At 44.2% G+C, this 144,179-nt stretch overlaps 2 protein-coding genes, 1 long non-coding RNA gene and 1 pseudogene across 3 annotated transcripts; 1 reads left to right on the forward strand and 3 right to left on the reverse strand.

Moving 5' to 3' along the window:
• Nucleotides 1-16,495: 16,495 nt before the first annotated feature.
• Nucleotides 16,496-64,453, reverse strand: LOC118386694 (bifunctional protein GlmU-like). The gene is made up of 3 exons (XM_035774424.2): nt 63,840-64,453; nt 37,877-38,062; nt 16,496-17,519 (listed from the first exon to the last, which is right to left on the reverse strand). Exons 1-3 carry the CDS (start codon nt 63,840-63,842, stop codon nt 17,268-17,270), a joined length of 441 nt encoding a protein of 146 aa, XP_035630317.1. The 5' UTR covers nt 63,843-64,453; the 3' UTR covers nt 16,496-17,267.
• Nucleotides 63,360-72,196, forward strand: LOC118386696 (uncharacterized). The gene is made up of 3 exons (XR_004826273.2): nt 63,360-63,742; nt 64,568-64,697; nt 71,351-72,196. It is a non-coding gene; the product is annotated as an uncharacterized LOC118386696 (long non-coding RNA).
• A 54,204-nt stretch (nt 72,197-126,400) lies between these two features.
• Nucleotides 126,401-128,860, reverse strand: LOC118386697 (insulinoma-associated protein 1a-like). Its single transcript, XM_035774425.2, has one exon. The coding sequence runs from the start codon at nt 128,677-128,679 to the stop codon at nt 127,267-127,269; it is 1,413 nt and encodes a 470-aa protein (XP_035630318.1). The 5' UTR covers nt 128,680-128,860; the 3' UTR covers nt 126,401-127,266.
• Nucleotides 128,861-136,534: 7,674 nt separating this feature from the next.
• Nucleotides 136,535-144,179, reverse strand: part of LOC118386571 (cilia- and flagella-associated protein 61-like) — a 28,878-nt pseudogene continuing 21,233 nt past the window's right edge.

A 144,179-nucleotide genomic window follows, 5' to 3' on the forward strand; every position in this document is an offset into this window, starting at 1 on the left:
AGGAAGAATGGGAGAAAATCTCCAAATCCAGATGTGTAAAGCTGATACAGACATACCCAATATAACTCAAAGCTGTAATCACCGCTGAAGGTGCTTCTACAAAGTATTGACTCAGAGGCTTGAATACTTATGTGTAAATTAAATATATTTCTGTATTTAATTTTCAGTACATTTGCTAACATTTCTAAAAATGTATTTACACTTTGTTATTATGGGTTATTGTGTGTAGACGGTTGAGAAAAAAATCGATTTAATCCATTTTGAGTTCAGGCTGTAACACAACAAAATGTGTAAAAAGTCAAGGGGTACGAATACTTTCTGAAGGCACTGTAACATGGTTATAATAGTGCTTATTTTTGTATGCCTTATTCTGAATGCAATACATCTGTTTTAAGACACATCCTGTACTTTTCATCATGCCGTCAACTCCAAACATATACAAATCTAATTTGTCATTTGTCACGATTAAGGCATTTGAGACATGACAAACAGACCAAAATGACAGACCAAAACAACTATAACCCAGACAAACAAAATGGTTGTAAAATTATAATTCAAGATTTTGTGGTATAGCCTAGGTGAAATTGCAGCACACTGTTCCTCTGTATCTAGGGACAATTCCAAATGGATTATAACAATAACAATGTGTTGCACCAGGAGAATAGCTACAAAAGCATTTTAGAAAGAAAATGGGAGCTTCTCTATTCTGCATGATCCCCTTCAGGAGAAAAAGTCCATCAGCTGTTCCACTTCAGAAAGCAATGGACTGATTTCAAGACTATTGATGGAAAACACTATCCTACTCCGATTCTCAATTTCCATAAACATTTACGCTGTTTCATTTTGTGGGGAATTTGAGTAAGATTTAGCCAATGATCTGAGTGTCTGAGACGGACACACAGAGATGAATGTGGGAATATGCTGCAAATCATTGCAGGCATTTCATCATTTATATTTCACTGGGCCAGGCTTGTTAGATGTTGAAACTAATGTGGATAACATAATCTGTTAGTGACCGATAGTATTAGGGGCCAGCAGAGGTTTTGGAGGATAATATGGAAATATTATGCTCCAAAACAAGAAATATTGTGCGTGATAATGGTGACTAGTATCCCACTGATATATTCATAGAATTCAGATTTTAATATAGAAATATAGAAATATATATTTTAAAATAAAATCACTGGGCTTAATTAAACAAGTCTAAAACAGGCTCCTAGAATTGGGTACCCAATGCAACCTGTGGAAAATTATACTGGCGATACATGTTATAAATTCTTGACTCATATTGTAAAGATACGTAAAGCTTTGTTTACCTGCGCACACTTTGAAAAGTGATCCATCTCAAAACCATATGTTATGTCAAAGTTTTCGGGCAGTTAAAAATACTTTTTGTTGCAGAGGCAAGAAAAGAAAAGAGAAAAACGTCGATGCTTTCAACAAAACACTTGATGACACACAGGTATTTGTATTTTACAGCCAGGTAGCTTAGCAGTTAAGAGTGTTGGGCCAGTAACCGAAAGGTCACTGGTTTGAATCCATGAGCAGACATGGCCCAAATTTGGTTTCCAGTAGCAGTTCCGGTAGAAGTATACACATTGGAAATAAAATAGAACTTATATTATTTCAAGCAACTCTCAACATTACTTTTGTTAATCCATTTAACTTGTTGACATATTATACTGCAATACTATCACATGCCACATACACACTACACAGTACTTACTATTCAATACAGAATTAAATGTGAACAAAGTAAGTGAATGCGTAATCAAAGTAACAATTCAGTGAGTCTTCCTATACTTTATACTGACTTTACTGTCCCCATGGGGAAATTTTGTTGCAGTGTCATGTACATGTTTAAAGTGGCATTTAAATACACAACCAAATTGACAATACAACTTTAAGACATACATTCTATATTCTTCATTGTACATTTTTTACATACAGTACAGTCGGTTTAGATAGCAATTTTGTTGAGCACATGTTATTCAAAGCTGTTTTTCATTGAACTATTTCTCTCTTCTTGCTTCTTTTGATTAGCAGATTTGTGAGCTGGGATGCCTGCACGTGAAAAGCTCAGTGTGAATTCAGATAGTACAAAAAATGAATTTATGTCTTCAAGGTTCCGATGGGGCCTTGAGCCCCGAGCTCCTTCGAGATGTCTACACATCCAAGCCTCTATGAATCGGTTTCTGCTCATTGCTCCGCTAAGATAAAGAGAACCAGTGGCGATGTTCCATTACACGACACATACACAGTTATAGTTATGTTGGGGCGGCAGTGTAGCCTAGTGGTTAGAGCGTTGGCCTAGTAACCGGAAGGTTGTGAGTTCAAACCCCCGAGCTGACAAGGTACAAATCTGTCGTTCTGCCCCTGAACAGGCAGTTAACCCACTGTTCCCAGGCTGTCATTGAAAATAATAATATGTTCTTAACTGACTTGCCTGGTTAAATAAAGGTAAAATAAAAAATAGTCTACTTTGAACAACTACTAGAACAAAACATGTCTCTGGAGAAAGAAAAAAGTACACCTTGATCATCCTCTGTACCTGTGCAACCTTTATTTTACATCGCACTATACTTTTCATACCGTTTCTTCTTGGTTATCATGTTTGAGGGATCATAAGAAGATCCATAAAAATAATGTCATTATCTGCTAATACAGATCTTAATTTGATCACCCTGTTGAGAAGAACATGTAGTGTATTTGAGATTTAAAAAAGCTTTTGAAGTCTTGTTATGCATATAACCCACATAATAATTCAAATTTCCTGTTGCTGCAGGATCATTTTCAGGATTAGTTTCTGCAGGATTATTTTTCAAATTAAGATCCTACATCTGTAGGAGGAATTATACTATTTTCACATATTACTCTTTTGTTACGTGTGCTCCCTCTCCGGCCTCTAGGTCACCAGGCTGCTCGTTAGGATGCACACCTATCACCAGCGTAAGGCACATAATGACACTCACCTGGACTCCATCACCTCCTTGATGTCACTCCCTTTGGTTTCTTCCCCAGTCGTCATTGTTCCTGTATCATGTCGGTGCGCTGTTCATGTTCTGTTCATTTATAAAATGTTATCACTCCCTAAACTTGCTTCCTGACTTTCAAGCGTACATCGTTACACCTTTTTTTTTGTTGCCACAGTTACCTGTACAATAGGTTGCAGCAGCAGAGGATGGTTTAGGTCTGCAGGAGGAAAGACTAGATTTCCGATATGCAAGACCATCATTACAAAGATCTACTTGAACTACTGTACAATAAAATGTCCACAGAGAAACTGTATCAAATCAGCCCCTTGGCCTCAATGTGTAGCAGTTTTAAAAGTGTAGCCAGACTCTACATGGAAGAAAATGTGGAATACAAGGAAGCCAAAGCCAGCATGCCAGTGTAAAGTTTTAAATTGATACAGTAAGTGCAAGGATGGTATTACATGTTCATTGCAAATAGAGAAGAGTGGGAATTTCTGTTCATTTTCTCAATGAGTCAACCCTTAAATGTGCTGCAGCACAAAGTGAATTTACCAGTATTTACATCAAAGCTAGCCTGGCCCCTCGGTCTACTTTCTCAAGTATTTCCGTTTAAAAAAAAAAGATTTCCAGCTTTTGAGTAGAGACGGCAGTTTGACGAACACAGGATTCAATCCACAGGGATATGCTGTTTTGATCATATAGACAGACAGTTGTCCCATGTGTATTTTGCGTCTGAATCCTCTCAATGGTGTCCTCAAATGGCAGCTCGACTTACAAGTGTGACTATGACCAAGGTTAAAGAGTAGCAATCATGTGGATGGAATTTACATAAGATTTGTGATGGCTTTGCCATTCACCGCTGTCTCTTCAACAGGAAACACACCCAACGTGTTGCTGTTCATGAATCATGTTTATCTTTCACCTACAGTATTTATTTGAAGGTTGGTAAGATGTACCCAGGAATAGGACAAATATAAGCACCCACCAAATTATTTAAATTATACTATAACATGAATTCAATTTCTGGCAATGCCCTGATGGAAATGAATACATTGGAGTGGCTTCATTGGTTACTACAGTGCTGATGAACCAAGCTGCTGCATATTCCTCTCTTCGTAGCAGAATACAAACCTATAATGTCTCATTGCCTTTCAACTTAACATTCTTTAATCCCTCCATTTATCCATCTCTGTGACGACAAAAGGAAGACCAATTATCTGAACAAACGCTCTGCTTTCGACGCTGAGCAGTACTGTTGTGAAAAGGCTCAAGGCTTCTTGCGTTGATACATCGATTGTACTCTAAAACCTTGCTTGCTTTTTCCTGTTCAGGTAAAATGTGTTAAATATCTGAAATAGTTTGTTGCATATCTTGATGATATTAGTGTGAAGTGATTTCTAGAATAATGGCACTTGTGCTGTGTCTGGTCCTAATAATAGTTAATACTCTGCATAACAGATCAGCCTCTCTCATTGACACTCAGCAAATTTGAACAGTACTCTCTACCGGTTGTATTTTAGCATCCATCCAGCGCCGCTTGCTGGTCCAGTTTGCAAAGACTAAAACTTATTTGACTGAGCAACATCTGTCACAAACATATAACGCTTTCTTTGCAGAGGCACCAACAGCTTCTTGTACATAGTATCAGGGGTTACATTCAAGTAAGACTAAATTACGGTGACATTCAACATGTGGTAAGACTATTGTAAATTAGGAGGCTAAGCGCTAATCCTGAAATAACGTTTTCATTGTTGTGCAGGATGAGATCCTTGAGCACATGCTAGCAAACAACCCATTTCAATATATTCACTGCATAAATGTGTTAAAAACGTAGCTATATGAATTCACAACATACTTATGTCTCATAGGTGCTGAGCACTGGCAACTAAACATTGCTGTTTGGAACAGCATCGGGGAGGGTCGAGCCGTCCCGTCTGCCTTTTCACATGCATCCCCTTATCGGACTGCCTGGGTGATTGATGGTGAGTGTTCCAAATGGCACCCTTTGCCCTTCGTAGTGTACTACTTTGCCCAGGGCTCATTTGAACACAGCCCTATGGGCCCTGGTCAAAAGTAATGCACTACATAGGGTATAGGGTGCCATTTAGGGGGCAGACATTGAGAATGGGATCAGAACAGAGTTATATGCTGCACTGCAAATGCATGCCAAACACTCCTTTGAAAACAATTGAATCACACTCCAGTTAAAAGGCTAACTGGGGGAAACATGTTTGTTATTAAAATGCTTTATACTCACAGCTCATCCTCTGGATTTCCATACTAATGGGCAGGTAAGGGCCCTCACGCGTTCGTATTACTGGGCACACTAGGCCCACTGCCAGTGGCTTCCCTTGCTTTTAACAGAGTGCTTTCAATTCAGATCAATTTAGCCCAATTAAACTGCTTTACGTCCCACCGAGAGTGTTTCAGAGCGGCATTACAAACCACCCTTTTCAATTAAGCTTGATGAAAAGATACATGACAGATCCCCTTGTTTTCATGTTTGAATATATACCATGGATGTCCTGGGTGCCCTTTTGATATCACTGTTAACATGTACTGATAACAAAATGTGAGTTATCATCTTTGGGTCACATCTTGGGTCCCTTGGCCGATAACCAACAATAGGGCCTGTGTGACTGTCTGGAGGACTGTCTGAAGCACAGAGGATAGTGTCTCACTGTTTGTCCCACAGAAAGAGGAGACCTACTAGGTGCATCACATCTGGATGTTCTCTTTCCTCAGTGCTTAGTGCCCTGCTCTCTAGATGTATGCATTGATAGAGGATCTGATTGTCTCAATATTATCGTATAGCATTGAACTGAATACTAAACTTCCCCTTTCACCAAATGTGTACTGTAGTTTCAGTGAACTTGGCTATCCCTTAATGTTTACAGTAAAGTTAATTACTGAGCTTCAATGGGTGATCAAATCTTCTGATACTGTATGTGCATTTTTTCTCAAATATCTCACCTAGTAGATGTTGTCATGCCTGGTAATGTTATGGAGAGGCTTTATTTATTTCCTAATGACTAATATAAATACATAGAGTAGTAGAGCTCCAGTAATTATGATCAGAGAAGCAGTTCCTATGCTTTGGTTTGTCTTTGCTCCAAACAGGGCAGTTTCCCACAAACAGGATATATCACAATAACACACTAGAGCACTGTGGGATCTCAGCTGCTCACTGCAGCTTCTCATTTGATGTACAACTACCAGGGGCGGACATAGTGATTTGGAGGCCCCAGGCAGTGGCCAGTCTGAGGGCCCCCCTCCCCCAACTCCATAAAAAAAGGGGGGGAAATGGTTTTATAGTAAAGACTAGGTCTGTTACGGTGACCGTATTACCACCACACTGATGCTGCTGATGGTCATTAGTAGCCTACCAAACTTGCTAACTGCCTGGTAGGCAGCACTCTATTGTCCCTCTAATCACTCTGACATCAATGCAAACGTAATCGAAAAATCTAACACTTAATGGGAGCACATGAGCTCCTGTTGCTCAACATTTCTACAGGCAACACAATTGTGTGAGTAAACATTGATGGCCTCTATTAAAAAGAGGTGGACCCCATCAGCTTTCAACTGGCTACTATATTTATTTTCTCAACTTTCCTAATATTAAGCACATTGCTTCTCTTTACAACAGGAGTATAGCCTACCTGGCTGGCATGAAAATGTACCTTGGGAATAGCGTGCTCCATTCGCTATTTAAGTGCATAGATCACAAGTATTTTTATTCCCCTGCCTGTGTTTCCAGACAGGTGCATGGTAAACCCTCCATTCTAAATCCCAAAAATGTCACATATATATTATTTAGTATATGTAAAGATAAGATTAAATCAAGAGTAGTTTGAATAGCATTACATGCATATTCGCATTTGTGGTCACTTTTGAGAATGGTGTTTTCCTGCTAATGGAACATTTGCGCTTATAGCCTACTGCCATGTGCGCATTACTGTGCTTATAATGTGAAGAAATAGCCTAATCATTTATCAATATTTTCAGCTAAAATGTTCTAATCTGTTGCGACAGCCTCATTACCTAAAGAAGTTGTTTTGATGCTAGTGGTTGTATTAATTTGGGATCTATCACATCCCACAAAGCAGAGCTCATGCCTTTCATGCGACTTCTTCAAATCCTCATTACAGTTGCATCATGCAGCCTTAGAATGTATTAAAAAGTATATAAAGTAAAGTATATAGCACAATGTTTGTTTCACAACTAAGGTGACATAACTCTAAATTAAGCATTTAGGAGTACCTGTTTCCTTGTTAACCTATCAATACAGAATAGCCGCATGTGCGCACTTCTCCAAATCGTTTGGAGAAAACATCCTTTATATTTTATTCAGATATGTTCAATTGTATTCTTCATACTATAAAATAATATAAAGCAAATCTTGTCTGTTAAATGAAATAGTGTAGCCTACAGGCATATGGCATAGCCAGATCAGGACCTAACATCAAATCAAACTTTATTTGTCACATTCACCGAATACAACAAGTATAGACCTCACCGTGAAATGCTTACTTATACAAGCCCTTAACAGTGCAGTTCAAGAAGAGTTAAGAAAATATTTATCAAATAAAAAATAATAAAAAGTAACACAATAACGATAGCGAGGCTATATACAGGGGGTACCGGTACTGAGTCTGTGTGCGGAGGTACAGGTTAGTTGAGGTAATGTGTACATGTAAGTAGGGGTGAAGTGACTATGCATAGATAATAAACAGCGAGTAGGAGGGGGGGGGGGGTCAATGCAAATAGTCAATTTGATTAATTGCTCAGCAGTCTTATGGCTTGAGGGTAGAAGCTGTTAAGGAGCCTCTTGGTCCTAGACTTGGCGCTCCGGTACCGCAGAGAAAACAGTTTATGACTTGGGTGACTGGAGTCTCTGACAATTTTATGGGCATTCCTCTGACACCGCCTATTATATAGGTCCTGGATTGCAGGAAGCTTGGCCCCAGTGATGTAGTAGGCCGTACGCACTACTCTCTGTAGCGCCTTAAGGTCAGATGCCGAGAAGTTGCCATATCAGTTTGATAGTGCAGCTGTAGAACTTTTTGAGGATCTGGGGACCCATGCCAAATCTTTTCAGTCTCCTGAGGGGGAATAGGTTTTGTTGTACCCTCTTCACGAGTGTCTTGGTGTGTATGGACCATGATAGTTCGTTGGTGATGTGGACACCAAGGAACTTGAAACTCTCGACCCGCTCCACTACAGCCCTGTCGATGTTAATGGGGGCCTGTTCGGCCCGCCTTTTCCTGTAGTCCTCGATCATCTCCTTTGTCTTGCTCACATTGAGGAAGAGGTTGTTGTCCTGGCACCACACTGCCAGTTCTCTGACCTTCTCCCTATAGGCTGTCTCATCGTTGTCTATGATCAGGCCTACTCTGTTGTGTCGTCAGAAAACGTAATGATGGTGTTGGAGTCGTGTTTAGCCACGCAGTCGTGCGTGAACAGGGAGTACTGGAGGGTACTAAGTACACACCCTTGAGGGGCCCCAGTGTTAAGGATCAGCGTGGCAGACCTGTTGTTGCCTACTCTTACCACCTGGGCCCGTCAGGAAGTCCAGGATCCAGTTGCAGAGGGAGGTGTTTAGTCCCAGGGTCCTTAGCTTAGTGATGAGCTTCGTGGGCACTATGGTGTTGAACGCTGAACTGTAGTCAATGAACAGCATTTTCACATAGGTGTTCCTTTTGTCCAGGTGGAAAAGGGCAGTGTGGAGTGCGATTGAGATTGTGTCAACTGGATAACATAAGGATAACTCAGAGTATTCTATTCTGTTCTTCTGAAACAGACTACATTTTCTTCATTTCATGTTTCTTTAGACCCGTCTAAAATAAATAATGGATTTATTGTGATGGTGTAGGCTATATTACATGGATTTATTAGGCTTTTTAAGATGTAGATGTTTCAAAATGCTATCTGGCCAAAAAGAGTATGACATGCCATAGTCTTTTTGGCCAGAAAGCATCAGATACATGGTCTACATATAGTAAGACAGAGGGGTGCTGTTTCGCTCGCTCAGATGCTTTCTCCGTTGAGATAGTTCCAGCCACTTGCGAAATTAAGGAAAGTTTGTGGGTGCACAGTACACTGTTTGGATGTTGTAATTATGGGCTACACATACATGTCCTCTGCCTGGGGGGGGGGGGTTATGCCCCGCTCATGACGCCGCTCGATGATGTGAGGCCTGAGGCAATTGCCACTTCTGCCTATTGGTAAGTCCGTTACTACTGACCTAGAAAAAAGCATGGCTTACATTTTCCCCATAGAGTCCGTTCAATACTGTGACCTTGGGACTTGTGAGGCGGAGAGCAAATCCCTTTAATTTAAGTTTCTATTTGGGCCTCTACAGTGCGAATTGAAACAAGGTTGACTACCAACAATAATGAATAATGACAAGTCATTTAAAGAGGGTGGTGTGTGGGAACTACACGGCCACTGGCAAGGTTGGGGTTTTCAGCAACAAAAGCAGGAGCTTTGCTGCTCACAAGATTGTCTACTCTGGCCTTATATATATATATATATATATCCCCGCACCTCTCTGATTCAGAGGGGTTGGGTTAAATGTGGAAGACACATTTCAGTTGAATGCATTCAGTTGTACAACGGACTTGGTATCCCCCTCTCCTTATCCCTTTCCCTTATACCAGACGAGCCTGTGGTTATTGTCAATGCAGTCATATAGGCTAACCTTGGTCAAGACTGCCCCCACCTGGTAGAGTGTTGAACCAGCAGAGGAGTCACTGATGCTCTCCCTGAGGACGGGCAGATTTGATCTGTCTAAGGTCATGAATGTAAATCTCCTATGTGAGGTGGGTATAGTGTTGATGACTTGCTAAAACAGTATCATAATGAATCAGTCAATATACGGCACAGAGTCAACAGATCTCGGGGCTGCCCAGATGTCCTCTCTCGGATGTGTTTGTGGAGGAGCTTAGGGCTCAGTCCAAACTGTGAAATCACATAGAAGATTACAAGCAACAGCCCCACTCAAGTGAGGCCACACGCCTAAATGAATAGGGATCGTCTTGGTCCTGCCTTAGGAATCTTGCTTTAGTTGGAATCCACATCGTAAAGTCGGAAAATGTGACGGATTCCCCAAATAATATACCGTATTATATGAATGAAACAGAATAGCAGACTGCTAAAGCAGACGTTTTACAGGAAGTAAAAGACTTCATAAAACAACAGAAACAAGAAAAAAATAGTAAGCAGAACTGATCACAATACATGGTGAGAGTTCTTGTGTATCTGCTTGCGCATGCGAGTCCTACTTTCACATTGTGTGTACTCGTGAATATCTGTGCATAGTAGTGCGATCCACTTGATTAACTTTTGTGTGCCTAGCTGCTTTTCTACAGCAGTCGATAGGATCCATTCAGGCCTCAGATAAGTTCGCTCTGTCGGTCACAATAACGGTCTTTCAGCTGCATATCTATCGAAGCTGTAATGGCCCTTTTCTTCCCCCGTCTGTGTGCCCTGCACATTCAGCTCCAGTCAGGTGGCCTTGGAGCATTAAGCCCAGTGGAATCGTTATGTTCTATATTCAAGTATTCAATACTTTAATGTCCTTTCTGCACACATTTATCCCAGGTTTCTACGATTTATGTTTCGAAAGACAACTAAGTATGGGCACAAGGTCCAACATGGGTTAACACGGCTGTGTCGCTTCGGAGATCGGGTGTACAGGTTGCTCTTTGAACGTGGTCTTCTACTAGTCCCCTTTTACGGAGATTGTGCTGTGCAGTCTGGGAATGTAACGTTTGAGACCGCAGTGTGATCATGGACACATGCTTGAAAGCGTTCCACAACCACAGTTCATTATTCCGCTTATCTCACGATTTTAGCATAGAAATAGGAATGCCCGCTGTGTGCCCGCTATAACAAACAGCCCTTATCAACATGACATCCGAGTGTGTACTGTACACATTAAATAATACCCACTGTACAGGGCATTACTTTTGACCAGAGTCACATGGGCCCCGGTCAAAAGTGGTACACTGTATTGGGAATAGGGTGCCGTTTTGGACGGAACCAGGTGGACACCATAACAACTTCTGTCCCCAATAAGTGATTTGTCAACTAAGTTATTCAGCCCGAGGCCAAAGCCCCGTGCTGTGATTTAAACAGATCTCCCTGTCATTAGGCTGGGAGACTTTGGCTTTGACATGAAAGCTACGTGACACCAGTAAGAGCGACAGTTCTGCCCAATCAGTGCCGGCACCCGGGGGGGGGACACCATATTCCCAGCTTAGGGGACTTGCATATTGGTACTGCTCAGTTGGCACGTTTTTCTTGTTCTCTCAGTTCACAGCTAGATCAGAGACTGCTAAGCAGATGTGCGATAATGACATGGATTTGGTTGTGTTTAGGGCCCACGGCAGGGGAGGTGGGGCGCTAAGCAGCCAGAGCTACTGAACCTGCAACTGTAGACCATCTCATTATTTCACTAATATGGCTCACAAATAAAGGCATCGATAAGGAAAAGTCACTAATGAGAAAACAAATGCTAAATAGGAGCTCTCTGAACTGCCCTGGCTGCTTTCAACAGGCACACACAACATCAACAGGCACACACAACATCAACACGCTGACCGACACACACACGAACACAAAATGCAGGATATTTCACTTGGACCTCCCGTTATCTTCTTCTTACTGCAGCTTTATCTATCCCTTGTAGAGGGACAATAATAACGATGATAAATAACTGGGAAGAAAAAGCCTTCAATGACTGGAGAAGAAAGGGCGATAGACCAATGACAGGACAGGAGAAACCAGGAGTCATACCATCTATCTACGTTGCCTTATCACAAAATCATGGCCTTCTTTGGGGAATTATACATCCAGGCCTACTGTATGTGCAATATTAACAAGAAACACGGATAGTTGTCGCCTATTACACATTCTGAGAATGGCAAACAATGCAAATGCTGTAAAAGAAAAATGGCAGCCAGAGATCGATTTAGCAGAGCAGAGGCTTCTGTTATGCCTCCTCCTAGCTGCCAAATTATTCCAGTCCCACTCATTCACTCCTAGCCCTCATCCCTAATCATCTGCCCACACTACTATGACTGCCAGCCACCGCTGCCTCTCTATACACATGGAACAGGAAAGGGGGATTATTGCACAGTTTGCTGTGAATGAATGAGAGATCCTTCAAATGTAATGGTGCTCTTAAATGATTCATTAGCACAACCGTGTATTCAGGAGGGAAGAATTCACCCCTTTTTTTTTTTAGGAAATCTATCCAGATGTAAAATGAGGACACAGTGAAGGGGGCATTCACATTCAGTTCTGTTAGCCAGGGCATTGAGTGATAGGAACCAATAAATACTCTCTGGTTAATGATGTTGTCAGTGGGGATAATTTATGCTGGAGAGCAACACAAAAGAAGATTGTCCACAAATAACTATTGCTTTTTCCATCCTCATTAAGAAAGACTGAATGCTACTGTTTAGTGCCCGCAGCAGCAAAGCTACTCTTTGTCCCATTGATAGAGGCCATTGTGTGTACCCGAATCTACGGATGACTGTGTCACGATTCCGGAAGCTATGAAACGGATGGAGGATGATAAGCCAATCAATCATTTAGTGTAGAGAGACTGATGCCTTTGGATTTCACAGCACAAAACTGTACTATAGAGACATCAGGCCTCATTCATTTACTAAAGTGTTTCCTTACTGTATGTGCAGTTTATTCTCAAATGAATACAACGTGTTATTTATTTATCCTTTATTTAACTTGGGAGGTTACTTTGAGATTGTTATTTTTCAAGTGAGCCCTGAATGTAGGTCTTTAGTAGAGGGTTTAAAGTAGGGTAGGATTTAGGGTAAATGTACTTAAAATGTTTTTAACATATATTTTTTGGTCATATTACTCCCTTATACCACAAGATACTACAAGATGTAAAAAAATATATATTTTTAAAAAGCTTCTTAAATCGAAACCATAGATTGCACGCCTTCCATTATCAAGCTGTTATTTTATATGCACATTGAACAGCATTACATTTATCAAATTTCTTCTTTATCACAATTCTCCTTGACCTCACCTGAAATGCATTTGTGAAATAGCTTTTAGTAATTGCATCCATTTCACTGTAGCTCACTGGTTTGGCGTTGAAGTGTTTTTTTTTTCGCCAACAAAATTCCAGCATGAATCTAGTCCCATGCAGTTGAAAGGGAAATGTGTAAATATGTAATACTTCCAACCAATTATCATTGGATAGTGCCTCCACATCAATTCAATTCATTTCCAATTATTTTCAAGACACAAATGATATATTTAACAGGCGCAACATGTCAAGGTACATTTCATTATACTGTATATTTGGAGACAAATCATTTTTGTCAGTCAGTAAAGAAGGACAGATAGCTTTCCAGTGGACTCAAAAGCATTTAGTTTAGTACTGTAGCCGTCTCGGTCAAGTTCTATCTGCTCCATTCTCTTGTCGTGGGGGAACAATAACAAGCTTCCTCCGCAGACAGAGGCTGTCGTGTACATCAGTGGAGGCTGCTAAGGGGAGGATGGCATTATAACGGCTACGACGAAGCGAATGGAATGGCATCAAAATCACGTGTTTGATGAATGTAATACCATTCCCCTCGAGCCATTACCATGAGCCCATTCTCCCCAATTAAGGTGCCACCAACCACCTGTGGTGTTTCGTGTAAGTCTCCAGATAGAGTGCAACCTTCTGCAGGATCACCACAATCCAGACAGTGTGCCCCAGAGCAGAGAGAGCTCCAACCATGACCACCCCCAATCACAGAATTAGCATATAACAGTTAGAGGGTGGAAAACTAAGCACCTTCTCTCTCAATCAGAAACACTAAGGGCACGTTGGACTCGGAGAGCAATGAAAACCAACAACACAGATCTCTGAACACTTACGGCAAGATCAATATGCTGCAGAACTGTAGCAAATCTTTAGATCTCAGGATGTAGATCAAACAGTATATCTTTTTCAAATCCAGAAACATCCGTTTGGGGTCACTGTGCTCGCCTGCTCATTTGTCACAAAAGAGGACTTTGAGCTGCTTAGCAGTACGTGTAGCTAAAGCAGTCCCAGTGGGCACGGGGGCAGACCACCAACACATTCGGCCACCATGCTGTTTAAACAGATCAAAACAAAAGCACAAAGATGCTTGCCGCGGGAGCTCTATAGTTCCCTCAACCTCTGGCTTGATTTGCTTCTACCCTGTAGGCATCTAGCTGTGTCCCCTTGGACTGGAACCAGCCATTATTGTGACACAGTAACAGTGACTAAAAGCCCTTTTTGGGGAGAATATTCCAGTTGATTGTCCCTACTCCCAGTGGGCAGCTGTGTCAATACACATGTCTTTCTGGATTCTTACCGTTATGTCAGCCTTCTGCATACTTTAGTGAAATTTTACATTAACATGACATTGTGTTATCATTCTAAAATTATACCAAGCGAGAGAAAGAGTTAGCTACCTCTTGAAGGAAAGAAATTCATACAAGAACACCGCCTGGTGTTGAGAGTAATCCACACAAAAAAACATGAGTGGTGACACTACAAATATGGCTTAAGAGAGGACATTAAATAAGCCATGAACCAATGGCTCGTCTGATGAAAAAATGAAAAACTAAAATGGGATTTTTTTTGTGACAGGATTAGCATTCCACCCCAAAGCGGGGATTGTTGGGGAGAGGGGTGCATGGCCACTTCAGCATGCCCGCTCAGAGCTGAAAGCACTGGGAGCCCAGTAGTAAGTGATGCTCCGGCTCATTTCAATGGGCACTTAGAGGCTCAGCCTCTCGTCCACATACTGTGAAAATGTATCTGTAGTGCTGCCCTGTGAGTAAGTGTGTATCCATGTGTCCCTTCGTCAATGTCAAAAACCTTGCTGTACCTATTGCTGTGCTTTGAGGCACTCTTCCGTCCTGCACACTTTGAGTTCATTTGGAACATGAACTATAGTACACACAAAATACAGCTCTCTCAGAATAGCACCATGTAAACTTTGAGTTGTGTGATGCAGTTAAATGTACAATATATTGATCATGGTTTCCTGCTTTAAAAAAAAAAGTATAATGTAACGGGTTAGTTACAGTATGTTAAACTGCTTGTTTATTCCAACTCTAATTTTACTGCTCTAGCCCTCTGACTGTAATCCGAAACACAATCAACTGTCTCTCTAGAATCAGGATTCGGACCAAATGGCACCCTATTCCCTACATAGTCTCTGGTCAAAAGTAGTGCACTATGGGCCCACTTTATAGGGAATCGGGTGCCATTTGGAATGCATTCTCAGTCTAGCTTCCTCCTTCAGCCTACCAAGACTTTGCGGTGACTCATAAGCAGGAACCCACGACAAAAGCTATATAATCTACTGTATTGTTTCCAGCCCAATTCCATGTTGTATTCCTGATTTAACTTTGTTGTGGGATCTATTACGATAAGACCGGTAATCAACACAGGGCCTTGATGGCCCACTCCTTCACTAGCCATTTGACATTTAAGAATGACAACAGGCACACCAGCAGGTGCCTGGAAGGGAAAGCCAAAGAAGATGCATAAAATGGATTCAAATTTCCATGCTAAAAAATCTGTAAAATCCTTTAGGAAATGTGGTGAAGGGCTTAGTTATGTACCGTCTAGCTCCTATTTGAGTCATCATCAACACTCTGATCTGAAGAACAACTTAATGTAGCACTCGCTCAGTAAGCACTTACAGCACATACAGGTATGCTTTCAATGTCACCCCTCTCTCCCTCCCTCCATCGGGCCTAATTAAAGCACATAGATCTATGTGAACCCTGCTCCATCAAAATGTTGTTACCACTCCCCGCCCACATACAACCATGTATCTGTCCCCTCAGACAGCCCTGCGCTAGCCTACTTTCTTCAGTCGGGCGGCTGGGGGCTGTGTGGATGTCACAGCTAATCCTGGGGGAGTTCTCACATTGTGTCTCAGCAAACAGGCGGTCAGAGCCATTAAAAAGACATGCTTTGGTTAAACATCTATTAGCAGAACACTGCCCAGGCCCCTAGAGATTCTCCTATTGGTCAGAACGACTCCACGCTCAGGGGAGGGAGGGTTTCTGTTCGAAACGATTTCTCCCACAGCTGTTCGGTGTTACATCATTAGTCATCTGCTCCATAGAAAGTGTTACCGTCCAAAGGCGTTCTATGGAGGCTGCATTTGGGGATCGTCAGTTCACATTAGCAGAGGAAAGGTAGAAGAAAATAATATATAACTACTGTGAAATGGCTGTTTTCCTATCAATTTTACGACCTCCCAGTGAACAAAAGAGCCAAACCGAACATATACATGTGGAAACTGTAAGAGACAACAAAATGGAAGAGTGCTCTCTCCAGTTGGCTGTTCCGTCAGCTGTTGACATATGCTACAAACATCCTTATGGTATTGTCAGCGCTCTCCAAGGCCTGCTCTGGTGAAGACCACTGTTCACTGGTGGCTGTATATGTGTGGGGGAGAATAAGAACACTAAGCTTAAGAACGTGACCAAGAAGTGGGTTAGATTAGGGAGATGTGCTGTATTAAGGCTGGTCTTGGTGAACGTAGCATACTACATTACAAAAGCGAGTGTAGTAAACGACAAAGACAAAGCTGTCTCCAAATATCTGGTATAAAGTGTTACACTGCCATTGTAGTCAAGCAGAATGAATTAAATCTCATTGCAATCTATTTATATCAAACTGCTAGTGGAGAAGATAATTTCTATTAGACATCCAAACACTCCCATCCATATGAATTTAGTCAGTGGAGCATTTTTTTTTTTTGGGGGGGGCTCTATACTCCAGCATTTTGGATTTGAGATCAAATGTTTCATATTACTTGAAGCACTTTGAGATTCTATGATTAGCGCTACAGAAGTTTAATAAATGAAACTACTCCAGACATCATTCACCATTCAGTTCCTATTGGGCAAAATGCAACCAAAACCAACTGCAAATGCACCCATTGAGTTTGTAGGGTCACCAGATTGATGTAATCATTGTGTACTAGGAATATAGGACCAAATGCTAAACTTTACACCACTTCAATACCCTATAAGTGAATTTGTCCAAATACTTATGACTTCTTTAAAATGGGGCAACTTGATACATGAAGTGTTTTCATATCTTAACAGTAAAGCAGAAAAGGTGACATTCTGTACTGTCGCCTCATAGGAAAAATTTGATCATAAATCCAAAATTCTGGATTACAGAGAAATAATTTAAAAAATGACTCACTGTCCAAATAAATATGGAGGTGAGTATAGGAGAATAAAGGCCTCCTCCTTCGTCTAGTTCTTTTCAGAGCGGGGTTGGATGACCAGTTCAGGGAAGCCTGTGCGATGGTCCATCTGTCTGTCAAACAGCAGATCAGAGGCCTCACCGATGACCACCTCAGCCGTGGTGAACACCTCCAGGTCTCCCAGTACATGTCCTCCCAACGTCTTCCCCTCCTTGTCGGCCAGGCAGATGTGGAGGTGAGCCTCCTTGTTCAGCGTGCCCACCAGCGACACGATCTCAAAGCGCTCGTCAAGATGGATCACCTGGAAACAGGTTGGAGGAAAAAACTACTTAGGGTGGTAACACAAGGTTATTACAGTGCCTTCGGAAAGTATTCAGACCCCTTGACTTTCCCCCACATTTTGTAATGTTACAGCCTTATTATAAAATGCATTAATGATTACATTTTTTTTTATCTACACACAATACCCCATAATGACAAAATGAAAACAGGTTTTTAGAAATGTTTATACATTTGTAAAAAAACAAACCCAAATACATTATTTACATAAGTATTCAGAACCTTTGCTATGAGACTCTAAATTGAGCTCAGGTGCATCCTGTTTCCATTGATCGTACTTGAGATGTTTCTACAACTTGATTGGAATCCACCTGTGGTAAATTTAATTGATTGGACATGATTTGGAAAGGCACACACCTGTCTATATAAAGGTCCCAGATGACAGTGGACGTCAGGGAAAAAACAACAAACAAAAAAAACAAGCCACGAGGTCTATTTACTATACAGGATTACAGTCATTACATTACATTTTACATTTAAGTCATTTAGCAGACGCTCTTATCCAGAGCGACTTACAAATTGGTGCATTCACCTTATGACATCCAGTGGAACAGTCACTTTACAATAGTGCATCTAAATCTTTTAAGGGGGGGGTGAGAAGGATTACTTTATCCTATCCTAGGTATTCCTTAAAGAGGTGGGGTTTCAGGTGTCTCCGGAAGGTGGTGATTGACTCCGCTGTCCTGGCGTCGTGAGGGAGTTTGTTCCACCATTGGGGGGCCAGAGCAGCGAACAGTTTTGACTGGGCTGAGCGGGAACTGTACTTCCTCAGTGGTAGGGAGGCGAGCAGGCCAGAGGTGGATGAACGCAGTGCCCTTGTTTGGGTGTAGGGCCTGATCAGAGCCTGGAGGTACTGAGGTGCCGTTCCCCTCACAGCTCCGTAGGCAAGCACCATGGTCTTGTAGCGGATGCGAGCTTCAACTGGAAGCCAGTGGAGAGAGCGGAGGAGCGGGGTGACGTGAGAGAACTTGGGAAGGTTGAACACCAGACGGGCTGCGGCGTTCTGGATCAGTTGTAGGGGTTTAATGGCACAGGCAGGAGCCCAGCCAACAGCGAGTTGCAGTAATCCAGACGGGAGATGACAAGTGCCTGGATTAGGACCGGCGCCGTTTCCTGTGTGAGGCAGGGTCGTACTCTGCGGATGTTGTAGAGCATGAACCTACAGGAATGGGCCACCGCCTTGATGTTAGTTGAGAACGACAGGGTGTTGTCCAGGATCACGCCAAGGTTCTTAGCGCTCTGGGAGGAGGACACAATGGAGTTGTCAACCGTGATGGCGAGATCATGGAACGGGCAGTCCTTCCCCGGGAGGAAGAGCAGCTCCGTCTTGCCGAGGTACAGCTTGAGGTGGTGATCCGTCATCCACACTGATATGTCTGCCAGACATGCAGAGATGCGATTCGCCACCTGGTCATCAGAAGGGGAAAGAGAAGATTAATTGTGTGTCGTCTGCATAGCAATGATAGGAGAGACCATGTGAGGTTATGACAGAGCCAAGTGACTTGGTGTATAGCGAGAATAGGAGAGGGCCTAGAACAGAGCCCTGGGGGACACCAGTGGTGAGAGCGCGTGGTGAGGAGACAGATTCTCGCCACGCCACCTGGTAGGAGCGACCTGTCAGGTAGGACGCAATCCAAGCGTGGGCCGCGCCGGAGATGCCCAACTCGGAGAGGGTGGAGAGGAGGATCTGATGGTTCACAGTATCGAAGGCAGCCGATAGGTCTAGAAGGATGAGAGCAGAGGAGAGAGAGCTTTAGCAGTGCGGAGCGCCTCCGTGATACAGAGAAGAGCAGTCTCAGTTGAATGACTAGTCTTGAAACCTGACTGATTTGGATCAAGAAGGTCATTCTGAGAGAGATAGCGGGAGAGCTGGCCAAGGACGGCACGTTCAAGAGTTTTGGAGAGAAAAGAAAGAAGGGATACTGGTCTGTAGTTGTTGACATCGGAGGGATCGAGTGTAGGTTTTTTCAGAAGGGGTGCAACTCTCGCTCTCTTGAAGACGGAAGGGACGTAGCCAGCAGTCAGGGATGAGTTGATGAGCGAGGTGAGGTAAGGGAGAAGGTCTCCGGAAATGGTCTGGAGAAGAGAGGAGGGGATAGGGTCAAGCGGGCAGGTTGTTGGGCGGCCGGCCGTCACAAGACGCGAGATTTCATCTGGAGAGAGAGGGGAGAAAGAGGTCAGAGCACAGGGTAGGGCAGTGTGAGCAGAACCAGCGGTGTCGTTTGACTTAGCAAACGAGGATCGGATGTCGTCGACCTTCTTTTCAAAATGGTTGACGAAGTCATCTGCAGAGAGGGGAGGAGGGGGAGGGGAGGAGGATTCAGGCGGGAGGAGAAGGTGGCAAAGAGCTTCCTAGGGTTAGAGGCAGAAGCTTGGAATTTAGAGTGGTAGAAAGTGGCTTTAGCAGCAGAGACAGAAGAGGAAAATGTAGAGAGGAGGGAGCAAAAGGATGCCAGGTCCGCAGGGAGGCGAGTTTTCCTCCATTTCCGCTCGGCTGCCCGGAGCCCTGTTCTGTGAGCTCGCAATGAGTCGTCGAGCCACGGAGCGGGAGGGGAGGACCGAGCCGGCCTGGAGGATAGGGGACATAGAGAGTCAAAGGATGCAGAAAGGGAGGAGAGGAGGGTTGAGGAGGCAGAATCAGGAGATAGGTTGGAGAAGGTTTGAGCAGAGGGAAGAGATGAAAGGATGGAAGAGGAGAGAGTAGCGGGGGAGAGAGAGCGAAGGTTGGGACGGCGCGATACCATCCGAGTAGGGGCAGTGTGGGAAGTGTTGGATGAGAGCGAGAGGGAAAAGGATACAAGGTAGTGGTCGGAGACTTGGAGGGGAGTTGCAATGAGGTTAGTGGAAGAACAGCATCTAGTAAAGATGAGGTCGAGCGTATTGCCTGCCTTGTGAGTAGGGGGAAGGTGAGAGGGTGAGGTCAAAAGAGGAGAGGAGTGGAAAGAAGGAGGCAGAGAGGAATGAGTCAAAGGTAGACGTGGGGAGGTTAAAGTCGCCCAGAACTGTGAGAGGTGAGCCGTCCTCAGGAAAGGAGCTTATCAAGGCATCAAGCTCATTGATGAACTCTCCGAGGGAACCTGGAGGGCGATAAATGATAAGGATGTTAAGCTTGAAAGGGCTGGTAACTGTGACAGCATGGAATTCAAAGGAGGCGATAGACAGATGGGTAAGGGGAGAAAGAGAGAATGACCACTTGGGAGAGATGAGGATCCCGGTGCCACCACCCCGCTGACCAGAGGCTCTCGGGGTGTGCGAGAACACGTGGGCGGACGAAGAGAGAGCAGTAGGAGTAGCAGTGTTATCTGTGGTGATCCATGTTTCCGTCAGTGCCAAGAAGTCGAGGGACTGGAGGGAGGCATAGGCTGAGATGAACTCTGCCTTGTTGGCCGCAGATCGGCAGTTCCAGAGGATACCGGAGACCTGGAACTCCACGTGGGTCGTGCGCGCTGGGACCACCAGATTAGGGTGGCCGCGGCCACGCGGTGTGGAGTGTTTGTATGGTCTGTGCAGAGAGGAGAGAACAGGGATAGACAGACACATAGTTGACAGGCTACAGAAGAGGCTACGCTAATGCAAGGAGATTGGAATGACAAGTGGACTACACGTCTCGAATGTTCAGAAAGTTAAGCTTACGTAGCAAGAATCTTATTGACTAAAATGATTAAAATGATACAGTACTGCTGAAGTAGGCTAGCTGGCAGTGGCTGCGTTGTTGACTTTGTAGGCTAGCTGGCAGTGGCTGCGTTGTTGACACTACACTAATCAAGTCGTTCCGTTGAGTGTAATAGTTTCTACAGTGCTGCTATTCGGGGGCTAGCTGGCTAGCTAGCAGTGTTGATTACGTTACGTTGCGTTAAAAGAACAACAATAGCTGGCTAGCTAACCTAGAAAATCGCTCTAGACTACACAATTATCTTTGATACACAGACGGCTATGTAGCTAGCTATGTAGCTAGCTACGATCAAACAAATCAAACCGTTGTGCTGTAATGAAATGAAATGAAAATGTGATACTACCTGTGGAGCGAAGCAGAATGCGACCGGGTTGTTGAGTGCGGAAGTTCTATTCAGTAGACGTTGGCTAGCTAGCAGTGTCTCCTACGTTAAGGACGACAAATAGCTGGCTAGCTAACCTCGGTAAATTAAGATAATCACTCTAAGACTACACGCTCTAAACTACACAATTATCTTGGATACGAAGACAGCAAAGACAACTATGTAGCTAGCTAACACTACACTAATCAAGTCGTTCAGTTGAGTGTAATAGTTTCTACAGTGCTGCTATTCGGTAGATGGTGGACGTTTATTTTCGTCATTTCCGGCCACAACTTGCAGACTTGTTGACGTGTTGCTGTGCGTTCTGATGCCAACCTTACTTTGCTACCTGACAACTTTACGGTTTTTACTTTTTAATTACCGTTTATATTTTTAGTTTTTCCCTCACTCAACTTTTTCACTCCAGACAAGGTTCGTCAGGACTTCCAACAGCCGATGCTAAGTAGTAACATTAACATGATGCCTTCTAATTGCAGTCGCTGTACTCATAATATATAGGAAAACGATCGCCTTACGGCAAAGATAGCTGTGCTGCGAGCCCAGCTTCAGACGCAATCTTTAGGCAAGGGTAATTTCAGTGTAGGAAAAGATGAAACAGCGTCTGTGCCACCAGTAAGTACAGATAGTAACGTTAGTACAAATCCCCTCGCGCGGTCCCTACAGCCGGACAGCTTTCTCATGGCTTCTGGAGGGAAATGCTGTAGGAATGCTCAACCGGTGTGACTCATTCAGCCGTCAAAAACTTTCAACCGGTTCTCCCCATTAAGCAGCGAGTCGGAGTCTGAGGCCAAGCCTTCTCTGGTCTCTACTCATCCCGTTACGGGGTCTGAGACGCCGAAGGCTTCCACCATTAGCTCTAACAAATTGAAAACCCTAGTCATTGGCGACTCCATTACCCAAAACTAATCATCCAGCGATCATACACTGTTTACCAGGGGGCAGGGCTACCGATGTTAAGGCTAATCTGAAGATGTTGCTGGCTAAGGCTAAAACTGGCGAGTGTAGAAAGTATAGAGATATTGTTATCCACATCGGCACAATGATGTTAGGATGAAACAGTCAGAGGTCACCAAGCGCAACATAGCTTCAGCGTGTAAATCAGCTAGAAAGATGTTTCTGCATCGAGTAATTGTCTCTGGCCCCCTCCCAGTTAGGGGGAGTGATGAGCTCTACAGCAGTCTCACAAGTCAATCGCTGGTTGAAAACGGTTTTCTGTCACTCCCAAAATATAGAATTTGTAGATAATTGGCCCTCTTTCTGGGACTCACCCACAAACAGGACCAAGCCTGGCCTGCTGAGGAGTGACGGACTCCATCCTAGCTGGAGGGGTGCTCTCATCTTATCTACCAACAATGACAAGGGCTCTAACTCCTCTAGCTCCACAAAGCCATGCTCTCATGGGGAATGCTGCTTTTTAGTTAGCTTTGCGACAGTATCAAAAATACATTTCGGATCGTTCTGTTAGCCATCCTGCCAGCTTAGTGGAGTCAGCTCAGCTATCCCCTATCCTCATTGAGACTGTAGAAAAGGCCCACGGAGTTGGTGGAATAATCCTTTTATTCATTGCCATTTACTCAGCTGGGCCAGGGGCGCTTTAATTAGGTCAGGTGGAAATGTCCGACAGATCTCAACTCCATAAAAGGAGGAAATTGCCATCGCCTGATCTCGCTGCTTTCTCTTCCTTGACTCTATCTGATCCAGAAGTTCTGTGCGTCCATGAATCCACACTACTCAGTAAATATACCACTTTATGGTTAAAGGAATTCCTGCCTCAGTCTCATCCATTCCTCTGTCACCTGACACGTGACCACCTGTTCACCTTCACTGTCAGTCATCCTACCTGTCCAGCTTCCCACACAGATTCCACTAATCTTTCAATGGTCCTTCGAACCGGATGATGACTGAACCAAAGACAGGTGATAAGGAAATGAAGGCGGAGAGGGAAGAATAGTCTCCACTGGAAGGAAGAAGAGAGGAAGAGAGCGCAGCTGAGGGAAAGGTCTTGGAACAAAGGAAATATCCAGGAGCTAAGCCTAAAGCAACAAAGGCTTCATCCTCAACCACCAGCAGCACCAGAAGAACCAGGCAAGCACCTGGTTATCTTAAGGATTATGTGGTCGAGTTTCCGACATCAAAGGGCAAGCCCACCAGAGCTCCAAGTGTTGATGGATCAACTATACGTTTCAGCCATCAACCATCTCCTTTGAGCCAAGGACCGGAAACTGCTTTGGAGCAGGAAAGTGGTCTACACGAAGAACCTATGGAGGAGATAACTCCCACCGCACAGGTCGACCAGCTTCCAGAGGCAGGCTCTGCTCACCCCTTAACTAATGGGAAATCGTAGAAGCACTCGAGACGGAGTTGGAGTTCGACCAGTGGATACCCCTTTGGAAGGGGCCATGGCAGCCGCCATTCACTAGACCTCAGTGATTCACAGACCGCTGTCCTACAAGAGAGGATGAAACCATTAGCTTTGGAGGAAATTGAGTGTCAGATTGAGGAGGAACGACAGGCTGATGAACGATGTCACCAATTGGATGTGCAGGCCCGTAGAGCTCTACAGGAACGGGAATTCATTGCCAAGGACCTGGCACAGCAGCGACGGCACCGTCAAGCCAGAAGGGAATTGGAGGAGGCACGGATGGTCGCATCCTTCCTGGAGAGGAACGAACAGGGAGTTGACCTGACCACCCCTCCACATGGACCTGACCTGTCTGCATTTCTTTCCCAATCTGCCCCTCTGGTACAGCATGGCACACAGTCCCCGGAGGCTCCGGGATCAACAGCCAACACGGAGCACGGAAGACAGGCCGCTCCGCCAACGCCCTCTATGCCAGTGACACAAGTTAGCATTCCTCCATCTGGACAAAGCATCACTCCTTCGCCTTTCCGCCAATTACCAACCAAGGCAAATCGTTCCTTTCGTCCAGGGCCAGGCCAGTTCTCAAACAACAGGTCGGAGGGCTCTCGCCCAATTCCGGCTGCCACAAATGGAGGGTCTGGAACAGTAGGGGACCGGCCCAGTGAGGCCACAGTGGGCTCATCAGAAGTCCCGGGTTTATCCGGGAGCCAACATTATGAGACTTCTAGTAGCCTCAGCCTATGGAATTCCCAGACCCAAACTGCCATACTTTGAAAACGGAAAGGAGAGTGAATTTGTCCTTTTGGAAATGGCATTGGAGAGCCTACTGGGTATTCACAGTCATCTGTCAGAACGCTACAAATACCAAGTACTAATGGATCATTTGCGGTTTCCCAGTGCATACAGGCTGGCCCAATCCTTTATGCACTCCGCAACACCATACACTGCAGCTCTCCAGGCCCTGAAGGCGAGATATGGTGAGCCACGTCAGCTAGTCCAGAATGAACTAAACAACATCCTGAACACGTCTCCAATTAAAATGGGAGACCATGCTGCCTTCCAAGAATTCTCCCTGGCTGTCCAATCCCTGACCTCGATGCTCCAATCCGTTGAAGGAGAAGACGGGAACGAGCTGAAATGTGGCTCCCACGTGGACAGGCTTTTTAGCAAACTTCCAGTGTACCTCAGAGACAGTTTCATTAAACATTGTTTGAATAAGGGCATCCTGAAAGAGGGCTCGAGAAGCACCTATGCTCTTAGAGACCTGGCCGCATGGTTGGAGGTGAAGGCAAAGGCGAAGAGCATCGCTCACCAGGCCACAATCTCAGCCCTAGCCACCAGGGGAAGGAAGGAGTTTGAACGCCAGGACGGACAGAAAAGGCCAAATCCCACTACCATGTACTTAAATAGTGAAGCCGGGGAGGAACCCGGGAAGAAGACCCCTCTCAAGAGCAAGACCATCAAATTCCAGCCTTACTGCCCATATTGCAATAGTAAGGGGCACTTCCTTGGCTCATGTCCCAGGGTAAAAAAGCTCACTCAACTCAATTGAAGGCCTGGATCACTTCAGGCGAGCGATGCTACAAGTGTGCCTGTAGCCATAAGGCGGAGACCTGTACATTGAGGAAACCCTGCAACCGCTGTAAAGAAATCCATCTCACCGTGTTGCATGATCTAATTCCCCAAGCACAGAAGGAGCAGAGTATGCTCATGGTAGGAGCTGCAAAGGAGCTGTACCTCGACCTGCAGAACCGGTCTCCAAGGGTCATGTTGAAGGTGGTCAAGGTCACTCTGCAAAGTGAAGGGAGAAGCATTGATACATTCGCCGTTCTAGATGATGGGTCTGAAAGAACAATCATTCTCACGGCGGCCACCCGTCAGCTTCACCTGGAGGGGACCCCCGAGACCCTTAATCTCAGAACGGTGCGACATGATGTTATCCAAATGAAAGGCTCTACTGTAACCTTCAGCATTTCACCTTCAGGAAACAGGGACGTGGCCTATAACATCACCAATGCCTTCACGGCAGATGGCTTGAATCTCGCAGAGCACTCCTGCCCGGTAAGTGTTCTACAGAAACAATATCCTCATCTACGAGGATTGCCTCTTCCTAACCTGGCCAGAGTAGCGCCACTTATCCTGATTGGGTCAGACCACCCACATCTCGTCACCCCGACTGAGCCTATACGAGCTGGACCAGAAGGAGGGCCAATTGCTGTCCATACATCCTTGGGTTGGGCTGTGCAAGGTCCATCCCATCTACTTCTCTCCACAGAAGCTGTACAGTCACAGCAGATCCTCTTCGCCAGAAGCAATCCAGATCCATTCCCCTGTGCAGCCACTGACCTCCTTCAGAATGTTGAGATGCTCTGGAAGATGGATACCTTCTCCAACCGGAAGCTACAGCAGGTCACTCGCTCGAAACATGACTCCTATGCATTAGACCTCCTGGAGAAGAGCACCACGACGACTAAAATGTATGGCGTTCGCAGGTATGCAACCCCACTGCTACGGGTGCCCAACCATCCTCCTCTGGCAACCACGACACGGGCTGTACTCCCACTACTGCGTGGAACAGAGCGACGCCTGTTGAAGAATCCTGAGCTTGCAGAAGTTCATAACCGAGAGATTCATAACCTTGTGAAGGCAGGCTACCTCACTGAAGTGACAGCTCATGAAGAGGGAAACGCACTCCGTGAATCCTGGTATCTCCCTCACCATGTTATCCAGCAACATGGTGGGAAGTATAGACTTGTCTTCAACTGTTCATTCCAAGCTGCTGGTCAAAGCCTGGATGACTGTCTACTCTCCGGACCAACCTTAGGTCCTGCCTTGCTCTGTTCCGGCAGCACTCTACAGTCATCAGTGGAGATATCAAAGCCATGTTTCATCAGATTAGTTTACTGCCTTTCGACACCACACTGCTCCGGTTCATATGGCGAGATATGGAACGAGATGCAGAGCCCACAATCTATGAATGGCAGGTACTCCCATTTGGCACCACATGCAGTCCTTGCTGTGCCATATACGCTCTGCAGAGACACGCACGGGAGCATCCAGACAGTGACCCAGAAGTATTGGATTCAGTGGAGAATGCCTTCTATGTGGATAACTGCTTACAGAGTGTCCCATCCACGGCTGAAGCGAAATCACTCCTTGATAAAGTACGGAATCTCCTTTCCAAAGGGGGATTTGAGGTCCGACAGTGGGCTAGTAACAGAGCGGAGGTTATCCAGCACCTCCCGCCACAAGCTAGGTCCAGTAGCAGTGAACTATGGCTAACGCAGTCTGGTGCTAACCCAGAAGAGCCCAGAAGAACTCTAGGATTGAGGTGGAGCTGCATACCGGATACCCTGGGGTATAAGCACCGCTCATCCCCGAGTACCGAAACCCCCACTCTGCGAACCATCTATCGGACCCTGGCCAGTCAATACGATCCCCTTGGGTATATCCTGCCATACACAACAAGGGCCAACGTCTTAGTCCAGGACCTGTGGCAGACCAAGAGGGATTGGGATGAACCAATCCACCCGGCTGACCTAGTGGAATGATGAATCTGTTGGGAAACTGAGTTAACGGAGCTCTCTGATGTCCAAATGCCAAGATGTTATGTACCATCCTGTGCTGACCAACTGGGATCATGCCTGGAACTGCATGTGTTCTGTGACGCTTCGGAGCGAGCTTATGGGGTGGTTTCCTATCTTAGAGTGGAGGATAAGGCAGGCCACACCCATGTCTCCTTTGTCATGGCCAGGTCCAGGGTCGCACCCAAGAAGCAGTTGTCAATGCCTAGGCTGGAACTCAGTGCTGCCCTTTCCAGAGCCCAGTTGGCCTCTACCTTGTGAGCCGAGCTCACCTTGCCAATCCAACGGGTCATCTACTGGAGTGATTCGACCACTGTATTGACCTGGCTCAAGTCGGAGTCCTGCAGGTATAAGGTGTTTGTCGGAACTCGCATTGCGGAAATCCAAGACCTAACAGAAGTCCAGGACTTGAGGTATGTTGATAGCATAAACAATCCTGCTGATGACGTTACTCGCGGTAAAACCCTTAAGGAATTGGCTAAACCCCATCGCTGGAGCTTGGGACCACCATTCTTGTCCCAACCAGACAGCCCCCAGGCTTGCGGCCCCTCCGCAACCAACTGAAGCTCATGAGCTAAGGAAGTCCGCCCAATGCTACAGCATCTCTACGGAACCAACAACGGCTCTCCCTGACCTAACACAATCTCAAACACTGCCGGATCTGATCGCCGCCACAAACTAGACTTCAGATGGGGTGGCTTCTATACCCACCTCCCTCGCGGCAGAGACACTACTCCTCCAGCAAGCACAAGCAGTTAGCCACTTCCCTACCGGCTTTCAGGGAAGCTAAGGACAGCCATCTTCTCTCTCTTGCCCCAGAATATGATCCAATCCTTGGAGTGATCAGAGTCGGAGGGAGGCTGTGCCAAGCAGAGGTTTTGGACCCATTTACTATCCACCCAATTATCCTTGACTCCAGACACCCTCTTACCAGGCTCCTCATCAAGAGTTATGATGAGAGGCTTCTTCACCCAGGGCCAGAGAGTGTCTATGGGGAGATGAGGCGGAAGTACTGGATAATTGGAGGACGAGGAGCCATTCGTAAGCACCAATACACCTGCGTAGAATGTCAGAGATGGCGGGCCAGAGCCACGGTGCCCAAAATGGCAGATTTATCCCCTGCTCGCTTGCACCTCCTTAAACCACCCTTCTGGTCAACAGGAGTAGATTGCTTTGGCCCCTTGATGATTAAGCTAGGTCGTCGTGTGGAAAAGCGCTGGGGCATTCTATTCAAGTGTTTGACAACCAGATGTGTCCACCTGGACCTACTGGAGAGTTTGGATACTGAAGTCTTCTTCATGGCCCTACGGCGGTTTATCTCCCGACGGGGGAAACCCTACGAGATCCTGGCTGACAGAGTTACGAACTTCAAGGCAGGAGAAGCCAGGTTGGAGTAAGCCTTCCAAGCCATGGAACCCAGCCTCCAGGATCAGCTGATGGACCAACAAATCTCATTCAAATTTAACCCTGCAGGCGTTCCTCATTTTGGAGGAACATGGGAGCGAGAGATCAAATCTGTAAAGACGGCCTTACTAGTCGTCCTGGGGGACCAAACTGTCACTGAAACTGTCTTGAGGACCGTCCTGATAGAGGTGGAAGGGATTCTGAACTCCAAACACTTGGGATATCTCTCTGCAGACACCGCTGACCCCGATCCGGTTACACCGAATATGCTCTTGATGGGACGCTGAGATGCATCACTTCCTCAAGCCATGTATGCTGATACCAACCTCGTAGGCAGACGCCGGTGGCGACACAGCCAAATCTTAGCTGACCATTACCTACCAAGTCTACAGCACAGAGGGAAATGGCCAGCGTGGAAACTGGCCAAATAGTAATGATGGTGGACCCTCAGCTGCCTCGAGCCTCCTGGCCGGTGGGCCGTATAACTAAGACCATGCCTGGGACCGATGGTCGTGTTAGATCAGTGGAGATCCAGGTGAAGAACCGGACATATATCCGGCCAGTTTCCCGACTAATACCTCTCCCTGAGATGACAGAGGACGGGGAGCAATGAGCCTTTTTTGAGGAGTGTGGAATTTAACAGATTTCCGGGGTGGCTGTAGAAAAGGCCCATGGAGTTGGTGGAATAATCCTTTAATTCATTGCCATTTACTCAGCTGGGCCAGGGGCGCTTTAATTAGGTCAGGTGGAAATGTCCGACAGATTCTGTGCGTCCATGAATCCACACTACTCAGTAAATATACCACTTTATGGTTAAAGGAATTCCTGCCTCAGTCTCATCCATTCCTCTGTCACCTGACACGTGACCACCTGTTCACCTTCACTGTCAGTCATCCCACCTGTCCAGCTACCCACACAGATTCCACTAATCTTTCAGAGACCGAGTCTGTGCCTCGACCTGGGTTGGGCAAAACTAAACATGGCGGTGTTCGCCTTAACAATCTCACTAGAATAAAGACCTCCTCCATTCCTGCCATTATTGAAAGAGATCATGATACCTCACATCTCAAAATAGGGCTACTTAATGTTAGATCCCTCACTTCAAGGGCAGTTATAGTCAATTAACTAATCATATTCTTGGTGTGATTGGCCTGACTGAAACATGGCTTAAGCCTGATGAATTGACTGTGTTAAATGAGGCCTCACCTCCTGGTTACACCAGTGACCATATCCCCCGTTCATCGCAAAGGTGGAGGTGTTGCTAACATTTACGATAGCAAATTTCTCGCTGTACCTTCCACCATTTTATTACATTTGCAATCACAACAAATAATCTGCTCAGACCCCAACCAAGGAGCATCAATTCGTGGTATAAATTCTCAGACCACCCAAAGATTCCTTGATGCCCTTCCAGACTCCCTCTGCCTACCCCAAGGACATCAGAGGAGAAAAACCAGTTAACCACCTAACTGAGGAACTCAATTTAACCTTGCGCAATACCCTAGATGCAGTTGCACCCCTAAAAACAAAAAACATTTGTCGTAAGAAACTAGCTCCCTGGTATACAGAAAATACCCGAGCTCTGAAGCAAGCTTCCAGAAAATTGGAATGGAAATGGCGCCACACCAAACTGGAAGTCTTCCGACTAGCTTGGAATGACAGTACCGTGCAGTATCGAAGAGCCCTCACTGCTGCTCGATCATCCTATTTTCCAACTTAATTGAGGAAAATAAGAAGGATCCTAAATTTATTTTTGATACTGTCGCAAAGCAAACTAAAAAAGCAGCATTCCCCAGGAGAGGATGGCTTTCACTTCAGCAGTAATAAATTCATGAACTTCTTTGAGGAAAAGAAAGCAAATTACGGACTCCTCTTTAAATCTGTGTATTCCTCCAAAGCTCAGTTGTCCTGAGTCTGCACAACTCTGCCAGGACCTAGGATCAAGAGAGACACTCAAGTGTTTCAGTACTGTATCTCTTGACACAATGATGGCACAATCATGGCCTCTAAACCTTCAAGCTGCATACTGGACCCTATTCCAACTAAACTACTGAAAGAGCTGCTTCCTGTGCTTGGCCCTCCTATGTTGAACATAATAAACGGCTCTCTATCCACCGGATGTGTACCAAACTCACTAAAAGTGGCAGTAATAAAGCCTCTCTTGAAAAAGCCAAACCTTGACCCAGAAAATATTTTAAAAACTATCGGCCTATATCGAATCTTCCATTCCTCTCAAATAGAAAAAGATGTTGCGCAGCAACTCACTGCCTTCCTGAAGACAAACAATGTATACGAAATGCTTCAGTCTGGTTTTAGACCTCATCATAGCACTGAGACTGCACTTGTGAAGGTGGTAAATTACCTTTTAATGGCGTCAGACCGAGGCTCTGCATCTGTCCTCGTGCTCCTAGACCTTAGTGCTGCTTTTGATACCATCGATCAGAGATTGGAAACCCAAATTGGTCTACACGGACAAGTTCTGGCCTGGGTTAGATCTTATCTGTCAGAACGATATCAGTTTGTCTCTGTGAATGGTTTGTCCTCTGACAAATCAACTGTAAATTTCGGTGTTCCTCAAGGTTCCGTTTTAGGACCACTATTGTTTTCACTATATATTTTTACCTCTTGGGGATGTCATTTCAAAACATAATGTTAACTTTCACTGCTATGCGGATGACACACAGCTGTACATTTCAATTAAACATGGTGAAGCCCCAAAATTGCCCTCGCTAGAAGCCTGTGTTTCAGACATAAGGAAGTGGATGGCTGCAAACGTTCTACTTTAAAACTCGGACAAAACAGAGATGCTTGTTCTAGGTCCCAAGAAACAAAGAGATCTTCTGTTGAATCTGACAATTAATCTTGATGGTTGTACAGTCGTCTCCAATAAAACTGAAGGACCTCGGCGTTACTCTGGACCCTGATCTTTCTTTTGATGAACATATCAAGACTGTTTCAAGGACAGCTTTTTTCCATCTACGTAACATTGCAAAAATCAGAAACTTTCTGTCCAAAAATGATACAGCAATGTTCTACTTTCCGGCTACCAGGAAAAAGCACTAAATGAACTTCAGTTATGTGTGCTAAATACGGCTGCTAGAATCCTGACTTGAACCAAAAAAATTCATCATATTACTCCAGTGCTAGCCTCCCTACACTGGCTTCCTGTTAAGACAAGGGCTGATTTCAAGGTTTTACTGCTAACCTACAAAGCATTACATGGGCTTGCTCCTACCCATCTTTCCGATTTGGTCCTGCCGTACATACCTACACATACTCTACGGTCACAAGACGCAGGCCTCCTAATTGTCCCTAGAATTTCTAAGCAAACAGCTGGAGGCAGGGCTTTCTCCCGTAGAGCTCCATTTTTATGAATGGTCTGCCTACCCATGTGAGAGACGCAAACTCGGTCTCAACCTTTAAGTCTTTACTGAAGACTCATCTCTTCAGTAGGTCATATGGTTGAGTGTAGTCTGGCCCAGGAGTGTGAAGGTGAACGGAAAGGCTCTGGAGCAACGAACCACCCTTGTTGTCTCTGCCTGGCCGGTTCCCCTCTCTCCACTGGGATTCTCTGCCTCTAACCCTATTACAGGGGCCGAGTCACTGGCTTACTGGTGCCTTTCCATGCAGTCCCTAGGAGGGGTGCGTCACTTGAGTGGGTTGAGTCACTGATGTGATCTTCCTGTCTGGGTTGGCACCCCCCTTGGGTTGTGCCGTGGCGGAGATCTTTGTGGGCTATACTCGGCCTTGTCTCAGGATGGTAAGTTGGTGGTTGAAGATATCCCTCTAGTGGTGTGGGGGCTGTGCTTAGGCAAAGTGGGTGGGGTTATATCCTGCCTGTTTGGCCCTGTCCGGGGGTATCATCAGATGGGGCCACAGTGTCTCCTGACCCCTCCTGTCTCAGTCTCCAGTATTTATGCTGCAGTAGTTTGTGTCGGGGGGCTAGGGTCAGTCTGTTATATCTGGAGTACTTATCCTGTCTTATCCGGTGTCCTGTGTGCATTTAAGTATGCCCTCTCTAATTCTCCCTCTCTCTGAGGACCTGAGCCCTAGGACCATGCCTCAGGACTACCTGGCATGATGACTCCTTGCTGTCCCCAGTCCACCTGGCCGTGCTGCTGCTCCAGTTTCAAATGTTCTGCCTGCGGCTATGGAACCCTGACCTGTTCACCGGACGTGCTACCTGTCCAAGACATGCTGTTTTCAACTCTCTAGAGACAGCAGGAGTGGTAGAGATACTCTTAATGATCGGCTATGAAAAGCCAACTGACATTTACTCCTGAGGTGCTGACTTGTTGCACCCTCGACAACTACTGTGATTATTATTATTTGACCATGCTGGTCATTTATGAACATTTGAACATCTTTGCCATGTTCTGTTATAATCTCCACCCGGCACAGCCATAAGAGTACTGGCCACCCCTCATAGCCTGGTTCCCTCTCTAGGTTTCTTCCTAGGTTTTGGCCTTTTTAGGGAGTTTTTCCTAGCCACCGTGCTTCTACAACTGCATTGCTTGCTGTTTGGGGTTTTAGGCTGGGTTTCTGTACAGCACTTTGAGATATCAGCTGATGTAAAAAGGGCTATATAAATACATTTGATTTGATTTGAAATTGTCCGTAGAGCTCCAAGACAGGATTGTGCCAAAGCACAAATCTGGGGAAGGGTACCAAAAAATGTCTGCAGCATTAAAGGTCCCCAAGAACACACTGGCCTCCATCATTCTAAAATGGAAGAAGTTTGGAACCACCAAGACTCTTCCTAGAGGTCACTGCCCGGCCAAACTGAGCAATCGGGGGAGAAGGGCACTCTGACAGCACTCTACAGTTCCTCTACGGAGATGGGAGAACCTTCCAGAAGGACAACCATCTCTGCAGCACTCCACCAATCAGGCCTTTATGGTAGAGTTTCCAGAAAGAAGCCACTCCCCAGTAAAAGGCACATGACAGCCCGCTTGGGGTTTGCCAAAAGGCATCTAAAGGACTTTCAGACCATGAGAAACAAGATTCTCTGGTGATGAAAGCAAGGTTAAACTCTTTGGCCTGAATGCCAAGCATCAAATCTGGAGGAAACATTGCACCATGGTGGTGGCAGCATCATGTTGTGATGATGTTTTTCAGTGGCAGGGACTGGGAGACTAGTCAGGATCGAGGCAAAGATTAACGGAGCAAAGTACTGAGAGATCCTTGATGAAAACCTGCTCCAGAGAGCTCAGGACCTTAGACTGGGGCAGAGGTTCACCTTCCAACAGAACAACAACCCTAAGCACACAGCCAAGACAACGCAGTGGCTTTGGGACAAGTCTCTGAATGTCCTTGAGTGGCCTAGCCAGAGCCCAGACTTGAACCCAATAGAACAACTCGTCAACCGATTATTACCGATTATGATTTTTCAACGCCGATACCGATTATTGGAGGACCAAAAAAAGCCAATACCGATTAAATCAGACAATTTATTTGTAATAATGACAACTACAACAATACTGAATGAACACTTATTTGAAATGAATACATCAATAAAATAAATTTAGCCTCAAATAAATAATGAAACATGTTCAATTTGGTTTAAATCGTGCAAAAACAAAGTGTTGGAGAAGTAAAAGTGCAATATGTGCCATGTAAGAAAGCTAACGTTTAAGTTCCTTGCTCAGAACATGAGAACATATGAAAGCTGGTGGTTCCTTTTAACATGAGTCTTCAATATACCCAGGTAAGAAGTTTTAGGTTGTAGTTATTATAGGAATCATAGGACTATTTCTCTCTATACCATTTGTATTTCATTAACCTTTGACTATTGCATGTTCTTATAGGCACTTTATGTAACGGATGTGAAACGGCTAGCTTAGTTAGCGGTGCGCGCTAAATAGCGTTTCAATCGGTTACGTCACTTGCTCTGAGACCTTGAAGTAGTAGTTCCCCTTGCTCTGCAAGGGCCGTGGCTTTTGTGGCGCGATGGGTAACGATGCTTCGAGGGTGACGGTTGTTGATGTGTGCAGAGGCGCCCGGGTATGGGCGAGGGGACGGACGTAAAGTTATTCTGTTACATTTAGTATTGCCAGTGTAACAGTATAGCTTACGTACCTCTCCTTGCTCCTACCTGGGCTCGAACCAGGAACACAACGACAACAGCCACCCTCGAAGCAGCTTTACCCATCGCTCCACAAAAGCTGCGGCCCTTGCAGAGCAAGGGGAACAACCACTCCAAGTCTCAGAGCGAGTGACGTTTGAAACGCTATTATCGTGCACCCCGCTAACTAGCTAGCCATTTCACATCAGTTACACAAGCCTAATCTCGGGAGTTGATAGGCTTGAAGTCATAAACAGCTGCTGGCAAACGCACGAAAGTGCTGTTTGAATGAATGCTTACGAGCCTGCTGGTGCCTACCATCACTCAGTCAGACTGCTCTATCAAATCATAGACTTAGTTATAACATGATAACACACAGAAATACGAGCCTTAGGTCATTAATATGGTCAAATCCAGAAACTATCATCTCGAAAACAAGACGTTTATTCTTTCAATGAAATACGGAACCGTTCTGTATTTTATCTAACGGGTGGCATCCATAAGTCTAAATATTCCTGTTACATTGCACAACCTGCAATGTTATGTCGTAATTACGTAAAATTCTGTCAAATTAGGCGGCCCAAACTGTTGCATATACACTGACTCTGCGTGCAATGAACGCAAGAGAAGTGACACAATTTCACCTGGTTAATATTCCCTGCTAACCTGGATTTATTTTAGCTAAATATGCTTACTTGTGATCATTGCCCTTGCGACCTAATTTATGACTAACCTAACTTATGACCTAACTTATGACCTGATCCATCAACTTATGCATTACTGCTCTCCAGTTACCAGAAGTGATATCCCCCAAAACTATACCATGCAAATTGCTCCTAGTCTCCCACACATGCTTTCTTTCCCAAACACAAACTAAATAATATTAAAACGAAATAAATATATTCATACAGCTATAACTAAAACTATTAAATCCTTTCTGAAAGTTGAATTCAAAATAAACATATAAAAACAACTATAATAACCTTGGTAGTACAGCATTACTTTAAACATTTTTTTAAAGGAGTTATATTTGACTCAAAATGCCGTGACGTACAGTAAGACATTGTTGGATGCAGTTCAATGCATGATTAATATAATTCACCAATACATTTCTTGGTAGTCAAAAAATATTGCTATCAGGTTGTAAATCACAGCTGGCTTGGTACATTGTTTGCTGCCTCCACCCATTCCGGATGCACGGTTTCAGTTTCAATGACTCAATATTTGGAACAAAAAACGGACGATTAACTAGGAAAGTAATGTCAACACAATCAAACTAGCAAGGGCAATGATCACAAGTAGTGGCTAATAGGCTAGCGCACATGTGTCAAACAAGGCCCTGGGACCGAATAGGACACACAAGCAAGTATAAATAAGTAGGTGAATTCAACTTCAATATGCGCTGCTTTCATGTGTCCCGTTTACAGCGCGCAGCGGAGGGAAAGTGTACAGACATGCCACGGTCCTAGCTAGGCTACTAAAATGTTGCCGTCTGGCTTGGGTTTTTAATGGTTAACAATGAATAACCCACAAAAGAATCTACAAAACAGCATGCAAAGGAGAAGTATGTAGGCCTATTACAGCAACATTTCAGAAGTAGCCTAGGCCGGCTACTCAACTACAATACATGTTGTGTGCCCGATACAGTAACGCTGCATTCATTCGCACAGGTGATCCATGCAGTGCAAAAAAATATGAATACATTAGGTTGTTGTAACATTTCAACTTATCTACGTCTCTGTTAGTTGGAGTTATTATATACTTCTCGATTAAGGTCGCAGCATATTCTGCGCAAATTATGTATATTTTTCGGACGTGGACATTATACAAGGGCTATATTTAATCAAATAAAACAATGGCCAGTTTGGGTCGCAGTTGCAATTTTTGTAAAGACAACTAGGTTACGTCTGGCCCGCGAAATCCTTGTGTTTTTTTTATATGGCTGTGCGCTGATTCGAGTTTGACACACCTGGGCTAGCGTATCCATTTACGTAGCTAGCTATTTATTTAGAATGCTAAAAACATGAGAGACTAACTTTAGCTAGCTAGCTGCTGGGAAATGTCATTTGAGGAGTGGGTGAGTGACCGACTTGTTACCCTCATATCGTTTTTTTCGGTGGCTACAGCTAGAGATGCTGGTGTCATTTGGTTAGCTAGAAAAATGTCCATCGCTTTGCTAGCTGAAGTTAGCTAGCTATGTTAGCATATCTTAGTTATTTGGCATCGATCAAATGGACGGGCAGGCAAGTTCCCATTCAGTTGTTAAAACGTGGGTTGGAAACAAGCATGCATTTGTATACTGATACACCACCAGGAAGAATGACTACGTTTATTTATTTTTTTAAATGTATGAACAGATTTTAATAAGATTGTTGTTGCTAAAACGCTGTCAGTTCCACTTTAAGCAGGTAGTCCAAATGAGCTCAGAGGACCTCTTTCCCAAGGGAGACTGTAGTGTAGTATTACTGTAGTATATTGTCGGACTATAACACAACACGTACCCATTAATGAGAGATTTGCTGTGTGTACAACAGTGCTCAAAGGCCCTTTCATCATGTCCTTTGACATCTTGCCAGATGTCCTCCCAATCCCACTCAGTCCCAACCCAAACCCCTGTGAATTCTGTGGAGGCACTTACAAGACTTGGCTATGTCCCAAATGGTACCCGATTCCCTAAATAGTGCACTACTTTAGACCAGAGCCATCAGAAGCCTGTTCAAAAGTAGTGGACTATGAAGTATATAGGGCGCCATTTGGGATGCCGACATTGTCTTTTCATTTACAACAACAATTCAGACACTTCACCAGAAGCATGACGGCTGGTTGCCAGCCAACATCTCTGCCAAGTACCTCATTGGTATTCCCTGCAGTGGCGTTTGCCAGCCGGAGTGTTGCCTTGGTTACGCTGCCCACGCAGGTGATGATGAATGGCGCTTTGAGGTTTCTCTCCTCCACGAATGCCAGCAGGGAGCACAGCAGCTCCTGTCCCGGCCCAAAGCGTACTGCGTGGACCTTGAGGGCAGAGCCTGCAGATGCCTAGGCACAGTGGACATAGAAAGGGAGGGGGGGTAAACCGAGACATGAGCATGTTTGGTACTGGGCTGGTGGCGAGCTGTAGCATTGCAAAGCTCCCAAACTTTATTCACTCCCAACCCCTAACAGCCATCGTTTCTTTCTCCTTCTCAATCTGGGGCTGCTTTCTATTGCTCCAGGCCTGGCTTGACACAATTATGCTTTCCCGCAGTCATTGAGCCCAAGAAGTCCATTAATCATAGTTCAGATGTTGGGTAAAGGGGAACAGAGGGAGAGGAGAGGGGAGTAGGATAGAGGTATAGACTCGAGGCACACTCGCTAGGATGGTGGTCCATTCAGTTCTTTAACAGGATCTCAACAGGATCATCACAGTTAACTGGGTGTAAAAGCTTGATTCCTCCCTGACCTTTGACAGCCACGTCAAACAACCGCGTAAAGCGCCATTCCATCTCCTCATGGCTGAACTACCTCGACACACTCTTCATCGGGAACCCAGGCAGGAGTCTCCAGAAGCTCCAGTACATCCTGAATAGAGCTGCCAGGATCCTGATGAGAGTGCGGAAACGCCATCACATCAACCCCATCGCGGCATCTCTCTGCACTGGCTCCCCATCTCATTACGGATTGAATTCAGAATCCTCCTGCGGACATTCCAGTGTGTTCATGGCAATGCCCCTCCTTTATCTAAAACTAACTACTCTCCCTCCATAACCCCACCTGCACCCTTAGGACAAGCGACTCCACGCCCCCAGGACCAAGCTCAGCTTCTTGGGAGATCAGCCTTTCAGCTCGACCGCCCCCAGCCTCTGGAATGCCCTCCCGGACCACCTGAAGGCATCACAGACTCTGGGCTCCTTTAAAATGGGCCTAAAGACCTTTCTCTTTAGGAAGGCTTTTAAATCCAATTTTATTTGTCACATGCTTCGTTAACAACAAGTGTAGACTAACAGTGAAATTCTTACTTACGGGTCCTTTTCCAACAATGCAAAGTTAGATAAAGAAAGCTGGGTTTGTCCTTGTCCCTTGTAGCGTCAACTGTGTTCTTTGTGTCAGTTGCCTGGTCTAGTTGTCCCAAAAAACGTTATTTGTTTTAAAATGTATTTTATGCACTTTGAGATTATTCTGTATAATGAAAAGTGCTTTACAAATGTAATTTATTCTTATTATTATTTATAACTAAATACGAGCCAGACCCCATAACCTGCAGTAAAGACATGGGCCCCAGCCGGTGTATGCAAATGAGTTTATCACCACCTCGGTGTTCTTTCCAACGGATTCCATATCATATTCTCATTTACTCAGTGTTCACCCTGCTGGTCTTCAACCGCTTGACAGAGCAGCTCTGCATTACAGAAGTAAACCATAACATCATGATTTTTCTTAAAGTTATCCACGGCTTGCCTCGTTCAACCAACATGAACTACACATTCAAGTTACACAAACTGAAAGGCAATGGGAGCGTAGAGGTCAGTCGGTTTCATGAGACTAATGTCATGTTTTGTCTTATATTGTCTTGTCATTATGCTTTCCCTTCTGTTCGTTTCCCCCTGCTGGTCTTATTAGGTTCGTTCCTTTTTCTATCCCTCTCTCTCCCCCTCCCTCTCTCTCCTCTCTCTATGTTCCGTTCCTGCTCCCAGCTGTTCCTCATTCTCCTAACTCACTCATTTAGTCTTTTCACACCTGTCCCCTATTCTGTCCTCTGATTAGAGTCCCTATTTCTCCCCTTGTTTTCCGCTTCTGTCCTTGTCGGATCCTTGTATGATGTTCGCTGTGCTGTGTCTTGGTCTCGCCCTGTCGTGTCTTGTCTCCTTCAGATGCTGCGTGTGAGCAGGTGTCTGAGTCCGCTACGGTCGGTGCCTTCCCGAGGCAACCTACAGTTAATGGTCGAGTCTCCAGTCTGTCCTCGTCACTACGAGTGGATTTAAGTTTTTATGTTTTGTTTTCTGCTCTGATTGTCCAGGAGTAGTGCTCTTATCCTTTACTGGAATAAAGACTCTGTTTTCGCCAAGTCGCTTTTGGGTCCTCATTCATCTGCACAACAGAAGGATCCGACCAAGAATGGACCCAGCGACTACGGATTCTCGTAACACTGCCGTCGAGATCCAGGGAGCCATGCTCGGCAGACACGAGCAGGAATTGTCTGCTGCTCGTCATGCCGTTGAGACCCTGGCCGCTCAGGTTTCCGACCTCTCTGGACAGTTCCAGAGTCTTCGTCTCGTGCCACCTGCTACTTCCTGGTCTGCCGAGTCTCCGGAACCTAGGGTTAATAACCCACCTTGTTACTCCGGGCAGCCCACTGAGTGCCGCTCTTTTCTCACCCAGTGTGATATTGTGTTCTCTCTCCAACCCAACACATACTCAAGAGAGAGCTCGGGTTGCTTACGTCATATCACTCCTTACTGGCCGGGCTCGAGAGTGGGGCACAGCTATCTGGGAGGCAAGGGCTGATTGTTCTAACAATTACCTGAGCTTTAAAGAGGAGATGATACGGGTTTTTGATCGTTCAGTTTTTGGTAGGGAGGCTTCTAGGGCCCTGGCTTCCCTATGTCAAGGTGATCGATCCATAACGGATTACTCTATAGAGTTTCGCACTCTTGCTGCCTCAAGTGACTGGAACGAGCCGGCGCTGCTCGCTCGTTTTCTGGAGGGACTCCACGCAGAGGTTAAGGATGAGATTCTCTCCCGGGAGGTTCCTTCCAGTGTGGACTCGTTGATTGCACTCGCCATCCGCATAGAACGACGGGTAGATCTTCGTCACCGAGCTCGTGGAAGAGAGCGCGCGTTAACGGTGTTTCCCCTCTCCGCATCGCAACCATCTCCTCCCTCCGGCTCAGAGACTGAGCCCATGCAGCTGGGAGGTATTCGCATCTCGACTAAAGAGAGGGAACGGAGGATTACCAACCGCCTGTGCCTCTATTGCGGACTTGCTGGACATTTTGTCAATTCATGTCCAGTAAAAGCCAGAGCTCATCAGTAAGCGGAGGGCTACTGGTGAGCGCTACTACTCAGGTCTCTCCATCAAGATCCTGTACTACTATGTCGGTCCATCTACGCTGGACCGGTTCGGGTGCTACATGCAGTGCCTTGATAGACTCTGGGGCTGAGGGTTGTTTTATGGACGAAGCATGGGCTCGGAAACATGACATTCCTCTCAGACAGTTAGGGAAGCCTACGCCCATGTTCGCCTTAGATGGTAGTCATCTCCCCAGTATCAGATATGAGACACTACCTTTAACCCTCACAGTATCTGGTAACCACAGTGAGACTATTTCCTTTTTGATTTTTCGTTCACCTTTTACACCTGTTGTTTTGGGTCATCCCTGGCTAGTATGTCATAATCCTTCTATAAATTGGTCTAGTAATTCTATCCTATCCTGGAACGTTTCTTGTCATGTGAAGTGTTTAATGTCTGCTATCCCTCCTGTTTCTTCTGTCCCCTCTTCTCAGGAGGAACCTGGTGATTTGACAGGAGTGCCGGAGGAATATCATGATCTGCGCACGGTCTTCAGTCGGTCCAGAGCCAACTCCCTTCCTCCTCACCGGTCGTATGATTGTAGTATTGATCTCCTTCCGGGGACCACTCCTCCTCGGGGTAGACTATACTCTCTGTCGGCTCCCGAACGTAAGGCTCTCGAGGATTATTTGTCTGTGTCTCTTGACGCCGGCACCGTAGTGCCTTCTTCCTCTCCTGCCGGGGCGGGGTTTTTTTTTGTTAAGAAGAAGGACGGTACTCTGCGCCCCTGCGTGGATTATCGAGGGCTGAATGACATAACGGTTAAGAATCGTTATCCGCTTCCCCTTATGTCATCAGCCTTCGAGATTCTGCAGGGAGCCAGGTTCTTTACTAAGTTGGACCTTCGTAATGCTTACCATCTCGTGCGCATCAGAGAGGGAGACGAGTGGAAAACGGCGTTTAACACTCCGTTAGGGCATTTTGAGTACCGGGTTCTGCCGTTTGGTCTCGCTAATGCTCCAGCTGTTTTTCAGGCATTAGTTAATGATGTACTGAGAGACATGCTGAACATCTTTGTTTTTGTCTACCTTGACGACATCCTGATTTTTTCACCGTCACTCGAGATTCATGTTCAGCACGTTCGACGTGTACTCCAGCGCCTTTTAGAGAATTGTCTCTACGTGAAGGCTGAGAAGTGCGCCTTTCATGTCTCCTCCGTCACTTTTCTCGGTTCTGTTATTTCCGCTGAAGGCATTCAGATGGATCCCGCTAAGGTCCAGGCTGTCAGTGATTGGCCCGTTCCAAGGTCACGTGTCGAGTTGCAGCGCTTTCTAGGTTTCGCTAATTTCTATCGGCGTTTCATTCGTAATTTCGGTCAAGTTGCTGCCCCTCTCACAGCTCTTACTTCTGTCAAGACGTGCTTTAAGTGGTCCGGTTCCGCCCAGGGAGCTTTTGATCTCCTCAAGAAGCGTTTTACGTCCGCTCCTATCCTCGTTACTCCTGACGTCACTAAACAATTCATTGTCGAGGTTGACGCTTCAGAGGTGGGCGTGGGAGCCATTCTATCCCAGCGCTTCCAGTCTGACGATAAGGTTCATCCTTGCGCTTATTTTTCTCATCGCCTGTCGCCATCGGAACGCAACTATGATGTGGGTAACCGCGAACTGCTCGCCATCCGCTTAGCCCTAGGCGAATGGCGACAGTGGTTGGAGGGGGCGACCGTTCCTTTTGTCGTTTGGACTGACCATAAGAACCTTGAGTACATCCGTTCTGCCAAACGACTTAATGCACGTCAAGCTCGTTGGGCGTTGTTTTTCGCTCGTTTCGAGTTTGTGATTTCTTATCGCCCGGGTAGTAAGAACACCAAGCCTGATGCCTTATCCCGTCTCTTTAGTTCTTCTGTGGCTTCTACTGATCCCGAGGGGATTCTTCCTTATGGGCGTGTTGTCGGGTTGACAGTCTGGGGAATTGAGAGACAGGTTAAGCAAGCACTCACTCACACTGCGTCGCCGCGCGCTTGTCCTAGTAACCTTCTTTTCGTTCCTGTTTCTACTCGTCTGGCTGTTCTTCAGTGGGCTCACTCTGCCAAGTTAGCTGGCCATCCCGGCGTTCGAGGTACTCTTGCTTCTATTCGCCAGCGCTTTTGGTGGCCTACTCAGGAGCGTGACACGCGCCGTTTCGTGGCTGCTTGTTCGGACTGCGCGCAGACTAAGTCAGGTAACTCTCCTCCTGCCGGTCGTCTCAGACCGCTTCCCATTCCTTCTCGACCATGGTCTCACATCGCCTTAGACTTCATTACCGGTCTGCCTTCGTCTGCGGGGAAGACTGTGATTCTTACGGTTGTCGATAGGTTCTCTAAGGCGGCACATTTCATTCCCCTCGCTAAGCTTCCTTCCGCTAAGGAGACGGCACAAATCATCATCGAGAATGTGTTCAGAATTCATGGCCTCCCGTTAGACGCCGTTTCAGATAGAGGTCCGCAATTCACGTCACAGTTTTGGAGGGAGTTCTGTCGTTTGATTGGTGCTTCCGTCAGTCTCTCTTCCGGTTTTCATCCCCAGTCTAACGGTCAAGCAGAAAGGGCCAATCAGACGATTGGTCGCATACTACGCAGCCTTTCTTTTAGAAACCCTGCGTCTTGGGCAGAACAGCTCCCCTGGGCAGAATACGCTCACAACTCGCTTCCTTCGTCTGCTACCGGGCTATCTCCGTTTCAGAGTAGTCTGGGTTACCAACCTCCTCTGTTCTCGTCCCAGCTCGCCGAGTCCAGCGTTCCCTCCGCTCAGGCGTTTGTCCAACGTTGTGAGCGCACCTGGAGGAGGGTGAGGTCTGCACTTTGCCGTTACAGGGCGCAGACTGTGAGAGCCGCCAATAAACGTAGGATTAAGAGTCCTAGGTATTGTCGCGGCCAGAGAGTGTGGCTTTCCACTCGTAACCTTCCCCTTACGACAGCTTCTCGTAAGTTGACTCCGCGGTTCATTGGTCCGTTCCGTGTCTCCCAGGTCGTCAATCCTGTCGCTGTGCGACTGCTTCTTCCGCGACATCTTCGTCGCGTCCATCCTGTCTTCCATGTCTCCTGTGTCAAGCCCTTTCTTCGCACCCCCGTTCGTCTTCCCTCCCCCCGTCCTTGTCGAGGGCGCACCTATTTACAAGGTACGTAGGATCATGGACATGCGTTCTCGGGGACGTGGTCACCAGTACTTAGTGGATTGGGAGGGTTACGGTCCTGAGGAGAGGAGTTGGGTTCCATCTCGGGACGTGCTGGACCGTTCGCTGATTGATGATTTCCTCCGTTGCCGCCAGGATTCCTCCTCGAGTGCGCCTGGAGGCGCTCGGTGAGTGGGGGTACTGTCATGTTTTGTCTTATATTGTCTTGTCATTATGCTTTCCCTTCTGTTCGTTTCCCCCTGCTGGTCTTATTAGGTTCGTTCCCTTTTTCTATCCCTCTCTCTCCCCCTCCCTCTCTCTCCTCTCTCTATGTTCCGTTCCTGCTCCCAGCTGTTCCTCATTCTCCTAACTCACTCATTTAGTCTTTTCACACCTGTCCCCTATTCTGTCCTCTGATTAGAGTCCCTATTTCTCCCCTTGTTTTCCGCTTCTGTCCTTGTCGGATCCTTGTATGATGTTCGCTGTGCTGTGTCTTGGTCTCGCCCTGTCGTGTCTTGTCTCCTTCAGATGCTGCGTGTGAGCAGGTGTCTGAGTCCGCTACGGTCGGTGCCTTCCCGAGGCAACCTAGTTAATGGTCGAGTCTCCAGTCTGTCCTCGTCACTACGAGTGGATTTAAGTTTTTATGTTTTGTTTTCTGCTCTGATTGTCCAGGAGTAGTGCTCTTATCCTTTACTGGAATAAAGACTCTGTTTTCGCCAAGTCGCTTTTGGGTCCTCATTCATCTGCACAACAACTAATCCCCAATTTATCAATAATTAAATTGAGGCAAATCATGCAGTATGACCATAAACCAATGATTTTGTATTGGAAAGTTGGGCTTCATCTTGAAATTGAGCCAGTCTTCAGGACTGGTACGTGTGTGGTTCAACTCAGAAATCCACAACCACCAGCACCACCTGGCAAGTAGCTCATTACAATAAAGGAAAGGGAGGATATTCTGTCTTTCTTTCTCCAAATCCTTCATTCAAACCAGCAGCTCTGGTATCATCCTTTTCTCCCAGCAGGGGAGGAGATTCCAGAATGCAACAGCCAGAGGAGGATGATGGGAGGAGTCAGACTGGATTGGTGGACAAGAATGAAAGGAGAAACATTTGCGTTATTGATGCACATTTTAAAATTGTATTTGTTTAACTAGGCAATTCAGTTTAGAACTAAATCTTATTTACAATGACGGCCTACCCCAGCCATGTAGCTAGCTACATAGCCGTCTTTGTATCAAAGATAATTGCGTAATTATCGTATTTCGTCGTCCTAACGTAGTCTACACTGCTATCTGCCCAGCAGCTAGCCAGCTAGCAAACGTCCACCGTCTACCGAATAGCAGCACTGTAGAAACTATTACACTCAACTGAACGACTTGATTAGTGTAGTGTTAGCTAGCTACATAGTTGTCTTTGCTGTCTTCGTATCCAAGATAATTGTGTAGTTTAGAGTGTGTAGTCTTAGAGTGATTATCTTAATTTACCGAGGTTAGCTAGCCAGCTATTTGTCGTCCTTAACGTAGGAGACACTGCTAGCTAGCCAACAGCTAGCCAACGTCCACCGAATAGTACTTCCGCACTCAACAACCCAGTCGCATTCCGCTTCGCTCCACAGGTAGTATCACATTTTCATTTCATTTCATTACAGCACAACGGTTTGATTTGTTTGATCGTAGCTAGCTACATAGCTAGCTACATAGCCGTCTTTGTATCAAAGATAATTTGTGTAGTCTAGAGCGATTTTCTAGGTTAGCTAGCCAGCTATTGTCGTTCTTTTAACGCAACGTAACGTAATCAACACTGCTAGCTAGCCAGCTAGCCCCGAATAGCAGCACTGTAGAAACTATTACACTCAACGGAACGACTTGATTAGTGTAGTGTCAACAACGCAGCCACTGCCAGCTAGCCTACAAAGTCAACAACGCAGCCACTGCCAGCTAGCCTACTTCAGCAGTACTGTATCATTTTAATCATTTTAGTCTATAAGATTCTTGCTACGTAAGCTTAACTTTCTGAACATTCGAGACGTGTAGTCCACTTGTCATTCCAATCTCCTTGCATTAGCGTAGCCTCTTCTGTAGCCTGTCAACTATGTGTCTGTCTATCCCTGTTCTCTCCTCTCTGCACAGACCATACAAACGCTCCACACCGCGTGGCCGCGCCACCCTAATCTGGTGGTCCCAGCGCGCACGACCCACGTGGAGTTCCAGGTCTCCGGTAGCCTCTGGAACTGCCGATCTGCGGCCAACAAGGCAGAGTTCATCTCAGCCTATGCCTCCCTCCAGTCCCTCGACTTCTTGGCACTGACGGAAACATGGATCACCACAGATAACACTGCTACTCCTACTGCTCTCTCTTCGTCCGCCCACGTGTTCTCGCACACCCCGAGAGCCTCTGGTCAGCGGGGTGGTGGCACCGGGATCCTCATCTCTCCCAAGTGGTCATTCTCTCTTTCTCCCCTTACCCATCTGTCTATCGCCTCCTTTGAATTCCATGCTGTCACAGTTACCAGCCCTTTCAAGCTTAACATCCTTATCATTTATCGCCCTCCAGGTTCCCTCGGAGAGTTCATAAATGAGCTTGATGCCTTGATAAGCTCCTTTCCTGAGGACGGCTCACCTCTCACAGTTCTGGGCGACTTTAACCTCCCCACGTCTACCTTTGACTCATTCCTCTCTGCCTCCTTCTTTCCACACCTCTCCTCTTTTGACCTCACCCTCTCACCCCCCTACTCACAAGGCAGGCAATACGCTCGACCTCATCTTTACTAGATGCTGTTCTTCCACTAACCTCATTGCAACTCCCCTCCAAGTCTCCGACCACTACCTTGTATCCTTTTCCCTCTCGCTCTCATCCAACACTTCCCACACTGCCCCTACTCGGATGGTATCGCGCCGTCCCAACCTTCGCTCTCTCTCCCCCGCTACTCTCTCCTCTTCCATCCTTTCATCTCTTCCCTCTGCTCAAACCTTCTCCAACCTATCTCCTGATTCTGCCTCCTCAACCCTCCTCTCCTCCCTTTCTGCATCCTTTGACTCTCTATGTCCCCTATCCTCCAGGCCGGCTCGGTCCTCCCCTCCCGCTCCGTGGCTCGACGACTCATTGCGAGCTCACAGAACAGGGCTCCGGGCAGCCGAGCGGAAATGGAGGAAAACTCGCCTCCCTGCGGACCTGGCATCCTTTCACTCCCTCCATTTTCCTCCTCTGTCTCTGCTGCTAAAGCCACTTTCTACCACTCTAAATTCCAAGCATCTGCCTCTAACCCTAGGAAGCTCTTTGCCACCTTCTCCTCCCTCCTGAATCCTCCCCCCTCCTCCCTCTCTGCAGATGACTTCGTCAACCATTTTGAAAAGAAGGTCGACGACATCCGATCCTCGTTTGCTAAGTCAAACGACACCGCTGGTTCTGCTCACACTGCCCTACCCTGTGCTCTGACCTCTTTCTCCCCTCTCTCTCCAGATGAAATCTCGCGTCTTGTGACGGCCGGCCGCCCAACAACCTGCCCGCTTGACCCTATCCCCTCCTCTCTTCTCCAGACCATTTCCGGAGACCTTCTCCCTTACCTCACCTCGCTCATCAACTCATCCCTGACCGCTGGCTACGTCCCTTCCGTCTTCAAGAGAGCGAGAGTTGCACCCCTTCTGAAAAAACCTACACTCGATCCCTCCGATGTCAACAACTACAGACCAGTATCCCTTCTTTCTTTTCTCTCCAAAACTCTTGAACGTGCCATCCTTGGCCAGCTCTCCCGCTATCTCTCTCAGAATGACCTTCTTGATCCAAATCAGTCAGGTTTCAAGACTAGTCATTCAACTGAGACTGCTCTTCTCTGTATCACGGAGGCGCTCCGCACTGCTAAAGCTAACTCTCTCTCCTCTGCTCTCATCCTTCTAGACCTATCGGCTGCCTTCGATACTGTGAATCATCAGATCCTCCTCTCCACCCTCTCCGAGTTGGGCATCTCCGGCGCGGCCCACGCTTGGATTGCGTCCTACCTGACAGGTCGCTCCTACCAGGTGGCGTGGCGAGAATCTGTCTCCTCACCACGCGCTCTCACCACTGGTGTCCCCCAGGGCTCTGTTCTAGGCCCTCTCCTATTCTCGCTATACACCAAGTCACTTGGCTCTGTCATAACCTCACATGGTCTCTCCTATCATTGCTATGCAGACGACACACAATTAATCTTCTCCTTTCCCCCTTCTGATGACCAGGTGGCGAATCGCATCTCTGCATGTCTGGCAGACATATCAGTGTGGATGACGGATCACCACCTCAAGCTGAACCTCGGCAAGACAGAGCTGCTCTTCCTCCCGGGGAAGGACTGCCCGTTCCATGATCTCGCCATCACGGTTGACAACTCCATTGTGTCCTCCTCCCAGAGCGCTAAGAACCTTGGCGTGATCCTGGACAACACCCTGTCGTTCTCAACTAACATCAAGGCGGTGGCCCGTTCCTGTAGGTTCATGCTCTACAACATCCGCAGAGTACGACCCTGCCTCACACAGGAAGCGGCACAGGTCCTAATCCAGGCACTTGTCATCTCCCATCTGGATTACTGCAACTCGCTGTTGGCTGGGCTCCCTGCCTGTTCCACTAAACCCCTACAGCTCATCGAGAACGCCGCAGCCCGTCTGGTGTTCAACCTTCCCAAGTTCTCTCACGTCACCCCGCTCCTCCGCTCTCTCCACTGGCTTCCAGTTGAAGCTCGCATCCGCTACAAGACCATGGTGCTTGCCTACGGAGCTGTGAGGGGAACGGCACCTCAGTACCTCCAGGCTCTGATCAGGCCCTACACCCAAACAAGGGCACTGCGTTCATCCACCTCTGGCCTGCTCGCCTCCCTACCACTGAGGAAGTACAGTTCCCGCTCAGCCCAGTCAAAACTGTTCGCTGCTCTGGCCCCCCAATGGTGGAACAAACTCCCTCACGACGCCAGGACAGCGGAGTCAATCACCACCTTCCGGAGACACCTGAAACCCCACCTCTTTAAGGAATACCTAGGATAGGATAAAGTAATCCTTCTCACCCCCCCCTTAAAAGATTTAGATGCACTATTGTAAAGTGGCTGTTCCACTGGATGTCATAAGGTGAATGCACCAATTTGTAAGTCGCTCTGAATAAGAGCGTCTGCTAAATGACTTAAATGAAAATGAAATGAAACCTTAACGACGCTGGGCCAATTTTGCGCCGCCCTACGGGGACTCCCAATCACGGACGGTTGTGATACAGCCCGCAATCGAACCAGGGTCTGTGGTGATGCTTCTAGCACTGAGATGCAGTGTCTTAGGCCGCTGCTCCCAAATATTGTAACAATACGGATGGGTCCATGTAAGCTCCATAATTGACATGATTGGTTGATGGTAGGCGGGGACGGGAGGTCCTGTATAAACACAAACACACGTCCTTGACAACTTCCTTCACAACAGGTCTGTGCTGCTCCGCGAAGCGCAAGAAGTATGAATGCCCTGACATCTGCTGAGGCCGTATCCCCGTAAGTTCTGCACAGCCCAATGCAGATTACAGATTGACTACTAAGCACATTTTACCCTCCAATGACAAAATCTACCCGCATATGGCAGGTGTTAATTTTAGGCCCTGATGGTCTATAATGTTTGGAACAAGGTTTGTTAGTATCTAACCTGCCACAAACAAAATCAGGGGACTTTTGTTCGAACCAAAACAGTGATTGTAACCCTGGATCTGAACAAGCAACTTCCAGCTTTGTCACAGAGCAGAGAGAGGCTCTGATGACTGCACGCTTTTAAAGCACATAATTATCAAACCTCTGTGAAGCACCTCTCTGTCACTCTCTCCTGCTCATCTAACTACTTAAAATCCCCTGGATTGGATCACCACAAATAAACACTTGTACAACCAAGTGATCAAGACAACCCAAATATTTCAGGTGATGAATACATGTTTGGAGTAGCTGTAGTGTGCTTGATTATGCAAGGACGTTTTGGTTTGACAATGACAATTAATGCACATTTATTTATGGGGAAACTTTAAATGAGCTCAAAAGAGAAGATGCCAAAGCGTGTATTCATACATACAGGGATAATGCAATGTCGTATGGGCAGATGACGTTACAATTCATTTATATTGCTATGTTTGTTATAGTTTACCCCATTCATTAGCACCTATTGATGATATCTTAAATGTGCATTGATTGTGGGAGAAGTTCCTTATGTTTCCAACATGTATCTTTCATATCAGATAATAATTTTCAAAAAAAGCTTAAAATTACTACACACCGCCCATACAGCCATACCTCTATGTTAGAGGCAACCACCTGGGCTAATTAACTATCTAGCATGCTCCGCACACCTGTGTGTAACAGAAGGCCACCAGAAACGTGTTGTAACTGACAAATACTGTTGGCTGCAACTGTGATAAGGCTGATTTATAACAGCGTACAGTAAGTGTGCATTTTGAAAATATTTTTGAGGAGATATGAAAGTAAATGGCTTTATGTTTCGAGAACAGTATCGCAATTGAGAGTCGATTCATGTTTAGATGGGGTATTTGGCTGCCAGAGCCAGTCTACCTCTGGAAATTAGGTAGTAGTCTGGGTCCAGTTTCCCAAAAGCATCGTTAGGCTAAATTCATCATTAGAGCCTTCGTAGGAGCATCAGAATATCTCGAGCTGTTTTCCAAAACCATCGTTATTAATGTTGCACTTAAATGTAGATCAGCGAAGTGCATCGTTAGATGCTTTTTTTTTGCCCTTCTTCATCACTTTATACAATATAATCACATGGTTTATCGGCCCTCTGTGAACACTTTTAACTTCAGAACAAAGTTGACTACACATACAATGTTGCCAACCAATGTCTTTGCAATTGATAGAAACAAGCGACGTATAAAATATGCTTAAAATGAAAAACGAAATAAATGCATTAAAATATACAATGAGCAAAGTATTGAGACAGTGACACATTTTTTTGTTTTGGCTCTGAACTCCAGCACTTTGGGTTTTAAATTATACAATATAGGATGTTAAACTGCAAATGGTCAGCTTTCATTTGAGGCTATTTTCATCCATATGGGGTGAACTGTTTAGAAATTACAGCACCCCCTTTTTTTAACACAGCCCCCCTCCCATTTTAGAGTACTAACAGTATTAGGACAAATTCACTGGTGTATTAAAGTCACTTTTATTGTAAATAAGAATATAATTTTTCTAAACACTTCTGTTTTTATTTACAATAAAAGTGTCACAAGTTTGATGTAGTCATTACGTGCTAGGAATATGGGACCAAATATTTAACGTTTTACTATTTTAATACACATTTGACCAAGGAGAGTGATGGAGTGCTGGGTCAGATGACCTGGCCTTCACAATCACCTGTCCTCAACCCAATTGGGATGAGTTGGACTGCAGAGTGAAGGAAAAGCAGTTAATACGTACTCAGCATATGTGGGAACTCCTTCAAGATTGTTGGAAAATAATTCCTCATGAAGCTGGTTGAGAGAATGCCAAAAGTGTACAAAGCTGTCATCAAGGCAAAGGGTGGCTACTTTGAAGAATCTCAAATATATTTTGATTTGTTTTTTGGTTACTACGTGATTCCATGTATTTCATAGTTTGTCTTCACTATTATTCTACAATGTAGAAAATAGTAAAAATAAAGAACCCTTGAATGAGTAGGTGTCCAAACTTTTTTGACCGATACTGTTAAGTGAATTTGTCCCAATACTTTTGGTCCCCTAAAATGGGGGGCCTATGTACAAAAAGTGTTAGAATTAGTAAACGGTTCAAATCAAATCCAATTTTATTTGTCACATACACATGGTTAGCAGATGTTAATGCGAGTGTAGCGAAATGCTTGTGCTTCTAGTTCTGACAATGCAGTAATAACCAACAAGTAATCTAACCAGCAATTCCAAAACTACTGTCTTATACACACAAGTGTAGGGGGATAAAGAATATGTACATAAAGATATATGAATGAGTGATGGTACAGAGCGGCATAGGCAAGATACAGTAGATGGTATCGAGTACAGTATATACATATGAGACGAGTATGTAAACAAGGTGGCATAGTTAAAGTGGCTAGTGATACATGTATTACATAAAGATGCAGTAGATGATATAGAGTACAGTATATACGTATACATATGAGATGAATAATGTAGGGTATGTAAAAATTATATTAGGCAGCATTGTTTAAAGTGGCTAGTGATAATATTTTACATCATTTCCCATCAATTCCCATTATTAAAGTGGCTGGACTTGAGTCAGTGTGTTGGCAGCAGCCACCCAATGTTAGTGGTGGCTGTTTAACAGTCTGATGGCCTTGAGATAGAAGCTGTTTTTCAGTCTCTCGGTCCCAGCTTTGATGCACCTGTACTGACCTCGCCTTCTGGATGATAGCGGGGTGAACAGGCAGTGGCTCGGGTGGTTGTTGTCCTTGATGATCTTTATGGCCTTCCTGTGACATTGGGTGGTGTAGGTGTCCTGGAGGGCAAGTAGTTTGCCCCCGGTGATGCGTTGTGCGGACCTCACTACCCTCTGGAGAGCCTTACGGTTGTGGGCGGAGCAGTTGCCGTACCAGGCGGTGATACAGCCCGCCAGGATGCTCTCGATTGTGCATCTGTAAAAGTTTGTGAGTGCTTTTGGTGACAAGCCGAATTTCTTCAGCCTCCTGAGGTTGAAAAGGCGCTGCTGCGCCTTCTTCACGATGCTGTCTGTGTGGGTGGACCAATTCAGTTTGTCTGTGATGTGTATGCCAATTAACTTAAAACTTACTACCCTCTCCACTACTGTCCCATCGATGTGGATAGGGGGGTGTTCCCTCTGCTGTTTCCTGAAGTCCACAATCATCTCCTTAGTTTTGTTGACGTTGAGTGTGAGGTTATTTTCCTGACACCACACTCCGAGGGCCCTCACCTCCTCCCTTTAGGCCGTCTCGTCGTTGTTGGTAATCAAGCCTACCACTGTTGTGTCATCCGCAAACTTGATGATTGAGTTGGAGGCGTGCGTAGCCACGCAGTCGTGGGTGAACAGGGAGTACAGGAGGGGGCTCAGAACGCACCCTTGTGGGGCCCCAGTGTTGAGGATCAGCGGGGTGGAGATGTTGTTGCCTACCCTCACCCCCTGGGGGTGGCTCGTCAGGAAGTCCAGTACCCAGTTGCACAGGGCGGGGTCGAGACCCAGGGTCTCGAGCTTGATGACGAGCACTATGGTGTTAAATGCCGAGCTGTTGTCGATGAACAGCATTCTCACATAGGTATTCCTCTTGTCCAGAAAGGTTAAGGCAGTGTGCAGTGTGGTTGAGATTGCATCGTCTGTGGACCTATTTGGGCGGTAAGCAAATTGAAGTGGGTCTAGTGGGTCTAGGGTGTCAGGTAGGGTGGAGGTGATATGGTCCTCGACTAGTCTCTCAAAGCACTTCATGATGACGGAAGTGAGTGCTACGGGGGGGTTGTCGTTTAGCTCAGTTACCTTAGCTTTCTTGGGAACAGGAACAATGGTGGCCCTCTTGAAGCATGTGGGAACAGCAGACTGGGATAGGGATTGATTGAATATGTCCGTAAACACACCAGGCGCGGCTGGGGATGCCGTTTGGGCCTGCAGCCTTGCGAGGGTTAACACGTTTAAATGTTTTACTCACCTCGGCTGCAGTGAAGGAGAGGCCGCATGTTTTGGTTGCAGGCCGTGTCAGTGGCACTGTATTGTCCTCAAAGCGGGCAAAAAAGTTATTTAGTCTGCCTGGGAGCAAGACATCCTGGTCCGTGACGGGGCTGGTTTTCTTTTTGTAATCCGTGATTGACTGTAGACCCTGCCACATACCTCGTGTCTGAGCCGTTGAATTGAGATTCTACTTTGTCTCTATACTGACGCTTAGCTTGTTTGATTGCCTTGCGGAGGGAATAGCTACACGGTCTTGTTTCCGGTCACCTTGCCCTGATTAAAAGCAGTGGTTCGCGCTTTCAGTTTCACGCTAATGCTGCCATCAATCCACGGTTTCTGGTTTGGGAATGTTTTAATCATTGCTATGGGAACGACATCTTCAATGCACGTTCTAATGAACTCGCACACCGAATCAGCGTATTCGTCAATGTTGTTGTCTGACGCAATACGAAACATATCCCAGTCCACGTGATGGAAGCAGTCTTGGAGTGTGGAATCAGATTGGTCGGACCAGCGTTGGACAGACCTCAGCGTGGGAGCTTCTTGTTTTAGTTTCTGTTTGTTGGCAGGGATCAACAAAATGGAGTCGTGGTCAGCTTTTCTGAAAGGAGGGCGGGGCAGGGCCTTATATGCGTCGCGGAAGATAGAATAGCAATGATCCAAGGTTTTGCCAGCCCTGGTTGCGCAATCGATATGCTGATACAATTCAGGGAGTCTTGTTTTCAGATTAGCCTTGTTAAAATCCCCAGCTACAATGAATGCAGGTTCACCTGATATGGATGAAAATACCCTCAAATTAAAGCTGACAGTCTGCACTTTAACCTCAGTCATTGTATAGTTTCAAAAATGGTAACCTTTGGAGCTCACCAATACTTTTGGAGTCCTACCCTCCGGCGCCACTAGGGTAGGGCTGTCGTATTATCGGCTCTCAACCGATCATGCTATTCCCCCCCGCATTGTTTGTAACTTGTTTTGTACATAATGTTGCGCTGCTATCATCTCTTATTACCGAAAAGAGCTTCTGGACATCAGAACTGGGATTCCTCGCATCAAATTGGACGAGGAGTTCTTCTTCAATGAGTCGGACGGATATACTGCAGACACAGGCCCCGATCCCCATGATTCGCTGGAGAAGGAAACTGAGATTGAGGCAAAAGATCAGAGTGCCTTGCGACGAGTGGCTAATCTGCCCTTGCCATTCTGCTAGCTAACGTTCAAATGCTGGAAAATAAATGGGACAAACTGAAGGCATGTACAGTTGAAGTCGGAAGTTTACATACACATACAAGGAAGTGGGTGGCTGCAAACTTTCTATTTTTAAACTCGGACAAAACAGAGATGCTTGTTCTAGGTCCCAAGAAACAAAGATCTTCTGTTGAATCTGACAATTAATCTTAATGGTTGTACAGTCATCTCAAATAAAACTGTGAAGGACCTTGGCGTTACTCTGGACCCTGATCGCTCTTTTGACGAACATATCAAGACTGTTTCAAGGACAGCTTTTTTCCATCTACGTAACATTGCAAAGCTCAGAATCTTTCTGTCCAAAAATGATGCAGAAAAATAAATTCATGCTTTTGTTACTTCTAGGTTAGACTACTGCAATGCTCTTCTTTCCGGCTACCCGGATAAAGCACTAAATAAACTTCAGTTAGTGCTAAATACGGCTGCTAGAATCCTGACTAGAACCACAAAATTTGATCATATTACTCCAGTGCTAGCCTCCCTACACTGGCTTCCTGTTAAGGCAAGGGCTGATTTCCAAGGTTTTACTGCTAACCTTACAAAGCATTACATGGGCTTGCTCCTACCTATCTCTCTGATTTGGTCCTGCCGTACATACCTAAACATACGCTACGGTCACAAGACTCAGGCCTCTTAATTGTCCCTAGAATTTCTAAGCAAACAGCTGGGGGCAGGGTTTTCTCCTATAGAGCTTCATTTTTATGGAATGGTCTGCCTACCCATGTGAGAGACGCAGACTCGGTCTCTCTAACCCTATTACAGGGGCTGAGTCACTGGCTTACTGGTGCTCTTTCATGCCGTCCCTAGCAGGGGTGCGTCACTTGAGTGGGTTGAGTCACTGATGTGATCTTCTTGTCTGGGTTGGCGCCCACCCTTGGGTTGTGCCGTGGTGGAGATCTTTGTGGGCTATACTCGGCCTTGTCTCAGGATGGTAAGTTAGTGGTTGAAGATATCCCTTTAGTGGTGTGGGGGCTGTGCTTTAGCAAAGTGGGTGTGGTTATATCCTTCCTGTTTGGCCCTGTCCTGGGGTATCATCGGATGGGGCCACAGTGTCTCCTGACTCCTCCTGTCTCAGCCTCCAGGATTTATGCTGCAGTAGTTTGTGAGTATGCTCTCTCTAATTCTCTTTATTTCTCTCTCTTGGAGGACCTGAGCCCTAGGACCATGCCTCAGGACTACCTGGCATGAGGACTCCATGCTGTCCCCAGTCCACCTGGCCGTGCTGCTGCACCAGTTTCAACTGTTCTACCTGCGGCTATGGAACCCTGACCTGTTCACCGGACGTGCTACCTGTCCAAGACATGCTGTTTTCAACTCTCTAGAGACAGCAGGAGTGGTAGAGATACTCTTAATGATCGGCTATGAAAAGCCAACTGACATTTACTCCTGAGGTGCTGACTTGCTGCACCCTCGACAACTACTGTGATTATTACTATTTGACCATGCTGGTCATTTATGAACAACTGAACATCTTTGCCATGTTCTGTTATAATCTCCACCCGGCACAGCCATAAGAGTACTGGCCACCCCTCATAGCCTGGTTCCTCTCTAGGTTTCTTCCTAGGTTTTGGCCTTTTTAGGGAGTTTTTCCTAGCCACTGTGCTTCTACACCTGCATTGTTTGCTGTTGGGGTTTTAGGCTGGGTTTCTGTACAGCACTTTGCGATATCAGCTGATGTATGAAGGGCTATATAAATACATTTGATTTGATACACCTTAGCCAAATACATTTAAACTCAGTTTTTCACAATTCCTGACATTTAATCCTAGTAAAAATTCCCTGTCTTAGGTCAGTTAGGATCACCACTTTATTTTAAGAATGTGAAATGTCAGAAAAATAGAATTATTTAGTTAATATTTTATTTATTTATTCACATTCCCAGTGGGTCAGAAGTTTACATACTCAATTAGTATTTGGTAGCATTGCCTTTAAATTGTTTAACTTGCGTCAAACGTTTCGGGTAGCTTCCCACAATAAGTTGGGTGAATTTTGGCCCATTCCTCCTGACAGAGCTGGTGTAACTGAGTCAGGTGTGTAGGCCTCCTTCCTCACACACATTTTCAGTTCTACCCAAAAATCTTCTATAGGATTGCGGTCAAGGCTTTGTGATGGCGACTCCATTACCTTGACTTTGTTGTCCTTAAGCCATTTTGGAAGTATGCTTGGGGTCATTGTCCATTTGGAAGATCCATTTGCGACCAAGCTTTAACTTCCTGACTGATATCTTGAGATGTTGCTTCAATATATCCACAAATTTTCCTACCTCGTGATGCCATCTATTTTGTGAAGTGCACCAGTCCCTCCTGCAGCAAAGCACCCCCACAACATGATCCTGCCACCCGTGTGCTTCACAGTTGGGATGGTGTTCTTCGGCTTGCAAGCCTCCCCCTTTTTCCTCCAAACATAACGATGGTCATTATGCCAAACAGTGTTGTTTCATCAGACCAGAGGACATTTCTCCAAAAAGTATGATCTTTGTCCGCATGTGCAGTTGCAAACCGTAGTCTTGCTTTTTTTATGGCGGTGTTGGAGCAGTGGCTTCTTCCTTGCTAAGCAACCTTTCAGGTTATGTCGACATAGGACTCGTTTTACTGTGGATATAGATACTTTTGTACCTGTTTCCTTCAGCATCTTCACAAGGTCCTTTGCTGTTCTGGGATTGATTTGCACTTTTCACACCAAAGTCGTTCATCTCTAACTCGTCTCCTTCCTGAGCGGTATGACGACTGCGTGGTCCCATGGTGTCTATACTTGCATACTATTGTTTGTGCAGATGAGTGGTACCTTCAGGCGTTTGGAAATTGCTCCCAAGGATGAACCAGACTTGTGGAGGTCTACAATGTTTTTCCCCATGATGTCAAGCAAAGAGGTACTGAGTTTGAAGGTAGGCCTTGAAATACATCTATATGTATACCTCCAATTGACACAAATGATGTCAATTAGCCTATCAGAAGCTTCTAAAGCCATGACATAAGTTTCTGGGATTTTCCAAGCTGTTCAAAGGCACAGTCAATTTAGTGTTTGTAAACCTCTGACCCACTGGAAATGTGATACAGTGAAATAATCTGTCTGTAAACAATTTTTGGAAAAATGACTTGTAATGCACAAAGTAGATGTCCTAACCGACTTGCCACAACTATTGTTTGTTAACAATACATTTTTGGAGTGGTTGAAAAATTAGTTTTAATGATTCCAACCTAAGTGTATGTAAACTTCTGACATCAACTGTATATCCTACCAACGGGACATTGAAACGAATATCTTATGTTTCACCGAGTCGTGGCTGAACAACGACATAAAGAACATATTGCTGGTGGGTTATACACTATCGACAAGACAGAACAGCAGCCTCTGGTAAGACACGGGGTGGGGACCTATGCATTTATGTAAACAGCTGGTGCAGGATATCTAAGGAAGTCTCAGTTTTGCTCGCCCGAGGTAGAGTATATAAGTTGTAGACCACACTATCTACCCTAGAGAGTTGATCTGTATTTTTCGTAGCTGTCTACATACCACCACAGAATGAAGTTGGCACTAAAACCGCACTCAATGACTTGTATTCTGCCATAAGGAAACAGGAAAATGCTCACCCTGTGGCGTCGCTCCTGGTGGCCGGTAACTTTAATGCAGGGAAACTTAAATCAGTTTTACCGAATTTCTATCATCATGTTAAATGTGAAACCAGAGGGAAAAAAATCTGACCATAACTCTTTAATCCTCCTGATTCCTGCTTAGAAGCACAAATAAAAGCAGGAAGTACGAGTGACTTGGTCTATAAAAAAGTGGTCAGATGAAGCAGATGCTAAACTACAGGACTGTTGCTAGCACAGACTGAAATATGTTCTGGGATTCTTCCGATGGCATTGAGGAGTACACCACATCAGTCACTGGCTTCATCAATAAGTGCATCGAGGACGTCGTCCCCACAGTGACTGTACGTACATACCCCAACCAGAAGCCATGGATTACAGGCAACAGCCACACCGAGCTAAAGGGTAGAGCTGCCGCATTCAAGGAGCGGGACTCTAACCCAGAAGCGTATAAGAAATCCCTCTATGCCCTCTGACGAACCATCAAACAGGCAAAGCGTCAATACAGGAGTAATATCAAATCGTACTACACCGGCTCCGACGCTCATCGGATGTGGCAGAGCTTGCAAACTATTACAGCCTACAAAGGGAAGCACAATCGAGAATTGCCCAGTGACAAGAGCCTACCAGACGAGCTAAATAACGTATATGCTCGCTTAGAGGCAAGTAACACTGAAACCTGCATGAGAGCATCAGCTGGCCCGGATGACTGTGTGATCACGTTCTCCGCAGCCGATGTGGGTAAGACCTTTTAAACAGGTCAACATTCACAAGTCCGCTGGGCCTGACGGATTACCAGGACGTGTACTCCAAGCATGACCTGACCAACTGGCAACAGCCTTCACTGACATTTTCAACCTCTCCCTGTCTGAGTCTGTAACACCAACATGTTTTAAGCAGACCACCATGGTCCCTGTGCCCAGGAACACTAAGGTAACCTACCTAAATGACTACCGACCCGTAGCACTCACATCCATAGCCACGAAATGCTTGGAAAGGCTGGTCATGGCTCACATCAACAGCATTTTCCTAGAAACCCTAGACCCACTCCAATTTGCATACCGCACCAACAGATCCACAGATTATGCAATCTCTATTGCACAAAAGGAACACATATGTGAGAATGCTATTCATTGACTACAGCTGAGCATTCAACACCATAATGCCCTCAAAGCTCATCACTAAGCTAAGGACCCTGGGACTAAACACCTCCCTCTGCAACTGGATCCTAGACTTCCTGACGGGCCACCCCCAGGTGATAAGGGTAGTTAACAGCACATCCTCCACGCAGATCCTCAACACGGGTCCGTACTCAGACCCCTCCTGTACTCCCTTTTCATTCATGAGTGCTCGGCCAGGCATAACTCCAACACCATCATTAAGTATGCTGATGACACAACAGTGGTAGGCCTGGTCACCGACAACGATGAGACAGCATATAGGGAGGAGGTCAGATACCTGACCATGTGGTGCAAGGACAACAACCTCTCCCTCAACGTCATCAAGACAAAGGAGATTATTGTGGACTACAGGAAAAGGAGGACAGAGCACGCCCCCATTCTCATCTACGGGGCTGCAGTGGAGAAGGTTGACAGCTTCAAGTTCCTTGGCATCCACATCACCAACAAACTAACATGGTCCAAGCACATCAAGACAGTCGTGAAGAGGGCACGACAAAACCTATTCCCCTTCAGGAGACCGACTAGATTTGGCATGGGTCCCCAGATCCTCAAAAGGTTTTACAGCTGCACCATGGAGAGCATCCTGACAGGTTGCATTACTGCCTGGTATGTCAACTGCTTGGCCTCCGACCGCAAGGCACTACAGAGGGTAGTGAGTACGGCCCAGTACATCACCGGGGCCAAGCTTCCTGCCATCCAGAACCTTTATACCAGGCGGTGTCAGAGGAAGGCCCTAAAAATTGTCAAAGACTCCAGCCACCCTAGTCATAGACTGTTCTCTCTGCTACTGCACGGCAAGCGGTAACGGAGCACCAAGTCTAGTTACAAGAGGCTTCTAAACAGCTTCTACCCCCAATCCATAAGACTCCTAAACAGCTAATCAAATGGCTACCCAGACTATTTGCACCCCCCCTGCTGCTACTCAATGTTATTATCTATGCATAGCCACTTTAACTTGACCTGCATGTACATAATTACCTCGACATCAGTGCCCCCGCACATTGACACATTGACTCGGAACCGATACCCCCGCTATTGTTATTTATTGCTGCTCCTTAATTATTTGTTTTTCTTATCTCTTTTTAAAGGTATTTTCTTAACTGCATTGTTGGTGAAGGGCTTTTAAGTAAGCATTTCACTGTTGTATTAGGCGCATGTGTTTACTGTATGTTTGTTTATTCCATGTGTAACTCTGTTTCTTGTGTCCTATGCTTTATATTTTTATCTTGGCCAGGTCGCAGTTGTAAATGAGAACTTGTTCTCAACTAGCCTACCTGGTTAAATAAAGGTGAAATAAAAAAATAATTTTGATTTGAAATACAGTATGATATAACCCTATTTCATGTTCAATAAATCATTCCATTTTGCTACTTTTAGAGTACTGTCTATCGTTTGTCTCAATATATTTTATGACGTGTGCGCAATGATGTGCCAAATCGGTGATTTAGTGCATTTCTATTGGGTAAGCATTAGAATAAGCCACCTCAATATTTGTAGCCATGGGTGGTAATATCTCTCTAGGAGCTGATCCGTCGTCAGTATTGTGAAATAATTCTAATGATAAGGTAAGTTTTTAAATGATAAAGCTGACCTGAGAGCAGCACTGCTTTTCTTTCGATTCTAGCAGTATCAACAAACTGCGTGGTGTTTTGGGAAACACGTTACATATTGGCTGCTGTAGAAAAGATGCATCGTTAAAACACCCATACGCCTAAGTTCTATCGCTATCGAGACACTGGGCCCTGGAAAATATTGCGTTGAAAGCAGTGGCGGTCAGCACCATTGAAGATGAGGGAGGACTTATAAAATATATATTTTTTTTAAAAATGTATGGGCATGACCTTATTTATATTACAGCATATTGGATGACTGTCATTCATATTCCATTCACCCAACTCAATGTAACATCGATAAGTTTAGGCTACAACATGATACTCAAATTTTCTCAATACCCATCATGACGTTATAACAACCTAGCCTATGAATGAAAGTTTAGAAGGTAGGTGCACAGGTCGACAGAAATGTGAGTAATCAAGGTGTCAGACAGTGACACATTCAATACCGCCTTGCACACTCTGGCCTGCATCTAGCTGATCTAGGGCCTAATAATTAGTCCAACAGTTGCAATTGAGAGTTTCTATTTGACAAACTCGGGTATGTTTATCCCAGTTTCATTGCATATGCTGAGGGTGCTGCAGCACGCCCTGAAAAATCAGTATTACATTTTGTTTTTCATCTCACAAATGTAGTGCACTGGGACTTTACTAGTCCTGTATTAGCGGACCGACATAGCTGTCTGTAGTGCGGGCAACATTTTGTTGCAGCTATGTTTGTAGCTATAATTCCTTCTTGCATCTATGCGCTTTCCTCCTCTCACCTTTTCCCTTAGCTTGTGGACTTCAGTGCACAACACCTCAGCTGTCTGACTAGATGAAAAAATCTTAACAAGCCAAACCTTTATATCATAACCGCTAACTGCTACACGCAGCTTAAATCGTTGTCACCATTATTAGCCAACATCATAGTCAATATAGCTACTAGAACTAACACATTAGTAAACCCGCTACAATCCTGCAGCAGTTTAGCAGTTACACCAGTTGGCCCTGGTGGCAATAAACTAATAAAACTGACCTTGACTTGGAAGAGTTCCAGTGTTGTAAAAGCTATAACCAGCTAGCATCCCTCTCTGTTTGAGCTGGGTGTAACATTCCTCTCTGTTTGAGCCGGATGTTTTTAGTAGGCTGAACTAGCTAGCTGCATTCGCAGTAAGTGAAAATGAAAGAAAAAAAATAGAAATATAGCTCTCTTGCGTCACCTTCATTTTTGAATAAATTAATTTCTTAAACTATTCAACTATTGTGTTTCTCTCTCTTTGAGTCAACTACTCACCAAATGTTATGCACTGCAGCGCTAGCTAGCTGTAGCATATGCTTTCAGTATGAGATTTATTCCATGATCCTTTCATTGGGTGGACAACATGTCAGTTCATATTGCAAGAGCTCTAACAGGTTGGAGGACGTCCTCCAGGAGTTGTCATAATTACTGTGTAAGTCTATGGAAGAGGATGAGAACCATGTGCCTCCTGGGTTTTGTATTGAAGCCAGAGGACGGAAACTAGCTGTCCTCCGGCTAATACACCATACTGCGCTGTTGAGGCTACTCTATACCTTTATTGCAAAAACATGTTTTTTAATCAATTATTTGGTGACGTGTGATGATATTTAGTACAGTTTTATCTATGCAATTCACAGAGGAAGATGGTCGTCCCCTTACTCCTCTGAGGAGGCTCCACTGTTGAGACCTTTCTCCATAGGTGCCACATTTCAAGTTTTGTGCAAATGGTTAATTTAGTGGTTTTCACAAAATTCTAAATGGCGGACCCTGAGGCAAATTTGTTCATTGTGGGTCAATGGGTGAGGGCCGTAATCTTCCCCAGTTTTCATTTTCAATCTCTTGTTATGGCGCTACCATCTGGCCAATCAGTGTAATTTAACAACGCATTCCAAGGTGCTGGCTTGTTTTTACCAACACTCGTCACCCTCTGTGTCCCTTGTCTTAACGCAGCATGAACGAATTTACGAACGGAGACAGATCCACAGTCCCCTTCCCGATTTCATCGTGGGGGACCATAACATTAAAGTCATTAGACCTTAAGGAGTAACAGTAGGCTGGCCTACAGTCATTACGAGTACATTATTGGGCTAGTTATAGGTTAAAGGCCTATGAACATCACACGCAGCAACTCGGATGCTCACATTCCCGCTCGCCCGATCTCGACATCGCTAATGAGAAGACCCAGGTCTATGCAAACACCTTACCTATAGAAAGCCGAATTAATTGGGGGGGGCACAAATAGCACCCTATGTTCAAGGTATTTTGTACCGTGGGTGATATGTTGCTCCCGCGGAGAGCCTTAGAACGAAGGAAGGTTAGTAGCCAAACTAGTGTATATATGAATCTAAATACCTTGAAAACCGATGTAAAACAAGACATGTATTAAAGCAGGAAACAGTCGGTCAACTCACCATACTTTCAAAGAGACCGTCAGTTTAGGATTGAAGTTGTGTATTTTTTCCCTGCCACTTGCATAACGTGGCACTGTTTTAATAAAAGGTTAACTTTCCCTTGTTTTGATAAAGCAGTAGGTCAAGTTACACAGGTTCCGGTGCATGAACTGCTTGAACGTTGCAGTTAAAAACACACACACACTGCTGTTTTCTGTAGTCTACCCCTTAAAATCCCAAATATTGGTAACTAAATGGGCATTACGTAGTAGCCTACGCTACATGATAAACCTAATATTATTGCCCGTAGTGTATTTTCTTCTGCCCCAATTTATTGGCTTTTACTGCCACCTGCTGTTGCATAGTTGGTGCCAGAGCCATTCATTTTGCGTTTAATATAGGCGGACCTAATTTTGTTGAAACTGCTCAGTTATCACGTACTCTTCATCATAATGTTATTTCACGCATATGGTCCCAAACCTGCTTGATAATTACTAGACAGAGTCTTTGTGGCCCCCCAGACACAGGCCTGCAAGCTGAATATACCCTAGTAGGTGGGTTAACTCTCATAGAGAGGGTATTTATTCAGTATTCTATTACACTCTGGTAAATAGCCTACTGCAATGTAATCGTTTTTAATTCTCTCTCTCTCTCTCTCTCTCTCTCTCTCTCTCTCTCTCTCTCTCTCTCTCTCTCTCTCTCTCATACCCACACACGCGGACCTCCTCACCCCTGCTATGCTACCGAAGGGCATCAATTGTGAAAACGTGTTATTCAGACACAGGGAGAAACATTTCCACTGCAGAGGACACATTCTTCACTAATCATCTTGGCAGTGACCTTTTGTGTGGGCTGTGCTATGTGTCCTTGGACGTAAAGGTAAACACCTGTGCTCCAGCGTGCAAAACATGTTGTTATGTTGGAATGGGGATGAAGTGAATTTGAAAGCTGTTGCCCTCTAAGTGTTTACTGAGCTGAAGGTTGGCAGTTGATGGTCCTTGTGGCCTATGGAGACTAACTAATGCAATACAATGTATTACATTTGTTACACTAATGCACTAGCGGCCACAATTCCTGTGTTTTGTTTATCAGCGGTACACTACTGCTGCTTAATTCCTGATGCCATACCAATTTTAGAAATGCATTTCATGATGGAAAAATTTAGTTATATGTTTAAAAATAATAACAATACGATCTTTGAGAACTGGAAATCACAAAAATAAAAGCTAAACTAATAAAATAAAAGAATGCATTTAGGAGTACATTTGGCATAGCTGGATTACCGACTGGGCATACCCAGGGCCCCCGATTGGGGTTCCCATTGAATTTATTATAATGTTTGAGAATAAGAACACAGAATTAGCCAATTAGCCTTTTTTTTTGTTGCCATGGCTAAAGCGACCTTTGCCACCGCTGCTAAAATACATCTAAGAAAACACTGAATTTGATCCTGTCTCATACATTTCATGCAATGGTCAATTCATTCTAGACTGTCTGTCTTGATAAACATGAGAGGAGTAGTGATTTAGGCTTAGGTGTAGTCTCTAAGCATTCTGCATATGTTTATTATAGCAATTTAAATAGATGAACATATTTGACTCCATTCAAATTTGTAGTAGGCTACATTCAATTCATAATACTTCAGGGGTAAAATAATGCTTATGCAATAAACGTGACAGTTTAATTTGAGTGAGATTAATGTTTTTATATGCCTTTTATCAAATGTCATCAAAGATCTATATACAACGTGTAGTTTACTGGGCCATGCATGTTGATGTTGGCCATATGCATTTAATCTGGTTGTGGTAGGGTGCTCTGTCGTTGTTTACTCTCTAGATGGCACTGTGGTGAAAGAAATCAAGCGTTTGATTATGAAAGTCAGCTGAGAAGACACGAGGCTGAGGTGTAACAGGGATTCTCTCCATTTCAAACGTGTTACACCGGTATCATAATAATAATCATATTAATTGAAGAGTGGCAAACTATTGTGATTGTGAGAGAGCAAGCAACTCAAAACACACTTCAACCCACCTTTCAAATAGAGGAAATGAACTATATATATTATTTAACAAATAGCTGTGGTGATAGTATTTCAAAGATGTGCCAAAGGATTTGGCTGCTATACCAAAGCACAGCAAATAACCTTAGCAAGACAGGTTCAGCATCAGCAGTGCTCTACCCACACCACAAGTGTGCGTCCCAAATGTCACCCTATTCTCCCATAGGGCTCTTGTCAAAAGAAGTGATATAGGGAATTGGGTGCTATTTGGGACGCAACCCAAGTCTACCTCTAAAATGTCTCCAGTATAAAAGACCCTCCTTATGGGCATGACTGGGCAGCATTCTCTGTGGTGCCACTTTGCTAAAGCTGGCCAACAGAGATTTGGCTCCAACTCATTACTTGTTTGGCCGAGTGCCAGTCCAAAAAAACCTTTTGTAAAGGGATAACGCAATCCTACCCCAAAACAATGACAGGCTTAAAATATGATTGTAATTACCAGATCCCTTTATCATTATTAGCAATTCACCCAACGCTAGCTGACTGGGTGTTTGTATTCATAACATAAACATAATCTGCCCACAAACCAAAACAGGTTATTTGTAAATGATTAAATATTGGCCATATCATATTGTGATGGAGTAGCAGCATTTGTGTGCGTTCATCTATGTGTCCCTCAACTGTGAATTGCATCATAAATGATAGCTGTTTCATTAGAGTAACAGTGCAACCTGCAATCAGGGGTAGACGTAACACAGTAAATACAAATCCTGGACACTGAAATTAGTATAATATCTACATAGTATGGTACAGTGCATTCTGAAAGTATTCAGACCATCCCCATTTCCACATTTTGTTACGTTACAGCCTTATTCTAAAATGGATTAAATACATTTTTTTCTCATCAATCTACACACAATACATCATTATGACAAAGCGAAAACAGGTTTTTAGAAATGTTTGCAAATGTATTAAAAAAACGGATACCTTTTCAGACCCTTTGATATGAGACTCGAAATTGAGCTCAGGTGCATCCTGTTTCCGTGGATCCTCCTTGATGTTTCTACAACTTGATTTTAGTCCGCCTGTGGTAAATTCAATTGATTGGACATGATTTGGAAAGGTGCACACACCTGTCTATATAAGGTCCCACAGTTGACAGTGCATGTCGGAGCAAAAACCAATCCATGAGGTTGAAGGAATTGTCCGTAGAGCTCCGACACAGGATTGAGTCGAGGCACAGATCAGGGGAAGGGTACAAAAACAATTCTACAGCATTGAATGTCCCCAGGAACAGTGTCCTACATCATTCTTAAATGGAAGAAGTTTGGAAACATCAAAACTCTGGCCAGGCGGCCAGCTCTAGGAAAACTGAGCAATCAGGGGAGAAGGGTCTTGTTCAGGGAGGTGGCCAAGAACCCAATGGTCACTCGGACAGAGCTCCAGAGTTCCTCTGTGGCGATGGGAGAACCTTCCAGAAGGACAATCATCTTTGCAGCACTCCACCAATCAGGCTTTTATGGTAGAGTGGCCAGACGGAAGCTACTCCTCAGTAAAAGGCACATGACAGCCCTCTTGGAGGGATTCTCTGGTCTGATGAAACCAAGATTGAACTCTTTGGCAATGAATGCCAAGCGTCGTGTCTGGAGGAAACCTTGCACCATCCCTACGGTGAGGCATAGTGGTGGCAGCATCATGATGTGGGGATGTTTTTCAGGGGCAGGGACTGGGACACTAGTCAGGATCGAGGGAAAGATGAACGAAGCAAAGTACAGAGAGATCCTTAATGAAAACCTGCTCCAGAGCGCTCAGGGCCTCTGACTGGGGCAAAGGTTCACCTTCCAATAGGACAATGACCCTAAGCACACAGCCAAGACAACGCAGGAGTGGCTTCGAGACAAGTCTCTGAAAGGCCCAGTCAGAGCCCGGACTTCAACTCGATCGAACATATCTGGATATAGCTCTGCAGTGATGTTCCCAGCCAACCTGACAGCTTGAGAGGATCTGCAGAGAAGAATGGGAGAAATTCTCCAAATACAGGTGTGCCAAGCTTGTGGTGTCATAACCAAGAATGTAATGCTGTAATGTGATATTGCATTTTTTTAAATATTTTTTTTAAAAATACATTTGTATTGTGTGTAGATTGATGAGGGGGAAAAAAACGATTTAATCAATTTTAAAGTAAGGCTGTAACGTAACAAAAAAGTAAAGGGGTCTAATTACTTTCCGACTGCACTGTATGTATTATTTTGTGGATGTCCATCCAGTGGATGGTGCCTGGAGAAGTGGTACACTCTGTGTGAAAAATTGGTGGTACTATATGGCTCAGTTGGTAGAGCATGGCCCTTGCACCTTCAGGGTTGTGTTTTCGATTCCCGGGGCCATTCATACGTAACAACATGTATGCACACAAGTCGCTTTGGATAAAAGTGTCTGCTAAATGGCATTATTACTATATAAGCAGTAACATACAGCCTAAAGCCCATACTTGTGGGAAGCTGCTATAGACCACCAAGTGCTAACAGTCAGTACGTATCTGGATAATATGTGTGAAATGCTTGATAATGTATGTGATATCAACAGAGGTATATTTTCTGGGTGATTTAACATTTTGGACTGGCTTTCATCAAGCTGCTCACTCAAGAAAAAGCTTCAAACTGTAACCAGTGCCTGCAACCTGGTTCAGGTTATCAGTTAACCTACCAGCGTAGTTACAAACAGCACAGGAATGAAATCATCAACATGTATTGATCACAGCTTTACTAGTGCTGCAGAAATTTGCTTGAAAGCAGTATCCAGATCATGTAACTAAACTAAATAAAAAGAAGAAACTACACTATGAAACAAAGATGGATGATAGTAAAAAGCTTTGGAGCACCTTCAATAATTTTTTTGGGGAAAAGGCAAACTCAGCTCTGTCATTCATTGAATTAGATGGCTCATTCATTACAAAACCGACTCCTATTGCTAATTTACTTTAATGCTTTTTTTAATTGGCAAGATTTGCACATTTAGGCATGACATGCCAGCAACAAACACTGAAACTACACATCCAAGTATATCTGACCAAATTATGAGACCAGAATTGTAATGTTGAATTCCGTAAAGTGAGTGTGGAAGAGGTGAAAAAATTGTTGTCCATCAACAATGACAAGCCACCGGGGTCTGACTACTTGGATGGAACATAATAGAGGATGATATTGCCACTCCTATTTGCCATATATTCCATTTAAGTTCTACTAGAAAGTGTGTGCCCTCATGCCTGGAGGGAAGCAAAAGTCATTCCTCTACCTAAGAATAGGAAAGTCCCCTTTACTGGCTCAAATAGCCGACCAATCAACCTGTTACCAACCCTTATTAAAGTTTTGGGAAAATTGTGTTTGACCAGATAAAATGCTATTTTACAGTAAACAAATTGACAACAGAAGGACATTCAACAAGCAGACCACTTACACAAATGACTGATGCTTGGCAGAGAGAAATTGATGATAAAAAGATTGGGGGGGCTGTTTTGTTAGACTTCAGTGCAGCTTTTGACATTATCAATCATAGTCTGCTGTTGGAATGTATGTGTTATGGCTTTACACCCCCTGCTATATTGTGGCTAAAGAGTTACCTGTCTAACAGAGGGTGTTTTTTTTAAATGGAAGCCTCTCAAGCACTTCCAGGTAGAATCAGGAATTCCCCAGGGTAGCTGTTTAGGCCCCTTGCTTTTTTCAATCTTTACTAACAACATGCCACTGGCTTTGAATAAAGCCAGTGTGTTTGTTTGCGGATGACTCAACACTATACACATCAGCTACTACAGCGACTGAAATGACTGCAACACTTAACATAGAGCTGCAGTTTCAGAATGGGTGGCAAGGAATATGTTAGTCCTAAATATTTCAAAAACTAAATGTCCCACCAAACATACAAAGAACATGGTTGACATGTTCTCAGAACATGTTGTTAGACACATTTTTATGAAAATGTTGCACATACAGTCGGAAGTTTACATACACTTAGGTTGGCGTCATTAAAACTTGTTTTTCAACCACTCCACAAATTTCTTGTTTACAAAATATTGTTTTGGCAAGTCGGTTAGGACATCTACTTTGTGCATGACACAAGTAACTTTTCCAACACTTGTTTAGACATATTATTTCACTCTATCACAAGACGGTACCTTTTAAACAGCTTGGAAAATTCCAGAAAATAATGTCATGGCTTTAGAAGCTTCTTATATTAATAATAATAATAATAATAATTATTATTATTATTATATTATTATTATATTGGAGTCAATTGGAGGTGTACCTGTGGCTGTATTTCAAGGCCTACCTTCAGACTCAGTGCATCTTTGCTTGACATCATGGGAAAATCAAAAGAAATCAGCGAAGACCTCAGAAAAATAATTGTAGACCTCCCCAAGTCTGGTACATCCTTGGGAGCAATTTCCAAATGCCTGAAGGTACCACTCATCTGCACAAACAATAGTACGCAAGTATAAACACCATGGGACCACGCAGCTGTCATACCGCTCAGGAAGGAGACGTGCTCTGTCTTCTAGAGATTTAATGTACTTTGGTGCGAAAAGTGCAAATCAATCCCAGAACAACAGCAAAGGACCTTGTGAAGATGCTGGAGGAGAAATAGATGGCATCACGAGGATGAGAAATTAGGTGGATATATTGAAGTTAAAGCTTGGTCGCAAATGGGTTTTCCAAATGGACAATGACCACAAGCATACTTCCAAAGTTGTGACAAAATGGCTTAAGGATAACAAAGTCAAGGTATTGGAGTGACTATCACAAAGCCCTGACCTCAATCCTATAGAACATTTGTGGGTAGAACTGAAAGCGCGTGCGAGCAAGGAGGCCTGCAAAACTTACTCAGTTACACCAGCTCTGTCAGGAGGAATGGGCCAAAATTCACCCAACATATTGTGGGAAGCTTGTGGAAGGCTACCTGAAACGTTTTAACCAAGTTAAACAATTTAAAGGCAATGCTACCAAATACATATTGAGTGTATGTAAACTTCTGACCCACTGGGAATGTGATGAAAGAAATAAAAGCTTAAATAAACTATTCTCTCTATTATTATTCTGACATTTCACATTCTTAAAATGAAGTGGTGATCCTAACTCACCTAAGCCAGGTACTTTTTTAACTAGGCTTAAATGCCAGGAATTGTGAAAAACTAAGTTTAAATGTATTTGGCTAAGGTGTACGTAAACTTCCGACTTCAACTGTAATTACACATCTTGTTACTTTTTCAGAACCAATCAAGGCCCCTCCTGTCTCAGCCTCCAGTATTTATGCTGCAATAATTTTTGTCTGGGGGGCTAGGGTCAGTCAGTTATATCTGGAGAATTTCTCCTGTCTTATCCGGTGTCCTGTGTGAATTTAAGTATGCTCTCTCTAATTCTCTCTCTCTCAGAGGACATGAGCCCTAGGACCATGCCTCAGGAATATCTGGCACGATGACTCCTTGCTGTGTGAATTTTAAGTATTCTCTCTCTTTTTCTCCTCTCTCTCTCTTCTCTCGGAGGACCTGAGCCCTAGGAGCATGCCTCAGGACTACCTGGCCTGATGACTCCTTGCTGTCCCCAGTCCACCTGGTCATACTGCTGCTCCAGTTTCAACTGTTCTGCCTTCGGCTATGGAACCCTGACCTGTTCACTGGACGTGCTACCTTGTCCCGGACCTGCTGTTTTGGACTCTCTCTCTACTGCACCTGCTGTCTCTAACTCTGAATGATCGGCTATGAAAAGCCAACTGACATTTACTCCTGAGGTGCTGACCTTTTGCACCCTCTACAACCACTGTGATTATTATCTGACCCTGCTGGTCATCTATGAACGTTTGAACATCTTGGCCGTGTTCTGTTATAATCTCTCTATAGCCTGGTTCCTCTCTAGGTTTCTTCCTAGGTTTCTTCCTATGTTCTGGCCTTTCTAAGGAGTTTTTCCTAGCCACTGTGCTTCTACATCTGCATTGCTTGCTTTTTGGGGTTTTAGACTGTGTTTCTGTACATCACTTTGTGACATCGGCTGATGTAAAAAAAGGCTTTATAAATAAGTGTGGTTGATGATCCATTCATAACTCTTTGTCTGTTGGCAAGGATACTCACACACTTTTAACTTATGTTTTTGACATACATAATTACATTGAGCATGTACACCAGCTGTATTATTCAATATGTATTCACCTGGGTTTTGAACTCACAACCTCTTGGTTCACAGTACTCCAGCACTTCCTGCTACGCCACCATATCCATGCCAGGTATCAATTAATCTGACTATTTTCTCATAATTGATTTTATGTACTTATTTCAGCAATTGAAGTTGTTTAATGTTGGTGGGGCATATTAGCCTGTTTTAATGATGCTCCTGAATCACTAGGATAAATAAAATCATTTTCTTGAGTATACATTTAGCAGAGCTGAGATTTACTTCAAAGTGAATTCACCCAATTGCTTACACCGATTTTAGCATGTAAATCCTGGTCAGGCAAACTCAACTTTTTATTTGATTTTTTATGCATGCCAGCAAAGCCACTACACAACACTACACAAACGGTGACAAACGGTGCCCACACACTGTTAGGGCCTACATAAAGCTGTCCCAACAGCAGAGCTTTCTTTTCAGCACCATGGAGTGAATCCTTACTATCACTACACCTGGCTCTCAGCGGAGCCTTGTCTGGCAGCGAAACAGTTCATTCAGCCTTATTTACTGCCTTTTTTAAAAACATAGCTGAAATGGCTGACTTGCTTAAACTAATGTGGTTTCTACTGACAATTGAGATGTACAAACTATGGCATAAGGGGACAACGAGCGGATAAGAGGCAATCCGTAATTTCGATGAAGACCTTACAATCGTCATAGCTCACTCATTAGTCTATATAACTATTTGTTCAGCACTTTTGAAATGTACAGCGACAGGATTCAGATTATGGGACGTTCTTATAGTATTCTTCCTGTACACCATGTCAGAACTGTAGGACACATATAAGCAGACAATGAAAGCTCTTACATTATTTGATGATGGCATTTCTCTAAAACAGGCTATAGGCTACATGTGCACCACCAAGTCAGAACAGTAGGCTAAGTTATGAGGGGGGGAATTATTAGGGTGATACATATCTCCCTGGCCTATTACATCATTTATGCAGCAGCATACAAGACATGTTGTGCTGTGCTCACTTGAACAGGAAGGTGGTGCGGCGGTCCTTCTTGTGGGCAAATTTGGTGCTAACTTTGTCACCAAAGTCTAGCATTCTCTGGATTTATGGCGCTTTCAAGAACTGGGAACTCTGGGGGAAAAAACCATGTTGAGTCATGACGTCAGTGATCTACAAATCGGAGCTTTCGAAAGAGGCCAGAGTTCCCAACATGGAATTCTGAGTTGGATGACTGTTCAAAATTTATTTTCCCAGTCGGAGCTCGTTTTTTCCCAAGTTCCCAATTGTCTTGAACTCACTGAAGTCTGAGATTTTCCAGTTCCAAGATTCCACTTGTTTTGAATGCGACAAAAGTCATGCTGTGTTGACAGCATGGCCAATATTTTCAACCTTTTCTGGCCCATGGTGTTGCGTGTGAATATTTAGCCTTTTAAGCTGGGAAAAGAGACCCTTAAACCCAGATTTGGACCACACACCCTCTCCACCGAATAGCAGGCAGGGGAAGCAAAATGGCGACTGCTTTGCAAAGCTTGCAGTTCGCCACTGATTCCTTCCAAACCACTCATTGTTTAATTTGCTATTTCCAACATGTTGTGTAATGTTTATGTCCAATGGCCGACGAGCACCGAAACGTTTTATCTATAATTTCTCTTCATATGATAAGGATTTGCCAGTAGATTGTCGACGTGTTGCATTAAGATGACTGCTTGTCTATCTTGCTAGCTAAGATCAAACAACCAAAGCTAGAGTAGATATAACATGATTTGACGTCATTTTATCTGTGGCCAATGACCTTGAGCCTTCTTGGATGGGCACTTCTAATGTAACTATATGTCAGCACCCAAGGGGTATTAAAGCAGCAGCATACCACCCTGCATACCACTGCTGGCTTGCTTCTGAAGCTAAGCAGGGTTGGTCCTTGTCAGTCCCTGGATGGGAGACCAGATCCTGCTGGAAGTGTTGTTGGAGGGCCAGTAGGAGGCACTTTTTTGTCTGGTCTAAAAAATGCCCCAGTGATTGGGGACACTGCCCTGTGTAAGGTGCCGTCTTTTGGTGTCCTGGCTAAATTCCCAATCTGGCCCTCAAACCATCATGGTCACCTAATAATCTCCAGTTTACAATTGGCTCATTCATCCCCCTCCTCTCCCCTGTAACTATTCCCCAGGTCGTTGCTGTAAATGAGAACATGTTCTCAGTCTACTTACTTGGTAAAATGACGGATAAAAAAAACTTCTAGCCTGCCCGTAGATTCGAGGTGACGTAGATGAGTGACAGAACGCTAGAGAAGATCACCAACCCCTATGCTCTGTATTTTCCGCTGGCTACCCCCCCAGCACAGAGCTTGATATAATGTATATATTTTTTTGCTAATCAGGTGGGGCTCAAAACAGGTGGGGCTCTGACCCATATGCCCTTAATGAAGGGTCATCACTGCACCTATCACGTTGTTTCAGATTGACACAAGTGCCTAGTGAGGAGGGGTAGGGTTTCTTCTGGACAAGGCCTAACTATACTGGCCCAATAAGCACATGCCCCTGGGACAGTGGATAGGCTGTTTGGCATTGGTGCTGGTGTCCTGGGTTCATGACCTACAAGGGGAATCACCATACTCTAACATTCTTAGAACTATATGTTAATGTCATTATTGACATTTTTAATTGCATTTATCAGACATTTAGATTGTTATATGGAAATTTAATTAGAACACTTGAAAAGAGTATTTATGCATCTTTGTTTCGTATCATAATGTGCATAGATTTCTCCTGTTTCAGGAATTTCTGGAAATGTGGCTACCAGCTTTGTGTCTTTGTGCACAGCCTCCAGATGCTTTTTCAGGTTTGATGTGGTATTTGTGGATGAAGAGATCAATGCTGCCTTTGCAGAGTTTGCATTTTACAAAAATGTTGTTTTTCTCCTCGATCAACTCAAAATAATAGGAGCATTTGCACAAGGAAAATAAGCGAAGTAACTGCATCTTTCTTAGATGTTCAGATTTACAATAGCCTACTGGAAACAAATGAGTATATAGCATGAATTCCGTTAGCATGAGAGAGAGAGATGCTTCTGAAAGTAATATACGGGTTACTTGAAAAAGTAACTAATAATATTACAATATTTGAAGACAGTGACTCATTACTCCATTACTCACAAAGTAATATATTACCCCCAACACTGGTCCCAAGGGATTCTGTTGTAATTGATCTGCTTTCCCCCATTAAAACTTGGAGATGGAACTCTGCTGTGTATTGTTTTGGTATAACTGGCATCATCATTGCTTAAATGGCTAATATAAATAAGTATAGATATGCTTATGTAAATATACACATTTATGATGTCCTGAGAACGTGGAAACCTTCTGGGTTATTGGTATGTTTCTATCATAAGCAACACTACCACCTGGGCAATATTTTGGCAACAAATGAGGAATGTTATAGATAGAAATGGAATGGCGAGCTGATGTGGCCTTGATGGGCTTGGCAACCAATTTGTTGGGAGAATGTTTTCTTGGGACGATCAGATGACGTCCTGGCAACTGATACACATAAATGTTCTTGCAATGTTTCCATGAAAGGTGTCTAGAACATTCATATTTTGTATTCTGAGAACATGCCATCCATGTTCTAAGTATGTTTGGTGGGACGTTGATGTGATATTCTCCTCGCCCTCAGAAAATTGGACACGTGAATGATGTTGCAACGTCACATGAAACGTGTCTAGAACATATCTTATTTTCTGAGAAAATGGCAACCATGTTCTAGATAAGATCTGTTCTGTCACGCCTTGGTCTTAGTATTTTGTGTTTTCTTTAATTATTTGTTCAGGCCAGGGTGTGACATGGGGTTATTGTATTGTCGTATTGGGGTTTTTGTAGGCATTGGGATTGTGGTTGATTAGGGGTGTGTCTAGTATAGGCTTGGCTGCCTGAGGCGGTTCTCAATCAGAGTCAGGTGATTCTTGTTGTCTCTGATGGGGAACCGTATTTAGGTAGCCTGGGTTTCACTTTGTATTTCGTGGGTGATTGTTCCTGTCTCTGTGTAGTTTCACCAGATAGGCTGTAATTAGGTTTCACGTTCCGTTTTGTTGTTTGGTATTTGTATCAGTTATTTCATGTACCGCGATTCATTCATTAAAGACATGAGTAACCACCACGCTGCATTTCGGTCCGACTCTCTTTCAACAAACGAAGAACGCCGTTACATGTTCAACATTAAGGGAACAATCTTAAAAACAAAATATGCAAAAAAGGGTTATCTAAAGGTTTTTGCTTAACATAGAATGTTCCCCTAATTAATGGAAAACTGGACACTCAAACATTAGGGGAACAAAAACGTTCTCTCTCCCTAGAATTGTTAGCTAGGGGGCTAACATTAGCTAGGTTAGGGGTTAAGGTTAGGTTAAAGGGTAATGTTAGGGGAAGGGTTAACTAACATGCTAAGTGGTTGCAAAGTAGCTATAAAGTTAGCTAGTAGTTGTAAAGTTGTTCAAATGCCAAAGTGATGAGATTTGAACACACAACCATTTGGTTGCAAGACGTTTGTGTTATACACATACCCATCCACCCTATCAACCCCCCTCCTTTCATTTTTGCCTTAAGTACCTTCTGTCTTATGTAACCATACCAAACGTAGCATATTTTTGAATGTCCCGGATTCTTTTTTTTACTATGTTACGTCTAGTCCATGAGACCAGCCTGTGCAGCAATACCTTTGTAAACTCACACAGTGAGTCTAAAATGAAACAGTAGATATGTATTAGCACTCTTAAGCCCAGCATCTAGGGTGAGTCAGGTGGCTTTGGTGATCAAAGACCAACAATGCTGCATTGCACTGCTTTTCTTTGTCTCCATAACATCCAAATCAAAAAAGAGTGTTATGGAGACAAAGAAAAACTTTACATTAAGGTTCCATTTGTAAAGGGGTTTGCAGTTACATTATTAACAGTTATTTAATAATTTGTAAATGTATTATAAACTAGTAATAAATGGGTTCTAAAAACTTGGTCAAAATTGTGTGAAAGCCAGTCAGTGCTTGCCAATTAGTGAGCCATCTATTAGCCATTTATAAATGCACTTACTAATGCGTATAATATTGAACCCTTATGTATCATCATGCAACCTTATTTTCAATGATCTCACGGTTATACAATAGTTAGTTTCTCACTTTTGGGTGTGATGCATTGTTGTTCTGTCTCAGGAACAGAAAAAAATTGTCAATTCCCATGATGTATCTTGCCCCACGTTTTAAACCCTGATGATACATTGGTACACTTATTTATTCCAAGAATGAAGGCTTCATCTCAAGATCTCAAGCCATATTATTGGTGTGGTTCGCGGGTTTCTGAAAAATGACCCGACCTTTGTGAGATCTGTCCATCTGTGAAACGCACTTGAAAAAAAATGATGACCTGGAATGTGCCCTGAATGTTGACACTGACGTCGTGTGACAGTGCCTCATGAAGAATCATGATGGACGTGGCTATGAGAAGGGTGCAAAGGTCAGACAGAAGAGATTGCGCAAAATGAATGTTGTTCACGAGATACAAATGTTGACAGAAGGGAGGAGGGTAAGCTATTTTATGCCGTTTGTTTTACTTTTGAATACAGACGTTCTGCTGGATGATTTAGCACACTGCTCAGCTAAGTTTGCTAGCACCTCTGTCCTACCTAGCTAGCTAGGAAACGTTAGCTAGCCAACTAGCTAGCATTTATATTTTTGTATTTATAAAATATAAATAAAAATGCGGGCAGATCAGCTTTAATATTGCATATATATTGTGGCGTAATCAATGTATCAGCTTTAATATTGCATATAGATTGTGGCTTCATCAATGTAATTTTTTTTTTTTAATATAAATATATATTACATAATTATTTCCCCCTAACCCTACCACCCATCCCTTAATTGTATTACACTAATGGACAAGAACACTTAGGCTTCTTTACTTCCAGCTCGACAGCAGTAGGTAAAACCTCAAATGTATTTTTTAATATAGATATTCTGCTAGATGATTTAACACATTATTGGCATGATATAGCTAACTAGCTAAGTAGATCACGTTTGCTGGCTAGTTAGCTTCACTAGCTTGCAAACACAAGCTGCCAGCTAGCTAGCTAACATCGACATGATATGACATCCTTTTTTCAGCACGCTATCATGAGTGGTTCCAATTTTAAGACTCACTAGCTAGCTAACTAGTGTCAAATATATTTATAACTAACTCAAGATAGTTCATCTGTGTCATTTACAGTGAGAGCAAATTAAGCAAAGTGTGCAGAACAAGCAAGGAGGTAGGCAAAGCCAAGCACGATCTAGCGAGATCCTATTGGCCCCGTTGTAGGATGTATTTGCATGTTTCCGTTAGGGAACGCCTCCTCTGTGAAGTGAGCTTGTGCACAACTTTAATTCAACCATTCATTCCTTCTAAACGACAATTAAAAAAAAAACTTTGCAAAGGGTCAAGTCTATAGCACTTAGTGCACTGTGTTCGTAACATATTCTAGTTTTGGGAACAGAAACAATTATTGATGAGAAAATCTGCAGAATGCTGTCCCAGTTTCACCTTGTTCCATCCACTCCCACTAACTACGACTGGACTTTCTCTCATTACCATATTGAGAAAACGTTCTAAACGGATGCTTCAGCTTTATAGCCCCTGTGACTGTGTCTGGGTTACCCCTTCTTCTGTGTCCTCATTTCTCCTACACATTCGCATAAAGTCTGACTCCAGGATGGGAAATGCTTAACAAGAAAGAAACAGATGACACAGAAGGGGACCATGAGACCCTATGTTGTATTTTAAATGAATCTGTTACCAATTTTTATTCTGACTTGTAATGTTTTTATCTGAATTAGCTAGGCTACTCACTATAGCAAAGATAGGCTACAGATTAGAGTCACTGAAATGAAACGGTTTCCCCAATGTATCCTTTTATTAAATGTCATTTTTTCCTTACTATGTATTGCATGTTTGACATGATATACTATTATAAATGTTTATAACTTAACATTTATTTATTTAACTAGGCAAGTCAGTTAAGAACAAATTCTTATTTTACAATGACGGCCTACCCCTGGCCAAATCCTCCCCTAACCCGGACAACGCTGGGCCAATTGTGCACCGCCCTATGTGACTCCCGATCACGGCCTGGTTCGAACCAGGGTCTGCAGTGATGCTTCTAGCACTGAGATGCAGTGCCTTAGACCGCTGCGCCACTCGGGAACATCAATAAATATTGGTTGCCAAACTCATTAATAAATGGTCAGTAGGTTTCCATTTTCTTTAAAGGTTATAGATCTGGCATTCTCATTGAAAGCAAGTCTACGAAGTGGTAGATGTGTTCTAAGTGCGCTTTTTCTATTTCTATGCTTCCCTTTGTTAAGATTTGTTTTAGCCTCTTTTGCTTTCAGTTTTGGACACCAGCTTCAAACAGCTGAAAATACAATATTTTTGGTTAGGGAAAATATGTTTCACAGCAGTTAAGATGGCACAATGATTCTCTACACAATGACTGCTTTGTCACATAAACTGATATTAGGCAAAATATTAGAATTGCAGCAACCAGGAAATGGCGGAGCGACTTTTGCATATTGCACCTTTTAAAAGTATATTTTCAGCAATCGTTAACTCGTTGTTAATGGTCAGTTTATTGCCACTTGTCACGTTCGTCATAATGATTGGACCATGGTGCAGCGTGTGTAGAATTCCACATGTTTAATAAATAATAAACTCACCAAACAAAGCAGAAGAAACACTAAACGTGAAGCTAATAATAGTGCTAACAAGCTACTATCCATAGTCAAGATCCCACAAAGCACAATGGGGAAATGGCTACCTAAATATGATCCCCAATCAGAGACAACGATAAACAGCTGCCTCTGATTGAGAACCATACTAGGCCAGCATAGATATACAATTTCCCTAGATAACCCACCCTTAATCACACCCCGACCTAATCAACATAGAGAATAAACAGCTCTCTACGGTCAGGGTGTGACACCACTTTAAAAGAAGTTATACTTTTAGCAGTTATACATGTTGATAACTCCAGTTATAAATGTTCATAGAGCTGTCACTTACGGTGTACTTTTAGCAGTTATAAATGTTTATAACTGTGTTATAAATGTTTGTAGGTCTGTCACTTTAAAATAAGGTATACCTTAGCAGTTATACATGTAAATCATTTGTAGATGATTTGAGAATTCACTCAAGAGTTTAGACATATTTATAGGCGGTGTTGGGTATTCATCACCACATACATAAGAGACGATTCAACACTTTGTTAATCATGTTCAGTCAATGGGAGGTATGAAGACCAAAACATTCAATGTTGTGAGAGGAAATACCTCCAAAGGTATTACAGTTATCATTTCACACCAGAGTGTTCACCATACTCACAGAGAAGTGGTAAGTGTGTTTATATAATCTGGCAAGGAGTATTGATGACTTTATAATGTCCTGGATGTAAATTTGGCCAGGGCATAAGGGTTTCAATAGTCTGTCAAGAGACATCATGAAAACCAACCTCTTCTGTTCCTGGGACCGAGCAACAATCCATCACACCCAAAAGTGAGAAAATAACTACTTTTCATCTTTGAAACTATTGAAAAAAAGGGAGCATGATGATACATAAGGGTTCATCTTTTAAGGATTTCTATGTGCATTAATTCGGTAGCTCAGTTGGTAGAGCATGGCGCTTGTAACGCCAGGGTAGTGGGTTCGATCCCCGGGACCACCCATACGTAGAATGTATGCACACATGACTGTAAGTCGCTTTGGATAAAAGCGTCTGCTAAATGGCATATATATATATATATATTAATAACTGGAGGTAAATATTGCCGCAGTATTTGGCAAACACTGACCAGTCGAGTGGCACAGCGGTCTAAGGCAGTGTATCTCAGTGCTCTAGGTGTCACTACAGACACCATGGTTCATTTCCAGGCTGCATCACAACCGGCTGTGATTGTGAGTCCAATGTAGCGGCGCACAATTGCCTAGCGTCATCCGGGTTTGACCTGTGTAGGCTGTCATTGTAAATAAGAATTTGTTCTTAACTGACTCGCCTAGTTAAATAAAGGTTAAATAAAAAATGATTGCACTTTTTTGACCAATGCAAACGTTTAATGTTTTATAATGCATTTACAAATGATGAAATAACCATTTAATAATGTCATTATAACCCCTTTTACAAAAGGAACCTTATTGTAAAATGTTACCATAGGACACTAGTGCTCATATGAGTGGTTGACAGAAAACAAAGGACACAAAAACACTACTCCACTACACGGCACTCATTTCCTTCCGAGGTCACTTTATCCGCCTCTCCTCTTCTGACACAATGCCATAAACCATCTAGCCAGTCACTCAGTGAGATCAAATAAAGTCATATCCGCATCAAATAACATCAGGCTCCTCCTGAATGCCAGCCATTCATTTCCTCACTAACAATGACAAGGTTTTGTCAGAGTGCCTTTGTCATGGCGTTATAAGAGTACAGTGCCACTGCTTACTATATTGCTTTATATTGGACAACTGTCAATGAGGATAGCTATTTCTAGAGGTTGGGGAAAATTACAGGAAACATTAATAAGGTTAACTCATATATCAATATGGCTGAGCTACCTGTATATACACTATATACAAAAGTATGTGGTCACCCCTTCAAATTAGTGGATTCGGCTAATTCAGCCACACACGTTGCTGACAGGTGTATAAAATTGAGCACACCGCCATGCAATCTCCATAGACAAGCATTGGCAGGAGAATGGCCTTACTGAACAGCTCAGTGACTTTCAACGTGGCACCATCATAGGATGCCACCTTTCCGATAAGTCAAGTCGTCAAATTTCTGCCCTGCTAGAGCCGCCTCGGTCAACTATAAGTGCTTTTATTGTGAAGTGGAAATGTCTAGGAGCAACAATGGCTCAGCCGCGAAGTGATAGGCTATACAAGCTCACAGAATGGGACCGTCAAGTGCTACCCGAAGTTCCAAGCTTCATGAAATGGACTTCCATGGTCGAGTAGCCATACACAAGCTTAAGATCACCATGCGCAATGCCAAGCGTCGGCTGGAGTGGTGTAAAGCTCGCCGCCATTGGACTCTGGAGCTGTCACGTCCTGACCATAGAAAGCCTTTATTTTCTATGGTGGAGTAGGTCAGGGCGTGACTGGGGGGTGTTCTGGTTTATTATTTCTATGTGTAGTCTAGTTTTTGTATTTCTATGTTGGCCTGGTATGGTTCCCAATCAGAGGCAGCTGTCTATCATTGTATCTGATTGGGGATCATATTTAGCCTTTTCCCAACTGTTGTTTGTGGGATCTTGTTTTTGTATTGTTGCTTTTGAGCCCTACAAGGCTGTACATTCGTTTGTTTGTTTCTCTTTATTGATTTGTTGCTGGTTCACATTTAAATAAATGATGATGAACCCAAATCACGCTGTGCCTTGGTCTACCCATCTACCCATTATGACGATCGTTACAGGAGCAGTGGAAACGCTTTTTTCTGGAGTGATGATTCACATCTGGCAGTCCAACGGACAAATCTGGGTTTAGAGGATGCCAGGAGAACGCTACCTGCCCAAAATGCATAGTGCCAACTGTAAAGTTGGGTGGAGGAGGAATAATGGTCTGGGGCTGTTTTTCATGGTTTGGGCTAGGCCCCTTAGTTCCAGTGGAGGGAAATCTTATCGCTACCACATACAATATTCTAGATGATTCTGTGCTTCCAACTTTTTGGCACAAAGCGAGGTCAAACCCCACTGCACAAAGCGAGGCCCATACAGAAATGGTTTGTCAAGATCAGTGTGGAAGAACTTGACTGGCCTGCACAGACTCCTGACCTCAACCACATCGAACACCTTTAGGATGAATTGGAACACCGACTGCGAGCCAGGCTTAATCGCCCAACATCAGTGCCCGACCTCACAAAATGCTCTTGTGGCTCAATGGAAGCAAGTCCAATATTCCAACATCTAGTGGAAAGCCTTCCCAGAAGAGTGGAGGCTGTTATAGCAGCAAAGGGGGGACTAACTCCATATTAATTCCTGTGATTTTGGAATGAGCTGTTCGACAAGCAGGTGTCCACATACATTTGGTCATGTAGTGTGTTTAGTTATGTCCCAATTGGCACTCTATTCCCTACATAGTGCACTACTTTTGACCAAGGCCCTATGGAAAATAGGGTGTCATTTGGGGCACCTTAATCTCCAAATGCAGCTCCCTCTTTGGGTAAGGTATAGGATTAGTAGCCCTCTCCTAATAGCTAATAGGCTTTCTCATGGAGAAAATACTAATTCTGTAATCCAAATGGAACCCTATACCCTATTCCCTATGATTGGCTTTCTGTTGGAGTAAAGACTAAGAGTGAGTACTGTTCCAAATGGAACTTTTAAAAGTAATGCACTATAAAGAGAGAAGGGTGCAATTTGGGACGCATCCTAAGCAGCTGCCAACTCAGAGGGGAGGGTCTGTCCACGCAGTCTTTTCAGATGGAGTTTGTACATTTAACAAACACAAGTGAAACGGTAAGCTGAATGGAAAATGAAGAAGAATAAAAGCTCACTATTTAAACATCACACAACAGCCCCTCCCCTCCCCTCTTCTTGCCTCCATTCGCCAGACGCTGTTTTCTCTTCCTCCTTCTATCTATAATTACAGTAAAGAAAGTAGTAAAAGACATTAAGTGATTTCTGCGATAGCCAGGTGTTTACCCAGTGAACATGCAATTGATTGATTTTCCAGGTGGGGAGCAAAAGAACGTGGCAGGTATTTACAGAGCAGGGCAGTAAAACTGGTCAGTGTTTAAACAGCCTGATTTGAGCGGGCGGATGGATGGAGGCAGGGTGGATAGAGCCAGGAGGCAGGAGGAAGGCAGGGCGGAGGCAGGGGCAGATGGGGCTAGCACATAACAGCCTGAGATAAGATATGTGGTCAGTTAGGTGGTTTATGACCCCTCACCCTGGGTAGCTGATGATAATGGGGGAAGTTGTTGTGATCAATGTCAAGAATGTCTGTAAGCTCTCAGAAACACTCGCTAAGAAATGTACAGCACATTTATGGCAATGGCCACTTTTTGAAGTAGCACCTAGCTTTTCTTTCTGTTAATTAAACCTTTACATCTGAGTTTATGGAATAAATTAAAAAAAAAACACGTTTTCTTATCACATACTATACACCGAAGAGGTGCTGTGAAATGTGTTGTTTTACAGGGTCAGCTGTAGTAGTACAGTGCCCCTGGAGCAAATTAGGGTTAAGGGCCTTGCGTAAGGGTACATCAACGGGTTTTTCACCTTGCCCAATGCTTTAACCGCTAGTCTACCTTCCGCTCAACATACAATCCTCTAATGTGAAATATCCCCTTCGTTCTCTGTCATACCGTAGGCAGCCAGTTTCAGTTATTAAGCCTATGGAGTGTTAGCACTTGTGCTCTTTCACTTCGAGGGTTTGTGATGCCCTAATGCGTCTACCCGTGCTCTCCTTGTCTCTTCAGACTTTGATGCAATGTCACCGAGAGCTCTCTGTCTGTCTTCCCCTTGAGCTGTTAATACCTATTCCTGTCATCACACAGTATGAACCATGAAGCAATCTCTGACTTAAGAAATCTATTGAATTTCTTCACCGTGGGTTATTCAACCCGGCATGATGATTTGGCTGTAACTAATTTGATTGAACACCTTCGGTCTCGACGGCAGTCAGTCATTGAAAAACGTTCAGTAAACAACGGCTCGATCAAAAACAGGAAAAATACATGTTAATTAACTAAGCAAGATCCAGACGGCTCAGATAAGTAAAGGAGCCTGGCCTTGGTGTATTTAGTAACTGAATGTTCCACCGCATAAGGCAGTAGAGGCAGATGGATACAACCAGGCTGATAAGAGTGATGGTGCAGAGCAGCTTCTATAAGACCATTGTGAAATAAAGGACAGCATCCATCCACTCTGATGAAAGCAGCTGCTCTGCTCTCAGCTCAGCTCAGCTCATCACACACACACACACACACTCCATACAGACCAATCAATAGGCTCTGCTCTGAAACCTGTTAATTACTATGAGCTGTGGAGGAGCATCTTTCCTACTGTACTCTCTTGTCTAGCTCTAATGTGCACCTGGTAACTTGTGATGTATTACACAAACTGCATATAGTATTTGCCCATATAACTCTAAAGTTATACTGTGATTATTCTGCAGACAGGATATCATCAGAATAACTCTATTATTTTCTGAGATGCAGGATTCTAAAAAAACATTTTTTTAACTGCCCTCCCTCAGTCCTCTTGAACCTTTCTCTCTCTCTCTCTCTCTCTCTCTCTCTCTCTCTCTCTCTCTCTCTCTCGCAACTCATATAAGAAACGTCCTCTCACTGTCAACTGCGTTTATTTTCAGAAAACTTAATATGTGTACATTTTTGTACGAACATAAGATTCAACAACTGAGACATAAACTGAATAAGTTACACAGACATGTGACTAACAGAAATTGAATAATGTGTCCCTGAACAAAGGGGGGGGGGGGTCAAAAGTAATCAGTCGGTATCTGGTACTGCAGTGCATCTCCTCATGGACTGCTCCAGATCTGCCAGTTCTTGCTGTGAGATGTTACCCCACTCTTCCACCAAGGCATCTGCAAGCTCCCAGACATTTCTGGGGGGAAAGCCCTCACCCTCCGATCCAACAGGTCCCAGACGTGCTCAATGGGATTGAGATCCGTGCTCTTCGCTGGCCATGGCAGAACACTGACATTCCTGTCTTGTAGGAAATCACGCACAGAACGAGCAGTATGGCTGATGTCATTGTCATCCTGGAGGGTCATGTCGGGATGAGCCTGCAGGAAGGGTACCACATGAGGGAGGAGGGTGTCTTCCCTGTAACGCACAGCGTTGAGATTGCCTGCAATGACAACAAGCTCAGTCCAATGATGCTCTGACACACCGCCCCAGACCATGATGGACCCTCCACCTCCAAATTGATCCCTCTCCAGAGTCCAGGCCTCGGTGTAACGCTCGTTCCTTCGACAAAAAACACGAATCCCCTGGTGAGACTAAACCGCTACTCGTCAGTGAAGAGCATTTTTTGCCAGTCCTGTCTGGTCCAGCAACGGTGGGTTTGTGCCCATAGGCCATGTTGTTGTCGGTGATGTCTGGTGAAGACCTGCCTTACAACAGGCCTACAAGCCCTCAGTCCAGCCTCTCTCGGGCTATTGCGGACAGTCTGAGCACTGATGGAGGGATTGTGCGTTCTTGGTGTAACTAGGGCAGTTGTGTTCCCATCCTGTACCTGTCCCGCAGGTGTGATGTTCGGATGTAACAATCCTGTGCAGGTCTTGTTACACGTGGTCTGCCACTGTGAGGACGATCAGCTACCTGTAGCGCTGTCTTAGGCGTCTCACAGTACGGACATGGCAATTTATTGCCATGGCCACATCCGCAGTCCTCGTGCCTCTTTGCAGCATGCCTAAGGCACATTCATGCATAGGGACCCTGGGCATCTTTCTTTTGGTGTTTTTCAGAGTCAGTAGAAACACCTCTTTAGTGTCTTAAGTTTTCATAATTGATCTTAATTGAGTACCGTCTATAAGCTGTTAGTGTCTTAACAACCGTTTCACAGGTACATGTTCATTAATTGTTTATGGTTCATTGAACAAGGGCACACTGTAAAAAAAAACTTAACCAATTGCTTAATGAGCATTATTCTGTGAGTGGAGTGTACTTCAAAATGACAAGAATTTGAGCTAATGTGTTGTTTTTTTACTCAGCAAACCCTTCTCAAAGTGAGTTGAATTTGATTAAGCTAGTTGAGTATAATGACAAACTAATGTTTGCTCAAAACCTCTCAAAACCACACCAATCATAATCATATTTCCCAGCATGCTCAATTGCAGGTTGATTTTCACAATTGTTTGTTTCAATACCTGTGTTTTTGCATGATTGGTTGGTTGATTTTCTAAACTAATCCAATATGTTAGAAGTTGGACTTATTGCACCCGTTACTGAGATGTTTGATCCAGTTTAAATGATTTAGGTTGTCTCAATAATCAATCTACCCTACCCCGGCAGTCATTCTCAATGCTGGTTACGGGTGATTCAAAGTTCCAATTGATGTATATCATCACTCAGGCTGGATTCCAATGGGAATTACACATCACTTTGCAAGCCAGCATAATGTGACTTGCAGGCCTGATATGACCTGTAAACCAGGGGTTTCTGACCACTGTGTTAGGGTGTAACTAGGCCCTCAAAGAAAGCCTTTATGATATACAGTGCCTTCAGAAAGTGTTCACACCCCTTGACCTTTTCCACATTTTGTTGTGTTACCGCCTGAATTTAAAATTGATTAAATGTAGATGTTGTGTTACTGGCCTAAGCACAATACCCCATAATGTCAAAGTGGAATTATGTTGGAATGTCTGGAGTCAATAAGTATTCAACCCTAAGTATTCTACCCCTTTCTTATGGCAAGCCTAAATAAGTTGCACGGACTCACTCTGTGTGCAATAGTAGTGTTTAACATGGTTTTTGAACAACTACCTCATCTCTGTACCCCACACATACAATTATCTGTAAGGTCCCTCAGTCGAGCATTGAATTCAAACACAGATTCAACTGCAAAGACCAGTAAGGTTTCCAATGCCTCGCAAAGAAGGGCACCTATTGGTAGATGAGTGAATTTAAAAATAGCAGACATTGAATATCCTTTTGAGCATAGGGAAGTTATTAATTACACATTGGATGGTGTATCAATACACCCAGTCACTACAAAGATACAGGCGTCCTACCTAACTCAGTTGCCGGAGAGGAAGGAAACCACTCAGGGATTTCACCATGGGGCCAGTGGTGACTTTAAAACAGTTACAGAGTTTAATGGCTGTGATGGGAGAAAACTGAGTTGTACTGTAGTTACTCCACAATACTAACCTAAATGACAGAGTGAAAAGAAGGACGCTTGTACAGAATACAAATATTCCAAAACATGCATCCTGTTAGCAATAAGGCACTAAAGTAAATCTGCAAAAACATTGGCAAAGAAATAAACGTTATGTCCTGATTACAAAGCGTTATGTTTGTGGAAAATCCAACACAACACGTCAGTGAGTACCACTCTTCATAATTTCAAGCATAGTGGTGGCTGCATCATGTTTTGGGTATGCTTGTCATCGGCAAGGACTAGGGAGTAAAAAAAAAAAAATGAACAGAATACAGCTAAGCACAGGTAAAATCCTAGAGGAAAACCTGGTTCAGTCTGCTTTCCAACAAACATTCCCCTTTCAGCAGGACAATAACCTAAAACACAAGGGTAAATATACACTATAGTTGCTTACCAAGACAACATTGAATGTTCATGAGTGGCCTAGTTCGTTTTGACTTAAATCGGCTTGAAAATCTTGAAAAGTCTTGAAAATGGCTGTCTAGCAATGGTCAACAACCAACTTGACAGAGCTTGAATAATTATTTAATTAAAGAATATGCAATTATTGCACAATCCAGGTGTGCAAAGCTCTTAGACTCTGAAGGAACTTTATGTAATGTATTGTCATAAAGAGTTTGATTTTAAAGATAACATAATCACTTACACACTCACTTGGTGAATGCTGCAGGACTGAAAGCCATTGAATACAACAACCATGTCTCTGTCTCTAACAAATACAGTCATGGGTGGTAACTACTATTCACTCGAAAAGTATAGGCACACAGGGAAATATGCAAATAAGGTTGAATAAATTCTCAAGTTCAATTGTATGTTCACTCGAACTGAAGTTAAAAGTTAAGTGAAAATGCAATTCAACTTGAGAATGTATGTTGGCTTAGCTATATGTCCAAATGTTGAACAAGCTCACGCTCTTATCGCAGCTGGTTGCCTTACAATTGTACATTGAATCAGCTTTAATGCTATTTTGTTGAGCAAACAGCTGGTTGCCTTACTTACAGTAATAAATGTACATAAAAAGTAGATGAGTCTCTCTCCCTCTCTCTCTCTCTCTCTCTCTCTCTCTCTCTCTCTCTCTCTCTCTCTCTCTCTCTCCACGTGTGTGTGTGTGTGTGTGTGTGTGTGTGTGTGTGTGTGTGTGTGTGTGTGTGTGTGTGTGTGTGTGTGTGTGTGTGTGTGTGTGTGTGTGTGTGTGTGTGTGTGTGTGTGTGTGTGTGTGTGTGTGCTGTACGTCTGAGCACCACTGTTATGTGAGGTCACATCCTTTGTCTAGAGATGGAGGTCCACAGGGTTTGCAAGGAAATAGCTTCCCTTCACATTACACCTAAAAAAAAAAACAAGTCGAAAAAGGAGTATACCAGTTCACCAAAGTAACAAATACGATACTGAAACCTAATGGCGTAAGACTGGACCATTGTCCCTGCTTGTCTTTGGTTATAACTTGTTCCAGTACGTGCTATTTTTCCACCTGATTATGAGCAGATTAAATCTGAGGCTTTGGAGGCTGTGATAGAGCTGTGGCCCCTGGGAGGGGGAACAGGGCCCTGCTCTGCTGATTAGGCCAGGTGGAGGCGCTTACGTTTATTCCCACAGCCTACTATCAGGTTACCACATCCATGGCAACGCGACGACTCTGTTTCTAGCTGGAAGCAACATCCCTGCTACTCCCTGATCATTTGAAATGGATGTATTGTTCTTGAGATTTTAGACTCTATATGTATGTGTGTGTGTGATAAGCAGAAGGTGGTATCTGAAACTAAGCAGTACCTGAATGCTAACCATTCAAGTGTGTGTGTGTGTGTGTGTGTGTGTGTGTGTGTGTGTGTGTGTGTGTGTGTGTGTGTGTGTGTGTGTGTGTGTGTGTGTGTGTGTGTGTGTGTGTGTGTGTGTGTGTGTGTGTGTGTGTGTGTGTGTGTGTGTGAGCGACCGACCCTGTGTTTGTTAGAGTGTGTGTGGACTAATTAGGACCAGCAACTACCCCAAACTGTGTCTCCGTCTTCCCCTCAGACTGGGGACAATAGGCTGTCTGTCAGTGCCAATGTTGCCCATGCATGACAGATGCGTGTGGACACCCCAGACAATGGCACGGCTGGCCAAGTGGATGCCCAAGTGCTGTGGGGCGGAGGGGCGGCAGGGGCCCAGGCGAACGGCAGCTTGCGTCCGACACAGACGTGGAGGAGTGCTGCTGGCTGGCCAGGCCCAGCTCCACGGCACCAGTGGGTCTCAGCAGCCCCCTGCATCCCCAGCCCTAATGCTCACACGCAGACCTGTCAAAACTCCTGCAGCGCCAGGCCCAGCCTGCTAATGGATGTCTGACTCTGGCTCTCTGGCTCCGTAGCCAGTCATCTAGACTGTGTGTGCGTCCCAAATGGCACCCTATTCCCGATATAGTGCTCTACTTTTGAACAAAGCCCGTATGGGCCCTGGTCAAAAGTAGTGCACTACATAGGGAATAGGGTGCCATTTGGGACGCACACACAGTCTAGATGACTGTTCTGGTGAAGACGGCAGGACCAGACGATGAATATGCTGTGAATTCTTCAACTTGATTTTCTAACTTGTAGGTTATGGTTAGATATAACAAAGAATGAGAATGGAGGTAGGGGGTATTTTAATCAGTACAGTTTTAATTCAGAAGAAATTCCACTTTGTCGACAATATACATTAAATAGATTACGGAGCATCTCTGCCAATACATTTGAAATGAATAGTGAACAGCAGGGGCAGGGTTTCAGGCCAACTGCCTAAAGGCCTTTCTGAACCAGGTCCAAATAGGTGGAGCTATTGTAAGCATGGATTAAAATGGACCGTCAGTCCTGCATTTTGTAGTCGGCTATATGTTTTACAATAGATTTGGTGGGAAAAAATGTATGTTGGCACATTTGTCATTCCGAACCTTTACTCTGACCTATTTACCCTGTGCTTTATGAATAAATGAATGAATGGCACACATAATAACAGTAACACGACAGCATACCCATTGAATTAAACTGCTCAAGTAATGGACAAGCGGTGGGTGCTATTCTCTAAAGTGTTTTCTCTCTACCCTATCAACAATGCAGTTAGTGAAGTGTTTGTTGTGGGACAATGTGTTGTGCTTTGTCCTACCTGCCAGTATCAGACCAGCAGCACGTTGGAATGACGTGCCGTGTATGAACATGCCACTGTTAGCGACAGCTGCTTCTGTCAAGTGCCTGATGAGGACCGCACTGTCTGTTTGTTTGTGTGTGTGTGTGTGTGTGTGTGCCTCCGCGTGTGTGTGTACCCATCCATGCATGTATGTATGTGTGTGTGTGTGAATGTCGCCTTTAGTCAGTGGAATCCCTTACTGCATGGAGCTCATTATTCCTCCCTCCCTCTGTCCCCCCCTCCCTCCCTCCGTGGCCAAACCTGGAGGATGATGCCTGGCAGGGCGGCGGCAGTGGGTAATGCCAGCAGAACAGTGCCCGGTCCTGCCCTCCTATCCCAGGGAAGCTCAACTGATGCCTGCATCCTCTCTCCACTACCTCCCTCATCTGCTCTGTCCAACATCGTAATGAAAAATCAGGGCCGTGCAAAACGCTTTTGTTCTCGCTATGGCTCGGTGCGGTGTGTGTGTGTGTGTTATGGCTTTGTGCAGGGTACTTTAAAAGGTCTCATCCGCCACTTTTTTAATCAATGTGAAACAGAGCTTTGAATGTCTTGGTTCAGAGAATCCTTGTAACTTTGGTGAATTTCGTGCTCTATGAATTCTGAGAAATCGTATTCAGCATATTTGTACTACTCTCACATTGCATTCTGTTATTAGAAAGCGGCAATCATCTGAAATTTGGCAAAGTGCGTTGCACCTGAGAGGACCTGCTTCTGCCATTTGTGTTATGCATTTACACGCTTCGATACCAGCATTTAAATATGTTCTCCTCTTGGGAATGACACACATCAAGCCATGAGGCCTCTGGTAATCTGCAGCTCACAAGCATGGAATGATTAGATAATGCTATGTGTGTGTTGGGTGTGTTTCTCAGCTATGACTGTGTTGTGTCTGGGTGTTTCTTGCTTTTTCTCCAGTGCCCTTAATAGCTGTAATAACCCCCTCTTTCACCAATATGGCATGTTGTTGATTCCCAATTACAGCAGTGCAAATCCGTGGATTGAAGGACAATATAATCACTCAATGGAGATGTATTTGCATCTTAATTATGGAAAGGATATGGATGGTGGGCCGTTGCCAATGGAGACGAGGAGATGGCCTAATAAGACTACCGGCAATCTTGGTTGGGACCGCGAAAGCTACGGTGAATGGCAATGAGTGGGTGGTGCTTTCCATTTCCAACGTGGTTGTGGAACCACCATGCAATGTTTTAATACAATTCTAATCATATTCTCTGCTTCAATGGAATGGGGACTGAGTGAGTGACTGTTTCTGCTTGAGAGGACTCATCTGTAAGTCACTGGATCAGTGGGGGCTTTTCTCTCGCCCCATAGTCCCATATGACAGGCCCCTCAGCTTTGTGTTCTGTATGTAAGCGCAGAGTGCTGCTTGTTCCATTTGTCTGTTGCGGACCCCTGGGGTTCTGGTGTGATTGGAGTGTAGGCAGCTGTCGGTCACAGGAAGCCAAGTGATTTATCAGTAGGTAAGCGCCCAGCCAGCTCTGTCCTAGGCCCCTCCCCAGCGGCCAGCAGGGCTGAGGGGCCTCTATCTGCTCATTTCTGTGGCTACGACCCAACTGGCACCCTATTCCATACATACCGCGCTACTTTTGACCAGAGGGCCCTGGTCAAAAGTAGTGCACTATGTAGGGAATAGGGTACCATTTGGGATTCAATCAGTGTGTGCCATCAGCCTGGAAGACAGGATCCTCAGACCTTCTGTGCTGGGAGGGAGTAGATGGCCATCGCCATGGTGGGACCCTCTCTGCCAGAACCTCCGTCTTCTCACCCGGGCGACTGGCTCCAAACAATCCTTCTGTCTGGCGACTCCAATCTCCACACCAAGGGATTCAACCCTCTGCATGTTTCACTGGGTTCTGAGTGCCACTTTCATTTTGTACTCTGAAAGCGGTTCTAAATCCTGAGCTTCATGTTTACAGAAGGGAGATAATACATGACTTTCAGACGCCACCGGTGCGGTCAACAGTTGTCCATCCTCCAACTGGAGTCTCTGTGGGTAGTGACGAGAAGGAATGGTAGATGGACAGTTGTCTGTCTTGTCCTTCAGCCTGTATTCTGTAAGTAGTGGTACGTGCGGCTTGATGGATGGAGGCTACTCCTCTCCTGATTGAACGGTGGTGGATTAAGGAGGTGTGACCTCGGTTGATAGAGGTTCCCTTGGTTCTGTGATCGATAGCTCTTTGGGGCCTTCACTCCCACCCCCCACCACGACCACATCAGCCATCACCACCGCCATCTCCTGGCACAGATCGATCTCCACAATCATCACCAACCCCACAGCATTCACCTGGGGCTTTTAGCTGGAATTGTGAGGCGGTAGTGGTGGTGGTGGAGAGATGTCTAGACACACACGCATAGCTGGAGAGAGAAATAATGCGTTGTGCACTTCAGGGCTTTCTCACAGTGCTAACATGTTGTTGGTATTAATGCTGCTGCTGCAAGGCAAGCACTTCTCCAGGCAGAGAGCAAAGGCTTTCTCCGTCCCCATCAAAAACCCTGTCTGTGGCCGTGGAATATCAGGACGGGGATCAGTGAGATTGGTTGTGATAATAGCCTCACAGCGAGAAAGTGGTTGTTACCTTCTGGTGCTGGAAGAACCATTAAGTCCTAAAGTGTTTGAACTGCCTCCACTGTAGAAGTGCTTACCGCAGTCGTTCATTTAAGGGAGGGGCGGGGTGCGGTGGCTCATGGGCCTTTGTAGCACGTTCAGGGGCTGCGTTCCAAATGGCACCCTATTCCCTGGCCAAACGTAGTGCACTAAGAAGGGAACAGGTTGTCGGGGTGTAAGTGGTAAGCACTTCGTAGTCTCACCTGTCTGTTGAAACTCTGTTGCGCTGCATAAGAACCCCTTTAAGGACTACAAAAACAACAGATTGACCTGTAGAGGGTAGTGTAGTAATCAGAGCGAGAACAGAGAAGTGGGTCTGGGGGGGATTGGTTAGTTCGATCAGTGATTCCCAACCTTTTTTGGTTACTGTACCGACAACTGAATTTTGCTCTGCCCGGAGTACCCCTGAAGTACCCCCTCGTGTGTATTTTACCAGTACAACTATGCTTCTCATGTACCCACAGTGGATAGGCCAAGTACCCCCAGGGGTCCTAGTACCCCTGGTTGAGAACCACTGGGTTATGTGATGTTGTCCGTCTGCTGGTCCGCCTCTTTGTCAGGAATGACTCTGATCCTTTCACCATATAAGCACAAACCCTTATGTGTCTAAACAGCCCACCTTATGTTCAAATAAGGATTCCCTTATAAGGGAGACACCAGAAACAGGACACGAGAAGTTGTATAAATGTACAGGTTTCATTAGTGCTAAACACGTCAAATATCAGATTTGAAAGTAGAATACAAGTTCAAATGGCATCGTTGTGCTGAAAGAAAGAGAGGCTCTTCTCTGCTCTAGGCCAGTAAATCTGAGATGAGTGAAAATGCCATTAGGCTGATCCTGCGTGACCAATTCCTTTTGGCTCACCTTCTAACACTGGCATCACCACATCACTGTGAACCCCAGAAGCACCGCAAAGGGCTTGGTAATGATTGGCATACCTGTAGTGTCTCTCTACAATCCAGGGTGGTATAGTTATGGTATGGATTTCGAAAGAGGGATGGAACAAGGGGAAAGGGATGGGTGGATGGGGGGTTTGTAGTACCCCTATTTGCCCTCCCTCCCTGTCCCCCCTGTCTGTCTCCCTGATTCTGCTTTCCCCCACTGCATGGCTTAAACTAATCCCATTACCAGTCAAGCGGCCTGACGCTGATGTGGCCTGCTAACTGACCAGCTGCTCCTGAGTCTGGCCTGGCTTGGACAGATACTGTAACTTTAGAAACCCATAGCCTGGGCGTCCTCGAGGTGTGTGTGTGTGTGTGTGTGTGTGTGTGTGTGTGTGTGTGTGTGTGTGTGTGTGTGTGTGTGTGTGTGTGTGTGTGTGTGTGTGTGTGTGTGTGCGTGCGTGTGGTGCGTGCGTGTGTGCGTGCGTGTGCGTGCGTGCGTGCGTGCGTGCGTGCGTGCGTGCGTGCGTGCGTGCGTGCGTGCGTGCGTGCGTGCGTGCCGTGCGTGCGTGCGTGCGTGCAGCCATCCACGACAGCCATGACAGTGGGGGCTCCAGTCTGCTAGTCCTGGGATGGCATGTGGTTTGGAATTGGAACCTCCTCATGCAAACCGTCGCAGAGTTCCATAACTGCCCCTCCGTCATGCAGAGTCACCCAGAGCATCACTAATCCAGTCTCCCAAACAAAGGGACCTACACCGAGTGCACAAAACATTAGGAACGCGTGCTCTTTCCACGACATCCACTGACCAGGTGAATCCAAGTGTAAAGCTAGGATCCCTTTCTGTTGTCACTTGTACAATCCAATTTAGTGTAGACGAAGGGGAGGAGACCGGTTAAAGAAGGATTTTTACGCCTTGAGACATTTGAGACAGGTATGTGTACCGTTCAGAGGGTGCCACATCTGTGGGGAGTATTGGAGTCAACATGGGCCAGCGTCCCTGTGGAACTCTTTCGACACCTTGTCGAGGCGAATTGAGGCTGTTCTGAGGGCAAAAGGGGGTGCTTCTCAACATAATGTTTTGTACACTCAGTGTATGCGCATCGATACCCCAGAGAGATTCTCTGTACACAAAGGTTCACAAGGGGAGGCAGGTAGAGGAACTCATAAACACAGGCAGGGAAGCAAGCCAGGGAGGTAGAAATGCTGTAATAAAGGAGAAATGAACTGCTTTATGTTCCCTGTTATGTTGCCTCTGCGAAAACATCCTATTTACCCCCAGTATAAAGGGTCAACATTAATTTAATTTAATAATTCAACCTATATTTCTTTTTACATTTTTTTTATTTATTTCACCTTTATTTAACCAGGTAGGCTAGTTGAGAACAGGTTCTCATTTGCAACTGCGACCTGGCCAAGATAAAGCATAGCAGTGTGAACAGACAACACAGAGTTACACATGGAGTAAACAATTAACAAGTCAATAACACAGAGAAAAAAGGGGAGTCTATATACAATGTGTGCAAAAGGCATGAGGAGGTAGGCGAATAATTACAATATTGCAGATTAACACTGGAGTGATAAATGATCAGATGATCATGTACATGTATTTACAGGAGTTATTGGTGTGCAAAAGAGCAGAAAAGTAAATAAATAAAAACTGTGGGGATGAGGTAGGTGAAAATGGGTGGGCTATTTACCAATAGATTATGTACAGCTGCAGCGATCGGTTAGCTGCTCAGATAGCTGATGTTTGAAGTTGGTGAGGGAGATAAAAGTCTCCAACTTCAGCGATTTTTGCAATTCGTTCCAGTCACAGGCAGCAGAGTACTGGAACGAAAGGCGGCCGAATGAGGTGTTAGCTTTAGGGATGATCAATGAGATACACCTGCTGGAGCGCGTGCTACGGATGGGTGTTGCCATCGTGACCAGTGAGCTGAGATAAGGCGGAGCTTTGCCTAGCATGGCCTTGTAGATGACCTGGAGCCAGTGGGTCTGGCGACGAATATGTAGCGAGGGCCAGCCGACTAGAGCATACAAGTCGCAGTGGTGGGTAGTATAAGGTGCTTTAGTGACAAAACGGATGGCACTGTGATAAACTGCATCCAGTTTGCTGAGTAGAGTGTTGGAAGCAATTTTGTAGATGACGTCGCTGAAGTCGAGGATCGGTAGGATAGTCAGTTTTACTAGGGTAAGCTTGGCAGCGTGAGTGAAGGAGGCTTTGTTGCGGAATAGAAAGCCGATTCTTGATTTGATTTTCGATTGGAGATGTTTGATATGGGTCTGGAAGGAGAGTTTGCAGTCTAGCCAGACACCTAGGTACTTATAGGTGTCCACATATTCAAGATCGGAACCATCCAGTGTGGTGATGCTAGTCGGGCATGCGGGTGCAGGCAGCGATCGGTTGAAAAGCATGCATTTGGTTTTACTAGCGTTTAAGAGCAGTTGGAGGCCACGGAAGGAGTGTTGTATGGCATTGAAGCTCGATTGGAGGTTAGATAGCACAGTGTCCAATGACGGGCCGAAAGTGTATACAATGGTGTCGTCTGCGTAGAGGTGGATCAGGGAATCGCCCGCAGCAAGAGCAACATCATTGATATATACAGAGAAAAGAGTCGGCCCGAGAATTGAACCCTGTGGCACCCCCATAGAGACTGCCAGAGGACCGGACAACATGCCCTCCGATTTGACACACTGAACTCTGTCTGCAAAGTAATTGGGGAACCAGGCAAGGCAGTCATCCGAAAAACCGAGGCTACTGAGTCTGCCGATAAGAATATGGTGATTGACAGAGTCGAAAGCCTTGGCAAGGTCGATGAAGACGGCTGCACAGTACTGTCTTTTGTCGATGGCGGTTATGATGTCGTTTAGTACCTTGAGTGTGGCTGAGGTGCACCCGTGACCGGCTCGGAAACCAGATTGCATAGCGGAGAAGGTACGGTAGGATTCGAGATGGTCAGTGACCTGTTTGTTGACTTGGCTTTCGAAGACCTTAGATAGGCAGGGCAGGATGGATATAGGTCTGTAACAGTTTGGGTCCAGGGTGTCTCCCCCTTTGAAGAGGGGAATGACTGCGGCAGCTTTCCAATCCTTGGGGATCTCAGACGATATGAAAGAGAGGTTGAACAGGCTGGTAATAGGGGTTGCGACAATGACGGCGGATAGTTTCAGAAATAGAGGGTCCAGATTGTCAAGCCCAGCTGATTTATACGGGTCCAGGTTTTGCAGCTCTTTCAGAACATCTGCTATCTGGATTTGGGTAAAGGAGAACCTGGAGAGGCTTGGGCGAGGAGCTGCGGGGGGGCCGGAGCTGTTGGCCGAGGTAGGAGTAGCCAGGCGGAAGGCATGGCCAGCCGTTGAGAAATGCTTGTTGAAGTTTTCGATAATCATGGATTTGTCGGTGGTGACCGTGTTCCCTAGCCTCAGTGCAGTGGGCAGCTGGGAGGAGGTGCTCTTGTTCTCCATGGATTTCACAGTGTCCCAGAACTTTTTGGAGTTGGAGCTACAGGATGCAAACTTCTGCCTGAAGAAGCTGGCCTTAGCTTTCCTGACTGACTGCATGTATTGGTTCCTGACTTCCCTGAACAGTTGCATATCGCGGGGACTGTTAGATGCTATTGCAGTCCGCCACAGGATGTTTTTGTGCTGGTCGAGGGCAGTCAGGTCTGGAGTGAACCAAGGGCTGTATCTGTTCTTAGTTCTGCATTTTTTGAACGGAGCATGCTTATCTAAAATGGTGAGGAAGTTACTCTTAAAGAATGACCAGGCATCCTCAACTGACGGGATGAGGTCAATATCCTTCCAGGATACCCGGGCCAGGTCGATTAGAAAGGCCTGCTCACAGAAGTGTTTTAGGGAGCGTTTGACAGTGATGAGGGGTGGTCGTTTGACTGCGGTACCGTAGCGGATACAGGCAATGAGGCAGTGGTCGCTGAGATCCTGGTTGAAGACAGCGGAGGTGTATTTGGAGGGCCAGTTGGTCAGGATGACGTCTATGAGGGTGCCCTTGCTTACAGAGTTAGGGTTGTACCTGGTGGGTTCCTTGATGATTTGTGTGAGATTGAGGGCATCTAGCTTAGATTGTAGGACTGCCGGGGTGTTAAGCATATCCCAGTTTAGGTCACCTAACAGAACAAACTCTGAAGCTAGATGGGGCAATCAATTCACAAATGGTGTCCAGGGCACAGCTGGGAGCAGAGGGGGGTCGGTAGCAGGCGGCAACAGTGAGAGACTTATTTCTGGAGAGAGTAATTTTCAGAATTAGTAGTTCGAACTGTTTGGGTATAGACCTGGAAAGTATGACATTACTTTGCAGGCTATCTCTGCAGTAGACTGCAACTCCTCCCCCTTTAGCAGTTCTATCTTGACGGAAGATGTTATAGTTGGGTATGGAAATCTCTGAATTTTTGGTGGCCTTCCTGAGCCAGGATTCAGACACGGCAAGGACATCAGGGTTAGCAGAGTGTGCTAAAGCAGTGAGTAAAACAAACTTAGGGAGGAGGCTTTTGATGTTGACATGCATGAAACCAAAGCTTTTTCGATCACAGAAGTCAACAAATGAGGGTGCCTGGGGACATGCAGGGCCTGGGTTTACCTCCACATCTCCCGCGGAACAGAGAAGGAGTAGTATGAGGGTGCGGCTAAGGGCTATCAAAACTGGTCGCCTAGAGCGTTGGGGACAGAGAATTAGAGGAGCAGGTTTCTGGGCATGGTAGAATATATTCAGGGCATAATGCGCAGACAGGGGTATGGTGGGGTGCGGGTATGGAGGAGGTAAGCCCAGGCACTGGGTGATGATGAGAGAGGTTTTATCTCTGGACATGCTGGTTGTAATGGGTGAGGTCACCGCATATGTGGGAGGTGGGACAAAGGAGGTATCAGGGGTATGAGGAGTGGGACTAGAGGCTCCATAGTGAACTAAAACAATGATAACTAACCTGAGCAACAGTATACAAGGCATATTGACATTTGAGAGAGACATACAGCGAGGCATACAGTAATCACAGGTGTTGAATTGGGAAAGCTAGCTAAAACAGTGGGCGAGACAACAGCTAATCAGCTAGCATAACAACAGCAGGTAAAATGGCGCTGACTAGGCAACGGGGCCGACAGATAAAACAAACAAGCAGAATGGAGTACCGTGATTAATGGACAGTCCAGCGTGCATCAGCTATGTAGCCAAGTGATCAGAGTGATCAGAGTCCAGGGGGCAGCGGTGGATGGGGCAGGACTGGCGAGTGTTATCCAGGTTAAAAAATAACAATGACTAAGTAGCTTGTAGCTAGCTAGCTGGTTAGCTTCTGGAGGTTCCTGAGTGTGTTCTAAAAATAAAGATAATAGCGATTCCGTATCACATTGGGTGAGGCAGGTTTCCGGAAGGTATAAACAAAAACAATTTAAAATCGGGAAGAGATAGAAATATAGGGAGCAAGCATCTATCATCTGTGACGAAAAGTGCAACAATGATTATTAGGGTAATAATGTCACAGTTTATGGAGCGTGTCACCAGAGCAGGACCCTTTGGCTTGCCGTCAATAAATCCCTGTCTTCCACTGAGTGTTGCAGTATGGTTTCAGTATCGCTGAAGCCCTGTTGAGAATGCCAGCGAAATGTCACGTCTCTGAGAGTGTATACTGTTTAACCTCAGTGACTCCATAAAATCTCACGGCTGACCTGCCTATAGGTTAACCCTGCGAGATGTGACCTTGCTTTACCTCCGCGTCCCAAATGGCACCACATTCCCTATATAGTGCCCTACTTTTGCAACAGAGCCCTAGTCAAAAGTAGTGCACTACATAGGGAATAGGCATCCATTTGGGACACACCCACAATATCACCCCTCCATCGGCTACAACAACACGTGTTAAAATGATGATGTCATCCATCTGCTCTGTTTATTTTGCACCAGGAGTAATTAATAATTGATGGGTTAGCGCATTATGCCACTTTACACAGTTCAAAGGCTCTGGATCTGAATCAGCATCCCTGTCTAGGTTTGCTGCGTCCCAAATGATACCCTCTTCCCTATTTAGTGCACTACTTTTATAGGCGCTGGGTCAAAAGTGGTGCCCTACATAGGGATGCCATTTGGGACAAAGCCTTTGTCTGTTCACCCTGGTGTAAAAAAAAGACATCTCAAACTTTTAGTATTAGCACGTTGGTTTTAAATGTCATTTAAGACCGTCTCCACCACCTCACATCAGTGAATAAAAGAAGATTAAATTGTGAGCCTCCTGCATTCCCCCTTTCCTCCTTTTCATCCTCTCCTCGATCCGGAATCCAGCCTTCAGTGTTTGATGGGTTGTGTTTAATGACGCTTCTGAAAGATGGGGAAACATGAGCGAGTTACACCTGTGGAGGGAATGGAAGAACATATGTGAAAATATGAATTAAGGCAGGGAAAAAATAAACACAAGCCAAAATAATGACATGAAGGTTACTGCTCATGTTGACTGATGATGTCATTTGCAACGGGGATGGCATACGTTTCTTCATGAATCACACAAAAAGGATGGTTGATTTAGTTAAAACAAGTTGTTTTCTTGGCCCTCTACAAACCCACGCCAGCAAACGGAACATTTGTATCAAAAACCCCAACAACCACTATGTAACTGCAACGACAACAGGCAGTACAGGTTGTAAAATGTATGTTCTAAATGGCATGCTAAAAGGGAAACCAGATGCATTAGCTTGTCTTCATTTGTCATATAATGTGTGGTTCCTAGTGACTATTGATTGGAATCCTGACAGATTTGTCCATAATTCTTTCTGTGTTGTCATTGTTCGCTGCGCAAAAACATGCTCCCACTTGTTTTTGTGCATCTCTCCACATTGTCCGCATCCAGGCAGATATGTACAGTGCCTCGCTGTCTCATTTCAATTGGCCTCCATCTGTTTTGTGTGTCTATGAAAAGGTCTATTATGATCCTCTGCTCTCGGTACAAATAGACTGGCTAAGCGGATCGGCCCCCCGAAAAGCATTAGCCCCTCAGATTCCAGGGAGCCCCGTCCCCTAGTTTAATTATCCAGCTCTGCGGATCTTAATTTTAACGAGTTTTAAAATGCATTGTCTCCGGAACCCATAAAAACGACCTAGTGTGTCTGCTTGTGGGTGGAAAGGCTGGGTGTAGTTGTGGGGCTGTGGGCAGGCAGGCAGGCAGATTGGGCCAGGACAGCCTATTTATTAACCCTAGAGTGACTAGCTAATGTGATTGAAGTGGGACCACCTGGCAGGGGACAGTGTACAGTCAGCTGCCACTGAAGGCCACAAATGGGGAGAGACCAGGTGCTGGGCTCCGGCCCTCTTTAATTGTTGCCATGTAATAGGTTGCTTGACTGCACAGTACGGCTTGGGGCTAGGATTAAAAACGCTGTTACTAACACACAGAAGTCCATTTTCTTTTCTCTTCCAGTTCCCTAGCCCTATGGCCCCTCCCTCTCTGCCATTGGCTACGATAGAAAGGGAACGAAAGAGAACGAATGAAAGAAGACTGGAAGGAGTGCTTTTTATTTTATCTTGAGGTAGTAATCTTAGGTGTACAGCCACTGTGATTAGGGGAAGATCTGCCTCCATCTGCTCAAGGTCCACAAAGCTCTGGGGCTTCTGTCTTACTAGTCTCTCTACCTATAGATAATTATACTGGCAATGCATGTTATGATCTTATGATTTTTCTCTCTCACACACAGCTGCGCTCTCTTTCTCTCTCTCTTTTGCTCTCTCGCTCTCGCTCTCTCCCTTTTTCTCTATCCTTCTCTCCCTCCTGTCTCTCTCTACAGAATAACTATCTTCAAAGTAATGACCCGGGATGTCGGTTATAAGGTGAAAGATTATTTTTTAGTAATAATCTTTGTTAATAATAAATAATAAAAAGTAATAAGAAAAAGTTGCTATTGAAAGCCAGGATAATCACTTGTAATAATTTGAGCATTCTCGTTCATTTTTTTCTTATTTCCTGTCGCAAGGCATTCTGGTACTTGCAGTCAATAGCGTAATCCAATACTAACCAATACGACAGAAATATGTACATTCTCTCAATCTCCATCAATTGAATTCTAATACAATCACTCTTGAAAATATGTAAATAACTGTAAAAGAAAAACATTTTTCGATACATGTCAATGAATTAACTGTAAACATCCTCCCCCCGATGAGCAACTGTGTTCATCTAAATCTCTAAGCAGTATATCAACTGAATAGGTATCCTCAAGTCCCTGAGTTAATATGAACTGAACATGACCTAACTAGGCCATCTCAGCCTTGAAACAGTTCCTCAATCTTCCCTAGTTTCCAGGTTTGTCTGGGTGTGTTATCTTCGATGAGTGCAACGTCACCCACATTCAGTGGGGTTGGCTGTGGTGTGTCACAGCGGTGTGCTGACTATAGGTCCAGCAAGTAGGCTCTTCGCCAGCTGTTCCAGAAGCTGGTCACAAGTCTCTGCCTGTACTCCTTCCTATCTGCGTGTCACTTCCTCCTTGTTGAGCATTGGGTGCTGAGTGTCAGCTGTAAATGGCTTGGGCGGCAAAGAGGTTAGTCTTTTACCCACCAGGAAGTGTGCTGGTGTCAGGGGTTGTAGTTCATCCTCTTCATTGTACACGTAGGTCAGAGGCCTAGAATTTAGGACAGCTTCAACCTCTGTCAGGACTGTGCACATCTCTTCAAAGTTAATCGAAGCTCTCCCAAGAACCTTTCTCAGGCATGTTTTCACTGACCTGACGAGTCTTTCCCAGAATCCACCTCACCAGGCTGCTCGCTATGTAATGAACCTCCAGATGATGCCCCTTTCTGAGAAGAACACCAAGTGTTGGGGCACTTTGATTGCCTCCCACAGCTCTTTTAAGTCCTGATCAGCTCTCTTGAACATTTTTGCATTGTCCTAATAGATTACCTTGCATATAATCCTCTCCTGGAGATGAATCCTTTCAGTGCTAACAGGAATGTCTCTGTTGACTGATCTGAGAGCAGTTCCAAATGTACTGCTCTGGTTACAGCACAAGTGAACAGCTCAACGTATGACTTCTTCACAGAAACATTTTATTTCACATAGAGCGGTCCTGCAAAGTCCACACCTGGGACTTCAAATGGTTTGGATTCAGTTATTTTGTCTTTTGGTAAAGGCGCAGTGACCTGCTGTCCGGCCCTTGCCTTGAATCTCTTGCAGACTATACGTCTTGCCACTTTGCTCTTGACTAGCTGCTTAGCACACACAATCCAGCATCTCTCTCTGATTTGTACTAGTGTCTCTTACTCCAGAATGCATCACCTTCTCATGATGGTACTGTATCAGCATTTCTGAGTATCTGTGCTTGTTGGGCAGAACCCATGGGTGCTGCTCTCTGAATGTGAAGTTGGACTGTTGCTGTCTTCCTCCTACACTGAGTAGTCCGTGTTCGTCCAGGAACGGTTTCAGTTCTCTGATTTCACAGTCATTGTTTAGGCCTTTTCCTGCCGTCAGTAGTTTCATCTCCTGACTGAAACTCTGTTGTTGTCTTACCTTGATCAGGTACTTTTCTACCTCAAACAGTTCGACAGCAGTCAGCTGACCTTACATCTTTATGTTTGTAGGAGGATTGGCTTTTCAGTTTGCTGAACAGTCTTTTCAGTTTGCTGTACCGTTCAAACTCCAACACGGTTTCGGTGATGTATGTGCTGTTTGTTGTGAGGTGCTTGCTGAATGTAGCAGCGAGCAAGAATGGACTTGGGGAAGCTTCAAATACCCCTTTTCATCCTCAGCATGTGCTGCTCCTCTTCATTTTCTCCCCTGTGATCCACAAGAATCTCACGACGTCTCTGTCTCTCTCTGTGAGAGAAATCTGCAGGAAGGTCTTGAAGTCTGAAATGAATGTGATCTCGTTTGGTCTGAACAGTAGCAGAACGCTGAGTAGATCCGCAATCAGGTTCGGTCCTGTGAGTAGACATTGAGGGATGGACAGCCATCTTAATGGGATGAGGCATCAATCCGTTTTGTCGTCACCTTGTCCTCTCAGAGTACTACATAGAGAGGTAAGTGGTATTTCACGTTGTCGGCACTTGATGCGCTGTCCTTGGACACGTCATGTTGTAAGTAGTCCTCCACTACTCCTGTGTATCTGTGGTACAATGTCACATCCTTCTTCAGTTCTTTTTTTCAAAACCTTCAAACCATTTCTTGGCGACTCTATAGTTGTCTTGGACTTTAAGCATTTCTCGCTTCCATTGCAACTCCACGTGCTATCGTCCATCTTTGACGGTGGTTGCTCTCTCAAACCTCTGTAGAGCCTCCTCTTCCTCTGGGTTATGTGTTTTCTTGGTTGTGATACCCAGAGACTCAAGCTCCCAGAATGCATGAAGTTGCTTGGAGACTAGTTGCCTGCATGTTGCCTCGGCGACACTTGACATGGACACGGGTCCCTGCACCGACCATCCAAAGGTGCTCTCTAAAGCAACCAGCGTCTCCGTCAGTCGCTCCACTCGGCCTGATACTATCTGTCAGTAGTAGTCCAAGAGTTCAGGATCGTTGTCATCTCCTGGAGTCCCTTTTCTATTGAGCTCATTTTGAATCTGCTCGCCAGGAATTTTCATCACAGCTGGGCACACTTGTGGGGTTTCATTTGCCTCTATTTAAACTCTCTGCTGTTTGTCCCTGACATTCTCCAAGACGACTTTCGCTGTGTTGCGTTGGGACGTTGCTTGAGCAGAGGAGCCGAATGTGTGAAGAGTGAGTGCCTCTTGTCTGATTACTGGTAGCTTCAGGCCCTTCACAACGTTTTTATGTACGAAGCTTCTCTGACTGCCTCCATCTAGTAAGCAACGAGCGATCTTCCTGCCCGATGGGCCTTCTGCCCGTGCCGTTTGTAGCAACACAGTGTTCTGTCCGTCTGGTATCACCTTCACTGAATGGGGAATAACTGAGGAAACAACAGCATCTGCAGAAACAGTAAGGGGTTGCAGCTCACTCCTCTTACCAGTACACACAGCAATGTGATGTCTGCTTGCACGTGTTGCACATGATACACCTTTGACTTTACAGAACTTTGCTATGTGTTTCTGTCCTAAACATACAAAGCATCTTCCCATCTTCTTTAGTTTCTCTTTGCGTGCAGCAATATTGTGGTCTGCCCTGTCACATAATAGACCGTTTTGTTCCTTCCGGCTGGCTGTGAGCAGTGCCACAGCAGATGGCATGATGGGTCTTTTTGTTTTCATTTCATTGGAGGAGGATGACATGTTCCATGGTTTTCTCTCTTTCTGTTGGTTGCATGATCTTGTCATTTGTCGTGCTCTGAACCTCCTGTTAGAAATGGACTATCTCAGGCCTTTCCATTCATCATCTACTCTTCTCTGATGACTATTGTCATGAGCTACAGTTGAAGTCGGAAGTTTTACATGCACTTAGGTTGGAGTCATTAAAACTCATTTATCAACCACTCCACACGTCTTGTTAACAAACTATAGTTTTTTGCGAGTTGGTTAGGACATCTACTTTGTGCATGACACAAGTCATTTTTCCAACAATTGTTTACAGACAGATTATTTCACTTTATCACTGTATCACAATTCCAGCGGGTCAGAAGTTTACAAACACTTAGTTGACTGTGCCTTTAAACAGCTTGTAACATTTCAGAAAATTATGTCATGGCTTTAGAAGCTTCTGATATGCTAATCGACATAATTTGAGTCAATTGGAGGTGTACCTGTGGATGTATTTCAAGGCCTACCTTCAAACTCAGTGCCTCTTTGCTTGGCATCATGGGAAAATCAAAAGAAACAAGTCTGGTTCATCCTTGGGAGCAATTTCCAAACGCCTGAAGGTACCACGTTTATCTGTACAAACAATAGTATGCGAGTATAAACACCATGGGACCACGCAGCCGTCATACCGCTCAGGAAGGAGACGTTCTCTGTCTCATAGAGATTAACGTACTTTGGTGCAAAAAGTGAAAATCAATCCCAGAACAACAGCAAAAGACCGTGTGAAGATGCTGGAGGAAACAGGTACACAAGTATCTATATCCATAGTAAAACGAGTCCTATATCAACATAACCTGAAAGGCCGCTCAGCAAGGAAGAAACCGAAGCTCCAAAACCGCCATAAAAAATACCAGACTACGGTTTGCAACTGCATATAGGGACAAAGATCATACATTTTGGAGAAGTGTCCTCTGGTCTGATGAAACAAAACTATGACTGTTTGGCCATAGTGACCATCGTTATGTTTGGAGGAAAAACAAGGAGGCTTGCAAGCTGAAGAACACCATCCCAACCGTGAAGCACGGGGGTGGCAGCATCAGACAACAAAGTCAAGGTATTGGAGTGGAGTAAATTATTGTGTGCATTGTGGTGTGAGTTCTGTTTAAAATGGATCGTACTGACTCATCTGCATTCTGATGATAATGGTGCTGATATTGTAAATCTTACTCGATTTGTTTGGTTTCCTTATTGTGCAGAGTACAATCTAAGACTGCCTGTCGCAACAGTGCTGTGCAGAATACTGAAGTAGGTAGGGTCCATAGAGTGAAACACCGCTCTGAGAAGGTAGAGTGAGCTGCTATGTGTTGTGTTCTGGGAGCTGTCCTCAGCTTTCACAGCAGCAGACTGGCCTCCCTCATGTACCCTCTGCTGTGGTAACAAGCCCACAGAGCCACCATTCTCTATCTCTCTTTCTCAGAGGAATGAGAACAGGGCAATTACTGGAGACTGTAGATGAGCTCAGGTATCCTGCTGATCTCATTCCAGAAGAATTACTCATGAAATCCTAGATAATAATTTTATTAAGAGTATTATTATTAAGGGTATTACAATATTATTAAGAGCCGATTCTTTAGAAGCCAATCAAATCAAAATAGCTTTAACTAATGTTCATGTTCACATAAGTAATTGAATTGTAATATTAAGGAAAAATCCTAAATTATAAAGGGTTTGTCTCCTGGCAGCATTTACCTGCCAGATTCAGAAGCTTGAAAATTCCACAAGAAAAAAACCTTGAAAACACCATGTAATTTTTGCCAAAAGTTTAGAGGTAAAAAAAAATGAACATGGAACATAATTCATATGGTTTCTATTTTAGTTAGTTTTGGAGTAAAATACAATACTGTAACGGTTTTCTGTATGGCAAAGAGAGTCAGACCAAAATGCAGTGTGGCTATTGAGATTCATGTTTAATAAAAACAAAGTAAACACGAATCAATACAAAAACGTAATGAAAACCGAAACAGCCTAAACTGGTGCAAACTAACACTAGACAGTTACAAGGACACTAAGGACAATCACCCACAACACAACTAAAGAATATGGCTGCCTAAATATGGTTCCCAATCAGAGACAACCATAAACACCTGCCTCTGATTGAGAACCACTCCAGACAGCCATAGACTTTGCTAGATCACCCCACTAGCTACAATCCCAATACATACACACCAAAACCCCAAGACAAAACACACCACAATACAAAAACCCCATGCCACACCCTGACCTGACCCAATACATGAAGATAAACACAAAATACTTCGACCAGGGCGTGACAAATACCTTCAAACGGGTTTGATAATTGTTTTATTTCAGTTTACAAAATAGTTTTTAAATTATTCGCTTTCATTGTAGTTTAAGTTTACTACAGTGGAAAAAGTACCCAATTGTTATGCTTGAGTAAAAGTATAGATACCTGATACCTTAAAGTATAGAGAAAGTTACTCAAGTGAAAGTGAAAATGACCCAGTAAAATACTACTTCAGTAAAAGTATAAAGATATTTGGTTTTAAATATACTTAAGTATCAAATGTAAATGTAATTGCTCACATATGCTTAAGTACCAAAAGTAAAAGTGTAAATAATTTCAAATTCCTTATTTTCAAATTCATCTGCAAAGCAGATGGCACCATTTTCTTGTTTTTAAAATGTACGGATAGCCAGGGGTACAGTCCAACACTCAGACATCATTTACAAACGATGCATTTGTGTTTAGTGAGTCCGCCAGATCAGAGGCAGTAGGGATGACCACGTGTTCTCTTGATAAGTGTGTGAATTTGACACTTTTCCTGTCCTGCTAAGCACTTTACTTTACTACATTCCCAAAGAAAATAATGTACTTTTCACTCCATACATTTTCCCTGACACCCAACATTACATTTTAAGTACAGATACCCCAAAAAACGACTTAAGTAGTACTTTAAAGTATTTTGACTTATTTACTTTACACCAGTGTTTTACTATAATAACTGTGTGATAAGCTGTGATAAGGTTGTATCAGAGGTGAAGGTTGTATTCCAAGTGGCACTCTATTCCATATATAGTGCACACATTTTTTACCAGAGCCCCTGGTTAAAAGTAGTGCACATATGGAACAGGGTGCCATTTGGAACTCACTAGAAATGTTTCAGGAAGTGGTCTGTCAGTCCATTTGACAGTCCTCAGGAGAACAAAGGCTTAGCACTAATGCAGTAGAGATCAAACCACTGCTTCTACCCATGAACAAGGTACTAAGACAGTCAGGCTTTTAATGTTAAACCAACCCAGCACCAGCCACCAGGGACGTCTTCAAAGCCTAGTGTACAATGAGTCATCCACCAACCGACCGTCTTGTTATAACTTTCTACTTAATTCAACCCTTTTTACTAAGGCTGGCTTGGTTAATTGTTGGCCATTGTGTTTTACACATCTGAGCCCGCATCAGCAGTCAACAATTGAATGGAAGTTGAAAGGAAAGGCTTTGTAATATTGGGAGGCTAATTTGAATACACAGCCACAGCGGCCCTTTGATAGTCCCGCAAAGTGAGACAGGGCACTGTGTCGCCATCTGGGGTCTGTGTATCATCGTGCGGCGCCTGAAACTAGCAGGTCCCATATGGCAGACAGGGTCTGCCGGGTGTCGCCTCTCTTGTTGCTATTTGTTGTTGTTATTTATTTACGAAACCAGTCAGATGAGATGAGTGAGGGGAGTTAGTGTTGCCCCGTGCCAGGACCAAGGATGGCAAGGGGGGCACATTGGCATCTCATGGCATGGACCTCCATTGAGGCTAGCAGAGACCAGGGCAGACTAGCCTGGACTGGCCTGGCCACCGGACGGAGGGAGCCGGGTGGGCCATCTGTGTGACACACATGGGCGATTCCCCCTGGTTATCTCTCTTAGGCAGTGCCAAGTTGAGATGGCATCATACCCACCACCACCACCAGGCCATCCAAGAGAGGACAGAGGGTTGGTTGGTCACAGCACTCTTCAAGGACCTTGATCTTTGGTTCTGTCTATCACCCCAAATGTGGTCTACAGCCATGACTCCATGACGTGCGGAACGTGACTTTATAGCACAAACAGAAGGAAACAGATATACTGTATCCTGTACGTTTTACTACAGGTAGCAGCTCTCAGATAGTAATTTATATGATTAGACAGCATTATCAAATGTGAATACAGACAACGGGAATAAATAGTCATTTGACAATCTGAATGTTCAAAACTGTCATTTGAAACGGCATGCCGTTAAACATAAGCGTTAGTAAGAGAGTGAATGCTGATGTAGAGTGAGAGAATGTCCCCGAGGCTCAATTAGCTAGTCACCACAGGTCTCGCATGTAATCATTAGATGACTGGTGTAGCAGCAGACACACCTTGGAAGAACTGTTGGGCTGTTGCATTGGGCTGTTAAACCTCTGGGAGGTGGTTACTCTAAGACTCAAAGCCTGTGCCTTCTCTCCCTCAGTCCCTACTGATCGAGCTACACTTCTCTGGCAATAGAGAGGTGTTGTTCTGTGCTGTTATTCAGGCCACATCCCAAATGGCACCCTATAACCTAAATAGTGCACTAATTTGAACCAGAACCCTATGTGCCCTGTTCAAAAGTAGTGCGCTAGGGAGCAGGGTGCCATTTGAGACGCAGACTCGGTTGTACCGCAGGGAGGTGCTTGCTTGTCAGGCCCTCCCTCTTCCTGCTTGCCCAGCATGTGGTGTCTCACTGCCGGCCACACCCAGGGAACAAGCCAGCTAACGAGACGCATGGGCCTTGGCGTGTACAGGCAGGGTCAGTGCTGAACAGACCAATAAAGCCTGGGTGTGCTTACCAAATGTCACCCGATTCCCTTAATAGTGCACTACTTTTGGGGTCCATATGGTTCTGGTCAAAAGAAGTGCACTATGTAGGACATACGGTGCCATTTGGGACGTTATTCTGGTTTTGGGTGGTTTTGGTAGCTTGGTGGTTTCAGCATTTCATTATGTAGTCTAAGCGTGCTGCAGAGGGAGGAAAGGTTGATAACGATATTCATTTTCCGTGGGACTATTTCGCACCTCTTTATCGCCCTTTGTCCGTGCATTGCAATTATTTGGGATATGATCATCAAAAATGGATTGTGTTTTGTTTACACTACACAGGAATCACGCTAATGATGCAACTAGTGCCGAAACTGTTTTTCAGCAGTGATCAGGTCTCATCTCGCTTTACAGCACATCCCAAAACGCATATGAAAATGTAATCAGCTCACTTATTTGGGTAATGGCGATGAAATTGGATTACGCTTTTCTCTCCTCGCCTGGCTGTCTCCAGTACTCTCCATGGCGGCGGGCTGACTCAGGCTTTGCCTCGTTACCCAAGTCCCTTTTAGCACCTCGTTAGTAGCCGGGAGCTGATGAGGTTAATTGGATGCTTTCAGCCTCCTTAATGACATTCAGAGGTTTCTCTCAGGAAGAAGGGCAAGTGTGCTCTATGGCTGACTGTGGCTGCACCCCCAAATGGCACCCTATTCCTTATATAGTGCACTACTTCTGACCAGGGCCCATGGTCAAAAGTAGTGCACTATGTAGGGAATAGGGTGCTATTTGGGGCACAGTCTGTGTCGATGTGCCGATAGCTAGCTAGCTACCGTCTCTGGCCCCTGTCTATGATTGGCTGCACTTTTATAAGCCAATTATCCCTCTCGGGGAGGGTCGGCGTGGTCGTGGGCCTCTTGAGCGCGTCGCAGGGAAGGTCAATGCGATTGACGGGGGTTAATTAACCAACAGTAGCTCAAGAGACGGTCGAGTGTGAGCAGCCTCTGTCCCGAGCCCCAATCCCTCTGCCATCAGGGTAGTTTCTCATTTCTGCCATTCAAGGAATGAACTGCTTCTTACAGAAATAAATGGTTTCCTGTTTGTCATTTTTGTACTCATTGTGTATTTCTTATTACTTATATTATTTCTCTATTTTCTTTCTCTCTACATCGTTTGGAAGGGGCCGTGAGTAATCATTTCACTGTTAGTCTACACCTGTTGTTTACGAAGCATGTGACAAATGATATTGGATTTGATTCGAATTGCACATCGACTGAGGACAACATTGAGGTATACTAAGGTAGGGAGGGAATTTCCAGAAATTTCCTGGAAAGAAATCTAAAATGACCAAGGATGAATCTTGAGGGCCTTCAAAAACCTGAATACAAAAGAAGTAGCCTTGAGTGAACTGTTAGCAATCAAGAAGGACTCCTTTTATAATTCTATATTCTATATTCTGAGTAGAAAGACAGAATGTCTGTCCTGCTACATGGGGTCCACACTCAGTGACTCCATTAGGCAATGAAAACAGTCGTCCCACTGTGGGGCTAAAGGGGGTTGAGCCGTCAGCATCTCTTTAAAAAGCATCAGCTGCCACCATCCCGGGTCTTTGACAACCTCTGTCAGTTTATGGAGATTCCAGACCCCCTCCACTGACCTTTATTGATTGTGGTCTGCACCAAACAGCCCCCTGCAGTCACCAAAGAGCCCTGCCCCTCGGGCTACAACAATGGGGTGCCGTAATGTTTCAATTACTGAACCCTTTCATTGTCTGGCCGTGACAGGGGAGATCCATCTCTAATTGCTGAGTGGTACCTTTTGTGGTCCATCCGGCATCCGCCCAAAGTAGGGTTTTTCAGACAGGACAGTTAGGATATGGTGTCCTACGACCACTGGACTGAAGAGAGGAACCAGTGTTGATAACTCCAACCAGAGTGATTTGATGTTTGTTTCATATTTCATCTGATGTGACTTGAAAGCATGTGTCTGTCCGGGATCAATATTTGCCCAAGGGAGTGTGATTAACAGGTTTACTGGTGTCCTCCTTACTCCAGGTAATGGATAGGCAGGCTGCTTGTCAAAGATAAGATCCAACTTCTGTTGTTGAACTGAATCTTCTCATTGCCTCATAGCTTACAATATCAAATTACAAATAATGTGCAAAAACGCAGTTCATTTTTAGAATGAAGACCATTTAATTTCACCAGGAAATATTTTGCAGAAAACCTGCTGTTGTGATATGGCCCTGGTTGCCATGGCAGCTAAACCTGTGATGCTCTTTTGGTGTCCTAATTCACCCGGTGAAATCCAGAGTGGCCAGATTATGAAACCACTGAGCCCTGTACAAAACCCTCAGGATAAAAAGCCTCTCCGCAGGTGCTTTCAACTCTATTGTTCAGTATTGCCACTTAGTGCTTTTTAAATCCGTCCTGTATTTCATATAATGATAACCAAACAATGGAGCTATCTTTTGCTCCTTTAGTATTGCTTATGAACAAACCACACTGTTTGTACCTTTTGGACCAAAAACCATTTACTTTACTTTTGCCATTTCTTACAAACGCAAAAGTGTGCACTGTGCAGGGGACAAGTTAGCCTCGGACAGTAGTGTCATATGCACTTGAGGGATTCTCTTAAGCAGCAGGAAAGTCGTTCTGGAAGTGGACTGTGAAACGCTTGTTCTCTAGTGGACCATCTTGATCTGACAGACCGAAGGGCCCCCTCTGTGGCACCCTTTGTGGCTCCCTCTGTGGCCCCCTCTGTGGCGGTCCAGACCCCAGGCTCAGGTGCTCCTTGGCTCAGAGTTGCAGCAACCTCTTTCAGCGATTCGTTATGCCTTGGGCCAGGCCTGCTGCGCCGGCACGTGCCAGACTTTAGCAAGGAGTCACACACAGGGACCCTGGCAACCGTCCGGCCCGGCAGCCACCCCACCCCACCACCTCCCCGCCCAACCCCAGCCCAGGACAAGAATAGGCAGAGCCCCGAAGGGCATGGAGGGTCCCCTCTGGAAGAAGAGGAGGAGGAGAAGGAGGAGGTGAAGGGCCTCTCTATTCTCCCCTGCAGCCCGGCAGGCTATTCATTAGCCCGAGTCATCAGGAGTTCAGTGTCTGAATGAGACAAGGACAAGTGGAGGGAACCAAATGCACACTGCAGAGAGAGCAGACAGACCGTGGCTGTTAGAATCGGAGCTGTGTGAGGAACACAGCGGAGAGGGAGTGTTTAACTGGGTTCGCTGCTCTGTGGTGATTAACAGCTATCTCTGTCAGAAAGGTCACGGCTACAGTCACAGGTCACTCTGCTGTTGTTATGAACACAGCTACATGAATAGAACACTGAGGTGGTTCAGAACATCAGAGTCAATGAGGGCAAGGTCTTATCAAATCCTGTCTGCTGTCATATCAGTTGGATTAGAGCTAGTCTTTTAAAGGAGGAAATATAAGGATTCTACTAGATCTGACTGTTCACAATCTGTTTCGTTCAATGAATAATAATATTGCACCATTTTTTCAAGAAAGCAAATTCTGAACAACCAACATCAACAATATACAACAACAATTTTACAATGATAAAATGTACAAATGCATTAATTTACTGTTTATAGAGAGAAATGACTCTTGGCTGAACTGGGTCTGGTGTCAGCCTGTGGCATGGGGTGCCCAGCTGGTCCCCTCATGGTGTCGATGCCCGCCCCCCCTGTCCGTCTGGCTGTATGCATAACATCATCAGACCCTTCATGGGGTCCCACATAAACAAAATACTAAAATATACTACGGTAGAAATACTATAATATTCACTGTAGTGTTTTTGTGGACTTTACTGTAGTGTTGTAGACATGGATGTCGTATACTGTAGTATTTACAGTTTACTATAGTATAAATACTGTAGTAAAAAAACAAGTGTGAGGTCACTTAGAAATGTTCTTATTTTCTTAAGAAAAGCAACATTTTTGTCCATTAAAATAACACCAAATTGATCAGAAATACAGTGTAGACATTGTTTAATGTTGTAAATGACTATTGTAGCTGGAAATGGCTGATTTTTATGGAATATCTACATAGGTGTACAGAGGCCCATTATCAGCAACCATCACTCCTGTGTTCCAATGGCATGTTGTGTTAGCTAATCCAAGTTTATCATTTTAAAAAGCTAATTGATCTTTAGAAAACCATTTTGCAATTATGTTAGCACAGCTGAAAACTGTTGTTTGAAAACTCAAACAACAGTTTGAGTTGTTTCCCAGAATAGAAAGAGGAGTGGGAGGCCCCGGTACACAACTGAGCAAGAGGAGAAGTACATTAGAGTGTCTAGTTTGAGAAACAGACGCCTCACAAGTCCTCAACTGGACTTGATCAATTTGATGTTATTTTAATGGACATCAAATGGACCTCGGGGTCCTCATATGTAGTTATGGCCACTAACCTGTTTTGAACCCCACCTGTTTGGCAAACAAATTATAATAACAAAAATAAATATTTAAATACATATTTTTTGCCTGTTTTGCATGTTATTTTGGCATTAATATGTGTCACGTATCAATTTGCTAACAATAGTCTTAATAATTGGTCTCTTTTTTGCTTTCTTGAGTAAAGCAGCTCCAAAATGCAGGTCTTTCAGCTTAGCTCACTGTTTTCTGTAGTGGAGGGGCAGCCAGCGAGTGTAGGTTGGTAATGTTCTCTAGTTGCGCCGTGATTGGCTCAGTGTTCTGTCACTGATGGGGACACCACGTCACTGCATAATCTATGGGTAGAGCTCGAAAATTCAAGCCCCTTGGGTGCTACCATAGAGTTACATTAAACGTTCTCATCCAAGAAGGCTCAAGATCATTGGCCACAGATAAAATGACATCCAATCATATTATATCTACAGTACCTTTGATTGGACATGTCAACATCATACTTTCAAAATCTCAGCTAGCAAGCTAGCAGTCATCATCATGAATCACGTCGACAATCTACTGTCAAATCCTTTTTACTCCTTATCATGTGAAGAGAAATAATGAAGAGAAATTATAGATTAAATGTGTCGGTGCTCATCGGCCATTGGACATAAACATCACACAAGTTGGAAATCGCAAATTCAACAATGAGTGGTTTGGAAGGAATCAGAGGCTAACTGCAAGCATTGCAAAGCAATCACTAGCCTGCTATTCAGTGGAGTGGGTGTGTGGTCCCAAGTCTGGGTTTAAAGTTCTCTTTTCCAAGCTTAAAAGGGTCAACAAAATTCAACATTGTCCATGCTGTCAATCCAGCATGTCTTCTGCCCCGCTCAAAACAACCGGGAACTGGGAAATCTGACTTCAGTGAGCTCAAAACAACTGGGAACTGGGAAATCTGACTTCAGTGAGTTCAAGACAACTGGGAACTGGGAAATCTGACTTCAGTGAGTTCAAGACAACTGGGAACTGGGAAATCTGACTTCAGTGAGTTCAAGACAACTGGGAACTGGGAAATCTGACTTCAGTGAGTTCAAAATAACTGGGAACTGGGAAATCTGACTTCAGTGAGTTCAAGACAACTGGGAACTGGGAAATCTGACTTCAGTGAGTTCAAGATAACTGGGAACTGGGAAATCTGACTTCAGTGAGTTCAAGATAACTGGGAACTGGGAAATCTGACTTCAGTGAGTTCAAGACAACTGGGAACTGGGAAATCTGACTTCAGTGAGTTCAGTGAGTTCAAGACAACTGGGAACTGGGAAATCTGACTTCAGTGAGTTCAAGACAACTGGGAACTGGGAAATCTGACTTCAGTGAGTTCAAGACAACTGGGAACTGGGAAATCTGACTTCAGTGAGTTCAAGACAACTGGGAACTGGGAAATCTGACTTCAGTGAGTTCAAGACAACTGGGAACTGGGAAATCTGACTTCAGTGAGTTCAAGACAACTGGGAACTGGGAAATCTGACTTCAGTGAGTTCAAGACAACTGGGAACTGGGAAATCTGACTTCAGTGAGTTCAAGACAACTGGGAACTGGGAAATCTGACTTCAGTGAGTTCAAGACAACTGGGAACTGGGAAATCTGACTTCAGTGAGTTCAAAATAACTGGGAACTGGGAAATCTGACTTCAGTGAGTTCAAGACAACTGGGAACTGGGAAATCTGACTTCAGTGAGTTCAAGACAACTGGGAACTGGGAAATCTGACTTCAGTGAGTTCAAGACAACTGGGAACTGGGAAATCTGACTTCAGTGAGTTCAAGACAACTGGGAACTGGGAAATCTGACTTCAGTGAGTTCAAGACAACTGGGAACTGGGAAATCTGACTTCAGTGAGTTCAAAATAACTGGGAACTGGGAAATCTGACTTCAGTGAGTTCAAGACAACTGGGAACTGGGAAATCTGACTTCAGTGAGTTCAAGACAACTGGGAACTGGGAAATCTGACTTCAGTGAGTTCAAGACAACTGGGAACTGGGAAATCTGACTTCAGTGAGTTCAAGACAACTGGGAACTGGGAAATCTGACTTCAGTGAGTTCAAGACAACTGGGAACTGGGAAATCTGACTTCAGTGAGTTCAAGACAACTGGGAACTGGGAAATCTGACTTCAGTGAGTTCAAGACAACTGGGAACTCTGAAAAAACATGCTCTGACTGGAACAATATGTTTTAAACGGTCATCCAATTCGGAATTGCAAGTATGTAACTCGGGCCTCTTTCTAGAGCTCTGACCTGAAGATCACTAATGTTATCAACCTTGTTTTTTTCCAGAGTTCCCAGTTGTCTTGGAAGCACCATAAATCCAGAGAATGCCAGACTTTTGATGACAACATTTTCCCATGAAGGACCGCCACGCCACCTTCCTGTTCAAGTGAGCACAGCACAACAAGGTCCGAAAATGTCTTGTATGCTGCTGCATAAATGATGTAATATGCCTGGGAGATATGTACACTGTCTGTGGTTAAGAAAGTAATACTGGGTGTATGTTGTGTAGTAAGCTGTTACCAGCCCATCCTAATCCTACACTTTTCCCCTCATAATTTCACCTACTGTTCTGACTTGGTGGTGCACATGTAGCCTATAGCCTGTTTTAGAATTATGTCGCTGTACATTTCAAAAGTGCTGAACAAATAGTTACATTGACTATGTCTGTCCTCGCTTGCTCATTAATGTCTTCATCGAAACTACAGATGGTCTCTGATCCGCTTGTTGTCCCCTTATGCCATAGTTTGTACATCTCAATTGTCAGTAGAAACCACATTTGTTTAAGCAAGTCAGCCATTTCAGCTATGTTTTTTAAAAGGCAGTAAATGAGGCTGAATGAACTGTTTGGCTGCCGGACAAGGCTCTGCTGATAGCCAGGTGGAGCAGTGGTAAAGTGTAGGGACTCTGCTGTTGGGACAGCTTTATGTAGGCCCTAACAGTGTGTGGGCACAGTTTGTCACAGTTATAGTGCAATTAATGTATTGTTTAGTGTTGTGTTGTGTCGTGTCGTGGCTTTGCTGACATGCATGCCCCACCAAGACTTACATGCTAAAATTGCCACTGGTTACAGCCATGGGTAGCCCTGAACAGATAGTTCAGTGTTAACTATAACCTGTAGTGAACACAGTATATGTTCTATACTTGGCATGTAGGTTCCTCACTTATGGGGATATGGGGTGGCACAAATTGGGATATGGGGGAGGGGAAGGAGCAGGGTAATATGCAAATTAAATACTGTAGTACAGTATATACTATAGTAATTACTGTAGTGTTTTTGTGGACTGTAGTGTTTTTGCTGACATTACTGTAGTATTTACTGTAGTGTTTTTGAGGACCTTACTGTAGTGTTTACTGCAGTGTTTTTGCTGACATTACTGTAGTATTTACTGTAGTGTTTTTGAGGACCTTACTGTAGTGTTTACTGCAGTGTTTTTGCTGACATTACTGTAGTATTTACTGTAGTGTTTTGTGGACCTTACTGTAGTGTTTACTGCAGTGTTTTTGCGGGCCTTACTGTAGTGTTTACTGCAGTGTTTTTGTGGACTGCAGTACACTGTAGTATTTACTATAGTATTCTACAGTATACTACAACATGCTATAGTAGCACTACACATGATCGGGGGACACTACAGTGTAGTATAGTATTCTACAGTATAGTACAGTTTACAACGAAATTCTATACTAACATGTAGCACTTTATAATGTGTGGTTTGTCCCAAATGCACCCTATTTCCTATATAGTGCACTACTTTCAATCAGGGCCTGGTCAAACGTAGTGCACAAAATAGGGAATAGCGTGCCATTTGGTACGCATACATGGTCTTTGTTCTGCTTTGGTCTGGTCCATTCCACACTGCCACCATCCAGACATTGGACATTGTCAGTCACCTGCTTACATTCCCCACGTACACTCACATCACATTACCAAAAACGTACATCAATGCCATAAAAGCTATTTGTTATTGAGTTATTGAATTTGCACAGATTCAATCAACCGCTAATAAAATCAGTCTTTGTACACTTGGTCGCTTTTTCATATGATATGACACATTTGTTTCTGTAAGTGTGTGTGCACGTGCCATATTTATGTGTGTGTGTGTGTGTGTGTGTGTGTGTGTGTTTATTAGTGTGTGTGCATGTCAGGGGATCATCTGCACAGGCTCACAGAGCAGAGGGCAGGCCAGAACAGCAGACTGGCAGGAACAGAGGGGAGCCAGGGTTATTTGCATAATTATGCCCCTGCTTCCTGGAGAGGCAATGAGAAACACTTCTCTAACCTCTATCGACCTTTCATGAACTGGAATACTGAACAGCACAGGGACAGAGGGAGAGAAAGAGGAAAATAAAGAGAGGTTGCCAAAAATCTGTAGTATTCAGTTGTATTGTGCAAGGTTGTGTGTGTACCCTGTGTGTGTGTGTGTGTGTGTGTGTGTGTGTGTGTGTGTGTGTGTGTGTGTGTGTGTGTGTGTGTGTGTGTGTGTGTGTGTGTGTGTGTGTGTGTGTGTGTGTGTGTGTGTGTGTGTGTGTCAGTTTGTTTAGGCTAGTTACGGTATGTGTTGCCTATGTGTTTCATGAATGTTATCTCTGCGTCTTCAATTCAGGTAGGATTCCTTTGTAGTCAAGCCCCTATTGGCCGTCAGGACGATCACCCAGCCATTGGTTAGTCTAAGAATACACATTTATCGGCATTGATCGTAAATGGAGGATTTGTATCTCTCATCCCTCCATAAAACAGGACCACGTCTGCAACATAATCAGGCTCTAATGTGAGAGGCCTCTCCTGCCTTATTGGAAATTCATTCTGAATAGCTTGTTATTATCTTGGCCTCTGGATGTGTGAATAGATTTACAAGCATTAGGGCCGGGGCATTGTGTGGGGCATGTGTGGAGGACGTCCGGGGTCTTTTGTGTGTGCTGGGGTTGGAATCAGCTGTCCCCTCCACAAAAGCCGTCTGCTTGGAGGAACACAACAGAGAAATGTGTCGCGGTGTTTTCAGGAATCACCAAGTAGACATGTGCCAGCTTTAGACTGTGTCTCGCTCTAAACAAGCAAGCTGTTAACACGTAGGCTACAGACTCATGTGCATGTACAAATAAATGCGGGCAATGCGCTTGAGATTGTGGGGTTGAACGGTGGTTAGGGGAGGATGTCGTGATTTTTAAAAAAATATATGGAGATATTTAAAACTATAAAATACTTCAAAGTCGTGACGGTTTGAGACAGTATACCTTCACATCACCTGATGACAGTGTCACAACAATTGTCTGGAGGCCTATCTCTCTTGTCATTAGGATCCAAACAGACCGTTCCCTCCTCTCTGGTCTCTTGGCCGAAATAACGAGTCTTTCACTTTGAGAGTGTGTCAGGTCAACAGGGGGATTGGAGCTTATTGTTTGAGCCGTGCTCGTCCCACAGAGAAAGATGGGTATCAGAGCCACCTGTATCCTGAACGCCACAAAAAGGATCAGTGGCCATCTGCAGGACTAGACTCCAACAGCCTTGAGCTGTGTCAGGGATCTGTAGCTAGGCTAGGAACAAGAAGGGCTGGGGGGGGGGGGCATGATTATGTAAGAGTGGAAATTGGACTTAATTCTTTAGCAGCAACAGTCATTCAAGTTTCGGGAGCTCCTCTATGCTGTCTTCATTTTCCCGTGGTCGATGTGCCACTCTCCGTAACACCCAAATGACATGTTCGAGTCATATAGGCAGGGGCAAGCTCTCACAACTCACCTTATAAAACTGTGGACAAGTAATAATGTAGAGATACGTGCATTATCGAAACAGCAACAACAACAAAAAGGAACCTCTTCCTACAGCTGTTCTATATGTTGTGGAAAAGTCGATTCAAAGATCTAGGCAGAGACTATTTAAGGTACAATAGTAAATCTGTAATAGAAGCAGCTGCAGGGAGACCTGTCTCTGATTTTACAGTCAGGGAAGAACTCACAGGGGAGATGGTTGCATATCACTCATATAGAGGGAGGTGGTAGTAGTTGTTTTTATACAAGCAACATTAACAGACAACAATGGCCTTGTGTTGGGGTGCAGACATATAACAGGCATCGGACTCTTATGAAATGCAGTTCATCACAATTCAACACAGAACAGCGCATAGACCTTGAGAAGTTACAACAGCTCACCCCAATTTTGCCACCGCATATATAATGTCATTTGACAGGGTCAGATGCTGAGTTTGATTTAAAAAAAAAAAAAATCTTGCTCACAGGTAAAACTAAAGAAATGCCGAATTTACAATACGAATAATTACAAAACACTCATTTAAAAAACGTAACACATAATGCATGACATAAAAAGAATACAGAACACTTGAAACGTTACAGGACATTTTTGATGATGGAAATTGAAATATTAAAATGTGATTGTAAAAAAAAAGGATGCAGGCTATTAATGACACACGGATTACCAGCCCCCAAAAACAAACAATGCAGTTGTAGTCATAACAATTTTTCCGTGTGTGTGTGTGTGTGTGTGTGTGTGTGTGTGTGTGTGTGTGTGTGTGTGTGTGTGTGTGTGTGTGTGTGTGTGTGTGTGTGTGTGTGTGTGTGTGTTTGTTGACTCTCCTTGGGGTTGCCTGGACCTGACACCAACACCTGCCGTACTGGAAAATGCCTGGAGGTTTGTTTGACTTGCCATGGGCAGCCGGGGCGAGTGGATGAGAGTGTGTTTACTTTTCTTCTTTTGTCTTTTTCTTAGAACGGTGAAGATAAGAGGCACGCGCTGTGCTGCACTCTGCTGTGGACTAAGCTGAAAGACTGTCTGTTCACTTTTCCTTTTTTTTCAGGAGGGATGGAGCCGATAAGTAGATGGAGGATGTGAATCGAAAAGAGAGGAAAGGAAATTGGGGGTGTGGCTGACAAGCAAAGGGCAGGTGTAACTTCCACCACTGTGTGTGTGTGTGTGTGTGTGTGTGTGTGTGTGTGTGTGTGTGTGTGTGTGTGTGTGTGTGTGTGTGTGTGTGTGTGTGTGTGTGTGTGTGTGTGTGTGTGTGTGTGTGTGTGTGTGTGTGTGTGTGTGTGTGTGTGTGTGTTAGGTTAAAACACACACACATATACACACACACCCACATGTATGCCCTCACACACAGTAACACATCCAACCATGTAACACTACTCCCCAGGTCTGGCTAACCGCATTACACTGCGATGGATGTCTGATTACATCTGCTAAATTAAATAACTCTGTGTTGCTTTCATGTGAGATATCGAGTCAGCTCACAGGAGAAAATAAAGGTGTATTTGAACAGGACCAGAGAGGAGTAGAACTGCCTTGGGATGCTGACTGTGAAGCCTCTGCAATGCACACTTAAAGACAACACACAATGCAATTGTAAACAAGACTGGGGTTTCAGCTCTGTGACACTTAACCCTTCCTTAATTACAGAGTCAGTAGTGCCAGGATACATATACTCCATGTCCCTGTTATATTAACACAGTCTCACTCCTCTCTCCTTCAATGGAGATCAGATTAGCTGTCATATTTGAATAGTAGACGTGTGACTATTTGTAAATGCTACGGTTTTTATCTTTCCCCAAAGGTTTTTTTTCTTCTTCTGTGTAGATGTAGACTGCGACAGACAGCTCTATTATAGTGCAGCAGCGGTCTGTAATGTTTGTGTGAAAGGCTTTATCTGGAGCTCTTATCTTTGGCCCGCTCCCCAGCTGCCTGCCCTACACCTGTCTGTCTGTCAGACCCAGTGGGAGGAGGTGTGTGGATGGGGGGGGGGTGCAGGCTGTTGGCCAGGCCGTCGCTGTGTGAGGAGTGGGGTTTGGGGTTCAGGGGGAACTGAAGGAATGTGTTGTGATTAGTGAGGACATACTTTGTGGTCACCGCAGGGCGTTTGTGAAGTGCAGTTGAGGGACATTTCCTCGTCAGTGTTTTTTTTTTTTTTAAAGAGAGTCCAAGAATTTTCAGCATGATTATGTGACGGTTTACCACGACCGTCTTCTTGTTTCCTACATTACAGAATAATAGTGAAGACATCAAAACTATGAAATAACACATATGGAATTGAGAGAATGCCAAGAGTGTGTAAAGCTGTCATCAAGGCAAAGGGTGGCTACTTTGAAGAATCTCAAATATAAAATATATTTTGATTTGTTTAACACTTTACATGATTCCATATGTGTTATTTCATAGTTTTGATGTCTTCGCTATTATGCTACAATGTAAAAATAAAGAAAAACCCTTGAATGAGGAGGTGTGTCCAAACCTTTGACTGGTATCCATAATTTCAAAGCTCAGTGATTCACTCATAATGGTCCATTTCATAGAGAATGTTGCAAACTGGACAACATGTAGGAAATTACTTTGAAGAGATGGTGATTGGGTCAAAATAGGCATTTGGCTATTGCTAAATTCAGTCTTTAACTGCCACTTCCCTAAAGTGAGACTCTTCCCACATGTCAACTCATTATTCTCAGCTTTGGAAGCATCGTCATTCATCAAAGTTCGTGTGGCTATCATTCAACACTGCATCCTTGGAAATATTCTCCAGACTTAGAGGGAATTGTTGATATGTTGTCAATTTATTATTCTAGACCAAATTTTCTTCCCAAGATGCATTTTACGTATATGTCTTAGCATGTATTTTTTTTTAGGCCAACTGTATATGCAAATATGTACATATTTAATTCAATATAAACTGATTTGCATATCCTATCATAAAAAATGCAGAAAATTGTTAATACAAAAAATGATTATATTTGTGTCTACGTTCAGCTGGTAAAAGTTGATTGTGACATGATTAAGTTTTAAAAAATCCTTATTATAGTGTGGTGCCTGATCTTAATCTATAAATGTTCTGTTTTTAAGCATCCAGCTTAATTTTTTTTTGTCCAATCATTTATAAGCTGAGGTTAGAAACAACCATAATAGGGCCATGCCTTAAGTTCCTGACCCATGCCACTCCCAGTGGCAATGACCATATGTGTGATTGACAGCATGTAGGCCCCTATCACAGGCAGCAGGTACTGTGTGATGGTGTGGCTGGCCCAGCCATCACACCTTTTTACTCCTCCAGTGATCTGGTTGCCATGGAGAACCAGGTGCAGCCCAGGTGTGAGGAGTAGTGTGAGCTGTACAGACGTGCTCAGCTACTAAGACACACTGAGCCGGGGGGCCATTTTCTTACCCCCTTAGTTGCAATGTTAAAAAGGTCCCCTTATTTCCTTTTTTTAAAACACTGTACTCAGTATCACTAAGCCAAATACAATGTCATTGTATGATTATTAATGTGCTTTCTGAAAAGTGATACTTTTATCATTTTTATACTACAGCCATACTTAAATAGTAGAAAAAGAAAATAATATAGACCTATTTCCTCTGTTTTAAGCAATCAACTCCAAACGAAAGTTGCAATGTGCAGACTGACTCAACTTAGTGTGCTTGGATTCAGAATTGTTATACTATTTATCCCTTTTAAAATAAAACCATTTGAAATTTGCATAAATGAACATGTGTTTGATTGAGAACCATAGGAGTACAGTGGAAGCTATTCAAAATGCCCCTGCCAATTAAGCTACAAGATTTTAAAACATCCCTGCTCACATGCTCTAACACTTCTATAAACTATTACTAATTGTAATTTGCATAAATTTGCATACAACTTCAGAGATTCAATGCCAAGCAAGGTTATTATAGTTTTTTGATTTTATATGTGTTTTTATTTCTATTCGTTTTATTTGAAATTATGTTTACTTTCAGTTTGTTTTCAGACCTGATTTGCTAGTTTTATTTAGTTTCAGTTGTATAAATAAAATAAAAAAAATATTATTTGTTGTCAGTTTTAGTTGTAGTGTTAGGGACAGAAATCATGACTGGGAGGCTAGAAGCCATTCGTGTCTTTTGTGTGTTTTTCGGGATGTCACTTCTTGCAACTAGGAGGCAGTAATACATAAGGTGATGGGTCAGGTCATAGGTCAGGTCATAGGTTAGGTTTAAATTATAATGGTAATGTTCTTTTGCTCAGACGTTGCATGCATCAACCAATGGTTGCATGCTATGTCATCTAATGTGCAGTTTGGCACCAGATTGCTATAACATATGATGTGGTTAGCTGATATGTAAAATACCTATCCAGGCATTGAAAGATCTGGCATGCGTCAGGAACATACCCAATCTCAATGTGACTTGGATTGAAAAGGAATAGTGCAGAGACTGGTGCAAAAAAAAATATGGCATAAGGAAAATCTCTCTCGCCCATGTTTACACCAATCCAATGCTTTTTAACTTTAGTGGTACATGCAAGAAGAATCAAGTTAGTTACCTAGAATTATTTTTTTCCGGTAAGCCAGTGATAGTGATTCACAAACTAGGCCTATTTGAAACATTGCTATTTCCTGGCCACATTTACCCCCCAGAATTGAGTTTGTTTTGGAGTCAAGGATAATAGTTTAATATAGTTTTAGTTTTTCAAGCAGGTTTTTTTTTCAGTTTTTTTTTTCAGTTTACTACATAGTTTTTTCATGATTAGTGTTAGTTTTAATTTCAGCTTAATTTGCTATGATAACCTTGATGCCAACCACAAGAAGACCGTGGTAGACATTTTAAATGCTACTACTCTTGAACCATTTCAGCTTCAAACATTAAAACAACTTTAACATGTTCTAAACTAGAGCAATTATAACTATTAACATTAGCATAAAATAATAACCCACAGTTAAAGTAACGCTTAAACCATTCAAGCTAGAGACACCACACCAACTTTCACATGTTCCGGGCATGCTATCTATCAGTCAATCAAGCAATCAATCAATCTTTCCATCGACCTACTTTTTCAACTATAAAAGGTCACTACTATTACTACGGTAGTCACTACCACTGCTAGAACTTATTTCACAACCGTAAATACCTTAAGACAAGCTAGCAAGCACACATATTTTCTTTAGGAAATGTACTATAGTTATGTGGATAATAATTAAATGTCTGATAATATCTAAAACATGTATGTGACCTCTAAGTAGCCCTAGTAGTGACAGAACCTACACAGTATCCTCTCTCTCTAACTACCCTCTGCTGTGCTGTTGGGATGCAGTGAATAAACATACACACACTATCTGGTGCAGTAGTGCCATCTCTGCTTCCTGTTGGTCTGCTCTGTGCTGCGAGGCTGCGATGGGATGTCGCTAATGGATGCTGCCTCTTGTGTGAAGACGATAGCCTGAGACCCAACGTCAGTGTAGTGAGGGGGAGCCTCAACAAACTCAAGTCAAGTGTCTTGTCTTGCCACCTGCTAAACACCTGCAACTGCCCTGTGCTCCCTCACTGACTGACCATGCAGTGCCAAGTCGAGGCTGTGTCCATTTACTTACGGACAATAGTGACGTGCACTACAATATGGTGTTGACACCAGCACTATGGCTGCAAGGTCCTACCTAAGCTCAGGTCAGAAAACATCAATTAGTCCAAGTTAGTCAAACAGTATGGATTTTTTTGCTTTTATTATTTGGACATTTAGCAAATACTGCAGAAACATACAAACGCGGTAAGAGCTTATAGATACAAAACAATCAGAGGGAACGAAATATGATTGCATTTAAGAGCATTGAAGAGAATGTTTTATAAACTCATGGTCATTAGATTGTAGCCTACTTCACTCATACACCATTCTCTGTATCTATGTAAACTTGACATAAATAAGTAAAAATGATACTTTGCTATGGCATGAAGAAATGCATTAATGAGTCACACATAAATCACACAAAACAATCATTTACATAAAATAAATTCAATAAATAAATAAATAAAAATCATGATGGTTTACTTGTAGTATATTGGCAATACAGTATGCAGATAACAGTGATGATACAATATCTGGCCAAGGATAAATAAGACATTAAAAACAATCATTATTCGACACATAAATTAAGGCAGTTTTACAGCAGGTGTGTACAAGAGCTCTAATCCAAGGCATTGATGAATCGGGAAAACCTTTCAAATTGTATTATGTTCAGAGACAAAGCTAAAATGGAATGTCCACAGATTCACAAGCTATAATAAAGCTAATAGATACATTTCCAGCCTGTGAATTAAAAGGCAATTTTATGACAACGGTACAGCTAGGATATCCCTTTCTTAGGTCTAGAAGCTAATGCAAAAGCACTTGTGCAGAGATACTAGAAAAATAAGTTAACAGTCTAATGCTTTACTTTCTTTCGATCAACTAAGATGAGTCTGAAAAATATAGAATTCAAGCTCCAAACAGGATTTAAAATCCCCCTTTACTAAATGCACAGGCTGAGGATGGAGTCGAACTCACGCACATGACTTCCATGCGTACAGGCACAGGTTCAACAGGCTGGGCGCACAGGCATCTGAAGGAGGATCACCTGCCTGTTTTCTGAGGGATGACATTTGTTGATGTGCCGTGTAAGTCCCGGTGAACTGTAGAACATGGCAGGGCAATATTTGCATGGGTAGACCTGCGAGGAGTGGAGGAGACGGATATGCCTTTCCTGGTTGACTCTGTTGGGAAAGTTCTCTCCACAAACAGGGCACAGGTGGCACCCTGAGGAACTCAGATTCAATGGTGCGTGGCTTGGAGTTTGGTCGCTGGGCTTTCCCTCGCTTTGGGATGATGGATAGGCATCGTGGTCCTCGCTGCTGGTGTTGTGGGAGGATGTGGCATGTTGAGATAGGATGTGCTTTCTCAGGTATGCCTGGCGTTTAAACTTTTTCCCACAGTGATGACAATCATAGAGACCCTCCTCTGATCCAACTGATCCCGACTCTGACAGCCCGGGGCTGGGTGTGTCTCTTTCGCTCCGGAGCTTTATTTCTTCAGACACAGCCTTATCAATCGCCGGCATCTTATCACTCTGGGATTTAATATTTTGCGCACTAGACATGGACGCTGTATTCTGTGGCTTTGGTTTGTGCCAGCGCCTGTGGGAGGCTAGGTTCGCCGGGCAGCTGAACACCTTATCGCATTCAGGGCATCTGTATTCAACTCTCACAATCCTGGAGCACTTGTGCTGGGCCAGCGCGAACGGGTTGCCATATGCTTCTCTGCACAGTTGACAGACGAACTCACCGAGGGGTTTGTCACCTGCTGCCGGCTGTGGTCTGGGTTTTTGGTCCACAGGCGCCTCTTTAATTTTGAGGCCAAGCACGGGTGATGTGGTCATCTCGTCTTCGAAGTGTAGTTTCCTGATAGCTTTGTTTTTTTTGGATGGAGGCTTGTTTTTACGCTCGGTGTCGCTTGAAGGCCTTTTGGTGCCATTCCCGGTAACAGCGGGTGGGATTGGGTTCGTGGTTGTCCCGGTCCGGTTGCTGTTACTGGTACCGATTTTTAGGTCCACTGGGGCAAAGAGATTATCTAAAGTGGTAAGCGCTGCGGGTGTGGGAAACGATTCAGCAGACACAGGTGAGCCTAGATTTAAACGTCTCTCAAAATATGCCCGTTCATGGTCCTTACTGACGGGCCGGGTGGGGCTGTAGAGCGCCTGGTACAATGCCTCCGGGTTCCCAAACTGAACGGGTTTAGCGTCATGTCCGGGTGCCGCTGCTGTGGCTGATGCCTCGCAGAACACCGATGCTGCTGCTGCGCGCTCAGGGAAGGATGCGAGAGCCTCCGACTGTAGTGCGTCTTTTGGACTCTGTAAAGCGTGTATTTGTGGTCCCTGCTCCTCTTCGTCAGAGCGCACCCTGTAAGACACAGGGTTCGCTTTCTTGTTCCTTTTCACTAAAAACCCTCTTGGCATTTTTGCGGTGGACGGAACGAATAAGGCACTTTGGACCCACAGATGATGTTGAAATAAAATCCAGGTTCAGGTTATTATTGCAGACACATCGGACACTTTGATTTTCACCGTCCCCTGTTATTGATTCGTTCTCTTCCCGAGATGCTTTTACCACGACATAGCTGCACTCTTTTTAAGGAGACATGATGACATTGTTCTCGCCCCTTGTTGCCTCATCCCCAACCAATCAGATGGAACCAACATCCCTATGGATTTGCGAGTGGGTGGGGAGGGTGGAGAGGTGGGCTTGGTTTCGGGTGGAAATGTAGGAGGATTTGCAGATTTCTAAACAGATGTACCTGAGTTTGTATTATATTACTATGTGCTCATTGCCCCCCCCCCTCCCTATCCCGTTAAAGGCACACGCCGGGACCCTCCTTTTTTACGGTCTGATGAGTTTGTATAGAAATGCACACGTGCCTCGGCTTTGTGTCTCCTTTGGAGGAGGAGGAGGGGGGCTCTGATCTGCCAAAAAGGAGACATCCGTCACTACACAACAACCATCAGAATCTAAAATCCAAATTGGGTAGGGGTGCCTGATTAACGGACAATGACTAAGATTCTGGGGTTGGTGTTGTTTATTAGTAGGCCCTACTCAAAATATTATCTTCAGTGCAGACACACGCACACACACAATGTTGAGTGGCATGTTTTAGTCTGCTTCAATTGCATCCATATTCAACCTTATTCGAGGCTAAACCGTTTCGGCAAATGATTTATTGGCAACCTATATTCAAACAAGTTGTATAGATTAGGCTATCCCATAAAAACACACAAATCCCAAACAAGCAAATATATATATATATATATATATATATATATATATATATATATATATATATATATATATATATATATATATATATATATATATATATATATATATATGTATGCAAATAAACATTTTAAGGCATTCATAGCGACATGTGTTGGATACGACAGTTGAACTCTGGACATATGAAGCAGTCATTTTACGCATACATAATTAACAAAAGGGGTTTCCTGTTTTGCATTACAATGGCCGCGCTTGTGCAAGCTGTAGGCCTATACCGCTTGTGATTGAAAAGGAAATTGCACGGTAAAATGGGCCCCAAAAGCAATCTGGCCAAGAGATACTGTCGGCGCGTGCTGTGCGTAATCAGTGCAGTTTGGACAAAGCGGACGGTCTCTAAATGGGCCAAACCATGATTATCTCTCCGTTAAAACAGTCAAACCCAATTCCTTCAGGGTCAAATCATATCCTATCTCTAAAATATAGCTTAGGCTACCCACCACCATCGCGATGAATGAGAAGATTTGTCTAGTTTGGTTAATGCGACAAGATTTAATTCCATTGTGCCATAAACCACATGTCTAGCAAGTGTTTTTGTGTCTATATCGATGACACACTGTTGACAGAATTTCACCCAACAATATTTTTTTTCTATGCAATGGAATTGGTTATTGGAATGGCCTCGACCTCACCCGTTGTTAAAAGGCCTAAATATGTATAGGCTACAACAACAAAAACTCGGTCAAAGTCATCTGAAATGGAGCTAAGTGAAATGATTAATGATCAATTCAGAAAAAGCAAATATGTCGAGGCAAAAGCTCCTTTGAGTATTAAGTGTAGGCCTTCGACAACATAATTATCAAATAGGCCTAATAAAATCACACAAATGAGCTACGAATTAAAACAATCACACACATCTGGAAGATTTCATTTAGTTAGGAAAAGGGTAATTAGCCTAGGCCCATATAATGCAAAAAAAACAACATTTCATTGGAAAAACTCTTAAAGTGTTTGGAAAATGTTTATAGGTCTACATTGCCTTCCTCTGTAAAATTGTTCACATTAAAACTGGCGAATCAAGATACGACACAATTCATTTGGGTGTCATTGAGCCGTGTCATTTTATAAATTAATATATTCTCGTTCTCCCCATTAACGTTTATCTTACCGAGCTATGTGATAAACGCGTGACCGACCCAATACACTGAGGCGCGTGTGCGGCTATTTGTTTGGTGGCGTGTGCTGCGCAAAGAGAGGCAGTGAAGATTTCAGGCACATTACCATACAGCTGTAGAATATAGAACCCCCTCCTCGCCATCACACTTTCATCTCCAGGCCTAGGTCAGGTCCTTATCAGTCATTCCAATTACCTTTCCAGTCACAAATTCGAGTAGGCCTAGCCTATTCAAGGCGAATTTCAGAAGGAAAAAAAACTGTTGACTTGTTGTGAGAAAAGCTGAATTTGATAATTCCTTGTCACTTAAAAAAAATATATATTTTTACTTAAAGAGAATATTTATTTTAGGATTCTGTTTTGTTTTCTCTGGGGTAGATGTAAATAGAAAACGCAAATCTGTCTCCCTCAAGTTAGTATGAAATGTTATGTTTATATGGTATCTATTAATTTATGGATATCCATAATCCATTTCATATGATACAGTATGTTACTAATTACGATTTGTATGATGTGTTACGAATTGCAATTACTACAATATGTTACCAATTTGCAATATGTATGACATTTTACAAATTCATTTTTTTTGTGGCTAAGTGGACATTATATAAGGGTTAAGGTTAGGCGTCAGGGTTAGCTAACATGCCAAATAGTTGTCCTTGATGTGATTTGAACACACAACCTTTGGGTTGCTAAACGTTCGCGTTATACACCCACCCATCCCCCCTGACAAACATCCCACATTCAAACCTGCACTTGATTCCATTTCCTGCTCAAAGTCCGCAAAGTGATCATGATATATTGCCAAGCACCATTTCTCCTTGAAAAACTACAAAACTACGCACGCACACAGGCACGCACCCAGATCGTATAGCTAAACATGTCCACACACACACACACACACACACACACACACACACACACACACACACACACACACACACACACACACACACACACACACACACACACACACACACACACACACACACACACACACACACACACACACACACACACACAGTTAGTGCTTCATCTAATAACCCCCAACGACAGCAGCAGCAACATGGTCAATCAATTATTTTACCGGTTCATGATGTGTTCAGTCAGCTCCAATAATGACATTGAGAGTGGCCTTATTCAGAGCCATGACAAGGTCCAGTGAAAAATCCAGATTTAATATGTGTTACAGAGCCTTATGACCACTGCAGGGTGGCTAAGCCATTGTCTCCTCCATAGAGCAGAAAAGCAGATTAGGGACCTGCATAAACAGATTAGACCCAGGGACAATGGCTCCTATATCTGGGGGTCGCTTGTGTTGAAACATCAGAAATGAGGTCACCCACACACAGATCTTCAAATTCTAGCCAACCAGGAAACACTGACAGGGGATAATATCTGAGAGAGCTGCCTACTTCAAGAGGCTGATTTATACAACTAATAAAGACAAGCATTGCTTTACGACTCCCTATACCATTCTTGTCTGTAAGCATTTGAAATGTAACTATATCTTTCCAGTGACCTGAACACCCCCACTTCCTCCCTCTCCTCTCTGTCATGTAAACAGCCCCAGCAGCTACCTGTAGAGGTCGTGAACCAGGTCTTCATCATACCGGGAACACAGGTGGTTGAGCAACAGCTCATGTTTTCCATAGAGACACGTGTAGTTGGACACTGGGAGAGGCTTCAGTGACAAACAAGTGATGGTCTCCACCATGTCATACTGGTTCAGGTGCAGGTGGAAGTAGTTGCCAGTCTCTAAGCATCTTTCAGCCCTGGGGAAAATAGGACGGATCAGATAGATTCCCGTGTTGCTGTTAACAGTACAACTTGTATGAGAACTTAAAAAAATGATCCCTATCCTTTTCATATCTCTTAAAAAAATGTTCCAATGATCAAAGTAATTGAGAGAGAAATCATAGATCTTACTTTGCAAAAGGAGCAGTCGAATTACGTCACAAAGAGAAATGCATAGCGATGTGGAAAAAAATAATTGAGCCCATGCACTTTCTAGTGAGCAATCTCTGGAGTGATGACGCTCAACAACGGACAAATTCAACTGACAAATCTGGGTTTGGCGAATGCCAGGAGAACGCTACCTACCCGAATGCATAGTACCAACTGTAAAGTTTGGTGGAGGAATAATGGTCTGGGGCTGTTTTTCATGGTTTGGGCAAGGCCCCTTAGTTCCAGTGAAAGGAAATCTTAACTCTACAGCATACAATGACATTCTAGATTATTCTGTGCTTCCAACTTTGTGGCAACAGTTTGGGGAAGGCCCTTCCCTGTTTCAGCATGACAATGCCCCCGTGCACAAAGCGAGGTCCATACAGGAATGGTTGAGTGGCTCAATGGAAGTCCCAGCAGCAATGTTCCAACTATCTAGTGGAAAGCCTTCCTAGAAGAGTGGAAGTTGTTATAGCAGCAAAGGGGGCCCAACTCCATATTAATGCCCATGATTTTGGAATGAGATGTTTGACGAGCAGGTGTCCACATACTTATGGGCATGTAGTGTACCTAATTAGTTTAATATTCCCAAAAGCAAATTGTAATAATTCATAATAATATTAGTATAATAATATAATATATACTATATAAGTATAATAATAAAACAAATAATAATACTGACAATAATAATAACTTGGAACTTAGTAACTTGATGAGCAATAAATAGTTACAGTATGCATTTTCAAATGAGCAGAATGTGTGGATGTGTGGATGACTACCACTGCGGAACAGAAAATGCTTTAGAATTAGCAGTGAAATGCCTGGTGAATGATATTGAATTTCTACCACTAAAAAAAATGTGAAAAGCTATTTCATTCATTCGAAAAAAGAGAAGTGATTGTATTGTAAACACACTGCTTGACATAACCTTGTTTACCATGTTGACTAACCTAATGCAGAATAGGTCAATGTTGTTTGATTATCAAACACAGTGTAATGACAAAGAACTGAGTAGCTCAGAGATTCCATTACCAGGGAACAATGGAACATTGCATAAAGATGTGGAATACCGTCTCCTGAACTGAGGTTGCATAACAGGGTAGACAATGTGCTAATGTGTGTTTTTCGATACATCAACACAGTGACAGAAAAAAGTACAATTAGTTCTAATCAGAATTATGACTCAATCAGGGCCTCGTATCCCAGAGCCTTTGTAGCATTAAGATAATCGTTAGAACCTTCTTACGATGTATCTTTAGTAGCTGAAACATTTCCTAGAGCCTTTGTTAGTAACGTGGCTCTTAAAAACGCTCATCTTGACCACTCATACAGCATCGTTAGATGTTTTCTTTTGCCCTTCCTCTTCACATTAGTCACAGATATCCTCTAAACATAGCCTAAACATCTTGATTCTATCCTTCTGACAGTGACTGCCGATAACTTACAATAACAAAAATACAAAGTTGCTAAAGTATTTGAAATTGTTACAAAAACAAAGTGAAGGATAAAATGATTCTTCAAATGAAAACTGAGATGTACATGAGAGGTACATGGGCCTATATCAGCTCTTTGAATCATATTGAAATCAATTCCATGTTCAATCAATTGAGTTCTATTTTGCGTCTAGGCTGTCTCTAATATTTCGCTCAATGTGTTCCATGATATGAGACAAATCAAACCGTCACATGCGCCGAATACATCAGATGTAGACCTTTCAGTGAAATGCTTACTTACAAGCCCTTTAACCAACAATGCAGTTTTAGGAAAAAACCTTTAAAAAAATAAGAAATAAGAATAACAAATTATTAAAGAGCAGCAGTAAATAACAATAGCGGGGCGATATACAGGGGGTACCGGTACAGAGTCAATGTGCAGGGGCACCGGTGTCGAGGTAATTGAGGTAATATGTACATGTAGGAAGAGTTATTAAAGTGACAATGCATAGATAATAAACAGAGAGTAGCAAATAGTCTGGGTAGCCATTTGATTAGCTGTTCAGGAGTCTTATGGATTGGGGGTAGAAGCTATTTAGGAGCCTCTTGGACCTAGACCTGGCGCTTCAGTACCACTTGCCGTGCGGTAGCAGAGAGAACAGTCTATGACTAGGGTGGCTGGCGTCTTTGACAATTTTTAGGGCCTTCCTCTGACACCGCCAGGTATAGAGGTCCTGGATGGCAGGAAGCTTGGCTCCCGCGATGTACTGGGCCGTACGCACTACCCTCAGTAGTGCCTTGCAGTCAGAGGCCGAGCAGTTGCCATACCAGGCAGTGATGCAACCCATCAGGATGCTCTCGATGGTGCAGCTGAAGAACCTTTTCAGGATCTGAGGACCCATGTCAAATATTTTCAGTCTCCTGAGGGGGAATAGGTTTTGTTGTGCCCTTTTCACGACTGTCTTGGTGTGCTTGGACCATATTAGTTTGTTGGTGATGTGGACACAGCTCTCCACCTGCTCCACTACAGCCCCGTCGATGAGAATGGGGGCGTGCTCGGCCCTCCTTTTCCTGTAGTCCACAATCATCTCCTTTGTCTTGATCACATTGAGGGAGAGGTTGTTGTCCTTGCACCACACGGTCAGGTCTTTGATCTCCTCCCTATAGGCTGTCTCATTGTTGTCGGTGATCAGGCCTACCACTGTTGTGTCATCAGCAAACTTAATGATGGTGTTGGAGTCGTGCCTGGCCGTGCAGTCATGAGTGAACAGGGAGTACAGGAGGGGGCTGAGCACGCACCCCTGAGGGGCCCCCGTGTTGAGGATCAGCATGGCGGATGTGCCGTTACCTACCCGTACCATGTGGGGGTGGCCCGTCAGGAAGTCCAGGATCCAGTTGCAGAGGGAGGTGTTTAGTCCCAGGGTCCTTAGCTTAGCTGTTGTCAATGAATAGCATTCTTACATAGGTGTTCCTTTTGTCCAGGTGTGAAAGGGCAGTGTGGAATGCAATAGAGATTGCATTATCTGTGAATCTGTTGGTGCGGTATGCAAATTGGAGTGGGTCTAAGGTTTCTGGGATAATGGTGTTGATGTCAAAACATTTCATGGCTACAGACATGAGTGCTACGGGTCGGTAGTCATACAGGCAGGTTACCTTTGTGTTCTTGGGCACAGGAACTATGGTGGTCTGCTTGAAATATGTTGGTATTACAGACTCAGACAGGGAGAGGTTGAAAATGTCAGTGAAGACACTTGCCAGTTGGTCAGTGCATGCTCAGAGTACACGTCCTGGTAATCCGTCAGGTCCTGCAGTCTTGTGAACGTTGACCTGTTTATAGATCTTACGTCAGCTGCGGAGATCGTGATCACACAGTCGTCCGGAACAGCTGATGCTCTCATGCATGTTTCAGTGTTACTAGCCTCGAAGTGAGCATAGAAGTTATTTAGCTCATTGGGTAGGCTCATTTCATTGGGCAGTTCTCACCTGTGCTTCCCTTTATAGTCTGTAATAGTTTTCAGGCCCTGCCACTTCTGACGAGTGTCAAAGCCAGTATAGTATAGAAATTAGGTAAAACTGATTTAAGTTTCCCTGCATTAGAATCCCCGGCCACTAGGAGAGCCGCTTCTGGATGAGCATTTTCCTGTTTGCTCATGGTGGTATACAGCTCATTGAGTGCGGTTTTAGTGTCAGTATCGAATTGTGGTGGTATGTAGACAGCTACGAAAAATATAGTAGAAAACTCTCTAGGTAGATAGTGTGGTCTACAGCTTATCGTGAGATACTCTACCTCATGCGAGCAAACCCTTGAGACTCCCTTAGATATCGTGCACCAGCTGTTGTTTACATAAATGCATAGTCCCCCGCCCCGTGTCTTGCCAGAGGCTGCTGTTCTGTCCAATCTGCTGTACTGTCCAACATGTGCCCAATCTGTGATTTAATGCATTATTTTTGGATAAGCATCATAAGGCACTTGTTGGACGGCAGCAGGCCTTAAATCTTGGCCTGTGTGTAGTTGGTGATGAGGCGGTCCAGGTCGGCTGGAGGGTTGATGGCCAGTTCCAGGGTGAGGTCGAAGAAGGGCAGCAGAATAGCAGCCAGCTCCTGGTCCACCTCCCTGGAGTTGAATCTGGAGTGTGACCACTGGTCTGAGTGGTAGTGCCGGGGAAACTTGGTCAGAGGCCCAACGGCACGGATGGTGGAGTCGCTGGTATGGAAGGTGGTGTCTATGACCAGTCGACCATCGTACACCAGACATGCATTTTTGTTGGACTTAAAGGCATCGTAGTCCACCCCACTGGAGGAGAGGTTCATGAAAACCCACAAGAAATCAAGGATGTGAACAGTTTTACTAAATTTGTATCAAAACCCTTTTCTACCAGCTATTTTACACTGCTCATAAGAGGATGAAATCGACAATGAAAATGGACAATAAGAAAACAACAATGATTGAAGCACTTTGGAGAAAAAAGACCACAAAACCACTTTTGTACAATCCATTTTAGAGATCTCTTCAACAATTCACTGAATCAAGTATAAGGTTACTGCACCCTAGTCAGAGCCCCTCTTTTCTCTCAGAGCTGTTGAGTTGGACTTAAAGAGCACTCCAGCCTGAGAGGTTGACTGTCACTGGTGAAGGACACAAAGGTGATTGACTCAGGGCGCTGTCCGTCATTCATCTTGGCCAGAAAGCAATTGTGGTGAACATGGACCCCACTTCTCCAAGGCCTTCTCCACCGTGTGGTTACTGAAGCAGGAGCTGGGGCTGCAGCTAGAGCCTTCATCAGTGGGCAAGTGGATACGACAGCCTTCAACACCCAGGCTTAACAGAATCCTCACACAGCTGTACACATCGATGGTGTCGCTGTGATGATGGTATTACCTGTCGCGCCAACATAAAAACTAGACATTCAAACAAAGAACAGAGATTGAATGAATAGTGAGCTTGATGCAATTTACAATCACAAAAAGAGGATTGATTGAAATCTATCACAGCCAACCAAATTACTCAGATGCTACGTGGATGGGGAAGTTCAGGTCACTTGGCAACAAGGGGGCAAGGCAACCAAACAAATACTGCCTAATCTTCCCCTTATCAGGGTGAGATGAGAGCAGCTATCCCAGTGACCTCTGAATTCTTACAGCTCAGCCTCTGTATGTAAGACATGCCTTGGTGATGAAAACACAATTATGCTAATAATGACAGCAAAAGGAGGATCTAAATGAGTTTAGCCTCAGTGAATGGGTTCTTTGATGCACAGGCTTCGGAAGTGACAGCTTTCTGCTCGAGGTAGGCATTCCTACCCTTGGGCGTATTATCCTAAATGGGAGGAACAACAATGGTTGCTTCCCAGTTGATTAGAGCTTGTGCGTGAATAAAGTGATTTATTTAAAATTACTTTTGTAGAAACAGAAAGCAGTTTATTGAAGGCCCTCACTGTTTTCCAGTTATTTTCTGTGCCCCTGTCCATGGTGCTGAAGTGGATAGCTACAGCAAAGCCACTGCATAGTACAATACTGCACTTTAAATGCATGCTATATTTCTATGATTTCTATTCATTATTATTCCTCCTTCCTCTTTCTTATTCTTCCATTCCTTTAATTTGTTTTGAGAGGGAATAAGGAACAAATAAAATACAATTTCCAAAACATTTTCATTCTGTCTATAACATTCAATTCGTAGTAACAGTAATTTGCATTTTGTAATGATATCCTCCATAATGAACAGATCCCCTAATTAGTGAATATAATAGGCTTAATCTGGATCACTGCACATCTCATATTCCTTCAGAGGAAAAATATTAATTCCACTTAATGACATCAGTCTTTTCATCAGCAGAAAACAGAAAACCTTTTCTCCGCCTACGTTCCAAATGGCACCCTATTCCCTTTATAGTGCACTACTTTTGACCAGGGCCCATAGGCTCTGGTCAAAAGTAGTGCACTATATAAGGAATAGATTACCATTTGGGACACAGCCTCTCAGAAATTAATGTCACCCTGTAAATGGAGAGAGATGGAGGAGGCAGACCTGGTTGAGAGAGATGAAAGATTTCCCCCTTCTCACTAATTACCGTTATTATTCATATCCTATCGAATAATGGCACATCAGTGGGAATTAATGTAAGGGGGTTATCATGCCTTTAGCACTTCCTACATACAGTACATACAGTGCATTCGGAAAGTATTCAGACGCCTTGACTTTTTACACATTTTGTTACGTTACAGCCTTATTCTAAAATTGATTACATTGTTTCTTTCCCTCATCAATCTACACACAATACTCCATAATGACAAAGCAAAAACAGGTTTTAGCAAATATATTAAAAGTAAAAACACTGAAATAGAACATTTACATATGTAGTCAGACACTTTACTCAGTACTTTGTTGAAGCACCTATGGCAGCGATTACAGCCTCAAGTCTTCTTGGGTATGACACGACAAGCTAGGTACACCGGTATTAGAGAAGTTTCTCCCATTCTTCTCTGCAGATCCTCTCAAGCTCTGTCAGGTTGGATGGGGAGCGTCGCTGCACAGCTATTTTAAGGTCTCTCCAGAGATGTTCGACCGGGTTCAAGTCCGAGCTCTGGCTGGGCCACTCAAGGACATTCAGAGACTTGTCCCGAGGCCCCTCTTGCATTGTCTTGGCTGTGTGCTTAGGATCGTTGTCCTGTTGGAAGGTGAACCTTCGCCCTAGTCTGAGGTTTTGAGCGCTCTGGAGCAGGTTTTCATCAAGAGTCTCTCTGTACTTTGCTCCGTTCATCAATCCTGACTAGTCTCCCCATCCCTGCCGCTGAAAAACAACCCCACAGCATGATGCTGTCACCACTATGCTTCACCGTAGGGATGGTGCCAGGTTTCCTCCAGACATGACGCTTGGCATTCAGGCCAAAGAGTTACATTTTGGTTTCATCAGACCAGAGAATCTTGTTTCTCATGGTCTGAGAGTCCTTTAGGTGTCTTTTGAAAAACTCCAAGCGGGCTGTCATGTGCCTTTTACTGAGGAGTGGCTTCCGTCTGGCCACTCTAACAGAAAGGCCTGATTGGTGGAGTGCTGCAGAGATGGTTGTCATTCTGGAACGTTCTCCCATCTCCACAGATGAACTCTGGAGCTTTGTCAGAGTGACCATTAGTTCTTGGTCACCTCCCTGACCAAGGCCCTTCTCCCCTGATTGCTCAGTGTGGCCAGGTGGCCAGCTCCAGGAAGAGTCTTGGTGGGCACAAACTTCTTCCATTTCAGAATGATGGAGGCCACTGTGTTCTTGGGGGACCTTCAATGCTGCAGAAATGTCTCGACACAATCCTGTCTCGGAGCTCTACGGACAATTTCTTTGACCTAAAAATGTATAAAAACCTGTTTTTACTTTTTCATTGTGGGTAGATTGTGTGTAGATTGAAGAGGACCATTTTTTATTTAATCCATTTTAGTATAAGACCGTAACGTAACAAACTGTGGAAAAAGTCAAGGGGTCTGAATATACTCAGGAGTTAGCCTGGTTACTAGTCTGTTTGTGCCACTCCTCAACATTTGCTTGGCATGACAAGGAGTGGCAAGGACTGGAATGTTGGCACAAACAGACTTGGTACCCAGGCTACATTCAAACCCTCCAGCTCTACAAAGTTCATCAGCAGCCACTGGTAGACTGTAGGTGGTTGTTGAGGGTGAAGAGGTCTATCTACAGCGGGGCTAGGAGCTGGCTGTTGGGAGGAAGTTGGCTTATGTCCGCACCAGTGGGACAGGGAACCTAGCAGGGATGAATCTAGAAATCCTCACAGCAATCATTCAACATTGTGCACGTAAAAAGAAAAAGCACAGTATGTCATCAGTACAGCATCAGGGCGTTAAGAAATTATGATGATTATGTCGAAATAACTTGCTCTACCTATAGAAACATAGGGCTCTATTTTCGTCCAAAAGCACATTAATTTTTTAGTCATGAAAAAGCTGCCGCTTTTGGCATTTTCCATCCAAACACCAGGTTTGGAAATGTACCTGTGTATCACCAGCTCACTTGAGCTGAGGTAGGAGGGGTGGCAATATTTGAGGTTTGTCCTTAAAAACAAGCACAAACGTGACAATTTCATGCAGTGCTAATGGGGAGTTTGAAGACCCACAAAAAGCAGGTCCTAACAGTAAAGCGGTTGATAATGGTATCATGGATTTTGAGAGCGGAAGCGAAGCCTATCCAGCCTTGACACACAGTGCCCATTGAAGGAATGATGTGGTGAATCTCATATTTAGAATCTCATATTTAGAATCTCACATTTAGAATCTCACATTTAGAATCTCACATTTAGAAACATAAAATAAGTATTTGTTTCCCCCCATTTAAATTTTTTTTTTTTTTTTTTTTTTTTTTTTTACAAATAAGGAAGCATAGCCTACCCTCATTTAAGGTTGGTTTAGCAGCATTGGTTTGTCTTTTTAACTTGTCCATTAGCTGAGTAGTCTATGAATAAAGGGGCTTTACTGAGAGGGCGTTGAAGTATTTTGGACATTTTTCCCCTTTTTTTATTATTCACAATTCACATAACTGCATTTTGCTTGTTGAAGTAGGCTATCCATCCCCATTTTCAGAGAGTGCCCCTCCTCTGATTACCAAAGACAAGCTCCTCCAAACTATTCAACCTATAATGCCACATCAATGGCAGACTTTTTTGAGAATCTGCCCTCACACATAGGCAATGATACAATTGACAGGAGCTAGTATTTCGATATAGACCTGTGAATGTATAGCAGAAATGTAGGCCTACAGTGCCGCGAGAGAAGTGGTATATGATATCGTGCTTCTGACCCAATCCTATTTAGAGATGTTGTTGTTTGTTTGAAAAACAGATTTGTTTTTCATCTAATTTGATTAAAAAACACTTATTATAAAGATTCACTGCCCATGGGTTTATAGACGGGTTGGTTGTTTAGTAACAAAACCGAAGCATGCTCAACTATCAGGCGGGGTTGGCTTAGACTGTTGACCGTCACGTAAACTATTTTGTCTCCAAACGTTTATTGAAAACAGAAATACATTTGCACCATGACCACTTGTTGCCTCTCCAATACATCATTTAAGTTGTTGGTTTTTCTAGATAGCTCATTTCTGCCATATTAGCGTTGACATGACAAGAGTCAGAAACACCTCAAAACAAGTCAATGATATCAATAACACGATACAACGCGCAGAAACGAGCCACCTACGATTCCCCACATGACAGCTTCTTGTCGTTGCTGCTAGTTATCTGACGGTTCAGAATCGCAACACCACGTGGCCTTCTGCCAAGCCGTCTAAGGTGAGAATGTGCATTGCTCGAATGCAATTCAATTTCGTCTGCTATTTCTGGAGAAGTGCAAATCCGATCTATGAGATGGTTCCATGAGGTTTATAAAAACATCACATTTGCCAGCAGTGTAATGTACAGTGGACATTCCCCATTTGTCTTTATATTGGATCTTTATCCAGCTTCTGAATAGATGGGATGTGCGTAAAACCCTCCGTAGTCTTAGTTGCCTTGTCTGTGTTACACGCCCACGGAGAGCAATTGTGGTGCCTGTAACTGTATTCAGACACAGCCTATTTAAAGCAAGTTCTTGTTTCGTCAGTAGCTTAGATAATTTCATCTTGATGATTGAATACTTTTGCCATGTCCCATGCCCAGGCGGCAGTTTACAGTAGGCCTAGCCCCTACGTCAGTGTGAATGCTATAGCCTATGTTTAACAAATGTATTTCCATATTGAAGCAATGCAATTAGATCAATGTAGACTACAGACATGTTCAACATGATCAAATACGGGGAAGGCTATTTAACGAACTAGGCTATAACGGACTAGCATTTGAATTGGAATTGATGACAATGGAATACATATAAAAAGGTAAATACACAACTTGAAGCAACCACATATTTAGCCATGGAGCACGTTCTGATTGGCCAGTCAGGGGCCAAGCCTTGACACATCCACAACTTATTCATCAAAATCTAGTCCTTTAGCGCCACCGCCAGCTATTGCGCTCATCATTACTGTACGGTTGTGAAAATAGTAAAAATATTTCTGACACACCCCTAAACCCTATAACGCTACCACCAGCGCTAATATTTAATATTACGTTTTTTTTTTAAATGGAGCAAAGCGTGCTTTTCACCTGACACTATTACATAGTAGACCAGAAGTGTCAAACATCCGGCCCGCGCGAGGGGGTCCAATTCAAACTTAATATACTTTAAAATAACTTAAACCAAATCAGAACAGTTTCTTGACAGTGTTCAGCTCACTAATAATCCCCTAAATGAAATATAGACAGTCAGGGAGCATATATATTGATATTAAGAGGACAATTTCTTTTGCCAATTTTCACAGCAAGGAAATGATCATTGCGGACCTCACTGAAGACCGAATGCGGCTTCCGAGGCAAAAAAAAATGGTCACCCCTGTAGTAGACCAGTGTGTCATATTTCCCTCTAACCTGGTACTGCTGGCCTGTATAGAAGATGAGGTGATCATAGGGCACCTTCCTTCCCCCAGACACCAGCACGTGCTTGACTGCCCTGTCGATGCCCACCATCTTGCCCGTCACCACGTTGATCCAGGAGCGGAGAGACAGATGGGTATTGTCCCTGTCACAGTAGCTATGGCTGTGGGTAGTGGACAGGGCGAGTGGAGTTAGTCTGGGTATTATACATTTGTAGTACAGGCCATTTCTGTGTCCATGAGATCAAAATGACTCCCAAGCTCTGATTTCCATTGACATTGATTACGACAGTCTTCCATGTAGACCTTGAATGACAGTAAGGTAAGCTGCAGGTATCTCATCTTGTGGACAGGAATCTCATCATTTCATTGGTGTAGTAGCCCGGGAAGCCTTGCGTGGAGATCAGAGTCATGTTATTGAACCTGCAGGTGTGGGCCTTGAGCAGGAAAGAAACACAACGATTTCTGGGAAGATGACCTTGCTTCTGACAACTCAGTGGCCTTCAGCCAGCCTAGGAATAATGCATAGATAGATTAACAATGTCCAGTGAATACGAGAACGTGTATTTTCTGAGAGAGGATGACCTCATCACACCTTAACACAAATGGTCTTGCCCTGATGAACCAATGGGTGTATATAAATGGGTGCAACAGTTATCTCAGAGTTCCTGTTCCATTTTGTAGTAGCGGAAAAATCGAAATACTAGCCATGCAGTACATTGGTTCAGGAGGAACAGAGGGAATCACAGAGATATGAGCTAAGGCTCTATCTGCAGTGTGCTGTTATTCTCTGAGAGCTGAGTGAGAGGGCGCAGATGCAACTGAATGCCTCCATCTAATGCCCTTATTGCATTTCATCTCCATCGGTATACATTAAAAATCCTTTATTTTCTAAGCCTCGTAGTAAAATCCCTTCCTTTGTTTAGTCTGCTTTTGTCCCCAGCTTGTAGTGTTCCTCTTATGCGTTTACTATTAGGAGTGTAAAAGGTCTCTTGTGATGTAAATGTCCTCCTTTGTTCCGTGCCAAATGGACATTATTCTCATTGGTAATACGACAGAGAAAGCCTCAATGGTGCTGAGTGAAAAGGAGATGTACACTGGGCTGAGCCATGTCATGTCAAGCTTTAGATCGCCTGCAAGTCTGCTGCCTGTCTCTTGGAGGGAAAGTGATAGATCT

The sequence above is a fragment of the Oncorhynchus keta genome, chromosome 8 (genome assembly GCF_023373465.1).
Source record: "Oncorhynchus keta strain PuntledgeMale-10-30-2019 chromosome 8, Oket_V2, whole genome shotgun sequence".
NCBI classification, from domain to species: domain Eukaryota; kingdom Metazoa; phylum Chordata; class Actinopteri; order Salmoniformes; family Salmonidae; genus Oncorhynchus; species Oncorhynchus keta.

Excerpts from the sequence above, each read along its gene's own strand:
- LOC118386694 (XM_035774424.2), bottom strand. Across the intron at positions 17,520-37,876 it reads CTGCAGGGAATACCAATGAG|GTGATCCATCTTGACGAGCG; the intron begins GTACTTGGCAGA and ends ACCTGTTTCCAG.
- LOC118386697 (XM_035774425.2), bottom strand. The coding sequence starts at position 128,679 with ATGCCAAGAGGGTTTTTAGTGAAAAGGAACAAGAAAGCGAACCCTGTG.